Source organism: Tenebrio molitor, chromosome 7, assembly GCF_963966145.1.
Source record: "Tenebrio molitor chromosome 7, icTenMoli1.1, whole genome shotgun sequence".
Taxonomy (NCBI): Eukaryota; Metazoa; Arthropoda; class Insecta; order Coleoptera; family Tenebrionidae; genus Tenebrio; species Tenebrio molitor.
This window is the reverse complement of record NC_091052.1, coordinates 8,796,430-8,940,608: the sequence shown is the minus strand read 5'-3', so window position 1 is coordinate 8,940,608 and position 144,179 is coordinate 8,796,430. Positions and strand designations below refer to the sequence as shown.

Genomic DNA, 144,179 nt, shown 5'->3' with positions numbered 1-144,179 from the left:
AAATGCCTTTTGTCCTCGCTTGTTTTCAAGCCTCGGCTGCGCCTCGGCCAGAAAACTCAGACTCGGACGAAAAAGATGCACTTTTTGGCCTCGACAACTTGTTCTGCTCATCTTTTTCGCTACAGCGGGTCCAAAAATCTTCATTTCAATTTTTTTCGGTAAAACTTTGCTTGGATAGATCAAAGTAACTTGCTCGAAGTCTGCTAACTTCAGCACCTGTGGAAACTACGATTTCAACTAACAATTCTCTAACTGAATTACGTGTATGCTATTAATATGAATGTTTGTTAACAACATTAAATTAATGCAGAGGTACCTCCAAGCTGACATAAAACTCCAGTTGAGTTGTTTAATCAGCCCTCTCTCGGGCAAATTCGCGCTGAAATAGATAGGGGTGTTGTAGATTAACTTTTTTTTGTTTTAATCAAAGAATTAATGGGGAGCGAAGCGGAGTGAAATATCCAGGAGTTTCATCCCAAACAGCTCACGTGAAATTCAATTACCCAGAAAATATTAATAAAGGTGGTGGTTGTTCGTCATCTTGGAACGAATTCGGCGAGATCCATTGACGCAGAACCAGAATTTCATGCAATAATCGAGAAAGAACGTTGCTCCCATCTAGCCAAGTTATTTAGTTCTTAATTGGCATAGTTAGTATAATGATGATTGGCTGTTATGTTATGCTCTCTCCAGTTACACCATACGTAATCAGGATCTCGTTCGTTAAAGTTAATTAAATCGATTAAATCTCCTTTTGCAGGTACGTTCGTGTGACGGTGGCTTTTTTGTTTCGGTAATAATTCATAGATTCGCGGGTGTGAGGAGGGGCCCCCCTGTCGCGCTCCTGAAGCACTAAACATGTCTGCCGCGCGCGTTTCAAAAACGCTAAAATAATCCGGTCGTATAGACTGAACGAGCCATTGACTTCCGTAACTTGTATTAAGAGTCATAAAAATGTACAAGTAAATGATCCTTGCAGAAGATCCGGGATATTTTTGGGCGGCACGGTTTGCAAATCTTTCATTGCGGGAGGGCGGGACTCTTAAATCATTCAACGCGGAGTGTGGGGTGTTGGTTTTCCAGGAGTGTGCCTTATTATTTCGTTCTGAATCGCATGAACGCTCCGATAATTTTCCTGTCTGTGACTAAATATATTAGATCGCTGAGGGTTCTCATTAAAGTGGAGGATGTATGAGACAAAGGATTTCCTTCAAACAAACCGACAATAGATTTATCCTGACGTTTAATTAGAGTGTCTTTTATTATTGGAGCAAAAACGACCATAACTCCGGGCCTCGGGAAAAAAATGAAAATGACAGCGAGCGTTAACGGCGCGTCGCCCGAATCCCAATCAAAAATGCCGTAACGTTTCGGATTTCTTAATGTACTTACTCAATTTCCTGTTTTCCCCCGGACGGAAACTTCCGGTATGATTCGTAGGTCAGTTGAATCAAGCGCCGATTCAGTTGCTCCTCGGGAGGCTGTCGAATTTATTTTTATTTTCTCGACGAACTCCAACAAATTTTGCTTCCTCGACGAAGGATCCCGTTACTACAAGGGAAACTTCTCAAGTAAATTAAAGGATAAAGCAAATCAACCGTATTATAAATCCAACAGCGCAATCCTTCCCCAACAGCTGACTTTTTTCGTCGCTTTGTGGAGAAAAACTCTTATTTATCTTATGACGAGCTTTCAGAGAAAAATTCTCGATGTGGTCATGTCGCGGATTTAATCCACGTCCGGATTCCTCTGCAACAGAATTTAATAAATACATATTTTTGAAAAACCGACGCGGGATCCGACTCGAGCTCTTGTCAAGAATGCTCATTTTGCATAGCGTTTTTATTTTGTATTTGGCGCATACAAATTCCATACCCTGGCCCCTGGGGCACCGAACTTCGGAGTAAACTTGGAAATTGTATATTAATTTCTGAGTTAAAGTACCCCGAGGGTCTGCGAACTTTACTCCTTTCGCTTTGCAATAAAATGCGAATCATTAAGATTTTCCTTAGATTCGTTATAATAATTCCGCCCATCAAATTAATTTCTTCGTTATTCGCTTATGTCGTTACGCAAACATTTCGAAATTCCACCCCGCAGCGTTAACAGCTACCTAATTAAACATAAATAATGTGTAATATGGATTTTATTTGTAAGGCAATGTTTTCGTAAGGGGGAACGTTTTAATTAATTGCTTAATAAACGTTAGCTCCCCGGAAAAATCGCCTCGCTAATTAACTAACACAATTTCGTTATGACTCCGGTCTTTCATCACGAAATCAGGTACCGCCCGGATGATTAAAACGGCGCAAGAAAACAATTCGAAAAGGAGAGACAACGATTGATGAAAGTCTCTCAGGAGTTAGGGCCGGTGGTGTGTTCTTTTTAATTGCAACGTCTTTGTTTCAGTTATTTCTTTTGCGCAAACTTGCCGGATGGATCCGGCGAGTTTCGTTCCGGGGGCAAAGTGATAAATGCGTTTTTAATTGTCCCTTTCAGCTAAGTACCGGACTGGACGTTTTGTTCTGACCTCCTCTACAATTTACACCCGGTCGGTCGGAACCGGAATTTTCGCCCGGAATCTTCCGTGCGAACAATAAAAATTAATATTTATTCCGGCGGGGACCGACTCATAAATAAAAGCAATTGGTCGGACGGGGCGCGAACTTTTTTTCATATGTACAAACGACCGGTAAATACGTACACGGAGAAGCCGGAGATCTCGCCCGGAGGCCCCGGAATTACGCATTACCCTAACAGCGGTTCGTCATTAGGCAACTTGTCCATTAGCGAGATGCTGATGATCCGCCGTGATTCTACATCCCCGCGGAGCTATCGCCGGAACTGACCGAGATTTTACTCTTCCGGTCATTACCGATTATTGCTGCGGCGCAGTTATCGAAAATACCTCCGGTGCGTTCCAAATCCGACCTACGCCCTGTCAAAATATAACGTGTTGTTCTATCAGCTCGTCAGATGCAAATTTAATGTAATTTTGGAGAACGTCGCCTCGCTATTTTATTAATGTTCAGGGAATCTGATGTGTATTCTCTTTTAATATTAAGCAGTTCCGTGCTAGCAAAAGGGTGAATGTAGTAATAAAAAACCCCTGCTGACATCTTATGCAATATTTAATTCAATTTCATTATTTCCTCTGCAGTATGTTTATGGACCAGATTAACTCTCCTGCAACACTTCATCATCTCCTCTGATTATTATGCTCCTGTAAACGACCCTCTCGTCTCCCACACGTTTCTTCTATAACAAAACTTTGTCACAAAATGTAAAAACTTTTAGATTAATCGGTTTATCAACAACTGCCACGAGGGACAACGTAATAAGAGTACGAAAAAAAATTCGTTTATTCGAGTTACATTGTTCGTCACAACATATTGTCCATTCACAGTGGACAAGATCTGACCTGAAAAGTCCGCGTTTATTATGTTTTTTTTGACTTGAGTGTAAGCAAAACTTCCCCACCTCAGTATAAACTCGGGTCGCTTTGGAGGGTATGCCCAGACAGCCCAGTTTGGGGGTGGTGGTTCCTAGTATTTGCCTACTAAAGCTATAAAACAGCCAAGGTTAAGGCAAAGCCCAGAAAAAACCCCAACCAAGTTGCAAGCTGGAGCGGGATTCGAACCCACTATCTCCCGCGCGGCAACCTAGTGCGCTAGACCCTAGGCCACACGCCAGGCACAATAAGCTGCGCTTATTCTCATGTTCTGTTTGATTTGCCCCTTTTACACATTTTATGCAATCGTTATGTTGTTTCAGTTCGTGTTGTAGTCACGGTGTTAGTTGTTATTTTCCATGACTTTAGGGTCGTTTCAGATTTTGTGAAGTTTGTGTAGTCACCGTCATTTATCTCGTGCAATAATAATTAATGCCTTAACATGGAGCTATCCAATTAGCACTTTGTAACGCGACGAGTCCCACCTGGCAGATAACATGTTATAGAAAACGAGTGGAGCGTGTTAAAATAGTCTCGGAACTATCTCTGTGTAAGGACATCAAAGCGGTGGCAATTCTCATACGACGCTCTTCTTGAGTCCAAAAATTTCCTTTTGTCAGTGTTTCTGCAGTAATTTAAACAGGTGACAGTTCACCGGTTTGCTCACCTTATCTGTAGCGTAACTGTCGAAAAAGCTCCCCCGTCGCAATATACGACGATTATTGTTCTCGCAACGTACCCACAAAGTAACGACATAAGCAATGACTTATTGTTCAGTAGACAACGGTTTCCGTATCCGTTTCGTTGCCAGCTTCCGGAAGTGTGCTTAATGTTAGCAGCGCCACACGCCGTCACATCATTAAACTACAATAAACACTTATCGCACAAAGGCAGTTATTGCTATAAAATAGTGGTCGGGGGCGCTTTCGCTTTATTTTCTTTTTCCGTGGAGATTTACGAGCCAGACTATTAGCTGTTGCACCACCACGATTTTGCTTGAGTGGTGGCTGAATTCAAATGACGGTGACGTGTCGAAATCATGCGACATCCAATCGCGCCCGGTAATAGACCTGTCACAGAACTGCCGGCATTCCGTCAATTTTCGAGTTTAGTGTTAACTACTTCGAGTTCTACCGGAAGGAAACTCTTCCAGATCGATACGCTGTGCCGGCAATCGGGAAAAATCGAGGGGCCGACGAAAATGTTTGCCTAATAAAGCGTCCTTAGGGGATCGTTTTGACTAAAATAATTATATCCCGGGCTCGATGATTCAGCAATTCGGAAACATTTATTTTTTAACGATTCTCTCTTGGGCTCAACCAAAGTCCTACAACAATATTGCTAATTTATCGATTGCGGCTTTCACTGTCACATCATTCTATCAGATCATAAACGTACTGTTGAATTTATTGGATGAGGTTTGGAAGAACGCGACCACCACAGTTTGACCCTGCCCCCTGCGGGATTGCGGCCGCAATTTGTCTCCTCGTATAACTTATAGTTAAGCATAAGTAACAAAGTGTGGAACAGATTAACTGACATTTATTAACACTTTAACGACGGCTCGTATTAAACTATCGCGTCGCAGAAATTAATTTTATATAAATATATTTAAAAATTATGTAAACTCTTCACCCCAAGACTGCAAACTTCTAAATGTTAAAATTTATGTATCAATTACACAAAGTATATAATAATTAAATTATCCCGATTGAAAAAACCCGCTAAAAAAGCGAAATAACGAAATTATTACCCGCTGTGGTCGAACACGAGTCGCCCCGTGTGGGCGTGTCCATTGATGTAAAACTATCTTAAAACCGCTTTTTGATATTGGCTGCCATAAACGCAGCGTGTATTACAATGTCATCTAGGAGAAAAGGACAAAGTCAAAGGATAAATATTCTTTCAAAAATATAGCATTTGATGACAATTTAGAAATACGAGTTGATCTGTCCGAGGATTTTTCCCACAAATTTTTGTTTAAATTATTTCTTGCTTTACTTATTATTTATTTTGGAAAATTATATAATATATTACATAGTTGATATATTTTGGATCGGGGAACTTGTGAGGACTGCCGTCCAAAGAGGTGTTTATGCAAATAATAAAATTAGTGTCGTATTTGGCAATTAGGGGAAGCAATGGCGTGAAACGGCTGTATTTGTAAATCGGTTCCCTAATTGAATGAAAATTTGAACACTGATAATGTTTCAGCAGATGTAGCAACGTGGAGCAATCAGACTGAAACGTTATAATTTCTTAGAAAGCATTTCTGAAGCTTCCCGTTTCTTTGTAGTTTGATGAGCTATTTGTTACATTAAAAGATAGCATTGTCTCTCCTCTGAAGTCTTACATTCTTTCAGGAACGTAACGTCTCGGCCATTATTGCGTGTTGTGTTCAATTATTCTCTTTATGTCAGAACAGGCGATTGACTCTTCTCCCGCCGTCAAAGTGACATCCGTCCTAACGACGTTGCGTATAAATTCGTTAATGTGGAAAAAGCACCGAAATAATGAGATACGCACACGACGCGGGATGGGCAGATTTAATTGCCGTCCTGAAAAGAGAACTCGCTGAAATGTTTTCAGCGCGATCAATTGAAATGGATTTCATCCATTTCAGCTCATTAAAATATAAAGCTTTTTAGTAAAAAGACGATTCAGAGAAAGGACTAAAATTCCAGTCTCTATCTTTAATTTAATTATCTCCAACTGAAAAGTCTAATTTTCGGGAGGCAAATAAAAGTGACCCAATTTTTCTTTCTTCTCGGTTATTATTCAATCCCTTCAGCTTCTTCATCGTTAACGCAAACAATCACGTGGACTCTATCGAAGACAACACCTCCGAGTTTTTAGAAGCGATCTAATCGGAAACATCTGTTTCGGCGACTGTAATTATAGACTTACCAGCAGCCGATTCCGTTCTATTTAATAATTGCTTTTTAGCCAGTTACCCAGTTATCTCACGGGTAATCGGACTACTTTACCCTTTTCACGCGAGCGTGAAGTGGCCGAATCCGTTTTATCAGCCAAATCGGAAATCTATCAACAATAAAAAATGGCCGGTAAAAGGGTGCAACAAAAACAAAGCTAAATTGCCACTCTGCGCAGAATAAACACAGGTTGCTATTAAAACTCATCCTTGCAAAAACACTAGAAACACTGCTATTACAGCAATTAACCGGCGCTGTTTAGTCACTCCACCGGCCTTGGAAGGAACAGCTGCCGATGAACACCTCGTTAGCCACTTATTAGTAGGTACCTCGAAGGGTGCCAAGATTCTCGTGTTATTTTTTTTAAACACCCACTCAATTACGACTTGACAAATGGCGATTTTTGCACATCGTTGGCTGCATTATCGATTGTCATTTAACAAGGCAGAAGCGCAATTTGTTTCTCAGTGCCGGCGCACTGCATAAATGCATTGTTGTTGGATGTTACAATAAAGGGCTGCACTGGACTATCATTTATTTAATGGATAATTCATCGAGTTCATTTACATTTTAGTTGTTGTGTATGGACGCTTCCTCATTTCACTGTGCTTGTGTTTTGTTTCAAATATATTATGGCCATTATTATATCACAACTACAAATGCGTGGGCTCTTTTGCTACTCTCCTAAACGTTAGTGTTTCATTTGCGAAAGTTTTATCCCCTGGGTCACATTGTCTGTGAGGCCGAGTATATTAAATATTATGGGTTGCAGGGTTGAACATGTTCAAGTACAAATTGAATCGCGTTGGTCAAAATCAAACAGTTGCTTTATTAATTGCGAACAACAAGCCGCAAGATGCCTGATGTTTGCGCAAGGAAATAAACCGGAAACGGGAAGTACTTTTGGAATTTAAAAAAGAGTGGGGGGAAGAGTTTAAAAGGTGGAAGGGTTGAATAATTCCGGTTGAGGAACGTAATGGTGATGAGCAAACAGTTCCCAAATCAGCAGTTTAGAGTCTAAACAGAAATCCCCCGATGACAAATTTCAGCTTGTGTGTTGCATAAATGTAATCCAGGATTACAAAACTCAGAATTGCAGAGAAATTAGTTTAACCGCCCGGTGTAATGCATTAACCATGCCATTTCAAAACTAATCAGAAGCACCAGCATCTGTACGCGTCTTCCTCGGATAATTATGAAAGTTAATAATAAGTTGGTTTTGTGTGCAATGCCGCATTGGATGCATTGCTTTGTTATGTGGCCTGCCGCACCATCAAATTCCTCCAGTGCAGACAGTCTCACTTTTGATAGTTTCTCTTGATGATGAATGCGGAGCTTCGCGGCATAAATCCGATTAGTGTCTGCAGAGACGAGTCTACCTGCTTATGAGATTGTGCTCTGTGTGTATTTTTCAGGAAGGTCTGGACGGGGTGCGAGACTTACTTATTTTTGAGCTGAGCTCAGTCAGCAAGCAATTTGTTTCGCGACTAGATTTTCCGACCGATTAAACTTTATGCCCGCTCCAGAATGGGAGTTTAGCGCCGTCAAATTAGAAACATTTTCGCCACACACAACGACCATTTTTGTTTCAAACTTTAAATTCACAAACAGAACTCGCGCGTTAAGATAATGAACTAATACGAATTTATCTCAGTCAACTTTAATAAATATTAATCCCCCGAAGCCCCGAAACGTGGAAATAAACTTCTAATTTAATTCGGTGCGCTCCCTCCCAATTTTTTTTTAAACTTGATTAACACCAAAGATTTTGCGTCGGCGCTACCAGGTCCTTGAGCCGAATTTGGCTAAATCGAAATTTCTGTCGCTGTTAATGGTCGGGACAATTGCAATTTTTCCCAAGGGAGCAATAAAAACGTAACGAAGAGTCGAAGGCGGAGAGCCCGTCTGGAGAAAGAGTGTATTTGATCTTTCCCGGTGCGATTGTGTTTATATAAAAGTGACAAATTTCTCTTTGTGCCGTCAGAATCAAATATTTCTTAACGAACTCCTTTTTATTGGAGAAGCGAACCAGTGAATTTTAAGTAAGGCGTCTAAGACGCCCAAATAAAAATAACGCAAAGCTCAATAATAAAAACAAAAAGCCCCCTTTGTCGTTGTAATGAGCAAAAGCTCTCATCTCATATTGGAAGCACTGGAGTTTGGAAGCTGGAAGCGCGCCTGAAAGGGCTCCGCATTATTTTATTTCAATGTCTTTCTATTATCAGTGTCTTATTCAACTCCGATATCGTGCATGAAAGTTTGCATCCTCTCATCTTCATTAAGCTCATTGCTGGGAGCGTTACGTCATAACCCGATTACAACGGAACAGGACGATTTCGTCACGTGACGCTACCATTCTGGGGTGGCTGACGGGTGGATGGGGGAGAATCAAAGGCCAATTACTCATGGTAGATAAAAGTTTCAGTTCATCGACTACTTCAATATCTTCAGCGACATTTGTTCTCAGGGGGAGTCTTGTTTACTGACATGTCTGCGATGAAGGCGACGCACACCCCATCGAGTCTGCAGCCGAAGAAAATTATTTTGTGTTTTTCGCGCAGCTTTAAGCTCCAAAGATGATAATTTTAGGTCCCCTTTAATGAAGCGAATGTGATAAAAATGCACGAAGCTCGATGCATCTAGAGTTACACTCTGGTTAAAAGCGTTTGGAAATTCTTTTAAATAGAGTAGCTCAAAGTCCTGTGAATAGGAGGAAGCTCATGAAAGACCATATTAAATAGACAACACTCTCGCGGATCCGTGAGTGGTGCTTTATGTGGAGGACATTCTCGAACAGCTTTTGCCAAGCTCGATTGTAATTTTGCACCCCCAAAACGCAATAACTAGAAGTGTCAAGTTATTATTGATTTGGCGTGACAAAAACGCGTTTGTCGCCCAGTGTGATCGCGTCTTCGCAATGTGACAATTTCATCCCCTGCACCAGTCATCAATCAATTAATCTTGGCTTAACATACATGGGGGAGTAGATGTCTGAAAAGGCATTTTCGGTGGAAAACAGAGCCGCCGTTTAAAGTAACGTTTATTGGATTCTTCCCAGAAAAAATTAATTACATTCGGCTTAACGACGTTGGAACGGCGTTGTCGGCGTGGGGTGGGTGTTCGCCAGTCAAAACCAAAAGCTCTCGTGAAGCTGTGATCGACGGCCGACGTCGGAGGGATGGTCGACCGGAAGCCGACCGTTAATGTGAGGAATTAAATTTCACCAGATCAGAATCGTTCATAGCCGAGCGAGAATCGTCCTGATGTGGGTCTGATATGCTTATGAGCCAGGACAATGGTGGTGCCCCGGTTTAATCAAACCACCCAATAAGCTTTCGCCAGCGTTTTTCCCGGAAAATACCACCATAATATATGAATATTGTTATAACATGTGGGCGACGCCGCTGGTCAGAATCGGCGGCATTAAGCAGATAACACTCCAGATCCTCCGGATTTTATTAAAATAAGGCGGACTTATTGCAAGGCAAACACCGCTGGTGCACCAGACGCTTATTTCCCGTTTAATTCAATTTATCAAAGACGAGACATGGTGCAAGAGAACGGTGCTGCATCACTCCGGAACAAATGAAATATTGGGCTGTTCTCGAAGTATTAGGGGAATAATATTAAAGGGATTTGTAGCAAAGATAACGCGGCTTTTTAAATTCGGAGACAAATCTCTCTTGCAGCTGAGGGAAGCGCGGTAATTTAAGTTTGCTGAGCCAAAATAATCATCAGGATACACTTTGTTCATGAATTTCATTTAAATAATTTCATCGGAAATGAATTTACAGTCTTAGCGCCTTCACGATTCGGCGTAAAAATATTTTTCGACGGAAAAATTTTGACGCCTCGGGCCGGTCCTTAATGGCATCGACGAAAATTCGACAAATTAATACCGAATTCGGGGAATTGTTGGTCGAGGCGGCGACCGTGCACAGAGGCGGACCTTCAAATTTGGGGCCCCGCCATTGAAAAGAACGAAACAAAAATTTCTTGAAAATATTCAACATTACAAAGTAGTGATAGTAACAAAACAATAGTTATTTACAGTAAGAGTGAGGAAAGCAAAGCGTTCAGCTCTGCTTCGTGGACGATGCAATTCAAGTGAACGAAAGCGGCCTTACTCTCGACTACTCTATTTGGTTTTATTCGATACCTCCTTAGAAAGCGAGTCTGTAACTTTAAATTCAAAATTCCTGATGATGTCCGGTCCTGGAAGAGCCAAGTGCCGCGAGGCACCAAATGTTGGTTAAAAAATCAAAATTCGGTTATCAGAAAAAATCGGAAAAATTTACGAGACAATGAAAACCAGTGAGTGAAAGACAGTGAGCGAAAAACGATGAGCGAAAGTGAAGTGAACGAAAGAGAAACCTTCACCTACTGGTAACTAAAAAAATAAAATTTTCCATTTTGCTGCAGTGATATGGCTCTGTCACGACCAGCTTATTTTGGACCTTCTAAATAGATTTTTGTAAAAAACTGAAGACCAAAACTAGAACAAAGGAAGAAGATCTACAGCTCTGCGAAAGTTCTACAAAAATGTAGTCCAGATTTTGTTGTAATTTTTTTAATTCTTGGTCGCGGGGCCCCAAAACTCTGCGCGCCCGTAACTACGCCCCTGAACTCTGATTTATTCAACGGCGAGTTTCACATTCCGAACGGTCTCTTTTAATTGCGCTTTTCCGGAAAGAAATAAAATTACAATTTGAAAAAAGAAAATTATCATGTTTTTGACGAGAATTCCGTCAATCATCGTCGATATCGTCGCATTGTTGGGAGCGTTATTGGGGCAGTTATTATAAAATTGTGCTGAGAGTGGAGGGCCACAATTAGAATAATCGAATGAAATAAATTTGATTTTATAATGTAATATTCTGAAAGTGTATGAGCGGCAGATTTCCCCTTTGTATTCTTTCTGTTTCTTTATTCCGTCGATCAATTTCATGGCTTTTTGTTCGGTTTATCCCGGCAGCGCTGTGACATTTTAAATTTATTCTCGTGTTGTTCTCCAGTCTTGTCCGTGTCAAGGTCAGCGGTGCCATCAGCATTAACAAAATTATTTCTTATAGACACCACCAAATGGAATTAGACGCCTTTTTGTGCGTACAATAAGTTTTTCCTCGCCCCGACTTGCGACTCTGCGAGCTAAATAGCAATAAAAGTAAATTGCGCCGTCCAGGCCTCGGCGGTATTAATTTTTTTGCCCAATAAAATTTACCATTCCGTATCATATCTTCGTCTCCATATTTCACCAGCGGGTCAATTTTCTTTCCACACCTACACCACAAAGTACTTATTCTCTCGCTGCCATATTTTATTTATTTTCGAGTGATTTTTGGGGGCGGGTGCGCCTGTCAGTTACATAATGATGGATCTGTTCCGTCCGCCGCTGACCCTAAAAGTAACTAAAGCACAATAATTCTGGTCGGCGGCAATTATTTGAGGCGGCAGATGTTTGAGGATTATTGCAATCGTGAGTTGGACGGAGGCGGAGGTTGGAGGAGTATTCGACGCACATGGCGCCGCCGTCCTGTCATTTCCCACCATGGCAAAAATTAAACATTTCGTTTATTGCGAAAATATCTTGATGCAGTTATTTTTTCGGCGCGATTAATATTTATGCTGTTGGATTTCAACTCAGGGCTCCAATTTAATTTTCAGTGGGGAGCAGCGAAAGCGGCCTAATTCCATCAAAGGCATAAAAATTCAATTCACTTTATAAATTCAATGCACAATGTTGATTTACATAGATTAGTAGCGCCCTGGATACCCTTTTTGCATCGACGTGATGTCCACCCGGATTATTGTTCTAAGCGGCAAAGAAAGAATTTCCCTTGGCAATCAACGCGAATTTTATTAAATTTGGGAAAAAGCGTGGGGTCGGGTGCGCCTCGGGTTGCATTACAAAAGGCGGGGGCGCCCTTAAATGCAGGGCGAACAAGTAAAATGTTTGCTCGAACCATTCATGCTCGCATCGGGTTCTGTATACAAACAAATATATTTTTATTTTGTTTATCCATCGCCTATTGCAAGTCGTATACTGTATACTTCCCTTTACCCGAAATGAGAAAATATTTACTTTGTATTTTATTGAAGACCTGAACCAACAATCGCGGACCCCCTACACGGCTGCACAAACCCTGGCTCAGTTTTTCTCCGAGTGGAGTAAATAATTCGGGAGGAATGCATAACCGGCGAAGAAGTCGGAACCGTCAATATCATCGCAGTTTATGTTGTCGGACGGGGTAGGTGCAAAATGTGTAAATTTCTCGGGTTTTACGATGTTTTTCCAGCCCCTCGCAGTCAACGATCGACATAAAATTACTTAATGCAGATTAGTCGAAAGATTATTATGAAAGACAAAGTACAAAGTTGATTCCGGCGCCGTCGCGGAAGGAAAATATTTTTATAGATGATCAACCCGCTACTAAAACTCTTAATGAAGACGAACACTAATTATTGTTTGTTTTCATTTTCCCCACGGCTCTTTGCCAAGACCTTCTCGTAAAAATGTACAGTTTTAGCTAATTATCGCCGCAGTATTTTCTCCTTTATCGTTCCCGTCGATCACTCGAGATCAAAGTGAGCTCAACACGGTTCCAAAGATGTGACAATATTATCTGTGAGGCGCAACAAATCAACCAAGTGAACCGGCAAACTGGGGGCGGCGACATATGAATTTTTTCATTCGTTTGTAAATACCCCCGAGCATGATTTCGTTTGAATTTTTTCAAATGCAATCTAGACCTACTCCTTTTTGCAACAAACACTCCTCACAGACATTCCTGATCAATATTTTCCAAACAAGCGAGCCGGAAATAATCATGTTGTCCACTGGCCTGCGAGATCTCTCGATAATTCTTTCTGTCTCTGACATGAACTGCTAATAGATTTTGATTTTGAAAGCGTGCGAATAATTTTTTTGGCCTTCTCAACTCTAAACGACATGTTTACACATTTTGAACAACTACGGTATCTTGATTTTTACACACTAACCAAACTATCTGTCATTTTACCGCACGGAGTGTGTAAACTAACACGAAAGGGACCTCCAAATAAACTGTTAGCTTATCATAAATAATAATAATACTAAGACAAGATACCGCTACCATTGATAAAAAATGGAGATAGTTTAATTGTTTTTGTCTAATGACGCCATCTTGTGGTGTAAATCGTAAGCATGTCAGTTATCGGTATAATAGATCACTTTCATTAATCAAATATCAGTCTTTGACAGGTTTTGCAAAATTTCAAATTTGAGAAAACGGCCAAAACGATTAATACATTACTAATGCGGTAGGCATTTTACATAGCGCTGTAAATTGTAGCCTACCGCATTTGTAACGTAAATATGTAACTATTCTCGAGTCGAAAATGTTATTGGGTGCGGAGAGCGATCTAAAAGAGATAATATGAAAAAGGTTGCGTAGATAAAACTCTTCGTTGATTAATTCGGTGTGCCGGGGTGGAATTTCGCGACAAATTGCAAATTCGCCGATAGAGGGGTAGGTATAGTTTATGTGGGGTCCATTCTTTATGGTGGGTCCCATATTGAAAAGTAAAAAATTGTTTGGGGCCCGGAAATCGCGAGTAAAGTGGTCCATAAAGGCCATCGTCGCGCAACAAAGTGCGATAAAAGTGTTATTATGATCGACCGAAATGTTAACATATCAAACAAATATCATTTCATGCATGTGCGATATTGATGAGAGGAATTGATCGTCGACAAGAGTCCGGTAAACATTGGTGGTATCTCTCATTTCCGGGTGAAATTCAACAGGGCGTGTTATTCTATCACGAGGATTTGTTCGTCTGGCTTTTTCTGGTCCGTGTGTCCCCGCGAGTCCTGTCCTGCTCCGACATAATGTACTCTTCGCGAAGCAGCTGCTGCCTAGATGTAATAAAGATGGACATAAAAACACAAAAACAAATTGCGTGTGCTCTACATTGCGGCCAGTCTCATCAAAATTGCACAAAGAGTCTTTTACTGCTTTCAGGGGCGTATTGCTCGAGGATCCCTCGGCGGCCCCCATTTCAATTCGCAGAATACATAATTAATTTTTTATTGGGCTTTTTATGGACCGGGATAAAATTTTACTCGGTTTTTGTCTCAATTTGGAATTTTATACTGCCGTAAATGTATGCTTACTATAACGGAATTAACGAGGCGCCCTTTCGAATCGGGACCGTTCCAGGCCCCCGCTGTGTCAACACCGCCCTTCGGGTGGAAGGAAGTAACAACTTTTCGTCAAATTATACAACAACGTGGACATTAACAAAAAAATTTCGCAACAAATGAATTTTTTAAATTTTACGAATTGTAAACAGTTTCTGTAATTTTATCGTTGAAGCATTTTAAATACATATCTTCATTTTATGTTCCTGTTTCTACCGTCCAAAAAGGCTTTATATTTTTTTTTATAGGTATAGCAAAATGTGAAAATGTAAATATTACTGCCCGGCAAGGCGTAATTTTCTAAATAGAAAGCTCATATACAGTACGTTCATAAAGTTTGGAATAATTCAATGAAACTATAAGTACTAATTTTTGAGAATAATGCTCGGAGAGGTCAACTTTGTTTTTAAAAAGTGCATATTCTTCAGTACTTTACTTATGTTGACAGCTTTTGATCTCCTAATAATGACGTCATCAATATTTGTTTTTAATGACAACTCCCACTTTTTTCTTCCCTTTCTGACAGATCTTGGTATTAGCTAAACGATGAGTGAAAAAAATTGGTACCTTACGTAACTTTTTGTTTTGAGAAAATGCCAAATTGGACTTTAAAGATTTAATTTTTGCCATAGTGGCACCAGTTAAATTTTGGGTAATAATTTTAATATTTTCTTTTTTAAAGTCTTTTCTATAATAGGGATAACTCCTTGGACTTGAAGTGTTTCAATCCCTGTTACAAAAAAAGCCACTTCAACCATTGCTATAGAAATACACAAAGGTGCGATTTTCGACCGCTTGAAAATATTTTTTTTTATAATGTTTGACGTAAGTAATTTGTTTTTATGATCATGTAGTAATAATTAATTAGTTTAGGGCTAATTTTTCTACTTGTAGTTTAGTTTGAGTGATTTTCTATTTTTGTGTGGCAGTTGCTTTTAATAATCGGTGGATCGAGCCGGCAAGTTTTAGACAAGCAAGCCGTAGTCAATTTCGTGGAGAGCCCTTGAAAAATCTTTTGATAAATTTCGTCCTGTTAGTTTATTAGGTCCTGAAGGTTTAATAAAACTCGCTCCAATATTTTTGAGAGCATTGTCGGAATGGCAATAGATTAAGCTTCCGAGTGGCCTCCGAAAAGTTCCGAACCCCCTTGCGTAAAATCCGGCGGCGACCATTTTTGCGGGGCCAACAGGGCTCTAAACGAAGCCCGATATCAATCATACGTGTCCGGGCCCGGATTAGCCTGATTGAATCATAACTAATGATATCGACGATCGCAAGTCTGCGGCGGATTGACAAGCGGCTGCACAATGACTAGCGGTTCATACATCATGGCGGTGTCAATTTTTTCTATTTAAATACCTTGCCAGTTTACTTACTCCACTTTGAAAGATCAGGATGATTGACGACGTCCTACAAACTATTACAAAACAAAATTAGCTTCCGCGTCGATTTTGTCGTCGACAGGACCGGATCGGTGCTCGATCACCAAAATGCAAATCGGGTGTCGTTCCAAAGTGGACAAGCCTAGTCCTTATTTCGCGGAATGAAACTGGTGCGACATTCGCACGCCTACAATCCAGGAAGTCCAATAGACTATTACTCCAGAATCGGCAATTTCCCTTCGTAACCTTTGTTACGTCGGTCCAGGAAAGTATTGAGCTGCTTTCGCAGGTCGGGTCAACTGTATTCGTTTAGTGTCCGAGACAACATTCCGCTAATTAAATTTGAATTTTGTGCACTGATGTGGATAGAGCTCGAACATGAGCCAAAATAAAGGAAAGTGAGCCGGTTCCATCTGCTCACATACGGTCCTAATTTCGTCTGTGGATTATTCGGAAATTAATTATTATTAGGGCGGATTCATGCTTGCGTTAAATTGCGAAAACGGACCCCGATGTAATTAAGGACGAGATATTTTTGATTCGATTCGATTTATGCGGGTCGTAAGGATTTTTTACCAATTATCGAAATATCTTCGCGGCTTCCGCTGGAATAACTACACTGGTTATTTGCACGACGGACTTTAATAAGTCGCAAGTTTGTTGAAATGTGCTTGTCTGTAATGAACACCATTCCACTCTAACTAGATTATATTGTTGTGAGTTACTGTGCAATGTGTTTCATGATTTCCAATTTGGCACATTACAAACTCATAAATTACAACTACATCTACATCAGGTATCGAACATAATGCAAAGATAGAGATATACGTGTATTTCTACAAAACATAAATGCACAGAAGCATTTTTTACGCGTTGCAACCAGTTCTTTTTTACAAACGTTTTTCAATTCAGTATTTTATTCCAATTATGGGTTTGTAGTTTTTTACTAGATTCTTGGAGTAGATTTTTGAAAAAAGTCCATTCGAAATGTAGATTTCAGAAAAGGCTCTTGTCAAAGTAAAAAAACAATTCTCGAAGAATAAAAAGTATTACAAATTCTTTGGAAATCCTTTTGGTAGTTAGGAAAAATATTTTCTTCTTTGTATAAAATTAGATAAAGGTAAAAAAGGCACAATGCTACTCATAGAATACTTTATTTTGCCCTACAAGCTTTGCGATTCCTGATTACATTTTCTTTAAACATAAAACAGCAATTCCAAACACTAAAAATAAACAGTTTTATTCCTATACCTCACCCCTTTCCTTCTCTGTTCTTTGCCTCCCCTTTGCTTCTTCAAAGCTATTTCGAGATGCTCCGACTCTGCTCTCTCTCTCCTATCTTGAATTCTTCTACTCTTTCCCATGCTTCTTCGTTCACTGTTTCGTAATGTATCACTATTTCCCTTCTGCTACCTATATAGGTCCATTCCCCTTCTTCATCTCCTTGTTTGTTCCCGTTCATCCATTTTCTTCGATCCATTCCATCAGTCTTTCCCCTCTGCATTTTCCACATTGTCTTTGACTTTTCTTTTCCCATCCCCCCTCTCCTCTTCCCACTTTCTTGCTCCTCTTTCTCCTATTCTCTCGTTGAACTCCCCTCCCAAGAGTATACGATCTTCCCTGTTTTCTTTCATTGCGTCTTCGACACGTCTTCTTTGTTGTCTTCATCTCTTTACTGTATATTGTCATTATTTTCCACCATTTATTGCCTATATGAACTTTTCTTCTTCTCCCTTTTCTTCTCGCTTTTCTTTAATTCCCAATTTCACCGCTGTTATTATTCTCCCGGTAGCTCTTCCATTTTGACCTTCCCATTTGTACTCTTTCGGTAGCGACTTTCCCCTTTGTGCTTCTTTTCCGGGTTCCGTTTTGTTTGTCCGTCTACCTTTTTATTCACCTTCTCTTTATACCTTTTCTCGCCGGTTCGTCTTTTCTTCTTCTCTCCTTTTTCTAAAATTTTTTCTTCATTCTCTTCAATTCCTCATCCCATATAAACCATTCCCCGTTTATCTGTATCTTCCTCTATCTCTCTCTTCTCTAGCCACCTCTCTTAACTTCTTTTGTGTTTCCCTTTCTTCGTTTGTCAGTTCTTCTGCTCCAAACTTTCTATTTTTGCTAGGATCATCTTATCTTTATTTGTTTTAAATGCTTCCTTTACGTTCACTTTCACACCTATATCCCTTTCTAACCATTCTTCCACACCTCTCTATATGTATGTTTCCTCTTATTCCCCCTATTCCAATTGTTAGAACATGTTCCTCTCCTTTTTTTCTCTTTGTTCCATATTTTCCTCTATCATTTTCATCCTTTTCATCCAACCTGCCTCCTCCGCCTGCCATTTTTCTTCTCTTCCTCTCATCTCCTCATTCACTGCCGCTAATTCTTTGTTTCCTTCTCCCTTCTCCTCTCTGTTCCTCTTATAAGGGAACGTTCATATTTTGCAGAGTATTTTTGTATTTTGAAGAGTCGATTGTGAACGCACCACGGATTACAGATTACGGATCAGCTGTTTTAAATCTAACCTAAGTTTTTGCGTTGTTTGTGTTTTTCCTCTGCAGACTGACGAGTGGTGCGTTCACAATCGACTCTTCAACGCCAATTTTGAGGACAAATTTAATGAACACCGATTACATCTTACTTACTAAAGCTATACCTACACTTCTTTGTGAATAATTTTGAATTAAAGAAAGGATTTATAAACACATTCTTTATTACAAATTTTTATCTCTTTTTTTATCATCCATTCTACTTTTTTCTTCTTTAATGATTACTTCAGCTTTACAAAAATGAACGTCGTTATTATATCCTTTATATTTTTTTGTCTTTCAACACCTTCAAAGTCGCAGCATATCGACATCATTTTATTTTCATTTTTCTTTGCATATATTAGTTCAATTATTTTTTTCTCTGTTGTGTTATTCCGTTTATTCGTGAGCTCCTTCAAGCCTCTGTTTACATCTTCACCATGCAATTACTTAATATTTGAAATTTGTTATACTCTTTTAAAAATCACTTCTCAATTTTTTTCTTCGCTAGTGCAAAAGCTCCTCTTCGTGGTAGCGTGTGGGGGTCAGTAATTGAATGCAAATGTGTCTCTTTAGAAGGGGATGCACTCCGTACGTGTTTGATATTTTTTCTAATTTGCTCAACATCAACGTGGAACGTTTGATCAAAGTTGTTCTTTGCGAACCTGATGCGTTTGAAGTTTGCCTTTTGGCCCCAATTAACGAGACGTATTTGTTTTTAAATCCTGAAAGATTTGGAAAGTCCAACCGTAGAATGAACAATCCTCCGGGATGCGGGCGCTCCCAAGACAATATTCTGGGAAACATGCGCATCCCAACAAGTCTCCAGGGAGGAATCGTGATAGGAGTGATGAACAAAGCTGTACCACCACATACGATTACTAGTGAGGGACGTTTCCCCCGAACAAATCAACACTTTTTTGCCCCCGACGATGCGTGTAGCTAAAAAGTCGATGTGTGGGGCGGCGAAATGATGTATCGTGGGGATCCGTTCGGTATGTTACCTTTTAGTGGTAGTTGGCTTTGACGTGAGAAGGAATGTAATAAAAGTAAAGGCGAGGGTGCACTCGGAGGGTGGCTACAGTTGATTGTTCTAGGTGTGTTAGCTCGAGGGCGATTTCTTCTCGTACTAAATAATGAAAATAAAGTTGGGGAGTAGCGAGGCTATTTGTCAGGAATTTCTAATGACATGCGGGAATTCGCGGCGGCGTTGTTGAAAAGCAAACTTTTTGCGAATTGAAATGGATGGTGTCGAAAACGGGTGGGTTTTTTTAATGATCGTCTTGGCCCACTCGGAGGAACTGTCCAAGGGGTCGACTTTATGAGACAAGGAGAAATTCGCGCTAGAATAAATATTTATAAATGTTGTTTAATCTCTAGAGTACAAAGCCGTGTAAAAAGTCAATCTAAACAATTTAAATTTAAACATACTGGCAAAAGGGTTCTCCCGAATTCAGGATAATCTCCTTTAATCTGACCGAAAGTCTGGTCTTCTAAAAAGGCAACTTTGTTTAAGAGGATTATTCCTGATATATAACTTCCCATATCCAAGTCTACCGTAATCACCATGTAGACGTTTAATTTGAAAGAGCTTTTGCCTACAATGTAAAATTAAACCCCCAAGAGTATTACTTTTTATCTTCAACTTTGCATTCGCGAAATGAATTTCTAAAATTAATAACCGTACGGCTTCTCGCAGGATTAGACCAGACTAGACTGTCAACCGACCTCAATTATTCCCCTGCAAACATACGAGTTGCATTCTCTCTTTCCCGATTCCCGAATCATCCCTTCAAATCGCATTAATCGAGCGCAAGCGCCTTTCGATTCTTCTCCGGCTCGCCTCTCAATGTGGCATTAATTAAAGATTTAATTAAAACGTAGTCGATTTGGAAATGATATTTCGTTTATAGCCGCGCAAATCTTAAAAGACCTCGAAAACTTTCCCTCCGACTTAAACGACTCTAAAGGGAACACGGTAAATAAACTGCCGCCAAGCGCACAAGTAACTCCGGATTGCAGGGACTTATTGGCAACTAATTTGATTGGCACATTTATTCCCCAAGGAGGTGATGCCGGCAGCTCTAAATTTCCGTTTGAAATTTACCAAAGTAAGCGTGAAATTATTTATTCCACTTGTAGCTGGATCTGGCTCTAGGAAAATTAATTTTGCACTAATTATTGATTGAAAGATGTTTACCTACAAAACTGATACTGACTGAAAACATCCAACACCACCTGTTACTTCCTCTCCGCCTCCTATCCCTAAACAAATTCTCTTCCTCTCTGCCCTCAAAATTTTTTCCCAAAATACTACTGTCCATTCCTGCCGCTATAAATGTTGCAAACTCTGGCGATGATTTATCGGTTCCTGCTGGAGGTAAATTCCTGCTTGTCATAAATTTTTGAGAGGAGTGTGAAATTACGGCGTGAATCCTCCATTTTTTAGTCATGATTCGCAGTCAACACCTACGTTCGCCTTTTGAACTTTAATTAAGTCATTCGGCTTTTTTCGTGTTTGCACTCGAATGTAACTTTTCATAATTAATAATGAAAAAGGGAAGTTTGCAAACGACGCAGACAGACAAAAAGCGCAACTCATAATTCCTGCGAGTGCTCAATAAACCAATACGCGATAAATCAAAACCGATATGACAGTATAAACTAGCACATAATTAATTTTTATCCCTTCGTTATAAACTTTTTCAAGTTTCCAGACAACTTTTTGTCCCGTTAAATGGAAGTTGCGATCACGGTTTAATTCCTTTTAATTTGCGCCGAACCCTGACTGTGAGTTTAAATAATTAATAAAATCAATGAAATTTATTCGTTGCACGAAATAGGGTAATGGACGAGATTAAAAATCGTCGAGAAAATTCGTCGCAAATTAAAATTTGCTCGGTTGGACGAGCGTCACGAGTGAAAGAAATGAATCTGATAGTTTCGCTATCTGCAGATCAGATAGCGTTTATCTGCAGCGTGCATATTGCGATTATTGACAGGCCTCCATTGGTAATTTGTAATCGGTCATGCATGCCAATGTATCCGGCCTGTGAATGAAGGACCATATTTCACAGCAATCTGCGAAGTTTCAGCTTCAGATGCTCGATTTACGATCGACCGCTGTCCATCCGACTCCAGTATCAAACATAAATCAAGAACCTGGACGCGCCTTATTAGACCATTTGTGTCATTACCTTTTGCGAAAGGGAACGTCTCGGATGCTTCTTGCAATTCAACAGACAGACGGTTCAGTGGACCTCGGCCAGCGCACAGCGGGAGAGAGTTAATTTGAAAAAATGTACCAACATTCAGAATTCCCTTAATACCATTAGGAACAAACAAATAAATACATTTGTTATTTCTTTACATTTTTATTTACTATTGCTAATAATATAAATGGAAATAAAAACACTTCTAATCATTCTCAGTCTCATTCTCACTTTCTAAGGTTTTAGTACTTGATCTCAGAAGATTCGTTCTCAGTTCTTTCTGGATTAGAAGAAGAACTCTAATTTCTCAAAATGTCTCTTGCTCAGATTTTTAGTAACATGTCACTTTAGGTCATTCGCATTATTATGCCTGGATGATGATTTTCTGGCATGGTGTCTAAGAAATTTTCTTAAATTCTTGTTTTAGGCTTTACACGAAAAAATTGACCAATCCAAATTTCTAAATTTTCTTCTCTTACTTTTAAAGAAAATACATGATCAATATCATATTCATCATCATTTTGGGAACAGATCTGCATTATTTTGTAATATGTTGGTGGTGATATTTCTTTTCCGGAATTTGTGACTTCTTCACATGTACTCGATTGTCTCTCTCTCTCCTCATAACACATTCTGCACCTTCTTTCCTTTCCTTCCATCCAATACCTGTTTTCTCTCCTCGTTTCCACATCTAAATCTCGCCATCATTTTTCCCTCTCTCTTGTATTCTCTCTCCCCAGGTACTCCGGAATGTCCTCTCTGATACACCTCTCATACTCCCTGTTGTGCCTTGATTCTTTGACTCTCTCCCTTGTTTTGCTTGTCCGTGTCTTTGTCCTTTCACTCAGCTCTACATTTATCCATTTTCCTTTTTGCTCTCAATCTTTCCACTTCTTCACTGGCGTACGCGTTCCTGTGGTAGTATTTCTCTCTCTCCTTCTTCTCCATGTTCTTTTTCTTTTCTTTCCAGCATTCTGCCAGCATCTTCCCTTCCATCCATTTTGTCTTCAAACTTTTCCGTTCTCTTTCCCACTTTTACTCTCAACATATTTCTCTTGCACTCTCTCTACCTCCTCTTGTTCCTTGTACCCTGGTCTCAAAATATGATACCATGATTATAGTGATACCACGAATGACATACGTATCTCATTATCTTTGATCTCCATTGATCTTCGATTCACTTTTGCTTTTCCTATTAATTTCTAGTTGTCTTTCTACCTCTTGTTTTTAATTTCTTAATTTAGAATCCACAGTTGTTTCGTTAAACGCATTCCTATCCACTCATGAAGATCTTCTGAGTTACAAATAGAGCCATATTTTTCTCATCTTGCTCTTCTAGGTGTGATCAAGAATTCTTCCTTGGCTGCTCTCGTCTTTGTGAAGACAGGTTCATGGTACCTTTTCTCTGTTCCTTCATTCCCTTCCTTCAAAAGATTATTTGATGACCTGGTTCAGAAGATAATCGTTTTGATGTTGTTGTGCTAAAACTTGGTACTCCTAACAAGAGTTTTACTTTTTGTCCAACCAGAGACAATTCTGGTCTAGAATCAACGGTACTATTGGCTCACAAGCATCAAGTTTAGCAAAAATGTATGGAAAATTAAATTCTGATTGTCTTCAATGTACTCGTAATCAAACTTTGATGTAATTTCCAAATCTAAACTGCACGACTTTCAAGCTTTTGTCTCGTGAAATGTCAAAAAACTTTAAAATGGTAGGTGCTAGAGATAAAGATCTGGTTTTTCTGGTCCACATTTTCGTAGTCTGAAAATTATTAATAAATAACACCAACAATTAACCTCGTGTTATTTTTTCCACATTATGTCACATAAAAGCTCCTCAGATGTCTTGCACAGAACCCCTAAGCCATTGTAAGATCAATCACTAGCTTGCCTGTAACGGACATAAATTCAAATGCTTTAAATACAAGAAAACGTGACACCCGGTAGGAATGAGATCTAAATTATTTGCAGAATCTTGTTCCGGGAGTTGTTGGGGTAACTATCTACACCATTGTTTGTGTGTTGATCACGTTTGTGGGTTGCTTCATCTGACTGTTAAAGCAATGTGGTTGTAGCCTGAATATATATATTTTTAAATGAGATGTTAATAATGGAGTAATTGGAATTTTTCAGTTCGGAGTTTGTCGAGTGTGCAATTATTCAAAGCAGAGGTAATGCATTGTTCGATTGCATTTGTGGTTGTTCAGTTTTCGATTGGAACGTACGAGCATCCGCAATACCGCAACAACTCGTATGTAAGAGCGTGGCCTCTCGACTCGTTCGTTGAAGTTATTGGCTCCAGTTCCTGTTTGTTAGCGATTCGGTACTGCCGTAAGTACTTCCGGATTTATGTATTTCCAAATAATTTAGCCACAGTTTAGAATTTATCTCGACTACGGAATAAAGTCGGCATCTCCGGTCCACTTCACCTGCCATAAACAACACTCGACTCTTGGTTGCCAGCATCGCAAAGATCCATTCCGGGAGTGTTCTTCCGCCACGTCCCCGCTTGTCGGAATGAAGCTTTAAAACAAGCGTGATATAAAAGTAAACAAGTTAGAGCGCTTCTGAGGCACCATTCTTCTTTGTCATTCTGAGAGCGAGATTTCCTTAATTCTATTATCCGTATTCAGTCCGCGCCTCTTCTGGAAACATATTCAGCATAAATATAGTTCAGTTGATTCCCGCAGGGCTCCGGGGCGCGCTACGGTCGAGACCTGCCGAAATTTTCAATTCGCAATTATCGACTCCAGAAATCCCCTGATTATAGGGACAGATTCTCTTTGAGGGAAAGCGTCGTCGTTTCAAAAACGCGCCTACCCTTTTAATGGCGATTTTATTGTGTTACGGCGACGGTGATGGAGCGTTATAAGGTCGCTCATAAATTATTACTAATGAATTTCACGGACGAGTGGTACGTCCCCAAGATATGGAAATTGTAAAACGTAATGTGACATAAAAACGACGGAATTTTCGGTAATTCGCAAACATCAGGTGAAATATTCATGGAAATCCATTTACAGTCCTGCTACAAACGAGATACGACTTACGACAATTTACAAAATTATTTCAATTATTAATGTGCGAAGTATTCTGCTATAAACACCGAGTTATGGACGCAATGCGTACACGATCCTGGAAAACTTCAACAGAGACAGCGACAACTTCATTGCTTCCACAGTGACGACTCATTAATTTCTTTTAAAAACTAGAACAATTTAACATAACAGTTGAGGAACTCAAATATTTTTCCAATGGGTCCAAGTTAATTTAAAAGAATTTTACTTTCACCAGAATTTTTTTAAATGCAATAAATACATCCAAAGACCCCTGCTGCGAGTGACATTTTTAAGTCAACACGTCACGATTAATGTCATTCCAAATTTCTACCATATGTTATGCCAGTTCATCTAGGTCATCTGGCGAGGGTACAAATGGACAATATTTGGAAGCTTGGGGGTCCGGGTCCGAACTTTTTGTTTGACAGTCTATTACCTGAATCCCCAGCTTTTTGTAGCGTTATGTCTCGATTACGGAAGAAATTATTGCCGGTATAAAGGGTAAACTGCACAACATGTGTTATGATCAAGAGACCACATCATTCGGTGCAAGTTTGTAGACGCCATGTTCCCACAAAACCGTTTCAAGATTTTACTTACTGTGTTAATTAAATAAATATGTGAAACTGTCATTTTTGAGACTGCTGTTATGTAAAACTTTGGTTCACCAACTTAGGAGCGCTTCGTTTATCTTTCTTTTTTCTGTTAGATACATTACTAAAAATGAAGAACTTCGTATACAAAGTAATCAACAAGAAAACAAATCAAGAGCGCTACCTCATCTTTTGTCGTTTTATTGGTTGCCTACCTCTCGAAAAATCTATTATTAATTAATTTATTGTTAATAATTATTGCTTTTCTTCAATGAAAAGGAAAACGTAAGCTCTCACGAACCATTTTAAGACTTGACTGTATTAAAAAAAAAGAGTGTGTGCTTAAGACCGCATGACAGAAGTGAAAACTTCTATGATACTCGTTACTGATTTTAAGTAATATGTACCTATTCTATAAACAATATATCATTATGGATGACTTGGAGGAATAAGGAGCAAGGCATAATAAACATCAAAAAATCTGTATTTTTCAATAGAAACTGCAAATACGTCCGCTTTTAGAGGTACACTCTGGCCAAATTTGTGAGGTTAGGTTTGGATGTTCAAGTTTTATTTTCTTGACGATGATATTGAACACAACACAAGTTTTCATAGCAATACCAATACCCTGTATTATGATAATTTGTCCATTTTCCTCTTCACATTTTGCTACACAAATTTTTCCAGTAGATGAATTGTTGAAGCCATATAATTGAGAATTAGGTACGTATTAAATCCTACATTCATCTGTAAACTTACAATATTTGTCATGTCTTTATCTTTTATATTATATAAAACTATACAAGGTATTTCACGAGTGATAATTCGCCTGACGGAATAATAAATTCAACCCACAATACATTTTCAAAAAAAGCCGGACATTTTAATATCAGTAGCCAACTTTTTTCGGAAATATAGTGTGGGTTGCATTTTAAATTACGTCAGGCTCATTATCACTCCTGAAATATCCTGTATACTTATATACAGTGAGTTTTTTTTAAGACTGGCCATAGGGTTTTACATGCTAATTTTTCAACCCCCTGTTAACTTGTGTCCTCATGAAAATATTCAACCCAGTCTTGTAGTAAAGTTGTGGGATATGATAATGTATTGAAGCAACTTCAATTTAATAATAATCAGAAGGAATAAGCTAGCAAAAAGACGTTTTTTTAAATTCCATTTGGTTCAATTTTAAATTTTCAGTAGGCTAAAATTTCAATCTGACATTTGTAATTTTGATATGTAATTGATTATGTAATTGCTTAACTGCCTATGGAGGCGATTTTAAAGTAAAGAACCTTGTTATTACATAAATAATGAATCTATCCTTATAAAAGTAATATTCAGACTATTTTGTGGACTTTTGCCAATAACATTTTTTAGTAAATTGTCTATTACAACCATTTAAGTATCACGAAATGAAGTAAATGACTAGGTAATATTATTGTTTAATCTAAAAACAGCGCTAGGCTTTGTAATTTTCACAAAAATAAAAGTTAACTGGGGGTTGAAAAATTAGCACGTAAAACCCTACGGCCAGTTTTAAAAAAAACTCACTGTATACAGTTACTCCTGCAGCTCTGCACTGAGGTCAGTCAGGTCACAACACAACGTACAATGAAAATTTAAAATTGACAAGTGACGTACAGTTGATTGTTTTTCGCTCGCTCCGCTAAAAACTCGACTCCCTTGATTTTAGCTTGCCGTGTCGTGCTGCGAACGATTTTCGCTTGTGCTGCGAACGATTTTACCGTGTCACTGCCCGGGAATAAAATGTATGTGGTGCGCCTAAAGAAGTTTTCACTTCAAAATTTTTTTTGAAAAGTGTACTTCTGACATCTGACTGCTGTTCTGTACGGATGTGAGTCACCACCTGGGCACTACCTCCTTTATCTTTCTGTTTGTATTCCCCTAGATAAATCAGTGAAAATGAAGAACTCGGCGTGCAGGGTGAATAATTTCGCCCTTTATGAAGTCAATTAAGAGATAATGGTGGTATTGTCTTGAGAGCACCTGGAGTCACAATAGGACAACGCAACTATAGATGAGATAGATCCATGTCGCATTTCGGGACATGATAAGACTTAACGAGACTAACAAGTATGTATTTACTTTTAACGATACCTTTGCGGTGTCATTTTGGAAGTGCTGTCCTTTGTTCGGTGTTATTTTCGTATTGTCTCCGACAACCACGAAATATTATACGACTAGAGGATAAAATGTTACTTCTGGATCAGCTCACTTCGGCCACTCACAAACATGTGCAAAACCTTCAAAAAATCATTCGCAAAAAAATATTCGAGCTGGTCCAGAAGTGACATTTTACACTCTACTTCTGTGTACTTGGATGACCTGGAAATGGCTTGTCGTAAACACATAGAAATTACGGTCGAATTAAAATCCAGGGGCTTGTATCCGAAAGCTTTACAGTCGGATTTAGTACCGTAAAATTTTAAAATGCCAGCGGATATAGTATTTTATTCGTAAAGGAAATACTCGGTGTAATGCTCTTAATGGGAATTGTTAAGAATGTCGCGTTCTGGGAGCTCTGACGAGTGGTAAATTTGCGGCATAAGTGGATTGGATTTTGTTGACGTGATGTGGTGGAGGAATCGATCATGTCTGATAATAAATGTTCGGTGGTAGCTTGGCAGCTCATTACCACCATGACGGACATCATATGTCTCCCACCCCACTCGGACATGCCTCTAATGAGCATTCTAATTTCTGACCGACTGATTAATCTCCCGTGGACATCTCGCACCTCCTACTTCCGCCAGCAGTTAGCACATTCCGCCTAATCTGATAATATTTTAAACAACAGACCACTAACTACACTAAATGGAGTTAAGCACTCCCCGGCAAAATCCTATTTATTGAGACTAGACCTGTTTAGGCACCCAATTGTGTTACGTCTAGATTAAATTAGGTGCGGTTGTAATTCGGTTTTAATTATTGGAACCGTTGTGAAATTCCTATCGGCTTATAATTTGTAGTTAGTTTGGACCAGTAAGTTGCCAGGATTTGCATCTTGTCACAATTGAAAACGCTTTATTTTAAAATGAATGCAGCAACTACCAAAATCGCATTTCTAGTTGAATTTCACCGAACGCAAACTTAATTCCGCCAGATGAAAACAGAACGAAGACAAAGTTGCTTCGCGGGATTAATATTTCGGGTGAGTCGAGTTGAGGGAAATTAAGTTATGTATACGTTTACGGTGTTTACTATTCATGTAATACATTACTGACAAAAAAGATTAATTAAGCTGAGAAATGCGCTCGCAGGAGCTTCATAAAAATTGTAAATACGAGGAGGAGTGCGTGAAGAAGTGCATCCAGCTAATCGGGTTAAGCGGCAATAAATAGTGTCCGATTATTTTGGTTGCAATCAGAAATTCAAATGTGGCCTAATCTGAACGTGTAGGGAGCGTTTTTCAAGCGGAGTAATTTTTCGTTGGATTTGTGTCCTCCTCGGTATAAATTACCCAAATAAATACTAAAAGGAAAAGTGTGTCGCAGGATTTGCATATATGATTTCCGAAGCAGGACCGTGCGGCGTCCTTAAATCGCACTTAAAAAATTGCCATAAAAGGATTTGGTCGTGCACGATGTTTGCGCGGTTCGAGCTTAAAAATTGGCTGTCGTTGGGAAATAATGATGACGCTTTATAAGGTGACAACTTAAGCTTAATTTTTATGGCGATCACGGAGAAAAATTCGCAACTCGAAAAAAAGAAATTCGGTGGGCAGGTGTTCCCGTAATGTTTCCTCTTGTTTTGGAAGTATTTAAATCCGGTTAAGGATGACGGCTATTTATAAGCGATTGTCACAAAGTGTCCCAACAAAAACCTTTTTCATGATTATTTTACGCATTAGCATAATCGCTCTTTCATGAATAATAACGCGGTGAAACTTGAATTTCCACATTTTTTTTCTTCCTTCGAATCCGGTGATGAGGAAAGTTCGTCCTCGCGCTTTGAATTCCTCCGGTTATTTGTAACCTAAGTTGATTAGTCACACGGCTGCCTCTTTAAGAAATTGACCCGACAATTTCGTACCGCCTTCAACAAAGTAGAGGTGTTGGATTCTCTCATGGGCTGTGACCTTGGAAATATCTGCGCGCAGGCGGAGCGATAAACGTCGACTACTTTCAAATTCAAAGACGATGTTTTCCGCTCGGTTTGTAGCGCCTACTTGAGTAGTTTGCGCAGATATGACTCATAGCCCATGAGAAAATCCAAGACCTTTACAAAATAAATTTAATTATGAATAGATCCAAATCAATCGTTGATAATTATTTCGGTGTTTTGAATTTATTTTGGGAAGCTTGGGGGTACAAGTTCCAGCCTATTGACAGCAGTCAAAATCGTCACATCTTGTAAAATAATTTAACTTTTAAATTAGGTCGTGGCAAAATATCTTATCAGTTTGTGGGATCGCCACCCCCCAGCTGACTCGGTTAGCATTGTGTGCACGTTTGTTAAAAAACTGGCAATTATTTGTAAGGGCGAAGAAGCAGATGGCGTTATGAGGGCGAATTCCGTTGTTATCCAGCGCCCTTAAAAGTCTTTCGTTGTCGAATCAATTTGTAGCTCACTTGGGGTAATTAATTCGCCGTCTTTGTCGCTTCGAACATACAGCTTGCATGCTTGAAAATAAAAAGTGAAAAAGTCCCGAACACGTTATCGGAGCAGTTGACAGCGTTTCCTGCTTGCGGTTTCAGAGGCGGCAACCGAACGTCAACAAGTTCTTAAAGCTGTCATCTACACTGAGCAATTTACTGTGTCAAAAAAATAAGGGGAATTATTTTATGAAATTTTCGTCGACGACGGTACGGAATTGCCAATTAGGGTAATTGCGCCTGCTTACGTTGCCTTTGAATATTTAAAACGAACATTAAGGGAATCCGGACGATTTCCTGTTTGCTTTCCGGGGTCCAGTTTGCTAAATCACTTATTTTCCTCTTCGTTTTGATGCTTCGACGGATCGCTGGCACTCCACAATTCCACCGCATAAATTCGAGTGAGCTTGAATAAATTCAAAACCGTTCGCCAACATTCATCGTTATTCGGGCCAGTTTGCTTTGACTCCATTAGGAGGCTTATGTTGTGGTTCCCTCGATCGAACATTATTCCAGTTTAGAACGAATAAGATTTAGCCGACCGTGTTTTTCAACCAGAAATGCTCCCTAATTGCCAGATTTACTGCGCAACTCTTGCCCAAAAATTTATCGCCCAAGAAGATCCTCCACTTGTCGCACCATCGGAATTTTTCTACGCTAAAATATTCCGGCCGGAGTGGCCACACGTTCCATAACTCGAAAAGGGCAGGTCGCTTCCGGTCGTTATCTTCCGCCCTAACGAGCACCAAATAACTACGACTTGATTAGCTGGAATCGGTGGTTCATTTACTCAAATGCACTTTTAATCACAGCGTGATAAGAGAACGAGCTTCGTCGACTTAAATCCTGATTAAATTTAATTCGAACACAACAAAAAAATCGAAATTATCCGATTTTTATTAATTGCTCCAGAGCAATTTATTAAGCAAACGAACGTTTTAAATAGCGCCCTTAATTACAATTAGGCCAAGATATGCGCCGTACCTGCACCTAATGAATTCCGTAAGTCATAGCCATTAACATAATTTAAAAGAGCTTTCAAGATGGGTCCCTTTCGGTCGAAAATAAATAATTTATTGTACCAGAGCTTTCCGTTCAAAACGTTAATTTCCGAATAGTGTAAAATTGACGTAAACTTAATTACAACAGTTTGAAACGAAGACTCTAATTGGCGTATTTATATCACAATTAACGCCGACAAATTGATTACGTTAATGTACTGACTTCATTTACATGTCGATGGAAAAATTGGATAATAACCACTCTGATAAATGAACTGTTGCAGTTCGATGTTCTGCTCCATTAGCGTGCGCAAAACGCTGACGTGGACTTTATCAATTTTAGTTTAAAACATATTTTAATGCGACGGTTTCGATTCAGCGCTGAAATTTTCTCACCACCAAATAGAACGAACTGTCTGCAATTAGATCGCTTCAGGAAGTAATTCCGCACCATAGTCCAGCTCTCCAGATAGAGCAAGATTGATGGATATAGAGCAGACGGCAGTTTGCTCTATATGGTCACTTGGTGAGACGAGCAGAGATGCAGTTTCATTATCAGCGTTTGTTGATTTCATTATTCCGACTTGTGTAGCAACGATCGCGTTGTTTGAAGAAGTCTCTCGAATGTGCTTTGATGTTATTATTATCATCCAAGGAGTTGATTCTCTTTATTTATTTTGTCCGTGGGACTGTACTCTTTCAGAAGTAAATAACACAATTCTAACTTCTGGAGCGAAATGTTGCGATTGTTCCATTAAGGCCTTTGGTTCGAGTTACATTATTTAATATCATTAGGGGGATTTACAAAAGCAATCTTTATGTTTACGTAATGAGAGAATATTTCGCATATCCTTCGGCATCTCGACAAAACTCGATGCGTTTTCAAAAAGTCCAGCTGCACAACCGCGATGGAAGTTTATTGTAATTTATAGGACAAAAGGAAATAAAATGTATACGACTGTGTTTTCTCACGCTTCCTTTTTATTTAGGTTACCGGCTCGGGATTAGATTCTCATCTATCTTGTTAAACTTGTTTGACATCAGGAAAAACTGTGTGACTCTCCAGGAATCTTCAATTATATCTCGCTGTCCATTTATTATTGGCTCGGCTAAATGATGGAAGTCGTGCAGTTTTATTAATTTATCGTTGTTGCGGTGGCGACACAAACTTTCGCTCGTAAATTACCGCGTGATTAATTAAAGAAGACATGTTGTGGTGAAAAACGTTGCGGAAGTATCTCGCCTTACCTGGAATCTAAGAAGTAGATTTAAAATCTCGTTGAAACCGTAAACGTGTCCATAAAAGTGTAACGTCTTAGGTGCGATAAAAACGTCCTCCGGTGTGTCAGTCGCCGTGTCTCGAAATGCGGTTCGAATTTTAAAAATCACAAAGCACCAACGAAAATCTACACAGAACAAGTGGAATTTCCTTCCGACGGTGAAGTGTCGGGAATGAGTCAACGGAAGCTGCTTTCTCTATTTCCGTTTTGGATATAAAATGAAAGCTCTAAACAAAAGCTTCGAAAAGCTAATTCGGTCTCGTCCGCGACAATCCTAGGTTTATGCGAAACGATTGACCTGTTTTTCGTTCCACGCTGGGTAACGAAACGATGGCATTGCTGCCACCACAAGCGCGCAACATTTCGTTTTATCAAATACACTGATTACCTCGGCCATAAAGGCGGGTTCTGTTTCATAAAGCGCGTTTGCGATGATGATTCCTGCTTGGTTAGTTCGACAAATTTACACCGTTATGGACAAATATTACTCTCATTTTAATGTCAGTTTGGGCAACATGTGATTTTGTCTGTTTTAATTTGAAAGGATAATGCAAAGGGCCTCAGGCAAGGAACAATATTAACGTTCGATGAAGTCGTTCGGAAAATTATAAACATTTTGGATGTTTATCAAATAATAATTTGTTTAATACACGCGAATTCGTGGAGGGAATATCTCCCACGCCCGTTTAATATTTTACTTTTCGATAAAGAAAATTTGGAAACTGGTGAAGTTTTGTTTTCTCAATCGACTCCAACTCGATTTTATAATGTGGAGATTATTTTATGAAAATTTGATATGGATGAAAACATTTTATTTGAGAAGAAGCCATTTCATGAACAAGGGTTAATGTGATGTAAAAATAAATATTTCATTATAAGTAAACATAAAAACAAAGCCTGGCGAAAAGCTTCAAATGAAATAATAAGGTTAAAGTAGAAAATAAGAAAAGCTCTTGTTGGTTAGTTTTAAAAAGAAATCCTTTTTGCAAACGAAATAATTTATATCACTGACGAAGCTACACTGTGCGGAAACAAAAGCAAGCAGCAGGCTAGTTGACCACTTTTTTTAACACTATGCATTGTCTTCTTTTTGATTTTTAAAAGCAATTTTTCAATGTTATCATTTATTAGAACATTAATTAGAACAGTGTAAAGTTTGAATTTCCCGCCGTTTGACACGAATGACATTTGTTTATGTTTAATCGGGACATAATTAAGCATGTTTGTTTTCAGCAAAAGGTGCCCTTAGATATTTGCTTGCAGAATAGGAATCGTTACGTTATTCTGTTTTTAATGTAAAACATTGCAAAGAAAGAAGCAAAGTAAGATATTTTTGGCTCTAAATTTTAGGTTAGCTGTCAACATGCTCCAATTAATCTACGCTTTAAAAAAGTTATTACATACTACATATTGAATAATTTCAGTTTTGATTTTTTTTAAATGTAATATTTTGGTTTTGCCCATTGGAAGAAACTGATTATTTGTAAACGTATTAAGTGGGCTATTTAAAATCGCATGGTTTGATGAACCTCGCGTGAACCAGAAACTGCACAGCTCATCCGGTTGCCCTAATTCGAGGCGTCCTCTAATTTTTGGCCCTCTTCCCCAAGGGTAGAATTATCAGGTGATTAGTGCAAAAACCCCTCTAATTTGTTAGAGAAGCTTTTTAATTTGATCTAACGAGCGGGTCAGTTTTGCTACGATAGCTTTGAGCTATTCCAATAAATACAGCATGTGTTCGGTGGGTCTGCAAGGTCTCTGGTTAAGCAGCCTCAAACAACATAATGAGTCTGGTAATAAGCAGACGTGATGCCGGTCGCTTTCGGCACCTGCTTAGTGCACCTAATAACACCTTATACTATCTTCTGCATCTACCACATCACCTCCCGACAGGACCGGCGCTCAAAAATCATCCCCCAATCGCGAAATCTCGCACACGAAGCCGCCGTTTAATTGGAAAAATGTCCAAAACGATCCCAATCAAGATGTGAAACGGCAAATTTTAATTAAACGGTACGACTCGACGCGAGCTTTGACAACGCGGATGCCGTAAAGCTCAACTTTAATTAATAAGAACCGTAGTTTGACGTTTAATTGCAAACACATTAATTAAACGAGATGTTTTTTTTCGAGTGGCTGGAAAAATACGAGTCCGGGCCTGCAGCCTTTTAACACCAGCCTTGTTGTTTACGGCTGTGGTTCGTAATCACGCTACCCAAAGTCGCCGTCTGATCGTCTGATGACCGTTGTTAACACGATAATGACAATGAATTATAATCAAATATAAAAATGAGAGTGACTTCATGTAATATTGGTGAGTCGGCGTGAACTTGTTCTGGTTTTTGACTACGGAGACCTTGACATTCGAGCAAACCCCATTAACTCCCAACAGTGATAAAGCGAGATGAATCAGAGGCGATATTCCTCGTTGGTTCGACTCCGTACCACTTCCTGATTTGCATAAGTAATTGAGGATCGCGTGATCCTGAAATTGTGTGTACAACATCCAGGCCCGTCATATATCAGGGTAACGAGTCGACGCCATCAAGATCTCGTCTCTTTCGTGTTAAATTTGGAGCAGCATAGGTCCCGCAGTAGGTACATGCGGAACGCGAGCAATTTTGGGTTTGACGAAATTGTGTCGCCGTGAGTCATGTCAGGATGATTACGAAATTGGCAAGTAATAAATGGCATTATGTCTTTTGTGGAGGACGTGAATGGTGCCCATCAAGTGTGAATTCATTATGTCCAAATAAAGTCCGGAGAGAAGGGACTCCGATACTGCCTCATTATGAATTTGTCATGGGTTAAAGACCCAATTGAAATCTGTGAGGTCAGAGCAGGAACGGGATCAATAGAAGGAAATTCGGCGAAACGCTTGGTTCAGGTAACTGTTGAGATTGAGACGCTTTCGGCCAAAGCTCGTTGTCATGCAATTGCGATTCTGTATCGGTCATCTGTTGGCAGTGACAGTAGAACAACATTATTACCATGGTTGGTGGTCACGAGTGAAAGTCACGAATTTGGGCGAACGTGATTCATGCACCGGTGTGCAATTGCAATCGGCTGCTAAGTGCAGTAGATCACAACAATCGGGACCGGAGTTCTTCATAGATAGGCATGCAATAATGTCATATTTACGGCAGGGATTATTTACATAGTTGGTCGTGTAGCAACCTTGTAGGGATTGTTGAACCAGAGAGACGATCCTCTCGCCTCGCGGTTCACATCAAAAATCAACAGGTATAAATAATCTCGGTTAATTTTATTGCTAATTTATCCCGTTGACAGACGGGAGGAGCGCACTCCTTTTGTGTGCGGTTATTGGTTCATCAGGTGAGGGAGCGACGACGAGTGTGTGGATAAAAGTTATTACCACTCTGGTAATTATGTCATTAATTCTTGGTGAGTTCCTTTGATGTTTATGGCGCTATGTGAACTTTGACGGTATCATTAGGTCATAAATTTCATCAATCGTGGCCCTCTAGTAAAAAAACGCGTAAAACAACGTGTAACAACGATAAATTACCAACGGGAAATATAGGTACAAATTTTGTTTAGTGCCCACATAAAACATTTAATAGCGCGACAATAAAAATCGTTTTTAATGCTGCACTCCCATTTTAAAGTCGGATGCATATTCAATTTGTACAACTGCATATTGGCCCGGTACTGTTTTATATTAAAACAGAAATGGAAATTAATCAAACTGTATTTCACGCATCTGTTCTTTTATTGTTGGTAGGTACTAGTTACACAGAAAATAACTATTTTGTAATATGAAAATCAATGTTGACTCTGCATAATTATAAAATCACCAGCGGACCTTTTCCATTATGCATTAATCTGCAAAAGTTTAATTTAATCTGGACCATGTAAAGTATTACAATCAAATTATCCACGGTAAAGCAAATTCTGGAATTAAACAAGGCACATGTATGGACTAAGTCCTGTTGCAAGTTACAATTCATAAAATAATGTTTTAGCACCTGAAACCCGTATTTTCATTAAAATATTTGTTAAAAAATCAGTTTGTTCGATGCCTAAACAATCGTCCACTTCACTTTCGCTCATCGTTTTTTACTCACTCATTGGATTTCTTTTCCATGGCAACAGATCCGGCCAAAAATGTGATTTATTTTTATTTAAAATTAAAGTTACAGACTCACTTTCTAAGAAGGTATCGAACAAAACCAAATACAACACTCGAGAGTCAGGCTGCTTTCGTTCACTTGAATTGCACACAATTCCGTGAACGAAAGCTTTGCCTCCTCATTCTTACTGTAAATAGCTATTCTAAAACCCAGATTTTTTCTGTTTTTTCACTTTTCTATTCTCTTTCTTCAAGTGGTCACCACGAATATTTACCACATTCTCACCCCTTTTCACTTTCTCTGCTTTGAAACTTTTTTATTTCTCTCATACTTTATTTTTGCTCCTCTCTTTATTTCCTTCGTCCTCCACCCAAATCTCGCCTACCCTCACCCCAAACACCTCTCACATTCTTTACTTCATCTTTATTGCTCGTTCTGGCGCACTTTTAATGAGAGAATAACAACAAATAATGTACATGTGACCGTTGTAAATTTTCAAATTGTTCGAATGGACCGTGAGAGTAATAATCCGTGTAAAACCCCGTTCATTGCCTTTTAATGATGTTAAATTCGGCGCGACCCACTAAACCGTCGCCTCCTCTTAATTTTTTCGTCGGTCGCAATTAAATGCCTAATTAAAACGTTCTATTTACCTAGAAAACAAATTCCAGCAGCGCACTAAATTTTCCTAGTCTCTGTTACAATTAATTTGAATTACAAAAGTTTAACTTCTGCTTAAACAAAGCTACTCTTTAATTAGAAACTTCTGGTCCGAAACACTTGTTTACTTTGTACTTTCTTAAGGTCGAGCTTTTCACCCGTTTTATTACCTCCGCCATTTTATAACTGAAAAATGATTCGGTGAAGTTTCCTCTCGAGTCGGGCTCGTCGGTCGTTTTATTGTTGTTAATTATTATAGGAGATTTGGAGTTATTTAAAGAATCCACGTCGGCCGGAGTGAAAGATGGGGGAGTAAATTAAAGGCGAGCGTCATCAATGACAAATTGGCGTCATGCATCATGCAACAAAGACGCGAACAAACACAAGATGTTCCATTAATTACACAGCCGGGCTAATTACGACAAATAATTAAACAGTTTTATTTTCGTGGCGCCCCCGGAATAACCGATTTATTAAAAACCGACGCGGCTCGATGTGATTTGTGTTTGACAATTAATCATTTAAAATTTATTCGAGTGTCTGAAGTGGCGTTCAATGTTCGGCCCTGTATCTGGAACAGGTCGGATTGACGTTTGATTTTGTATTAGTCGAGGTCTATCAGTTTTACACGAGTTTTGCAAAATGTTCCACGGAAACGCGAATTTGCATAACACCGACGACTTTACCGGTGATTTCCTCGCTGATGATGGATATTGTGCAAAGCAGCCCCGACTCGTTTATTAAAAAACGTATAATAAGGGAATAATTTGTTCCTGCACCGGGAACGAGACAGCCCCACAGCGCAATAGCTAAGAAAGTTCAACATAATTTCGTTTCGCCGTGCACTGTATTGTTGCAGTTTTACCAAAGTTTTCCACTCAGGTTTGCGCCGTATTAAAGTTAGCTTTTTCGTTTTAACGTTTAAATTGTTTCCTCAATATTTGTTTATTTTCAATCAAAAGTTTACCGCAGAGCACCACTGCCGCCGATAAGCCGCGGCGCCGCAACTTTCCCTGACGTTTTTTCCGGCAGTAATAGACTGAGCCGGATTATTAAAAAATTGGTCCCGTCGAGCACATGACGCGGCCCCAGATTCGAATCGGGGGGCATTAATTCGCGCCATTGTTAATTCGTCACGGCCCCAAACAGGAAAGTTTGAAAGAGGCCGCCGAGGATCTGCCATAATAATTCTAGAATAAAGTTGGGAGTTTGTCGGACCGCTGACAGGGCGCTACACATTATTTGTAGCCGGGTGGAAGTTTTTGCCGGTCTCCGGAAAAATCACCAACAACGATTTTTTATTATTCCAATCTCGGGAGACTCCGACCGCGCTTGGCTTTGACTGGCAAATTAAAGGGGCCTCCTGTTGCGCTCATTCACTGTTTATTATTGGCGTTATATTGGGCTTTGAAGAGGCCCCATAAACGAAATATTCGAGGAATATGATGGAACGGCACTAGTCGGGGCGCGACGAAGCTTTTATGATTGACGACGGAAAAATTCCATAAGTTATCGGACTCGGCCAAATACTTTCAGCCAAATTAAATCGGGGGATTCTGGCGGAAAGATGCAATTTGCTTTGCTCTCATTTACATTCGTTTCATTTATCGAAATAAAAAAATCAGACCCGGCCGGGAGGGTCCGATCGATGGAAATAAAATGTTGCAACTTATACCCGCTTTCTAACAGGAATTTTGAGTAGCTGACGAAAACTTTAAATTCGACCGATAAAAGGGGATGATTTATGCGGGCCACCCTTCGCAGCCCCACTAACGATGTTGTCTACTTGCAAAAATCTTAACAATTATTACCTCACCTCTTTGAACTGGTCTGACTGTGTCATACGGGTAATTTACGAGGTTTCACCCCATCCATGCGGGGTGCATGTGGCTCAATTCCATCTAAACAAAACACATTCCGATTCCACGAAACTCCATATGCTTTGTTTTATAAACTGTGAAATCTGGTGTCGGTGAGTCGGCGGCGCTCTAATGGGAAGCAGTACGACGACAAATGGCGGCGAAGACAACAGTATTTCTCTTTACTCGGGTGGCATTTTTAAATGAGATAAGGTGAGAAAAGTACGACGTTCAACATGTAGAAATGTGGCTAATTAATCACTCCTTTCATATTATCGCGCCATAATCTACACAGTTTTTTGTCGCCGTTAGCTCGTCTTTAGCTTTTTTCTTTTGGCTTCGAGCAAACATATTTTTGGTTGGCACTTCGTAAAGTGTTTCTGATGTTCATTATAAATTTTATAGCAATTATATATTTTTTAAATGACATTTATTTTTTTGCTTCATTTTTTGTAGAGTTTGACAAATGGGAGATAATTCAAGATGTTGAATCTGTTTTCATTGTGTTGATAAAAATTCTCTTTGTCTCTAGATCTATAAATCAAAGGCATTTTGACAAAAGTCAACGACATCTTTTAACCAGGAACTGCTTTTGAGCTTTCGCTCTTGACCTTGACCAATAACAGAATCAATTTTTATTCACCCAATACAATGGAAGTGGAAAGAATATTATGTTCCTTGTACTGTTTATTCGTCCAATTTTATTTTTCAAAGCAAAAATGAACCTTTGAATGACCATTTAAATTTTCCTTGCCATTTCTTTGCCGTAGACAAAATTTTGAAAAATATGTCTCAACCGATCTGATGCTAAAAACTTAGACAATGCTAAAAGTTTCCAATCAAAAAGGCCCAAAGTAACATTATTTTTGAACAAATTTGGTTTCTGTTGTGGATCGAAAAAATACATACTTCAGAAATTCGGGTCAAGACAGACTTTGGTAAAATACTTTAACTCAGCAGCGTACTAGCAATTTTGACCAAATTTTCAATCATTTGTATCTGGAAAACGGAAAAACTTTTATAAGAAATTTTTTTTGTCAATGACTTCTCATCATCACCAATTACCGGTTTTTGTTTCCAAACTTATTTCAGAATCACCCTGTATATACATATCTCCATTGAGATATACAGGGTGTATTTAAAATGCATGTCTTAATTTTAACACAGCAGAGCTCGTTAAATGAAACGTTTTCTCTATTTAATTTTTTTAGGAAAAAGCGTCACAAATTGATTTAAAATTTTCAAAATGTATACTCGCTATGAATAAGGGCGAAAAATTTCTGTTGTTATAGAAACGGAGCTTTGTCAAAAAGTTACATTGTGATAGAAAAATTTTCATGGTTACAAAAAAAAATAGAGACTAGTTAATCACACAAAACGACTCATTTGGGAAAAATTGGAGAGCAAAAAATCTTGGAAAACTTTTGCGAATTTTGCAAAATGTTATAGAGAAAAGTTTCATACATTGGCGAGTTCTTCCACTGGTTAAAATTGACACATGTATTGCAGATACACTTTGTATATTTTTGAAGGCATGAATTATTTACAAAAAAAATTCCAAGCTCTGGAATGCTCTTGTTGCACGAGTCGCATATGAGTGCTTTATTTCCCAACAATGTCAAAACATTGTTAGTGGAAATCGAGGAAAATTTACGGAAAATTTACTGGAGAAAAATGTTCAGAAATGTTTGTTTTTGCCCTGACAAGCTTTCGATTACGATTATTTACAAAAAAAATTCCAAGCTCTGGAATGCTCTTGTTGCACGAGTCGCATATGAGTGCTTTATTTCCCAACAATGTCAAAACATTGTTAGTGGAAATCGAGGAAAATTTACGGAAAATTTACTGGAGAAAAATGTTCAGAAATGTTTGTTTTTGCCCTGACAAGCTTTCGATTACGATTTCTTATTTTTGTAATTGTAGAGAAAATTGTCAATGGCATGTGAAGATGCAAAATAACAGCAGCGTGCAAGATAGCGTCAGCCAGTTTCACCCTGTAATATGTATCTGAGTTCGCTTTGATGTAATTCAGATTTGATGCAGCAATCAGGTTCTTTGTGAAACACGACGTCGTAATTTTAGCCAATAAAGAATCATCGATATTGAATTCGAACATGAGTAAGTTTCGATTTTCACACACCTGTGGCCGTGACCTTACCTTGTTAAAATCGGCCGGTTAAATGTTCGCTTTCTGCTAATTGAAATTAAAAGATACGTCCGATAGGCAGTGATTAGCACTTTCCATTGTCGATCGGTTTGATGTTATAATTAAAATGTAATTCAACTGGGACGAGAACCCCGTTAATTCTATTATGTAGGAGCTGTTATAAAAAAAATCACAATAATAAGAACTAAACAAACACAAAAGAAATATCTTGGCCGATGTAAATTAATCTTACATGTTGATTAGTTCGTTTATTAATCATCGGTAAAAGCGTCGAATCATGAACTGTAATGGCGAGATAATACCTTTATTATTACAAACGTCAACAAACACTATCAGCTCGTGCTCGGTCCGATCTCGGTGTCAAAACACCGCTGCCACTAAAATGTTTCTCCAAAACGTTAAACACAATAAACTCGAGCTCTTAAAATTTTATTCCCTAGTTTGTTACCGTTTTACAAAGTTGCCATAATGAGCGCCTTGTCCGATAAAGAAGTTTTATGTGTTGAACGAAATAAACGCCTTATTTTCTATCACTTTTATTATTTTATAAAATGACAATGTCGCACGTTCCACTCGAATTTTTCTACCAGCACAAGGACGATTTTTTCAACAAATCAACGACGAAAAAATCTTAATACAATGGCAGCTTTTTACCGTGCAAATAAAATAAGACCTGACCGGAGTAAAACTTTACCGGACCGACCGGATAACAACTGGAGAGAGTCCGAAAACTTACAGGATTGTATTTACTTTAATCACATTTCAATTTCCTGCTACGCTCTGCAAGTCAGCAGGTTTACAAGCATTTCAATTTCCTAACCGTACTAAGGCCTATTCGCCCACGATTTGTGGGATCTTTGTTTTAGCTGAAAGGCTGAAACCGATTCGATTGGAAATTTTTAAAATCAATCGATTATTGTTAGTGGAAATTGGCGCCCGAGTCGATGCCATGCAAATCGAGTCGGTTATTAAAAATCTATCACACTCCAATTAGTGGTATAGGAAATATTCAGGAGCGTATTTTTCTGTGCTCCAACTAATCAGGCACTCGGCTTCGCCTCGAGCCTGAAACCTAGTTGTCGCGCTGGAAAATACACCTACCGTATTCTAATGCAAATAACTAATATTTTGGACCTTAATTCAAATATTTGATTCGATTCTTTTAACAGAACTAAGCTCGAAAAGGTTCAATACGAAAGAATTTACAAGACAAAAGTCTGAACTGATGAATGGACATTGTTTTGTCCGGTTTGAGTTGCCTTTGTCAGACCAAATTCTGTTCGATAAGAAACAGTCTTGTATCCTGGAGGACGTTCTCACGTAACTCGCCGTGAACACTGTGCAGTGTCAGGATTCGGTTATAAAGCTCGAAAGTTGAGTGGCCAAGTAGAGTCGGAGCTTTCCCCCCAGAAGCCCAATTCAAAAATAGTTATCAATTTTCCGGCAGTTACCATAATTGCTCGCCAATTCCTCTGGGGTGGATTCAATTAGCTCGAATTTATTTTAGCCTCATCGAGATGCAATTTCAGGTGAAGTTGCACTTTTCGTCGGCGTCTGAAAGGCGTAAACGAAACTGAGCGAGTCGAAATGCGTACTTCCGAAGCCATTCGAACAATGCAAGCACAACACAGTCGTAAAGTCGGTCGTTTTTCTGTTTGCACAGAGCGAAAGTTGAAAAGTCGCATTATGAAATATTAAAATCGCGCCGACTTGTACATTTGACGCGACAAATTAAACATTTCCAGTTTCATTCCGGAATTTATCGCTTCCCTCCTTGCGCGCATTTTTTATTAATAATTCGCCGCGTGTCAAGGTGTATTGTGGAAAATGCCAGGGTATGTGTGAACCATGTTTTAAAAATAGTGTGTCGGTGTCGCCATCGCGTTTTTAACCCAAGTGGAAAATATGTTTTACACGGGGAGGCGAGTAGATTTTCCGACCCCAACTTAATTTTCCGCCATGTAACATCTCGTATGGTGCCGTGGTAAATGAGTTGCATTTCATTGTCGTTTTTTTCTCAGGCGTGTCGTTCTCCGGAGGGTTCTATTTACTTTTTTATTTACTTCGTCATGGTGCCACTGTTTAAAATATATTTCTACAAACGTCACGCCAGGTCTCACAACGCCCACTCCAATTTCCCAGACCGACATTTTCGACTTAATTTAGGCGCTAATTTCTGGCACAATTGGAATACGCAACTGCGTCAGAGATGGCCCGGACTCTAAATGGCGGAAAAATGCCGCCCCCGGAACATTAGGACTTTCCTTAAAAACGACACCATTTCAAGCGACATCCTCTGAGACTCGAGACGAACGCGGAAAATTTTCTAGTTTGCAAACGGCTGCAGGTTTTGCCGAATCGAGATCTAAATGGATGACCAACCGCAAATCTAAATTTAATGCGGTTCCGTCATTAAATTGTCAAGCTGCGAAACTGTACAGACTACGTTATTCACGTGTCATGTATGCTTGCTATTCAGATGAGAAACGGAGAAAACGGACACGTGTCAGAAATGTAGTGCGAGCTGTACTAGTTCTTGCTATGAAAATTTCATCCAGACTGAAATTTGTACTGCTTCAACATTCATGCTCTTCCATTTGCCACGTTTATGTCAATACCAGTTCGATTATCTGGGTTTTGTTTGCGTTCGCTCATTAATAAATGTCTTCTCTCCATTGCAGACCACATTAAAAACTAACTAAAGTTTTAATCGATTTTGTTCAAAAATTAAAATAATGGGGCCAATTAATTGCAAAGGAGAATCAGAGAAAAAATTCTTGATGAGATTGATGGTTTAAGAAAAGAAAACATAATTCATGAAAATGAAAAATATGCAAGAGATTGAATAATTCATAAAATTACATGTACAGGATTTTTGCTTCTTGGATAAAGCTCTGGGGTGCTTGAGGGTAGTGTACTTTCAAGCGTACTAACTTCAAAAAACAACTGATTTTTCTAATTTTCCGATAAAATCAACTGTATTGAACGAAACATTTGAAAAGAAATGGATTTTTGACAATTACTTACCTACTTTTTCTAACAGTGTTTTAAAATTTTTGTTTTTATTTACTACTTCTGTTAAGACAGAAGAAATCAGATGAAAAAGCTGAATAATTCTTGCTTGTTACTTCCCAAATTCAGAAATATCGCGCGTTCAAATGAAATCCAGGGCTGGGGAGGCGTTGTGCTTTTTTGAAGCGTAGATTAATTGGAGCATGTTGACAGTTAACCTAAAATTTAGAACCAAAAAATCTTTCTCTTTTCTTTCTTTGCAATGTTTTACATTAAAAATAGAATAACTTAACGAAGCAAATATCTAAGGGCACTCTTTGCTGACAATAAACATGTTCAATTATGTCCCGATTAAACATAAACAAATGTCATTCGTGTCAAACGGAGGGAAATTCAAACTTTACACTGCTCTAAACGATTTAATTTCTCTAAAGCCTACTCAGCCCAGGATTTCATTTGAACGTGAATATAACTCAGGGTAGATTTTTACATTTTTTTAAAGCACTAAAAAAAAGAAATAAAGAGAAATGGTAATAAATTTTAAAATGAGTAGTGCGTAAAAGCAGAGCAACATTTTTAAAATTTGAAAATAAATAAGACGTCAAAGTAATGAACCATCCCCCATACTTCCCTGATCTCGCACCAAGTGACGACGCTGTTTTTGGCATTTTAAAAGGAACAATTCAGACTACATATTTGCTAAGGCTTTTTCAGTCGTAGGATCTTGAGACCTGTTGGACTAAAATATGATTTAGATTTTAGAATATATTTTGGCAAATTAAATTAATCTGTAGTAGTTCCGGGCTGTTGGTGTTTCAGTTCCTCATGGTCCCTCTTCTGTTCCACCTTATGCTGTTCTTCTGATGGGATCACTCTGGTGTGGGTATTCCTGGTCCTGATGGTGCATCCTGGATGACTTGGTACCTGTTACAGATTAGGAGAAGAACGAAAGGAGAGAAAAATCAGAGCTGAGAATGAGAAGGTTTGTGGCTGTGCTAAAAAGACAAAAGCATAAAAGTAGGTAGAGCATATTTTGAATTTAAAAATATGTAAAAGATTTGAACCAGCCACCTTACCACCCTGATCTCACACCAAGTGACGAAAAGACTACACGCTTTTAGTACATTTTAAAGGAAAGAACTCAAGCTATTCTTCTCTTTTCAATCGTGGAACATTAATTTTAATTATATGTTGAGTTGAAATATGATCTACAATACATTTTGACCAACGTTGATATGCAATGGTTCTGGGTCATTGGATTCTAGACAAGTCATGAGTCTTGGTGGATACGGAAAGATAACTGAGACGAGAGGAAGGACGAGCAAATTAGGATTAAGGATGAGAAAGTTTGCGGTTGGATTTCGGGATAGGATATATTAGGATGCATTGGGAGTATCAAGAGATTCTCCAGCGGTCAATTTTGCAAAATTGTCCTTTGAAGATCTTGTGATCCTAAGATGGGTGCTATCCAGACATTCCCCAAGGTAGGAGGAAGATATTCACTATCTTTATCTGTGTCTGGAAAATTGGAAAAAACTGGAAAATCACGTGGTAAAGATATTACGATAGAGGGGAGTCCTGGGGGGCTAGATCTGATCTGGGGAGATTAGACTTGCTGAATTGTTTTTGAGAGGGCCCAAACATTTTCTATCTAATTTCACGGAAAAATTTCAAACTGGTGAATTTTTTCTTAATCATTTTCCTGAGAATTCTGAAAAGATGGATTGTGTGGTGTGATGGAAGAACAAAAGGGTGTTTGCTTGGTATGAAGATTATAACCGTTGTTGCCTTTTTCTAGGCAATTGGGAAATAACAAGCTTAACGGTGGGAGTAAATGATTGTCAGGGTCTGGAAGGCGTTTGGAGGGAGCTGTTTTAGAAAGACGAAGACTAAAGACTTTTCTATATTTCAACAATTTAATCTGTGGTGCGATTTCACCTCTTAGAACTCAGTGGGAAAGTGGTCGTCTAAATGTTAGGGAGCTTCGAGACATCTTTGAAGAAATTCGCTACATTTTTAAGGAAAAAACAGTTGTCGAAGTGAGGGTCGCGTGGGATTGATTTATTGCAGAAGTGGCATCAGGTGATTGTAGATTTTCAAGCCAAGCTCCAACAGTTCCAAACGAAATTTGAACATGTTCTTAATAAGTTGCAGTGTTGTGATAAATACATGATACATATTTTGAAATTAATTTCAACCCGGTCCATATTAATATCAGTTTTCTACAAAATTGAATACAAAAAATTCATGCCGGTCACTACTGGCACGGTTAATTAAAGTATAGTAGTCTTTTCATGCGCGCTGTTTTAATTAAAATGTGCTATATTCGTACATTTAATTAACAAGAGAGTAGAGAGAATTTTTCTTTATTTGAAAAAGTTTGCATGTTTGCTAAATTTAATAAAACTCTAAAAGTTGCAATAGCATGATGTTGCGATTTTCAGTATTCGGAGTTGAATAAATAACTCTTGGAGAGCAACTGCATGTACGCGACGAGTTATCAGATATCCCAGACGCTGCATCAAGCGAGTAATAAATCGCACGTACAAATTTTCTGATGCGGCTTCTCCTTCATCCTCTTAAAATAGGAAGACGATTAATTGTTGCTCCTCCAGGACAGAAATTAATTTGCTCTTAACCAGTCTAGAATGAATTGAGCGATCGCAAGTCTTTCAAATTTTCAACGCTCAGACAAATTGATACGATGCGATGATTGGGTTTATTCCGATTTCCCAGCTGTGCACTTTTGTGCGACTCGTAGCATTTCTACGGTGGACAATTTAGCTAGTTTCTGCACAAAGCGAATGCAGTTGGTCGCCAGTTTGTGGTCAGCCCTGGATTTCTATAACCGAGTCTTGCACGAATTTTCGTCGGCATTTTCCAGATCGGCGTTGAAAGGAGCGCCGGCGGTGCATCTGTCTGCGCTTTTCTCACACATAATCCAATTACCGTGGGTGCAGAGCGGATCGCAAAGGAGCATCCAGCTTTGTACTTTCGGATTATGATTACACGGTCGAGTCGATCGCGTTGTATAAAACCAATCTGTTGCGTGATTCGCCGGGATCAGACATTCAATATCGGCGAGTTGTCGGGGCTATAAATGCACCGTCGCCGTCACCGACGGATATCCGTGCATGCGCGCCGCCGCCGAATTTACGGCCGATGAAGTAGCGACATTAGTCGGCAGGTGTTTACCCGGTCAAATCAGTGCCCGGAGTCGGAAAGTAATACAGTGGTGACCGCGGGAGCCACCACCTGCCACTCCGGACGCCGCTCCGGGCCCTCCTCCGCTAATCGTGACAAACGACCGGGGTTATTTCGCCGGCCATCCTCGCCCGACTTCACTCGATTACGTTACTTACCCCCTGTTCGTCCGCCCAACGTTCGCAATACTTCTATCCGACTCGTGTTTTACAAACCTTTACCAACCGCTTTCCTGTACAATGGTGTTTTTGCAAACTTGACTTTGTCACTGTCAGCGTGGGCCTTCCACCCTGCAAGATAAAAGCAAGGACACGCTCCTACAACAAAAATACCAAACGCCTTCTCCCCTTCTCACCACGTCTTGCACATTTCTAAACGACCAACGTAACAATTATTGCACAAGTGGATCCGAGACCTGCACTGCTCTTTACATTCTCTCCCACAAAAACCTAACATTTTGCGGATCTGCACATCTTTGTACATAATTGTATTTTTTTTTTAATTCAATAAAAAATAAGACTACTATATGGGTCAGTTTTTTCATATTGAAAGGAACCAAGTTAAATACACTGTTAAAGAAATTTAAATAGAAATAATTATATTCAATTAACTACTCTACGAGAACGAATGAGTAATTGGTAAATAACCTGAAGATTTACTATAAAATAATACATACTCCAAATAACTAATCAAATAAGCTTAAAGAGAATCATGAGCCACTTTTAACAAATGTTTTAATTGTTTTTTTATTTCACTTTTTATCATTTCCGGAAGCTCTTCTCTAATCATTCGACGAATATCTTCTTCAAGTAACCGAAAATTTTCTTTTATAGAGGTTTTTACTTCATCAATTTGTGTAACGAAGTCGCCCGAATAAGACCCGTTCCTCTCTTCTATGGACATCCGTTGTTCTTTGAAGGTAGCAGCCTGTAATAATAACCATGTAACACAACCGCATAATTTAATTTAACATCGAATTACCGCGGTGAACATTTTCTACATAAATAGATAGTATAGTTTGTCCAGCAAGAGATTGGTTGACATAAAAATCACTAAATTCTACAATTTAAAATCTCCCAATCACTCGCTGGACGAAGTATACTTTTTTGACAAGAGACATGCAACCTGACGGATACATGTATTGTGTGTTTTTTAAAATTTTACCTCCAAGTCTTCAAGTCGATTGTGAACGCACTACTTGTCAGTCTGCAGAGTAAAAACACAAACAACGCAAAAAGTGAGGTTAGCTTTAAACAGCTGATCCGTGATCTGTAATCCGTGGTGAGTTCACAATCGACTCTTCAATGCCTACTTTTGATAAAACCAAGCCATAAAGACACAAACAGATAAGGATGAATGAACACTGGATAGTAATTTATATGTAATTACATTATTGGTCTGGTGTGCTTGCCGTGACTCGCTTATGCTTCTTTTTTTCCGTTGGGTCCTAACACTCCTAACCTCTTCAGGTTGAAGCAGTTGAGACTTGCGCATTGTAACACGCCGACTATTCATTTTCACAAAGCTGAAACATAAAAAAATATTAGGTAACACACATTTATGCACTAAACGTAAACAGGATTTAATCTAAAAGTAATAGGTATGTATTCCAATATAAGACAACCTAGATGTATGTAGTTGTAGGTTAAAAAAATATTTTTTTCTAACCGACGACGAACACAGTGAGGAGTGCTCCAACACAAGGAGTCACAATCAATGATCTTATAATAAGATACTATTTTATGCATAATATGTTACAAAAACAGCAAATGTTTCATACTTAAAAAACATAAAACCGAATATTGTCTATGCAGAAGTAGCCTCATTTCTACTACTGAAATTCAGTAATAGTGGTATCGTGCGTTCATTTAAATTTATCCTCAAAGTTGGCCTTGAAGAGTCGATCGTGAACGCACTATACGGATTAGGGATCAGCTTATCTTATCTTACGTTTTTACACGAGTCCGTTCACAATCGACTCTTCAACGCCAACTTTGAGGATAATGATTTAAATGAACGCATTTGCTATACTAATTCACTTACCTTGTAATATCGAGTTAACTTCTCTGGTTGAAGAAGACCGACTGGGCCGAGATGCACACCCAAGATGTGCAACAGTGCAACCGCAACGACAACGAGGAAACTAGGGGAAAGATGGCTAACAATAGTGACAGACAACATACCTCACTAGTGCCAACTTAGTCACGGCGGTAAATTCAAACAGCATTTAAATATTAATAAATACTATTTTGACGCACACCTCCATTTAAATATTTTCAGCGGCATATAATAATAGTAATAATAATAATCGGTGAATTTAAAACTATGTAAATATATACTTACCGTGTAAACGTGAATAAAAATAAAATAATAATTAAAAAAATATGTATATTTTTTTTAAATTTTTATAATCTACAAAACGTTTTAACATAGAAAATCAACGCATTATTAGGGTCCAATAGAAAAAATGAATACATTCCTCTTTTTATAAAAATTAAAGAATATAATCCAGATTCATTAATAAAAATTGATTTTTTTTTTAATTTCTTCTCTCTTGAATACGGAGTTCTTCGTCAACATTATTTCTAATTCTATATGTCTTTATTATGAGACATACATTTAACGTCAAATAAAAACATAAAGTGATAAAAAGGCGCAAAATATAACACAACTGATACAGCTGCCATCTGTCGACTTTCAACGACAAGACTAGGTTAAAGCGAATTTAATAATTAAATTATTGCATAAAAAGTTTTTAATCAGCGTCAAAACTAAGATGAAACCTGGTGAAGTCAGTCCAGAGGTGACGTCGAAGCCAGTTTGTTTAATAAAGTTCCAATTGTTCCAAAATATCTAGACTGGGAGAATTAATTTTATTAGCATATTTGAAAATGCATCATATTCGTATGAAACTACATACTTTGTTACTATTCTTTCCAAAAAGTACAATATGCCATTTCTTATCGAAAGACACCGTTTACATCAGATGGAACGCCAAGAAATAGTTTATTAATATGTATTTCCGTGTTGTTTTGGTTTCATAGTACATATCGCGCGTTCAAATGAAACCCTGGGCTGGGAAGGCGTTGGAAACCGTCAATTGTTGTGCTTTTTTAAAGCGTAGATTAATTGGAGCATGTTGACAGCTAACCTAAAATTTAGAGCCAAAAATTTTTTCTCTTTTTTCTTTCTTTGCAATGTTTTACATCAAAAATAGAATAAGTAACGATTCTTATTTTCAAAGCAAATATCCAAGGGCACCCTTTGCTGAAAACAAACATGTTCAATTATGTCCCGATTAAACATAAACAAATGTCATTCGTGTCTAACGGCGGGAAATTCAAACGTTACACTGTTCTAAACTCAGCCCAGGATTTCATTTGAACGCCCGATACATTCATTCAATTCAATATAATAATATGTAATTTATCATAAAATATAAAAAAGTACATCTTGTGCACAAATTAAAAATTATTTGAATTCTTTTATTATATACTTGGTACTCCTAACTCACGAATGTTTCCAGTCTGCTTATTTGAAAACTAGGAAAGTCAATGAAATAATATTCATTTTCATCTATAATTACAACTTCTCCAAAAGATTTTTGATAGATTTGAGAGATTTGTTTTACAAACGGGCAAATATTCAGATATTAATTTTGGATTTCTATTTATATTCATTATGAAAACCCATTTTTTGTAAAATACAGGTTGGTCCACGAGTAATAAAGAGCCTGACGAAATTGAAAATGCAACCCACAATACATTGACGAAAAAAGCTTTCTTTTAATTCGGCTGGGCTCATTATCACTCGGACCACTCTGTATGTATATAAATATAAAGATTTCGAAAATTTGTAAAAAAAAAAGAATTGAATTGAATGATGTTATTTCGTATATCGCTGAAAGTAAATTGTTGTGGCACATGTGTTATTCGTTTCGAGTATTACATATTAAAATTCGACAGAATTCATTCAAGGTTTCTTATTTTTTCCTAAACGTGGGTGTAGAAATCGCTTCCCAGATAACATTTTGTTTTTCGTATAAATAGTGCTGGTTTAATTTAAAGAAAAAAAGTTTTTACATTTTTGAACAATAACATGTTTTTTAAATAATTTACATTTTGTATTTAAGAATTTCTCTATTAAAAAACAATTTAGTTGTACTTACTGCACTAGTATTAGTTTTAACCGATTGAGAAGATAGAAACTATTTGTAATAAATTTTCAGAGAAAACATTTTCGAATATTTCATATTTTATTATTTCATAAAAGCTTTGGCTGACACAATATTTATATTTGTTGAAAATGAACAAACTCGTTCTGAGCTTCGAAACTTCATATTTTTTAATTAGAACAAAAGGTTGTTCACTAACAAACTGTCTAAAACATTTGCGGTTGAAATAATAAAATTGCAGGTAAAAAGTATTTTCAAAATGTAAGAAGCTTCCAATTTCATCACATGATGAAACTGAAAATTGTAAACGACGCCCTCTAAATTATGTATATATTTTTTCTGTTGTAATGAAAAATTTCGACGTGATGACACATGTTTGGTGTGCGTTAATTTAAATTTTTTCGTCACATAATTTGTGTGTAATTGGCAGAAAATCTATCTAACAAACAACTATACCGAGAAGGTAAGCTAAGGCGTTGGAATTTTCTTTTCATCTCGTATTTCCTGTCGTCTTTGTGCGAAACGGTATTTATAAATTCTCTTGTAGGAGACATCGTGATACATTTATTAAACATCGAGATACGCCATAGTAATATCTCGTGAAATTTGTCTGTAAATTTTGGCAAAACGATCTCGATTGATCTCGCAGTTATGGCAGGGCTCGTTATTTGAGCGTCAAATTACCAGAGTGATTAGTGTCCAGAGGAGTAATCGCCCACATCGCGAAAGGAACGGTTCGCGCCGCCCCCGCTCCTTGTAACGTAAGCCTGTAAACGGTGTTGTACATTATTGATGGCAATTGTCCGCTAGATTTAACATATTCAATATCTTGAATAACTTGCCGAGGAATTCTTTTCCGAGAGGATAAATTCAACGGGGTCTATAGGGCGCACAATTTCTTTTACGAGCGGCGCTTTGAAAGGCGGGGCGCAGACGCCAGGCTCGTTTGATCCCGCAGAGCTTCGCATGCCCTCGGATCCCCACAAGCTCATGGAGTCGAATGCTCTTCTCACACACGTTCCAGCATCCGGAGTTTAGTCCATCACCATCTTCGGAGCGAGGTGGTAGTGGTTGTTGTTCACATCGCGGGCGTAACACACTGCAAGAGTCGACGCGACATGACATTGTCCAAGTCGGTCGCGAAGAGATCCGGTGCTTTAGCGAGTCGACAGTAATTCCCGATTGCTGGAAGGGGTGGACTATGCGGTTGTGTCGCAGGCGCGAGTTGGTGGACGAGTAGTTCCGCTGCGGCCGGCGCGTGGGGATGTCGTTAGCGATTTATGAACTTGCACCCTTACGAGCCGCGTCATGAGCTAAGACTGACCGAGGGACAGACTACGATGGCGGTTTTTCGCGGACTTTTCGTGCTGTGTGTGGTGAGTTGTGCGCTCGGGACGGACACCTCGCCGACGGACTCGTCCTCGCAACCCCTCCGATACGAGGCCCCCGACGACTGCCAGTGGTGGGTGCGGGAGTCGGCCGTCACCGGCGGCCCAGACGAAGTGGCCTTAACGTGCAATCTGAGGACCATCAACAGCGAATTCGACACCACCAACTTCAGCGTCATCCCCTCGGAACACACCACCTCCCTGCGGATCGAGTGCAACGCGGAGATCATGTCTCGCAGCAGCCTGGACGACCGCAGCTTCGTCCACTTGACCAAGCTCCGAGAGCTGGAATTGGAGCACTGCAAACTAGGGAGGTGGCCGGCCGGCACCCTCGTCGGCCTCAGAGACCTGCGGAATCTCACAGTTCGGACCCACAACACCGACTGGCCGGCGATGAACCTCGACTTCGCCAAAGACAGCTTCTCGCCGGTGAGACAACTCGAGAGGTTGGACCTCAGCTGCAACAACATTTGGTCGTTTCCGGAGAACATTTTTTGTCCCTTGATCAACTTGGTCGCACTGAATGTCAGCGAGAACCGGCTCCAGGACGTCAGCGATCTGGGCTTTCGGGAGAAAGCTCCCGGACTGCCGCAGCCTCTGATCAGCGTGTCCGAAGACGACCAGCCCCACCGTGCCGAGACTGCACGCACGTTCACGCACCCGTGCAGTTTAGACATTCAGGTACTTGACACTTCTTTTAATCATTTCGTCCTGATTCCGGCGAACGGGTTCAGCGCGCTCCGCCGGCTCCGGGAGCTTTACATCCACAACAACGAGATCTCGATGGTGGCGGATCGCGCCATCGCGGGGCTCAAAGCGCTGCAGATATTCGATCTGTCCAACAACAAAGTCGTGGCGTTGCCTTCCGAGCTTTTTAAAGACTGTTCCGGTTCGATCAAAGAGATTTATTTGCAAAATAACTCGATTAGCGTGCTCGCCCCTGGACTCTTCTCGAATCTGGAGCAGCTTCTGGCGCTGGATCTCTCGAAAAATCTCCTGTCGAGCTCGTGGATCAACTCGGAGACGTTCGCCGGCCTCATCCGCCTAGTACTCCTGAACTTGTCGTATAATCGTATAACAAAATTAGAACCGGCTTTCTTTAGGGACCTGTACACGCTTCAGATCCTCAATTTGGAACATAATTCCTTAGAAACTGTTCCAGCTGACACGTTTGCTCCCATGAATAACTTGCACACGTTAATTATTTCCTATAATAAAATCACGTATCTCGACGCATACTCGCTGAACGGGCTCTACGTTCTGTCTCTACTGGCACTTGATAATAATCTCCTCGAGGGAATCCATCCTGAAGCTTTCAGAAACTGTTCCAGTTTGCAGGACTTGAATTTGAACGGTAACTCACTGAAAGCCGTGCCGCTAGCGCTCAAAGATATGCGCTTACTTCGTACAGTGGATTTAGGCGAAAACTTGATCTCCTCTCTGGAAGAGCCCGGTTTTCGGGGCATGACTAACTTATACGGCTTGAGATTAATCGGAAATCAGCTCCAGAACATCAGCAAGCGCGCCTTCAACGATTTGCCCGCATTGCAAATTTTAAATCTGGCCCGGAACAAAGTCCAGAGGGTGGAGCACGGGTCCTTCGAGTCCAGCGCCAACTTGCAGGCGATCCGCCTGGACGACAACCTCCTGACCGACGTCTCCGGCTTGTTCACCAACATACCAAGCTTACTGTGGCTGAACATTTCCGACAACCAGATCGAATGGTTTGATTATTCGCTGATTCCGAAAGGGCTGCAGTGGCTCGACATGCACAAGAACAACGTCCGCGAGCTCTCCAATCGCAACAACTTGGAGCTGCAGTTGCGCCTGCAGACCTTGGACGCCAGCTTCAACAAGCTGACGAGGATAAGCGCGGCGGCGGTGCCGGCCAGCATCGAATTGTTGTTCTTGAACGACAACCTCATCTCGACCGTCGAGGCCCACACCTTCCTCAAGAAGACCAACCTGACGCGCGTCGATCTCTACGCCAATCAAATTGTCAGCATGGATCTGAACGCCCTGCGACTAACTCCGGTAGATCCGGAACGGCCGTTACCCGAGTTTTACATCGGGGGTAATCCGTTCCAGTGCGATTGCACCATGGAGTGGTTGCAGCGCATCAATAAACTGGACCATTTACGCCAACACCCTCGCGTTATGGATTTGGAGAGTATTTACTGCAAGCTCCTCTACAATCGCGACACCAACTATCTCCCCCTGATCGAGGCCGAGTCATCGCAGTTCTTGTGCACCTACAAGACCCACTGCTTCGCGCTTTGCCACTGTTGCGATTTTGACGCGTGCGATTGCGAGATGACCTGTCCTACGAACTGCACCTGTTACCACGATCAGTCCTGGTCGGCCAACGTCGTCGAGTGCTCAGGAGTGGGCTACACGGAGATGCCCAGCAGGATACCGATGGACGCCACGGAAGTTTACCTCGACGGCAACAACTTCGGAGAGTTGTCGAGTCACTCTTTCATCGGGCGAAAAAACCTCAAGGTTTTGTACGCCAACAATTCCAACATCGCTGCGATTTATAATCACACGTTCAGCGGGTTGCGTCGGTTGATAATCTTGCATCTGGAGAACAATAAGATCAAAGAACTGTTGGGGTTCGAGTTGGCGACCTTGGAGAATCTGAGGGAGCTGTATTTGCAAGGGAACACGATTCATTACGTCGACAATAGAACGTTCCTCGAGTTGAAGCAGCTGGAGGTGCTGCGCCTGGACGGCAACCGTTTGAGTTCTTTCGAGGTCTGGCAGTTCGCTCTGAATCCGTATCTGGTCGAAATCGGATTGGCGGAGAATCAATGGTCTTGCGACTGTCACTACGTGCAGAAGTTCAAGTCTTGGTTTAAGGTGAACTACGGGAAAGTCTTCGACGCCGGTAAGATCGTCTGCATGTTCAACAATATCACCAAAGCTGTGGGTCCCCACATGGCTGATTTTAACGCGACGGCTTGCGCCGCCTACACCGGCGGCACTCGTGCCATCGTGGAGACGCAAGTAATGAACGATTATCTGCCTTTGTTGTTGGTAACGATGTGCGTCTTCTTGGCGAGCGTGGTGATCGTGTGTGGCGCCTTCTACTACCGGCGGGAGTTGCGCGTGTGGGTCTACTCCCGGTGCGGCCTCCGGATGTGCTACAAGACCACCGCGTTCGAGGAGCAGCAGGACAAAGACCGGCTCTTCGACGCTTACGTGAGTTACAGCGTGAAGGACGAGGCGTTCGTGAGCCAGGTGCTGGCTCCGGGTCTGGAGTCCGGCGATCCGGGCTACAGACTGTGCTTGCACTACAGAGACTTCAACGTGTCCGCTTACGTCGCCGATACGATAATCGAAGCGGTGGAGTCCTCCCGCCGGACGATAATCGTCCTGTCGAAGAACTTCCTGCACAACGAGTGGTGCCGGTTCGAGTTCAAATCCGCCCTGCACGAAGTGCTCAAAGACAGGAGGCGCCGCCTCATTTTCGTGGTGAGCGGCGAGCTGCCGCAGCGCGATCTCGACCCCGACCTGAGGTTATACCTGAAGACCAACACCGTGATCGAGTGGGGGGACCGCCAGTTCTGGCAGAAGCTGCAGTTCGCGATGCCGGATGTGAGGCGGGCGTGCGTCCACCAGAGGTCCTCGGGGAACATCTACGCCACGGCGACGCCGTCGCATCTGGAACGCTCCAGGAGCCCGGTGCTGCCGCCGCCGCCGCCGCCCGGGAAGATGCCGCCGTTCCTCCACCATCCCTCCAGTTTGCCCAGAGACGTCCGCACGATGCCGCATCCTCTGTGGGCGTAGCGGATGTTCAGCCGCAGGTGAGAATGTTTCCATATATTTGCTCAACCCTTGTTGTTTACTCGGACGCGATTCGTTTAGCTTTTGCAGATGTTTCACGGCCGCTCAGCTCGGGTAATTATTATTTAGGGGTTGGTATTGTTTTGCGCGAAACGTTTTCCAATTCGAGGAATTACGATAATTGTTCCACTCTTTTTTACCGACGTGGCGGCGTGAAAACGAGGGGAGTTACTCATTTTCGCACCCTATACAAACACAAATTGGATGTCTGTTGCCCCAGAGAATTAATCCCCGTCAAGTGAACTTTAATAATTTTAATAGGTGCTTACGTCTCAAAGGCGAATTATGCCCCTGCAAAAAGTATTGTACCTAAGAGCTTTACAACCCACTTACTGGTACTTAAAGACATCGCGAACCACACACAATTTCTTCGTTTCAAAAATCTATAAACCGTTTCGGCTCACCCGAAACGAAATATAATCTGATTTATGGTCGTAACTTCCATTATTGTGCTTTTTGTATTGGCTGTAAATTTTAATATGCTAGTCGGTATTATATTTATATGTTGTTAGAGCCGGAGCATAAATTTTAATCACCTAATTCCTGGCTCTTTTTCTCGAAAACAAATCTATGGCTTTCAAACGCTCCAATCGTATCCTTCACAACGACTGGTCCGGAGCCAATTTTAAACTTCTGTCATTCATAACTTTACACTCGGTCGACTTCAGTTTCCATAAAGTATCTTGAAAAACGCCCTAATCATAGACTCACTTTAAAATCTGAGAATTCTGCGTCAGTTTTATTGATTTCTGGACGTGGCCCCGAATAAAAATGCACTTGTCACTGGCAGAGACTTAAAAATCGTAGAGGCACTGTTGTTGGGTCAAATTCCGGCTCAATCGGAGTTGACATTTTGTCGGCGGCGGTGGAAGTTGCCGCTCCCGGTAGAGGATAATGTCGCTTTGTGTTTGCGTTTTCCCATCGCCGAATCCGCGTTTTGAGCGTTTCGTCGACAAGCGAGGATAATTCGTAGACAATAAATAATGGCATCCAACATGAAATCCTTCAAGATTGAAAATTAAATTTTATGAAGTAAGGTTAAAGAAGTTGTCCTCTTCTGTCTTATTGTGCTCTTGGTTCGGTGGCAATGAATGGAAGCTCAAACTATAGGCCGAGCCGACTATTGTACGTTAAAAGGATAGGAGGAGCGCGCCATCACCGTCTCGGTCTTCCTTCGGGTTAAAGCGAGACACCCTGTAAAGTCACACAAAGGACGCAGGTTTCAGTTTAACTAAGTCCTTTGGGTCGAGGTCGCTGTGAGAAAAATATCGGTTGACATTTTTCGAGTGCACATATTATGTATGGGGTACAGCGCCGTGTAAAGTACACAGTAAACAGACCCCAAAGAATTCTACAGTTGGAGTGGCCATGCCTGGTTAACTGTACAAATATTTGGCTTCCACTAGAAGGGACATTATGCAATACGAATACCGGCGATGGATTCGACCCGACCGGCATTAATTGTCGCAGGAGTGTCGACCGTATTTCTCCGTGACGCTGTTGTTGTCGCGTTTTTTTGCTTTATGGGGTTGTTTCTTACGACGTTATTGCCCCAAACCCGTTGCCGCGACCCTCTACGACCAGAGAATTATGGGTGAGGGGCGAGGCTCCAGCATGATTTCCCCATTACATCAAGACGCCGAATCGAATTCGTTACGACACCCACCCCGTCATTTCTTCCCCATCGAAGGCCTCACGTCCACGCTAAGAATGTTAATTGCCGCATCGATATCCCGAATCGAATATTATACTTCGGCTTAGAAAATTGCTAATCCTTTGTCTCGCCCTTCCCGCCCAAACGTGACGGACCTGTCGCCGGGGCGATGCGGCCTAAGGGCGGCCGCTCACTAGACCGCGGCGTACGCAAACATGCCAAAATAATTCAAGGGGAAACCATGTTTTGCTTGGAAAATTATTTATCCCAAGCACTTCAGACAAGTAACGGCTTACTTTACCGCAAACCGTGCGAAAATAAAGAAAATAAAAGACTATTAAATTGACATAAATAGTAGGTAATAGTAGTTTATTTAACGAGTTTGTGTGTAAATTGGGCCTTTTTTGGCATGAGTGGGCCAGTTTAAAACGCGAGTGAAACGAGCGTTTTAACGGGCCACAAATGCCAAAAAAGGCCCAATTTACAAACGAACGAGTTGAATACAACGTTTTTTTGTTCGACGAGCCTCTTAAAGGCCCCAAATCGCTTATAACCTTAAAAATTAACTTGACGTTTTGTTTTTACAAGTTGTGACATTTATTAAAATCCGTTCACACAGGAGAAAATTCTCAAATTCTGACAGTGTCGAACAAAAAAATATTTTATCTACGATCATCGGATAAAAGCAACTTTATTGATGTGAAAGCTCTGGTGTAACTTGTCATTTTATCCACCGACAAATTAAAAGAGAGCTCTTATTGGTTCCCAGCCATGGATAAAATTGAAAAGATCTTTTATCAATATGGACCAATATGGACTTGGACCAATCAAATTTAGAGATTGCAGTAACTGCAGCAACCTAACCAAATATAAGAACGTAACCATGGTAACAAAAGGAGCATTAAAATTTAAAAATCTCAAAGTATTGAACTAAGATTTTGTTTTATTATTTTTTTGTATATTTGATCGTAGATAAAGTATTGTATTATACTCCCAAGTTGCGGCTTGTGCTGCAACCTTCATTTTCGTGGATAAAAACCTTCTTTACTTGCTCATGTAATAATGTACTATTTTATCACACTTTGGGCCCACGGCCTTGTACAGGATGATTTAAGTTTTACCGCCCGCACTATAAACCCTATTAAAAACTTAGTAAAAATTATGAAACTTTAGAGTTACATTCCCTTGATATAAGCCTTCCAATGTGTGCAATTAATTTTCCCTTATCATTTCATTCAGAGGCATAAATTAAAAAAAATCGATTTTGACCAAAAAAAAATATTTTTTTTCCCGTAGACGCTCAAAATTCACAATTAATTCAAATAACACATTTATGAAATTCGCATCAAAAGAAAATCATTAGTTTTTGAATTATTCCAATTTTTAACATTAAAAGCGAAAAATGACCAAGATTTACAACTACAGTGTCATAAATAAATACCTCATTGTTGGCAAACATCTGTTGACAACTTTTCTAGTAATTCTTCAGTCCCTAAAGTGTACCATAAACAACCCACGCCAACCTCTTTTGTGGAAGTGACCACCCAATTTAATAATAAATCATAGCTAAATTTTGCACTTTAATATCAAATTCCATGTATTTCAAAAACCAATGATGTTTTCATGATTTCGATGATACCAAATGTTTCGTAAATGTTTGAAAGGACTCTCAGTGAAAAATTATGTAAAATAATGTAGCCGTTATTGAATTAAAACGAAATATTACCTGTTTCATAAAAAAATTTGAAATTTTTACAGAATGTTCTACACCCACACACAATCATTCCTGAATTTTTTGAGAATTTAAAATCGATTAGAAGTGGGTGTTTTTGCTCGGGCAGTAAAACTTGAATCACCCTGTACAAACTTCACATGCGTGCGATAATAATGTCAATATCACACTCGTTGCGTAAGTAACTATTACTGAGAGAAAACCCCCCGGATCGTTTGTAATTATTGATTTGAAAGATCTTTCTCATTTTCTTTTCATAGTGAGTTGGTTTTAATTTAATTTTTGTGCGTGGGGAAAGGTCTTAGGGGCGAGTTTGTTCCCTTGTCGTTTTGATCGGCACCAACCTCCGGCATTCATCTGGTAAGTCGTCCGGATCCCTTTCTGCCGCCATCGGGTCATTATATAATAATGGGACCGCTCCCGAAATATAGTAATCGCATCTGTCGTCTTTCGAGTGCAGGTATAAGTCGATGTCTCCAAGCGCATCCGGCTCTTTGACCGCCACTCGTCCTAACAATGACACAATTTGCGATTTTCTGGCCAGGTGAGCTTGGGTCCCCCTATAAAAGACAAACGTCCAAAGCATCACGAAAATACCTTTGTGTAGATTAGTATTGATAAAAGAAGATGCGGTTGGCATTGTCGCCCGCTGCTCTTTGAACGGCCTGTCCGCCATCGATTATTCGATTTATTCGAGACGTCTCACTAGCGGAGCGGTTTCACCACCCCTAACTAGGGGTTTTTACCGGAGCACGGCGACGCTCCGTCTATTTCCGGTTAAGCACGGAAATGACCTGCCGATAGTCAAATGATGATCAGTTCGCTAACGATCCGCATTGTACGAGATCGGAACGGTAATCCGGCAATCCTACGTAGCTTCGTTTATTCGAGAATCCGCCCCCGACCGCCGCCCCCGACCCCGTTTTATGATCGGACCCACGTCGAACGAAAATAAACCGTCTTCTCGATAAAATTTCATCAATTCATCAAGTTAATGTAAGAAAGACGCGAAAAAGTGAGCGCCGTTATTGATGAGCAAAACAAGGATCCCAGTCAGAAGTTGAAAGGACAATGCGGGGCGAAGGTATTCCGGTGCCAGCTCGGAGACGTAGGTGTTTTATTTTCTGTGGCACAAGAGTGTTGCCAAAAATTCCAGGAATTTGCACTTATTCATAAATTTGGGGTCCTTTCAAAGGGACTACTCTTCGCTTTGCATATATTGGAAACGCTCGAGAAGCACCCTTTTTGTTTGCAAATGAAATACCGGAAAGCTAAAATCAATAGGATATGATTAATTAATTTAAAAATGAGGATATACATAGATTCGTATGAAAAGGGTAAACCTCGGGGGAGATATCGATGTTTTGTGTTATGGCCCAGCGCAGAGGGGCTGTTTTGTTTGCGTACGTTGATGATACGATACAGTTTTTCTCTATTGTTCGGTTTTTCAGAAATCTTACACAAATTCATGAAAACTGATCGATGCGATATGATTAATGCCCACGAAATATTCCAACAGCCGCGCCGAACAAAATTACAAATTTATTTATTGGCGAGCGCAATAAAACTCGTTTCTCGCCTCTTTATTATTTATGTGGCGAACGAACTGTGCTGATAGAGTTATTTTAGTCAAAAATTTCACCTCGAGGCGATGTGAATCTTACGGTACCCACATAATCGTGTGTAGAAAATCTGTACAAAATTTGAACATGATTGCGGTGTCTGTTCAAATTTACCTGGGCCACTAAATACGCTTGCACGAGGACTTTCGCTGTTTTTCCAGGACAAAATTAAATTTTTAATAGGGAAATTAATTTTTCTTGGTTTTTGCGCGAAACAATGAGAGAAGAGCTGGCACGTAATGTCAACAAAATTTTATTCGCGAATTATTTGAATGAAATAATAATTATTTCGCAACGGCACAGCCGAGTAATTATTTTAGAAAATAAAATAAACAATCAAAACTGGAATTCGGGGTGAAAACGTAGCCGTCCCGGTTTCAAAGAGAATTTTAATTATTATTTATCTTTTCTCTGCTCCTTCTCTTTATTTACCGGTGGCAACGTGGATTATTGAAGAAAAACACCTGCAGACGAAAATTGTCCTTTGTGAGATGAGACATCCATCGGGCAGGATAATTTCCCTAACAGGGGCATCTGTCAAACGTTGCCCATTTGCATGTGAAAAGCTCAAGTATTGTGCAAGGTCTTTGTTCGGTACACGTTTGTGGTGGAGCTAACTAGAGATTAGCGAGTCGTTTATACATTAATCCTTTATGAAATTCAGTCGAATGGAGATAATACGCGGCTTCAGTTTAACAGAAGCTCAACAATATAGGCGGTCTGTGAAGATGTGACAAAGGAGCGGTGCCTACATGTTCGATTGGAAAATTTGAACGAAACCAGGAAATTAAAACGGCAATTTCGATTAATTAAAGGAGCGCTGGCAGCATTACGCAAGTCGACTATTGATTAGTCGAATAATCTTTAATTAATTAAAAAGTAAACGTATCGGAGGAGTCGTTTTTGATGCGATTAAAAAAGTATTAATTAAAAAGTTGAATGCAATCCATTCTGGAATTCAATTACCTTTAAGAGAATTTAATATCGTCAAATGAAACTGAAATTTGCTACGAATTATCTTATGATTGTTGGGGGCGAAGGAGGTAATTTAAAAAAGGAACTTTCGCTCGTCCATCAAATGCACCGCCTCCGGCACGATTTCTAGATAATCGGGCCTACGAATTCGAGTCGAACAGGCGCAAAGGGCAGGTAATAATTCCGCTGTATAAATTTTAATACATATTTATGAGACCGCGACAGATACGAGAGCTTCCAGCCACTTTGTAAAAGGCTCCAACTGGAGCTTTGGCAGGACGAGCCCCAAGCACGAATTTGCAATCAACTTAAGTATACGTTCACATTAAAGCGCATCAGGCGCGATTTTTCACTCTTACACAAATACCTTTACCGCAGGTAATTGGCGCATTTGTTGCCGATCCTGACAATAAACTTCGCGGATAAACTCCCTGCGCTTTAAGAATTGGGAGAAGTTGTGTAAACCATCACGCTAGTAAATTACAATTTCAAATGCATTTCATTTGTCATTTCAGAACACTATTTACCCAACGAGAAACTTCAAAAAATACCAATCAAATTTGTACAGTGGAAATGTAAAATTAATTATACTTTTTACAGTGTATTTTAAATCTTCAGTATTACGCTTGTTTACATATTATACTATTTATTATGCCTAATTCACATCAAAAATAGGTATTTGACTTAGGGAAATTGTCCTAAATGCGTCGTCTTATTTATACATACATTGAATACAGAATTTCCTTCAAGTAAATTTTACATAAGTTAAAATTTAAATTACATTTTCTATTTACACGTCCTGTAGTAAAGTTTCCTAAAAGATACTTAATGTTTTTACTAACTCGAAAATATTCTTGAGCTGAGTACAATTAGAAAAAGTAAAATTATTTCTTCTTTAGAGGAACAATGTAAAAAGTGGAAGGGTAAAATGACACCTGTTTATACTGATTTTACTTTTGTTTCCTTTTTTCTTTGCAACTATCACAACAAATGAAAAAGTTTTATAAAAAAATGTGAGCGGTAAAACGAAATTTGTAGATCTATTTATAGCAGAAGTAAAATTACACTCAGTTTATAGTGTGTGTCTATACAGTTTAAAATATGTAAAATGACATCAAATTAGAATTAGATGCCCATTCTAGAAATTAATCTTCTCTAATGGAAAGATAAAATTACACATTTTTCAGTACCTACATTTTGAATCTTGAGTGTTGGTCGTTATTATTTAAAGAAATATACCAAAAAGTAAAAGTTTAATTTTTTTTCTACTGTCACATCAAGTAAATATTAAGCAAACTGTAAAATCCAACAATGTTATTATAAATTTACATGACGTATGGTAAAATTGTAACAAAAATATTTGATTGAAATAAATTACCTAAAATACGTGGCATGTATTGGTTATAGGCGTGATACAGTTGTCAGAATTAAAAGTAAAATTTACATAATATAAAAGTAAATTTACAATTATTTTACAATCTACATCTTCAGCATTTATAGCGAACTAACTAAATACGCCTGATTAGAGTAATTGGAAAAAGTAGAATTATCTGAACTTTGGGTGTAAAAATTTTACAAAGTTGTAAAATTACACTATATTTTTATAGTGCGTTATAATTTCCATCGATCTGTGGTTAAATTACATAAAAGTGTTTGATTTAGTTAAAATAACTTAACTCTTCAACCAAATCGCTTTATTATTGCAAAATTATTGCAAAAGGAAATGTTGCAAAAAACGAAAGTAAAACTACATACTCTCATTTTACAATGTACTTACATCTAAATCAATGTGACTAATTAGAAGTAAAATTAACTGAACTTCTTTCTTTACAAAGTATTTTAAATCTCTTATATTAGCCGTATTAACTTGCGCAGAGATTTATCCTCGGTGTCCTCATTCTTTTTTTCTTCTTTGCAACTGTCACACCAAGTGGAAAATCTTTACAAAAACTTGACACACATTCTTACTGTATCAAGTTTTTCCAATAAATCTCGTTTATCTGAACTCTTTTCCAATTTGTTTTTTTGTTATTTATACAAGAATTTCAGCTTCACTAGTTCATGCACTTAAGTTTTATGAGTTTACCCCATTTTTAAAATGAACGCTGTACACTTCCAGGCGCACGTCTGATGCAGCGCACTATTTTCGGAAGCATGATTAACTTCTAAAATTTTAATTGGATTTGTTGTGCACTTTCGGACTTAAAAATGCATGTCGGGAGTGCAATCGTGGTCGTTAGAGGTTTATTAATAACCGGTGTGTGTATTTGTAAATATTCAAATTTACGGTCTAACCCGGAGTAATTACACGTTGCCTGGAGGCAATAAAATAATTTCTTTGAAGGCAACGACGGCGTGCTCATATGTACCAAGATTTACTCGGCTAATGAAACCGTTAAGTCGAAAAAAGCGGAGCTTTAATGGAGTCTGAGTCTGATTAAGTCATTAAAGGTAGTTTAGTTAATGCCAGCTTTTGAGTAATAGCTACATAACGCGATCTTAATTCAAACGCCATTAATGTAATTTCGAATTCGTGCCAATCGTGCAGCCATTTGGCGGACGTCGCTGAAACGAAAAAAATGTGCAGGCGGAAAGTGCACGAAGGGGTTGGATCTGATACGGGATTTTCATTAAAAGGGAGCGCATGTGTACTGTAAAATTCTTGGTCGGAGGCAGCCAACTGTGAAGAACGAGCACCGACTTCGTTATATCTTTCTGTGGCGCCACAACAGATAAATAACTTTTCCTCCAGTTTTTATCGATCGCAATTTCGAATTTAGACTTTGGGAGAGAAAAAGCGCCCTTTCGCCCGTAATAAATAGTTGGACATAAATAAGCTGACGGGCCGAATTAATGTAACCAAATTTATGGATTAGTTTATAAAATATGGCCGTCAGTGGCGAATGTTGTTGAAGGTTTAGGTACACTGTAAATAGGCAATTTCACTTTGAAATTGTATTCAAATTATATTTAATTTCTTTCATGAAATATGCATGTCGGTTTAATTTGTTTCGAATTGTTTTGATTCGAAAACGGCGATTCGGTCTTTCCCCTTTGCGTTTTTCACCCGGCACGAGTCAAAGAGAATCGACAGATTGAAAAAATCTGGCTCTGCCGAAGCGTTATCGGGGCGAAAGCCAAAGAAATATAAATCCGCCAAAGACTACTTAATCACTTATCAAAATGATATTTATCTGGGAACGTATATTTTTATGGAATACCAATAAAACTATTTTGTTGGCCTGTTTTGTACCAAGGCCAAAATGACTTGGGGGCGAACAGAGAGATTACAGATAATTGCCACCCTTAGGAATCAACTTCCCAACTGCTCCAATAACTCTCGAGATTGATACCGTTTTTGAAAATCATCCGAGATAAACACATTAATTTGTCCTTTATCGCCTTTCCACAACTCTTCAAAGTAATTAGGATTTATCACCGATTAGAAAAGTTTGCCAAAAGACATATGGAAGGTGACGACAGGAAATCGTCCGAATTTTATATGAAACTAGTTTCGTGACCACCTGTGGTCCAAGCTTGATGGGGCTCCGAGAGAGCAACTAAACCGTGGAGAAGGCGGTTTATAAGAGAACTATGATGATAAGTGATGTCGAGCACTTAATTAAAGTAACGTAATACAAGCTCGTCGAGATAATTTTCTTCCACGTTCGATAACAGCTTTAATAGAATGTTGAAAGCGACCAACTACAAATTGTCCTCCAAATTAGTCCGATATATTGGATTTAAATAATTTTACATAAAGACCCCATAACCGTACAAATTGGAAGAGAAAAAGACCGCGTTCAAGAGTTTTTTTGTTTGAAATAAGACAACCAAGAAAGTTCAAAGTCTTTGGTGAGGATTTGGAAAGCAGACTCTTTCTTTATTACCGAGACCCCATTTCTTCAACTTTAATTTTAATTAGCGCCATAAACATCTTTTATTAATTGTGTGATGACGGTGATGATAAAAGGAGCGTGGGTAGTTCGCCGGGATTAAATGCGTCCTCAAATATCCATTCCGATTCAGGTGTTGTATTAAATTCCAAATTTTTAAATTGGAAATATAATACTTCATTTTAAGTGCTTATTAAAAATAATAGTGGAACAAGTTATGCGTGAGCGTGAAATTAATAGGAAGAAACAACACTTCGACTCGTCGATTTACAGATATTTTTGTTTTTTGCCTGTTTTTAACTGTCGATTGGAGATTGTTTTTGTGGCTTGGCCAAACCTAAATGTATTTCAATTCGGGCTAATCCTGTGGCGTGTCAGATTGTCTTAGCTTTCCAGCGTTAGACCCGGAGCCGGTTTATGCAGAACAATTAAAATTTTTAAACGAGTGATTGGTAGATGGACCGGTTTAAAGCTCTTACAGCGTTAGAATTAAACCAGAACTCACGCTAATATCCAGATTTTTATAAATAACAGTTCTGATGTCACAGCATGACATGATATTTCAATAAAAAATACACAAGACAGACAGACAGAAGAAATATGTAACTGAATTTCTTCGAACGATAAGAATGGGCTGGTGGGTGCAAATGCATGAAGAAATCATAGAACATTAAGAAAATACAAACATTCATAACTTCCTTACTTTTAAAATTTGCATCAAAGTGATGATTTTATGTTTTTTCTTGCATACATATTTTTTTTCTATATACAGGGTGATTTATAATAGGTGTAAAAAACTTTGCAATCGTGTTCGGGAAGTCATTTTAAGAAAAAAATGTTATATAAGTATAGCTTCTATTTCGTTTATTTACAGAACTACAGATTTAAATTTAATTCACAAAATTATCTCGTCGAATTGCAGTTTGGAATTTTTTTTCTCCGTATAATTTTTTGTTTTAACAGCTGAATCCCTTGTACAAATTTGTCTCTAAAAATTATCAACGAACAAAATTGGAATTTTCTGTCTAAAATGTTTCCGATCTTACGATTGGTTTTGTTGTGGAAATAAGCATGAGTTGCAGATGATTAATTTTTCCTTTCATATTTTTATAAATACATAGTTTAAGAGACCGGTTCATTGTTCGTGACATGAAAGCAAAGTATGTAATTGGAAAATTGTAACAATTTTCTTTCTTTACGTTTGATGCCAAAGTAATTTGTTTTTCTTGGAAAAAAATTCTCTTGTTTGTGCTTCGAGCCATTACCTCTGTCATCACTGCTTCATTGTCCGGAAAATAACTCCCGTGGTTCTTTCTTCATTTTAGAAATAACCAGTAATCACTTGGACCTAGATCTGGCGAATATTAGAGTTCCTATTTTGTTGTTGCCTTCATAGATAACTTGCCTACTATGACTATTTAGAATAATATCTGTCATAATTTTACCAATTTGACTCAAATGGTGAGATCTTATTTGCTATCTGCTGCTCCTGAACGCACTTTCTTGGCTGGTTGGGTGCACCATAATAATTACATAGAATTGTAAACAATATAAATTGGGTCGTCAAGTCCAGCTCTGTATTACCAACAATCTATTTGATTACTGGGTATTATAGTATTAAAATGGGCTGATGATACTGGTAGGTTGAGGCTTAAATAATTTATGACTCTTATTATTTGGGTCCTGGCACACAGTATGAATCGGGAAACTTTCGTGATTCGTTCCGGGACAGTGGCCCATCTGTAAAATTGTAATTTGGGTTGTTTGTCGATTGTTTACCCACGGCAAGTCAAACAATGGTAGTTTTTTCGTCGAGGTGAGGGTAATGGCGCCAAAGCTCTCCGATTGCCGTGTGTTTCGAGTCAGTCAAAGCGTGAATAAACCGATTGCACATGGTAAAAAATGAGCGACGCAGGACGTGAGAAATGGTTATGAAGCCCCCCGTTAAAAGTGATTATTAAAGTTTTTCGAGGTGGAAATTATCGGCCTAATGCAGAACATCCGCTTCTTGTTAGACCTGTTTAGTTATTTGAAAGGATGAACGCGGCCGTCGGAAAAAAACTCATTACGACCAGAGACTGTTTGTTTTTTGTGTCACCGAGAGACGTCGAACAAGAAATTTTCAACGGCTGTCACCCTAATTGAAAAATATCAGTTCACCTCAAAAATATCCCGTCGGCCGGAGGGATTTTAATTAAAAACTCCCGAAACAATTCACGCGACCATTTCAGCAAACACCTGCTCTGCGAGCGTGACGACGCAATTCCGACCTTATTATTAATTTAATCTGCGGAGGAAAAGCGATGGACGTCCGATTTCCTCGTTAACATTCTTGATGGCCGTTAAAGTGGCGAAACACAAAAACGGCCCACTTAAAATTCATCTCCGGATCCACTATTTCATTCTGAACAACCTGTTAAATGGGCCTCTAATACTAATTCAAATTGTCAGGCGGTACCGCCCCTTCCAGGCTCAAGACCCAGGAACTATCATCGGTAGATCTGAGACGTCGGTAGCAATTAACATTAAGGCAGAGCGGTTGCCACGTTCTAAATTATTTAAAATGCCTTATAAATCCTCACTTATCGCACATCTACTGCTTGGCCCCGTTCCGGGAACAATGGCGGCGAATCTACAATAGTGGTCCATATATCGCGCACACCTATCGAAAACAGACCACTGTTAATTGCCGTATCGCAAGCCCTTCGAGTGTTTCTTTTCGAATCTTTTTTGAACACACTCCGGGGCTTAAGTGGTTTTATGTACGGTCGGGGATGGTTTTTATTCTTTCAAGTGTAATTAATTAAAAAGGGTGCGGTTAGTGTTATTTATTCCCGCTCTTTTCAGGCTCTTTATCTCGTTATGTTCGGGATCCGATGCCCAGACAATCTTCCCTTATTAATATAATACGTGCCGGGACGCTATCAAGTTTCAGCCTCCGTATGTAGGACAATGACCAAGAATTGTAATGACCGAAGCTCTCGAACTTTGTTCATTATGGACGTCTGCCGTCTGGGTCGGGTCTGGAAGGGTGGTTTGTTATTTTTGTTTTGCATACAGAGCACCCCTCACGCTTCCAGATTATGATCTCACATTGTCGGCTAAATTAAAGTTCAATTAACATGGAATCTACCAAAAATATTGTTCTGTCTACACTTTATTTATTCTGAGTTATCTCTTCTCATCTTGCAGAGAAAGAGTCCCAGGAAGACTCTTTCTTCATTTTACAAATAAACAGTACCTGTAGCGTGTGCATGTGGCTCTGAAGAATCGAGTTACACAAGACTATAATATACGAGTACACTAAATCTGCAAAGCGGTATTTTGCGTTTTTGTACGTCACTGTTTTACAGCTTAACTTTTGCGCACCGCTCCTTGTGGATAACGAACCAAGTAGCCGACCCTCTGGAAACCGGGGATTTACGTTTCCTACCTACCCGTTCCATAAGAAGGTATTTTAAAGCAAAATGACCCTTGTGCTAAGATACTTTTCAGATAAATTTACAACGCAATACCAACTACGTTAAAGACAACCGTTGCCCTCTTTGTCGATGATTAGATTTTTATAGTTTTACTACTCGAACCGTTAGAGTCAAAGTCAAGAGCCAAAATTACTGGGATCTATAGTTGGCGCGGCGAACCAGTGGAGTAGTCACGAGGCGTTCACGTGATAGTTCGCAGCGACGTCATGAAAACCCTGATTTACACTGCCTCGTCAAATTTGAGTTTTGTGCGGGAAATTTAAATCTTACTATTTTAAGAATGGATGGAAATTTCTTCTTAACGCGCGCTCTTTAACCAACAGGAAACCATCACGTGAAGATTACGCCAGTTTATTACTCCTAAATGTTCAAACTGGGATAACAAATAGAACTAATAAAATGCAACTCTTTATTTATTGTTTTTATTTTTATCTGAGTTAAAAATTAATCAAACAAGATAGTGAAATAATTAAGTTCGGATTCTCTGGATTGCACCCTTTCGGCAAAAATGTCCATGTTTCAATTTCTGCATCGTGTGGAATTAAATAGCAAGAGCTTTAATCAGGTTGTAAACCTAAGCACACACAATTTCACCATTCACAATCCCAACCACCCTTGCAGTAAACGAACGCGAGGAACGATCGCTCCAAAGTTGTTCATGTCTGTCGCAATAAAACAACTCAATAAAAGCTCGATAATTTTTTAATGTTACTGATTATTGTTTTTTATGAGTTGTAAATTTTACTTAACGACCAATTAAAAGCCACTGTCGGTAAATCACAATAATGCTACTTCGCGCAATAATACAATCTGTAATAAAGCCGTATTTCAACCACACCCAAAAATTTAATGGGATGAGTTGGAGTTTTGGTGAGGTGGTACTACGGCAAACAATCACAATTAAATAGATTGTATCAGAGATTTTTCCGCGAACAGCTGACTGCTTCTTCCTGGCTTCTGTTTTTTTAATCCGAATCATTCACATCTCCAGCTGGTACTAATTGTACCGTGCTGGTGTTATTGATTAACGAGGAAAAGTTCGTGAGAGAGATTCCCAGATATGCCAGTTTGGAACAGATTGGTCGTTTGGAAGTAATTAAGTGTCATTCAGACGGGGGTAATAAATTGATAGTGATGCATTTTCTTTTGTCGTGTTGTGAATGGTGGTGTCTCGGCGGGACAATTAAAATCTGTGAAATTTGCCTGAGTGTCTCCCTTTGAAATCGTGGGTCCTGTGCACACCTTGAGCCTTCCAACAATAGCGATTTTGACAAACGTTCGGTTTCGTGTGGTGTCACAAACAACAGACAAAGAAAACGTCGAGTCGAAAAGAAGTTTTAATAGGAACAATGGCTTTTCGTCCAACCATCGAAATTATGACGGCGCTAAAAGAGAGCAAATTGGTTCTCGAGTCGGGTGGCTGGGAGCTTAATGGTCCACTTCACTTTTAATTTCGAACCGTATTCTGGATTATTTCGCTTTGAAGACGTCGCGGGCCACTTTCACCCCACCGAACAATTTATACGAATTTTTATCTAAATTGTAAATTATCACAACATAAATATTTACCCCCACGGTACGAGGAAATTACCCACATATTTCCCTTTGTACATAAAAGAGCTTATCTCTTTCATATTCAAATGACGTTCCTGTTTATTCTAATTCTATGTAGGGCCGCATTTACGGCCCGACTTGCTCACTATGCACGAAAATAAATAGTTACTAATTTAAAGGCTTTAGATAATGTAATGAACGGGACATCGGACCGGTTAAAAAACGCTTACGCAACCCCGATACGTGGGGCAAAAAGATAATCTCGTTAAAATAGCGCAAAACACAAGGGGGTGGCTCCGGGATTGCCAAATCTCTTCGCCTGTCACGAGCGACCGCTTTGTCCTTCGTCCCATATCACCATCATTGCCTCTCATCAGAGACGATTGTTTAAATTTGTTGCAGTGCCGCCATTGTCGCCCCGAACTGTTAATTACCGGACGTATGGACCTAATAACGAATTAATAATAGCCGACGGCCTTTCACATCATTGTGCTGCACTATATTGTCGCAGGGGGATTTTCAAAATTAAGACTGAAACCTTCTACTGGTCCTAGATTTTTTTTGACTCATTGTGTAAGACTCTAGACAGAAGAAAAATTAAGAAGAATGATGAAAGAGCTGCGAATAGCTCAGAAAGTAATAAAGTAAAGTAATGGAGTAATAAACTGGCGTGATCTTCACGTGATTTTCGGGGAATGGTTTCTTATTACATACTTAGTTATAAACGGCGGACGTTAAGAAGTATGGTGCACGCAGCCAAAATTCCTATCCATTCTTAGTAGCAAGATTTAAATTTGGCGGGGCAGTGTCAATCAGGCGCGTCACGTGAACACCTCGTGACTACTCCACTGGTTCGCCGCGCCAACTATAGTTCTATCGCGTGATTCGCTTTTTGGTCTTCATCAGTTCATTTCAAGTTTTTTATTTCTTGTAAGAATTTACAATAAGTATTAAATTTAGTGGATCCGGCTCTGGTGGAATTTTTGATTTTGGGCCTGGCCGCACCCAGTTCACGCTGGGCAGGGCAACAATCGACCCTCGTTTGACTGATGTTAAATTCATATTATTATAATGACCACACCTTTGGGAGTTTTTTGTCGGGGTGCAAATCGATTATGAAGTTTTTGTCGGGATCGCGTCGTTGGCCAGGACAAATCGAGCGAAAGTGTAGGGATGATGCATTCCAAGGGTGTATATTGGTCAATGGCTCATGAGTGTTTATGGTGCGTGTGACCGTGGAGATTTCACCCCAATCTAGAAAAATTGATCAGTGCCGTTTCCAATTAAGCCTATTGAGATATCCTCGAAGTCGACGAGTTTAATTAGTGGGGAGGCTCTTTATAATGAGACCTCGGCATAGTTTACGATTTTCCAATAATTAATAGCCACCCTCGTTATGGTTATCGGTCTCTTTCTGGGACTGTTTAAATAACTCAAGATAGGGCAAGAGACATAAATAACTTTAACGACCTTTGGCCGATTTTAAAATTCCCCACCGCTGGCGTTTTGTTAAAAACTAATTTATTTTCGTTTAATAAACGTCCCGGCTCGGTTTTGTTATCTTCTTGTGGGCGATTTTCTCAGACAGATGTCGACTTCACCCCTGAAATATGATACGAACTGTGGAGTAATGTATGCATCCCCTTGTACAGATATGTAGAAAATTCTCAAGGAATCGCACCCCCTACTCTCCCACAGTCGCTATTAATTTTGAACTGAAACAAGAGCCGTCTAGATCCCTTGATACATAATAATGGGCTGGGGGTGAGTTTAGTCATAATGCCGTTTGAATTTTCCAAACAATACGTTTGACCGCAGCTATAAAGGGTGAGTCCGGCAAATGCAGGGCTCAACGATACGTATCATTGACTCACACAATGCAAACCCGCGATTTCGTAGCGATAACACATCCTGCGTTTCCTCCTTCAACACATACGACATATGGGGTATTATACAATCCGGGTGAACCCAACTATTACTGCCATGCACGAGTTATCTCCAATTTTATACGTAATTTGATTGTTGTATTCGTAATGACGATTATTCATGATTTGTGACAACAGCACGCGGATTGAGCGAACACCCTCGTAAAGTTGTCGAATTATGCGACGCGTCAAAATAAAATTCCGCAATTCTATAAATCGGAATAAATGTTGTTGCGTTTGTTTAGTAAAATTATCGCCGGGCATAATTAAATTATCGATTGGGGGGATAGGGTTGGCACCCGTGTTTAATCCGAGTCGGAATCGATAAACCGGAAGCCGTGTCCTGTCATTTTCTAAACGTATACAAAAAATGTGTGGTGGGCGTTAGGGTGAGAAGCACTACGAAGGGAAGTTCGATCAAATGAAATCGTGAGTGCGGTTTGTGGCAGCTGATGACGCGCCGGACAACGCCGAAGATTGTATTTCTGCGATAATGTAACGGCAGTGGCGGAGACGGTGCAATAAAATCTAAATTTTTAAATAATGCGGTTGTTACGGGAGAGAACTTGTTCTGTTCTCTAAAATGTGTGCAAAGTCGGGCATATTTCCAAAACAGTTGATCCAATTGGCACCAAAATCAACAAACCGTGCGTCCTTCCTGTGATGAAGATTTTGCAAATAGAAAAACTCAAATCGGTGCATTTTTGTAAAACTAATCGTGAACGAAGGAAAATGGCGATATTTCCAAAACGATTAGCACCAAAATCAACAGGCTTGGAAGCCTTACTAAAACAAATATTTTGCAAAGAAAAAATTCAAATCGAATGTTCCAGACAGACAGATATTAGAATCTGACCTTATCTCAAGCACACTTTTTACGGCTCACACTTTTACTTGCATTAGAAAAGCATATTTTGTGTATTGGAACAAGAGAATCCAAACAGAAAAATATAAGTACAATACGTTCGTAAAGTTCGGAATAAATTCGATAAAACTAAGTATTAATTTCTGAGAAAAATCCTGGAAGAGGTCAACTTTGTTTTTAAAAAACGCATATTCTTCAGTACATACTTTACTTATGTTAACAATTTTTCATCTCTTAAGTATGATGTCATCAATAATATATTTTTAAAATCAAGGCCCCCACTTTTTTCTTATTTTTCTGATAGTACTACCTAAATGATGAGCAAAAAAAATTGGTACCTTACATGACAATTTTTTTGAAAAAATGACAATTGATAATTCAAAAATTTAATTTAATTTTTAAGGTAAACATTTTTTTTATGGGTTTAGTTAAAATCGAAGGTTTATTTTAATGGAACAAACAAGTTAGAACATTTGCGGCAGAGAATTCGAGCTGAAATGGAACAAATAAGCCCTGACATTATTGAGCGCAGTGTACAAAGTGTCGGTAAGTGCTAAATGGTTGGCGGGAGGCAGTTTCAACATTGCGTTGAATGTTATTGGTAACCTTAGATGTTTGTTTGTTTTTTAAGGCCAATTAAAATTTTTACAATAACAATGAAATTAAATTTTTGGAGTAAAATTTGTCATTTTCTCAAAACAATTGTTATGTAAGGTATGAATTTTTTTCATTCATCGTTTAGGTAGTGGGAAGGCCTATCACAAAAAGAAGAAAAAAGAGGGGGTTGTCATTAAAAAAAATATATTGATGACGTCATAACTAGGAGATGAAAAGCTGTCAACACAAGTAAAGTATTGAAGAATATGTACGAGTACTTTCTAAAAACAAAGTTGACCTCTTCGAGGATTTCTCTGAGAAATTAATACTTACAGTTTTATCGAATTTATTCCGAACTTTACGAACGCACTGTATAGCATTTTTGGCAATACATAGTACCTTTTGGTATTGGAGCTTTGAGCGTTGGTGCATGTTCACCTTTAGACGTCTTAGATTCTGCTTTTTTATCATTTGTTATTTCTTACCTAACTCTTTTTGAACCATGAGTTGTCCTCAAATGTTTTTCAATCTTTTTCTCGGGACCTAATAGTGATGAATTTTCTTCTCTATACTTTGCACACAAAAAAATCTTTTTTTATTTTTGCTACAGTATTACTGCTAATCCGGTAATTTACCAAGTCTATCAATATGTAGGAAAATCTTTTCCTGATCCTTGAGTTGAAACTGTAAATCTTTCAACAACTTTGTACGTTGTTGTTCAAAATCTTAGATGGAGGGTACAATAGTCAACATGCAAGACATAGATTAACGTTGAAAAAAAAACTAGATCCTCTAAAAACACCCTTCTTTGCATGGCTACATATTCTGAGGGATCACACTGAATGTGGCATAAATTTAAATAGAGTTGAAATATGGTATAAGTAAATAGCAAAATGTAGAATATGTTGAATCATCTCCCCTTCTAAGTCATCAAGAAGATCTCTTTAAGTCTCCCCGAGCACTAATCTCCCTGTTCCCCATTTTTATTAAATGCATAGATCATTTTAAAGTTGAAACATTCACCCTCTTACAAGCCAGTGATTTTTTATTAGAGTCTTAGGAACAGGGGATGGATGATGTTATTAAATTAAATCAAGCGAAAATTAGAAGTAAAAATGGAGAAATTTCAATTTAGCCAAATTTGTCTCTATTAGAACAGTTTTAAGGGGTTTTTCAAAATTGAAACATATTTAAGGAGTTTGTGCCTTGGGGGTGTACCTCCAGACTCTCTCTTGCGCCCTCTTCTGTTTATGAAGAAATACAAATAACTGAACATTTTTGAAAGATTTGTAATTGGAAGAGCGTGGCGGCCATTTCTGCTTTCCGGGACTGCAGACCGTTTGAACTGTTGCCAGAGTCATCTCGCCCAGATTTATCCGATATGAAGCTGAATTTCAGTATATTTATGATTTGCTTTATTTATTTAAATATATTCTCAGTACGATATTCTTCCTTCGTAAAATTTATTATTCAATAAGAGCGGTGCTGGGACTTGTAAACAGTTCGAATAATAACTGCCATATTACTTGAGTAAAATCGCAGGAACACAGAATAACAAAACAACTGTGCCAGCCCACATAAAAATCCCCCGACGATGATTCCCATGTAAGTTTGAGACTTTAATTATATCCGAATGTAATTAAATTTCTAATAAATTCGGACCCCGGCGCTCCGCATATTAAAGAGGCCCAAGAAGGATCATTGTTAGCTTAACGATGGGATTGTTGAACGTTAATACAAGTCAGGGGGAGTATGTTCATTCGTTCCAGAATCACGAATCGCCATAAAATAAAGGCACCAATTAACGCAGCTGCGTGCAAAGTGCGTGCGTGTGGCGAATGACGATTGCCGCCAACTTCCACGCCATTATTTACCGGTTCTCGTTTGCATCCGGGAAGTATGACCGGCTGCGACGTCCCACCTTGTGGCACTCCGGCTCGTCTTTGCTCGCCGCAAATCAATCGCACGCGAAATCAACTATTAATGATACCAAACGAGACTTGACGGGGTTGAACAAACGCATAAAAAGCCAATTAATTTCATTTCTCGAAATGGTAACAGGTGTCGATTGTCGGTAATAATTCAACCATTGTACGGTCGTGATAAATTGTTGCTCTTGCGTGCTACTCTAATCATTCGCTAGACAATACAGGTAAATTATGCCAATGCTGTTTTTATTAATGACACCGCAATCATAATCATTCCGGATAATTTATAAAACAGCGTTGCGCCGACTGATTTAATTGTTTTAATTGCCTTGTATTTTTAACAGGGGCGGATCTTAATTGCCCACCTTCTCGACTACAATTACAATAATTTTTACGCCATTATTCCGCACAATGCTAATTACCTGCAGAATTAACTGCGATTTTTGATTAATGAAACAAACCAATCCTTACACCCGGAATTTGCTCTTTTTAGATAGGCGCGTGTGTGTTCATTTGAGCAGCAGATTACTGCAACTGACAGCTTGCGCCATTTAAAAAAATACAAGCATCCAGACCAAACACAAAACAATAGTCTTTAGATTTTGTATTCTTTATGACAACATCATAGCAAATGATTTTTATGAAGTGCGATTTATTTCGCTGAGAATATAAATCTAGAATCCAGGATAGCTCGTGTTTTCTGGTCCGTTGTCACACAAAGTGAAGCTTCAAGGTCACGCGGCGGCCATTAGCCAAAAAGACAAAGCTCTAGCATACGACCTGGCTTTGTGGGGGTGAATTGCGCTGAACAGTAAAGATAAAAAAAGGTGTATTTTCATAAATAGATGTGCAGGGCAGTTAGAAGTTTACCTGGAAAGGGGCAGCTAGAATAAGAATATTCTTACCTAATTGGAAAGATTGAAAATGCTTATTGGCTTTCTTCCGTGAAGTTTGTTTAAGATAAAATACGTCTAGGTAAAACTATCCCCCAAAAAATATGACACTGTGTAAATATTAAATCAGATTAAAGATTAAAGCATGTAGGTACATGTAATTGCAGTAACTCATATAGAAATTCGTTGTGCTTGGCACTGTCACAAATTTAGACCAACAAGCTATTTTAGGACGCCTCGTAAACACGTCATTGCCAAGCAACCTCTCAGAACATTTGATACAGAAATTTTCGGATTTGCTTCATCTCTTTCGTTTGCTACTCAGTTCCCTTGCACGGGGGTGCAATGATTTTTACCAAAATTGCAGTTAAAGAAGCACTCTAACTACCAGCGAAAGCCCCATCAAAATATATTCATCAGTTTTTCAATTAAAAGTGCCCAAGGGATACATAAATAATATAAATTTTGAAATTTTACTATTATTAAACCACTAACAATGTTGGGAGGCGAGTTTGATTTTATTTCCGATGGTATTTGCACTTTTACTATAGATGAGTTTGATGAACTAAGCTCAGACAACGTTTTCGCGAATCAGGCCCTAGTTAAAAACCTCTAAACACCCTTCCTTACCGCTATGATGACAAAAAAGTCACTTCGTGTAGTTTGTGAGTGTTTGTTTAATTTTTTTGTGTGTTGTCACTGATTTTGTTTTTTTTTCTTGCAGCGATCGACAGCTCCAGCGTACGTTCTTGACGAATTGAGACAGAGATGGACGGTCCTTCCTTGCTACTGAGGTGACTGTGATTGTGATATTTTTGTGAACTTTATTCTAAATAGATAAAGTCCGTTCCTTGAACGGGTGCGTTTCTAGTTAATTATTGTTGTTATAATTTATAATGAAAAAATGGACTGAAACGATTTGAAACGAATTTAAAAAAAAGTTTATAAAGTCAGTCTTGATATATCAATGTTCTTTACATACTGCTTCATGAGCTTATTATTAATAGGTGTAATAAAAATTCTGATGTATTATAAAGATTCCAGATAGTTTGAATCGTGCAGTGACACTTGATTTGTCGATATTTTTTTAATGTTCATTCACTTTAAACGGGTTTTTCGTTGTTTATAGGCCGATGATTTGCCGCGTATTACAGAAAGGTTGTGATTTATGTATTTCCTACACCAGAACTTGTTATTAGTATTTTAAACAGTATCCACAACGATATTGATAGACTTAAGTATCTTAATTGGACAAGCCGGCATTTCATCGTTTCGTTTTGGTCAAACACCAAATCAAACCCAATCAGTTGGTAATTTTTTTTTGATGTCGCTGGAAACGAAACGACGTAATGAAGGGCGTCCATGATTTACGATTCCTAACTTAATATATTGTAATATTATTGACTGTATATACTGTGTATAAATAATTTAAAAGTATATTTTCATCAGAAATCCCAAAGCACACTATGTACATAGCATTATTATTTGCTTATTCGAGACGTAACTTAAAACAAATAAAAATATTTAATTTTAAAGTTGATGGGGTTTTCATTTCGCCGCCGCCACTCCATTATTTTTTGCGAACTATGTTTTAATTATTTGTAATGGACGACGTGGATGCGTTGTCCGACATGTTTGTTTTACAACGATTTTTTATTTTGCGTTAAAAGGGGGGATGGATGGATTTACGGGCACGAACTAGGGGCCAATTCGACATTAAACGTCGAATTTAATTTTCCTCGCGGAAAACACAAATTTTCCGAATGCGAGGCCTCAATATGAGATCATGTCCCGTGAAGAAATTCCTAATAAAAATGGCAAAAAGTAATATCGCACTTGTGCAAATAAGTGGATGAAGACGGTCGTGATATGAGAACGTGAATGGTAATAATGAAATTTTTCAGAAAAAATGGTACCAGTGGGGGGTGGGAGATGTGCGGTGGGGCGAATTTAAAATGTAAATTTAATTTGTTGCTTTATGACAGCTGTGCTGCGTGCAACATTGTTAAAAATTAGCCATATGACATTGCATGTGTTATGTTTTTAATTATCCTGAAACTGTTGTGGCAGATTATAAATCTCACGGTTGACGAGTCCTCGTGTCGTCGCTGTAGTCGAGTTTGTTTGTGGTTTGAGGAAGGGCCATTTGTTGGCAAATCCCCGTTCCAGGATTGTTAAAGCCGTCCGTTGTTGAAATTTCGTTATTAATTTATGGTCGGTAATGAAATTAAAGCCACATGTCCGGTTTATAAAGCGATATGGATCGTGGCACCGTGACGACAGCACCAGCAGCATCAAAAGAAAAACAGGTTGGTCATATTAGCGTGTAGCACCAGCATGGTCGCTATTAATGAAACGATTTAATTAAACTGTTATCATTTCTATCGGACGCTGGCTGACTGGCGACTGGTCATAAATAAGGGCTTAAAAAAATAAACGAAGACAGTCGTGGTCAGTAAGATGAATCGTTACATCCAACGCTGAAGACTAGTTCTTTGTTTGTGCCACCATCATACATCATAGTGTCCATCTCACGAGTAGACGTCACGTGGCCTTGGAACTTTAAACACAAAACGGAACTTTGTATTCAGATGGTTTAACAAAACGTGCGATCCCTAATATCCCGTAAATGATAAATGGCCGAACTTACAACCTCAAATTTATACAGGTGGAATTTATCGCGTTAACAGCGCGCGATTTTGATTGAATTATTAATTGGGTCAGATGTGTTGCCTAATTTGGGACACGCAGACGAAACACTTCGTTATAAATGGTTCATTTTATGCCATTAACGTTTCACGAAATTCGATTTTTGCAACTAGTTCACCACTGCTGATGGCAGGAAAACCATTCTGAATTTGCCCATCTAAAACGTCTCACCTCGTAGATTATACATTGTTGTTCATGTTTTCGTAACTAACAGTCGAATTTTTTCAATTCTTTTTCACCTCTTTCTGCCGGGGTGGAACTCTTAAAATCGAAAACAAGTGCTCTCTCTATCCCCATCAACAAATTTTAGAGGGCTTTTAACGTTTATATTTTATCATCCAAATACATACTTCAAATTCTTGCCTCCAAAAGTACACATCTCGTATATCTTCAGGGTTTTTTAGACTAGTAGAGGTGTTCGATTTTCTCATGGGGTGTGACCTTTGAAATATCTGCGCAAAGCGGAGCGATAAACCAGTGAAAAATCTGTAAATGAAAACTGAAAACGTCATCTACTTTCAAATTCATAGAATTAGAGGAGAGAGAGACGAAACTAACGTAACGAATGACAATGTTTTCCTATCGGTTCGTAGCGCCTACTTGATGAGACCGATATTCGTTGTTCGTGCAGAGATGACTCATAGTCCATGAGAAAATCCAAGACCTCTAACAATCGTTTAAGGCTAGAGCAAGAAAGTAACAGCACACTGTAGAACAATTGTCCACTTGGTTTTCTTTAATGGAATAGTAACTCAAGTGATGATGGTCATGTTTCTTGAAGTTAGTCAGAAGAATTATTTATTTTCACAGTATCAAACCTTGTTTTATTTTCATAAGACATAGTGAACTCAAATCATGTCATTTCATCTGTTCTGAATTTTCATTTTCCCCGATTTAGTTTATGGACATTCCAAGCTTCCAAATCAGTCTGAATGTTTTTGAAACTGTTTCTAAGCACTTTTATGCTTTTGGGTATTTAGCCTCTTTTTGCCTTTGACGTTGGACACCGTTTTTCACCATATGGTGATGTTTTTCTTTTTCAAAATTAAAAAGTAGTCGCTTTTTCTTGACTTTCGCAAAGGAGTACATGAAGGAACTTTTCACATCCAGCTTACACTGACCTTGAAAGAATGCAGCTTTATTCTTTCTCCTGGTCTTTGGTCTTTGACTGGATACTTCTTTCGTTACTTTTTCATCACTTTTCCTATTTTCCCATGCGTTCTTTAATCTCCTCTGGACATTTTCTTTTTTTTTGTTAATAATTTAACATTTCATTTTAGTTCATAAACACACAAAATAAAACAAACGTACGAAACAAAGCTAAAGAGTTTTTTACTCATTACGTTCTGAGTTCTGGAATGTTTGTAACATTTCTTATAACATTTTCTAATCAAAACTGGTATTATTGCCAAGAAAATATTTAGTAAAGGTATTGGATTCTCTAATGGGTTGTAACCTTGGAAATATCTGCGCAAAGGCGGAGCGATAAACCAGTGAAAAATCTGTAAATGAAAACTGAAAACGTCAACTATTTTACATCCAAATAAACGAGAGAGAGACGACACTAAAGTAACGAATGACGATGTTTTCCGGTCGGTTTGTAGCGCCTACTTGAGACCGATATTCGTCGCTTGCGCAGATGACTCATAGCCCATGAGAAAATCCAACACCTACAGCAGTTTTAAGTGCTGTCCGTGCTTCTTTTTCAGAAACGTTCTGATTTTTACATTGACTTGTGAATGTTGACCCAACATTTTTTTCAGCTCAGAAAAATTTATGAAATGTACACATACCCTGTTCGTCCAAAGCTTTTATAAATTGTTTCATTACAGCAAGTTTAATGTGAAGTAAAGTAGCAATATTTTTGTATGTACTAAATTTTGATGTATAATATTTTTTGGTTGTGGGAATAGGTCAGTTCTTTTCTCATAGACCCATTCACAAAAGAACTATTATTTAGGCAACTGCTTAACTTTGCTTCAGAAAGAATACATAAAGTGGCAATTAAAAAATAATTATGATATGCTGGACAGCATTATCTTTGTACATATTTACATTTTATGAAAGTACCATTACCTATTTTAGATTAGTTACGAGTATCTAGCCCAACCTTTGTCATTCCAGTTCTTGTTTGACCGAGAATTTTTTTTATATTTTTGTCATAGTTGGACAATCTGTGCCGCTACCCAAAAAGTAAAAATATCTTTGGATTTATTTATTTCAATGTGATGACACAACATTTCTGAGCTTTTATCAAGATGAAAAGTCGATTTTTATGTATCGAATCTTATTTTTATTTTTCCTCCAGTTGATCGATGAAAGGCGATTAAAAGCGTAATTTCTCGCGAAAGAATATAACGGCGCACGATCCCGAGCCGAACAATCGCATTGTGCCTGGCAAAAAGTGCACTGTTTGGAAGACGTCCCGAAGAGAAAACATAAAAATTAGTTATTGTTTACGGTATTTTTAGTTTTAATACCGGCAATTTTATACTTAAATGCGCAGCTGATGCTCCAAGCCTATGAAATAAAATCCAATTTAGTTGCCTTTGTGAACGTCTCGGAATCCACTTTTTGCTTCGGATAATGGTTTTCTCTTAGAAATTGAATTCTTTCCGCATTTTTCATATTCTGTAAACAATTAAAATGGCTGTTTTTTCTTCCGCTATCAAGACGTCATAAAAGTGGCGCGCCGCAAAAATCGATCCGTTAAAATCCCGACGTTTAATAATCCCATAAAAAAAATCCATACGTAATAAAAAAGCGAGTTGGGTTTTCTCTCCTTTCCTTTGTTTCATTTTTACGTCGAGCCATCGACAAGCGAGGAGCGAATTGACCGTGTTTTTATCCTGGCCGATTCCCTATTCAAAGGCCGTACAGGACACGTATAGAATACAGGACTAAACCGAATATGACCAAATATAGACCGCTGCTCACAGGATTCTGTCTTTTCAACACGTCCTCTATTCATGTGTCAGATAATCCAGGACCGGACTCGCTTAAAAGCGCCGTTTCGGTTGATTCACCGCGATTCGGGTCCGTTTGGGAATTTAATGGATTCGAGCAAAAGGACTCGGAAAGCGATCCGCTTACGTGTGCAACCCACCACCAAATGAAATCATTTGTACGGGCAAAAATTGAATAATGCGCCCGCTTTCTCCGCGAAATAATTTAGAATTAACCGTCGGCGTGTTTGCCTCCGTGCTTTCTTTGTGCGAGCTCTCTTGTCGCGGCCATGATTTACTGAATTCATTAAAGCAATAATTACTTTTCATGAGCCAGAACCACACAAAACTTCCACACAGAATGCATTATACCCACACTCGCCGGGCGCAACTTTAAAACGCTCCCACCCAAAAAATACACCCAGAACCGCATCTCCCACCTCATTTTATGCAATTTGTAAAGTTCTAAGCAAAGGTCGTGTGCGCATTTTTCCGCTGTCGTCGTTTTCCCGAATTACAAAATTTTATCAGTTGCAGAACTGACGTCCGACGTAATAAACGTCCGTCTTCCAGATAAAACGAGGATGTTTCGCCAACTCCTGCAATCGAATTAATCTTTAACGAGAGCCGGCGTCGGCAAGATGTTTATTATAATTTCAGGTGAGGATGTCGGATGAATAATCGACGATATCGGCAGGATACGCGAGGAAATCGCGTCCCGATCCCCAGGAACCAGGAAACGGAAGTGGGCCGCAGAGGAAAATCGCTTAATGTAATGTAAATTATATGCATTACGGCTTAACCTGCAGAAATGGTCCATTCCGAGTCAGCTCGAGTATTAGCTCGCTGCAGGAGGTCCTTTTTTTCTGGCTCTTCGGTGCAACACTGTCTGGTATCAGCTTATTAAACATTAATGGCCTTTTGAAAGTATCTCGCTTTAAACAGTCCTAATTCGGCTGTAAACGTCGATAACACACCAACAAATTGGATCAGAGCCACTTTCGAAGGTAAATGAATTGAAATGGGAACCGCCGGGATTCGTTATGATTTATTGGTGTGTAATGGGGATTTCGAATGAAAAGGTCAATTTTAAATTAGGCTCTGTTATCTGCGTTATGTATTTATGCTAATGCACTTCACTGCCTTCAGTGTTTTATGTAGTGGTGAGCATTGTTTATATTTATTGCTATAGCATAGCTGCCGCAGATACATTCTGCATACTGAACAGCGACGCTTTCTATGGTAATCCCAAAAATTCACGTCAATAACAGACGCCGAGTACAGTTGTTTCTATTTACTTTGTTAACTATTTTTAAATTAATAATAATTAGTTCCAACAATATTTGCCACTATGTATTTGCAAGTCTTAAAAATTTCCAATTAACTTTATCTCCAGCAACAGTTTTTGTGAGATGATCTATTTATTTACTTTTTGCGCATTTTTTTTTGCTCTAGAGTTACATATTTGTTTATTAAATTAGAGGCGCCAGCGTTGAGATTTTCCTAAGATTAATACAAAATTATAACCAGGATTACCAAAAATATTAATAAGAAAAAACATTGTGTAAATTATCGAGGTAAAGTTCAAATTTTATTTATGAGATTTTAAGGGATGTAATTCTTGCTTAGTTTAGGAAAATTTAATTATTCACGCTAATTAACTTGTAGTTACTGACATGATTTGAAATGTTAAATTCCTTTAAGTCATGTTTTATTATTTCCTTTTAGATGAATAGTATGTACAGTTGGTTGCAAAAAAACCGGCAACTATCAGAATAAAATTGAAACATTTTTACAATGTTTCCATTGTGTGAAACCTTACCAGAGATAGGTTAGAATTAACGTCAAAATTCAAGGACATTTTTTAAAAATATTTGTTAGATATTGTCAAGTAGACAATTAATTGACAAATGGACAAAACCAAATTTACATTAGGAACATTTTCGTTTCCCGTTTTTTTTGCAGCCAACTGTACCTACATGAATTCGCTGTCCATAAATTAGAAGTTTTTTTGTTTGGGTTTCTTTTACAGCCAACTTAATAATTTTCATCACGTAAAACTTTTTTCTGCTAAAAATAACCCAAGTTTACAATATTTTTACTTGTTACTTATGAGTGCCAAAGGAATGATTATTAATTGTTAATAATAATCGGTAACGTAGATTTCGCGCACTAGTGCTTCATAATCATCCAAAAATCATTCGCCTTTTTGAGCATTCTGAAAGTAATTTGATAAATTTAATAAACTCTGGTTTACAAAACGTCATTTCTGCAATTTGAATGTTGAAAATTTCAAAAGAGTGAAAATAAATCGCTCTCATGCGAGAAAAATGTCTTTTCGCACTCGGTTCGTAAATAACTATTACCAAACAAGATGTAATTAACATTCTTAAGGGTAATACAGTTTTTTCTGATTGAATAAAAAACTGGGCTACAACAATGACAGATAAATAGCTTACAGCTTTCCACACTTTCTAGTTTAGACGAACAATAACGACCAGTTCTAAAGAGGCATTCACTAGACGTCATGGTAAGCCCATCGCGAAATCAGCATACAGTAGCATTTATACTGTCCAAGTGTTGATGATAATAAAACAAGTTTTTTTAGATTATTTAATAGTCATGAATTGTCGGTAATTGTTAATAACAATAAAATACAACATGTTTTTGTATGGATTGAAGCTAAACAAAGAAGAAGTAATTTATTAGATGTTAAAGTGTCCTATAGTAATTTTATTTATTATTAATTCAAAGCATTAAAGGAATTTACGACATGACTAGATTGCGAATAAATAAAAGTATTCTTTCAGTGCGTGCAAAGCCGACTAGTGGACGCCTACCTTAAAACCCACATGTTCGCCTCATGTTAAAGGAAGATTGAAGTGTCGTGATGTGTTTTGTACTTTTTTATTTTTGAAAAGTCCTAAACAGTCTGAAAACAATGGTGCGCCAAGACAGAGATCAGCGGTTAGCAGTCTCATTACACATGAGCTGCAGTAAATTGCGAGTAGCGACAGTAAAATGACAGCGAAGTGACGTAAATTGTGCGATCTGATCAGCGACTCGCTTTTTGCGTTTCACGCCCCACCCATTCTCGCTTTTTACACACTCCACGTGTCACATTTTCTGACAAGTCGACGTCCTTTCCGTAATCCTGTCCAAGTGCAATGCAATTAGATGCAGCGTCGATCCAGGCCGATTTGAATTGGTAAAAAGGCGGTGGTGGGAAATCTGCAGGACCAACAAAACTGGCACGTATGTCCCAGTCTGTATTTTTCGCATAGCAGGCCGCGTTGACAGGGTAATTATTCATCGAGCAACTCGTCCAGCCACGCCGTACCTATAATTACGTCATTTTATAAATCGTGTTTTAATAACAGCGGCCGTCGCTACTTAAAACATCTCGCATTATAACGTGTTAGCGTGTAGATATTAGATCATCGGAGAGCCACGAATTACCAGCACTAACAATAAATCGCCCCATCAACACGTGGTGATTAAGTGGTCGTCGCGTATGCAAACGATTCGCCTCCATTTCTACCAAAAAAAAACTTCGCCAATCGCACATCCCGATCTAGATTATGAGTTACGGTCTAGGCTGTTAATTAGATCCGTGTGGTTTAATCGTCGCCCGGCATCGACTCGTCCAAGCCGAGACGAACTAAGTCGCGCAAACGTTCGCGCTGTCTCCGGATGAAATGCTGTGTTGTGTCGAGGCAACTCCGGAATCCTGGAAATGATAACGTTTTATGATGTTCGCCTCGGTTGCACTAAATTAGTCTTAGGACTGCAAGTGGCTTGGCCACTGGATTACGTCATTTGGAATTACGCTGCAGCTCAAGCGAGACGTCTAGATGACCGCCACTTGCTCCACTCGGACTCTTGTTTGTGAGCTTTTGGAATTTATTAAACGACGAGGACGTCGCCCGATCCATTCTTTCGCTTGATTTAATCGAATATCGTGGACGTTACCCACGAGGGCCGTTAGTGTTCAACATTGTATTCTAAGTAGGTGTGCCGCTTTAATTAATGATGAGTTATGTGGACGTATTCACCTCTTCGATATTATATTACGTTATTAAACATGGAATTAGGCGGTTTTTGAACCATGAGTGGTCTCGACCAGCGTCGCTGGGCTCGTCTCGTTTCTCTGATGCAGATGACGTCGTAGACTCGCGGTATGGTACAAAAAATCTCCTGTTTCAAGAGCTCTACGTTTTGGTCCCAAACGCAGCACATCAACTCAACTGAACTCAAAGTGATCATAAGGGCTACTTCTGAAAACTCGTATCAAGATAGTTTTGAAGGAATTTTAACTGAAGGCAATGATTCAAAGTCTCTAATGATTTTTTTTGAGATTCTTTGATTGACCTTCTAAATTCAAGAAAGAAAATTATCAATCATTAAGTAATACACACCAAACTGTTTTCTACTTAGTAAAATCCGTTTTCTAAGTTTAAGGTAGAACTGCATAAATGTTTTAAAAAAAGTTTTTCAGAATTAGGTATATCTATTTGTCTTGTATGTTGTAAGACTCCAGATTAAAAGAAGAAGCTTCAGGGAGCCACCATAGCAAGTCATAGACAAGATAATGTACTTTAACTAGTTAGAATGAAAAAATAAATTAAACAAATTTAAAAAGCGTGTTCCATTATGTTATGTCCACAGAAAAAGCGGTAAGTAGAAGAGAAATTGTGAGATAAACGGGGTAAATAAGACAGAAATTTAAAAAAGGAAGTATATACATATTTTTATAGAAACAATAACAAATAGAATTTCACGAAATAAAATATTTTTTCTAATTTTGACATATAAAGTGACACTTTTCAAAATTAATTGACGTTTGGAAACGTCACACTTTTCGTAACTGGTTACGAAAAGTAAAATCTTTCCTAACTGGTTAGGAAATAACTATTTATGTAACCAGTTAGGAAATGCGTTATTTTGTGTAACGAGTGGAATATTTGCGGGACGAGCGCAGCGAGATCCCGCAAAATCACACGAGTTACACAAAATTGCATTTCCTAATGTGTTACATACAAGATTTTTTCTAATTTTGACAAAAAAGTTTCTTCAAACGTTAAACGAAGTAATAAATTTCATTAATAATAAATTATTATCGTGTTAAAATATCAAGTAGGTAAGTAGGCACGGTTATTTTGCTTAAAAACAAAAAATATAACAGTGTCAAATTGATGATGTCAAAATTAGAAAAAATTTATTGTATCACCAGTTGACACTGCCATATTTTTTGTTTTTAAGCAAAATAACCGTGCCTACTTACCTACTTGATATTTTAACACAATAATAATTTATTATTAATGAAATTCATTACTTCGTTTAACGTTTGAAGAAACTTTTTTTTTGTCAAAATTAGAAAAAATCTTGTATGTAACACGTTAGGAAATGCAATTTTGTGTAACTCGTGTGATTTTGCGAGATCTCGCTGCGCTCGTCCCGCAAATATTCCACTCGTTACACAAAATAACGCATTTCCTCACTGGTTACATAAATAGCTAGTAAAACTAGAAATGAACAAATATTAATTTGATATTAAAATGAATTAATCCAAGACAAGATAAATTGAGAAAAAGAAAATAATTATCCTCAAAAGTCAGGTGTGAAAGGCAAAAATAAATTTTCTTGCGTTGAAAAAAAGAAGAAAAGAAAACAAGAACCACTAACTACAGCTTTAATAGTTATTGTAAAAGAATTAACACCACTTTTGGATCTAGATTTTTCTGATAATTTCTCAACTCGTCTTCTGAAGACAAAAAATGTTACCAAAAACACACAACAATTGATTTCACTAGTCTAAAAAACTGTCAGACCAGGGGACGTGATGGCAGCGTCGCAAATTTGTTTTTTATTTTTATTTTATGATAACACCATAAAAGGGGAGGAATTTATAGTCAGGAAACAATAAAACTATCCCCATTTCGACACAAACACTAGGGGATGAACAACATGCAGAATGCAGTTGGCTTCGAATTTTCTGCTGGTAAGGTATGCTTAAGAGAGTAATACTTTTTCAATAATTCAAGCGGATTCAAAAACGGCCTCTGCATCTAATCTACACAGATGGTCGTTTTCAGTTTCTCGGTAAAATGCATTTAAGTAATTTCTGATAAGATAAATGCATTAAGTAATCTTGAAACATTTTCGTTTAAATTGTTGAGACACAACAAACATTTGAACGTTCTTAGGCTAATTACATCATGTTTACGTTTAAAACTAGTATAAGATAATTCTCGTTATTATCAATCTGATATCTCTCAAGCAAAGAAAATTTTTCAAGAATTTTCCGTGCATTGCGAAAAACTTTCTATCTGGGTCTGAATTACCTACTTTAATCCAGAATCAGAAACACAACAGACAAGTTTTCTTCTGTTGATGTTTTGAATGAACAATCGGGATGCACTGAATATCCTTTTAGTTATGAGGGGACAGTAAAAGAATAACATTATCATTGAATAGAGGACACCAAAGCCTTGACTCTCCCTCTGCCATCTCGTGAAATTAAGTATAATGCTCTTTAACAAAACCAAAAAATAAATACATAAATTCGGTTTTCACTAAATCGAATTTGAAGGAAGACATATTTACTGATTCTCCTACAAGAAGATATAATAAATTCCACAAAGAAATAAATGTGGAACGTGACTAGAAATGCCGAAGTTTCTAATAAGAAGCATCCACATTATCAAAAAAGAAAGAAGGGAAGAATTGACATGTGGTTTGCTGTTCCATCTTCCATCAGGACAATGCTGCAGCTCATGAAGGGTGCATTTGCACGGCCATTAAATATTATTCTGGTTTGAATATATTACAAAAACCGCTGTATTCGCCAGATCTAGACCCCAGTGTTTGCCGACATTTCAAACAAAAGATTTTTTTTTGGGTAATGTCAAAATTGTCACCACGTCAAGGGTAAAGTTTTGAAAAGGTTTATGTGATATGCAAATGCATTATTGAAATTAATGGGGAGTATGAACATGATGATGAATTGCTAATAACATAGTATTTGTATAATACATATTTGCATAAATATTGAATTTGTAAAATTATACACATAGGTACAGACATATAATTTAATGGAGAGAATTACTAAGAGTAAATATTAAATATCCTTTCTATTTACAAACCATTAATTGCTGAAAGAGCTGTTCATCGCGCTGGAACATTCTGAATCGTCGACAGACCTTAAGAGTAACATTTATTACGAGAGATGTTATCACTGATCCAGACATTCCGGCTCGTCTGAAAAACGTCCCTCCATCTTATGAATAACACTAATTCTCCACTTAGACTTGCATACATGCATCCAGCGCGCTTCTTCCCTCCCAGCGCTTAATTTCTGCCAAAGTTTCCACCTCCCGATGTAAATCCCTGCATGTTTGATTACACGACCAGAAATTACAGACGACTTTGGTTTCTCGTTACCGAAGTTTGTGAAATTGTAATGCGGTGATTATTGTTATATTCGAGCTCGTCAAGCTCGTGTCTCTGATTAGCAAGACTGCCTGACAAAAGCCCTCGGCTAAGTCCAGGCGTAAATGTGTCACTAACAGTGATCATGTGACGGGGCGCAGACCGAATATTATTAGCATACGAGGGTGGGGGCGTCATTGTGTGTAACTGAGAGGGTTGCCAAGAGGGTGCGCGAAATCCCCTTCTCGAGTCAATCAGGGCGTGAAAACTGACACATTTACATACCACCCTATTGAATCACTACAAGACTTTGAGTGGCGGCCGGCCGCTCTTCATTCGAGGGTGGTTGAGCCCCTAAGCCGGCTTGTTTTTCACAGAAATTTTCACTGCAAACGGAGATGATCCACTAATGTACCAGAGGCGTAACTTCACGAATTAAAAAAGAAGAGGACACAAAGAAATTCAAAATAGATTCGTATGCGTGTGCGAGTCTGTGAAGAAGATGTAGATGCAAGACGAATTTGAAAAAATTAAAAGGGAAGTGAAATGGAGAGTTTTGGTCTGGGTGAGAGAAAGAGATGGTGTGTGATTTTATTCGCGGTTAAGATAAATAGCTCACGCTGTAATAGGCTGTGAAATTTAAAATGAGACACTATGATTGGCTTAATGGTGAACCTATGAATGGAATAATCCTGGGAAAGTTACGTGATCTCGTTTAATTAAAGCATACAAGTTTGAGATTTTTTTTAATTGCGGCGAAACACCGCCGGTCTTGTTTCCTTTCAGCCAGATCCCGCGGAGTAGCTTCATAAATAAGAAGTAGTCTGCGTGTTGTCTATAAGTTAAATTTGAAATGTGAAGAAAAAGGAAATGATATCTGAGATCGGAATAAAATAGCACTCAAGCGCTCTAACTGCTATAAATAAATTTAAATACAATAGTCATCAATCTCTTTTAAAACGGCACGTCGATTTTATCATGTTATCGGGTACAAAGAGAATATCTTCAATATTCGAGAGATTGTGTGGCAGGTGAGAATCCATAATAGCTCATCCATCAAGATGAAGACATCACATATTATCATTTTCCAGGTTCGCGGAACCCGATTTGAATAAAAAACAAATCGGTCCAGACTGTAAAGTTTAATTATGCCGAGTTCCTGTTCGCCGCCGGTTTCCCATTAGGAATATTATTGCAATCATTTTTTTAATAAGCGCTTGTAAAAGAGAATTTTTTTCGGAACAAAATTTTTCACCGGACCTAATGATATTACAGAAAACACATGCAAAGCGAAATTAAAAGTTAACCAGATAGGCATGTTGGGATTACAAAAACTGCATTGCGGATGGTGGACAGGTAGCGGTGTGACCCGACATGTCAGATTAGTTGCACTTTTATGGCATAATTTACGCTATATCCATAAATCAGGAACGCATTTACCCGACGTCCATTTACCGGTAATGTAAACATATTGACGGGCTTTGATTTATAAGAGCCCAACGTAATGTAACTTGCGGCCGTTACATTTGCACAGGACCGAACTGCTAATGTTATTGCCTTCATAAACATATTTCAGCGACGAGTCATTTCGGATGTGCACAAGGCGACCGTAAAGGCGCTAATTTATAGGCGAGCCCATTCGCCGCCACTGATTGACAATTTTTAATTGGGGGAATTACGGAAATGGAGGAGGTACTCCAGGGTTCAGTGTAGGGTCGTAATTATAATTTTTATTACGCCCCTGCGTTTAGTTCCACCCTCTTGACTCCTAGCGTTAATGAATAAAGGAGGCGAGCTTGTGAAAGCTTCGTTCACCGCGCTAATAATATTGCGTGAGATTTATTAAAAATTAGTTTCGCAAAATTGTTAACTATTTTTCCTACGAACAAAACATGGCAGGCAGTCTTTGTGATGCGACATCGTGAATTGAATTTCGTAAGGCTTGCAGCTTTTTTCCTTAAGCCACAAGTCGCTCGCTCAGAATTGTTTATTAAAAGATATCCATTTTTCATGTCAAGGAGTACAGATAATTTATTAGCGCCGGAAGGAATTTACTGTTGGTGTCATATAGAGTAAATACAATTATTGAGATATTGGAAAAAACAATATTTTAACCACTAGAAAGGCTACTTTAAGCAACAGATGTTGTGCAACAACTACAGCATAAATATACACAACAACTATAATTCATCTGTTTGGAGAATTTACAAGTGGTCAGTTGAAGCACCAGAAGAAAAATTTATTGTCAATACTTTTGTGTCTTTGTTGTATTGTTACTTATGCCGAATATTTTTCGACTAAATTTATTTATTGACTCAATACACAAGTGCAAGATTTATTGATAGTAATAAAAATGTTCCTAAATAAAAAACTTGTAAGACTCATTTAAAATATCAGTTGTAATATTTATTATAATGCCATCAAAAGATGAAAACAAATACAGCATAAATGAGACGTGCTTTCTTATCGACATATAACACAAAGACTGAAGCTAGACTCCTTTACACCCTCGACGGGGTGCGTTAACATAAACAAAACTACACACAAAAAGGCGAGGTACGGGGTGAAGCGGGTGGGTCAGGCATCTGGCTCGTATTGGGTCTCGACTTTGAACTCCAAGAAGCACGGCGCCAACCAATTCCAAAAAATGCCTTACATACGACCATCCTGATGGCGGGATGTCCTCAGACCGCACCGACGAATGAAGTTACTTCATTTACCTGGAACCAAGCAAACATTAGTTTGGGCCACACCGAGGAGAGGTCACTCCGAATTGAAGAACTCTCGTAGATAGCCAATCACGTTATCGGTGATTAGTCATCTTTTTTGTGTAACAACCAAACTCGTACTACATTTGGGACACTTAGGTCCACCTCATACTTTGATATTTCGTACACCTCAGGTCTAACTCATTATACCTTGACATTTCGGACGGCTTAGATCCAACTCACACTTCAACATTTAGGACAGCTTGGGTCCAACTCATACTTCGACATTTAGGACAGTTTAGGTCCAACTTATACTTTAACATTTCTGACAGCTTAGGTCTAACACCTCATATCTTAACATTTCGGACAGCTTAGGTCTAACTCATCATACTTCAACACTTCGGACAGCTTGGGTCCAACTCATACTTCGACATTTAGGACGGTTTAGGTCCAATTTATACTTTAACATTTCTGACAGCTTAGGTCTAACACCTCACACCTTAACATTTCGGACGGCTTAGGTCCAACTCATTTTACTTTTACTCAACACATAGCTTCATACAACAGTTTTAATAATAAACACTTTCTACGGGCAGTGTCGGCCCCGGGCAACTCGGCCCCCCACTTTCTACGGGCAGTGTTGGCCCCGGGCAACTCGGCCCCCCACTTTCTACGGGCAGTGTCGGCCCCGGGCAACTCGGCCCCCCACTTTCTACGGGCAGTGTCGGCCCCGGGCAACTCGGCCCTACTCTACGTCATACGTCCCCACTGAGGATAACACCAAGACCGCGTCGGCCCATTCTTCATTCAGTCTTCTCATTCTGTTGGACGGCCGACTTGGTCTCGGGTGCTACCCTCATTGTTTTGACGTCTTATGATCAACCTTAATTCGTCATACGCATCAACTCAACTAACTTAGTATCAGCGTCTGATGACCTACACTAACGATATCGACGAGCGATCTACTAAGTGTATCGACTTACATTTGCAGAGTTGTCCCAACCTTTTGTTTTATCGGCGGCGACAACCGTGTTTTGATTGAGCCCTTTCTCTCGCAGATCTTTAACTTCGTACTCGACCCTGTGGCTACCTTGCTCGTAACCAACATCAACACAAGACGGTCCACTTGGTAATTGTGAGCCTCTCGTCTCTTTCTGCCGTACTCGTACCTTCTTAGCTCCTTCCGCGTTCGGCCCTTCCTGATATCCAGAATGCTAGAACAGGAGTAATTAGTACCTTTATCGAATGCTGTCTTCAGCCTCAGCGCACACTGTAACTCTTCCACGAGAGCCCTAAAGCTTGCTCTCAGCTGACAGTCGTCGTGGCTAACATCGTAACAACAATCTTATTATGGCGTTCACACTGCCCGATCATTACACAATCTAACTATTTGACGTCGGGTCGCCCCATACTGGTCTTTCTACCGGCAATCTCTGACAACTTTATTGCCTCTCGACACGCATTTTCAAAAAACTGCTTTGTTGCTCAACTGCTAACATCAGACTCTAAAATTTTACAAACCGTAGTTAACTTCTATTTTGCTATCGAGTCGACATCCTTGTTGATCTCAACAGTGACAGGGTAACGACTGAGCGCGTCTACCTGGCCATGCGTGACCCTGGTCTATACCTACTTAATTTTGAAATGAACTCCTGTGCTTGAAGCCACCCTCTATCAACTCGCGGTAATAAATCCTCTTTAGAAAATGTTGTTCTCAGGGCGCCGCAGCAAGTTACCACGGCAAATTGCAAACCCAACAAATATATTCGAAAATGCTGCAGAGCACTAACGACAGTCGCAGTTTCTATTTCATACGAATGATACCTACTGCCGTTTGACAACTGTGATTTATTTACTAATGTAAGCCACAACTCTGAGTAAACACAAACATGTCGACATTACTTGTGTTTTCCTTTTTTTTTTCGAACACGGATTCTCATTCAACCTCCCGATGTCATTGAAAATCTTTAAACTCTCGTTAGCAGTTTCAATACTATACCTACTTCTATAATTTCGTACAAATTTTCAAAAATAACCGGACAGTTCCACAAATTGTCACACCTGTTTAACAACAGTTCTCGGTTCGAAAGACCGTTCCGATTTTCGTTTACTTTCATTTACTTAATTTTGACGGAAAATTATGCTGACGTAATACCCCTAAAACTGATCGTAACCGTTGCAAACCCTACTTGAGTACTTGACAGTCGTCAACGGAATGATCATATCATCCACATACGGGAATACTACTGTACCCCTCAATGGTCCGAGTACATTGTTCATCAAATGTTCGAAAACGTAAAAATTCATAATGAGAACCAGATGTAACAAATACGGTTCTCGTCTATCGGCACCTGATAAAAACTCGAAACATCTCAAGGGCTGTAACATACTTATACTCACGACCCGCCCTATTACCACCTAGAGTACCTAGACGATCGAGTTGTTCATCCATCAAAGGAAGCGGACGCCTGTCCTTGACGGTTACAACATAGAACCATCGACGGTCCGTCGTGTGTCGTCCACACATGTTCGCTGGTCGCCACTCGCCAGTCTTTCTTTTCGCACGAAGAATGGGACTCGGTAAAGTTTCCTTTCTCAGTATCGATGCGGGCTCACGGGCTGCAAGCGATGAGTTCTCGACTATTCAACCCCATCTCTATTCCTGTAGCGTCCGTCTTCTCTATGGTGGCCATAGCGTGCGAAACTCAACCTTCGAACCCCGTCAACAGGGCCTCACCCTCGACTCCATCGTCGTAACCAACATTTATCACCGAATGCCAAGTTCTTCGTAATTTTTTTTTAAATCACGACCGATAATCCAGTCGTACGTCGTTTTATCATCAACGACAACTACCACCTTGATAACGGCACTCGATTGTCCGACACGTACATTATGTCGACCACATTTTCGACACAACACTTTTAACATTTTCACTTTACACAAACATTACGTGAATTTTGTCAGGGGTAATCCCACTTCTGATTTGTAAGACTCATTTAAAATATCAGTTGTAATATTTATTATAATGCCATCAAAAGATGAAAACAAATACAGCATAAATGAGACGTGCTTTCTTATCGACATATAACACAAAGACTGAAGCTAGACTCCTTTACACCCTCGACGGGGTGCGTTAACATAAACAAAACTACACACAAAAAGGCGAGGTACGGGGTGAAGCGGGTGGGTCAGGCATCTGGCTCGTATTGGGTCTCGACTTTGAACTCCAAGAAGCACGGCGCCAACCAATTCCAAAAAATGCCTTACAAACTGTGCCGACTAAAAAATATTTAAACAAAGTCGAACAATAATTCAGTGGAATATAGACAGGGAATTGTAAATAAAAAAAATTAGAAAATATTTCAACGTAAAATAATCAAATTCAACACTGTTGAATATACGAATCCGGAATAGTCAACAATTTGAAAAATTATGTTGCAAATAAAAATGGAGGAAATTAATAGAGCAATTTTTTTTCTTCATAAGGATAAACTGCGACAAAATATCTCGCCTGTAGAATATCTTCCCAAATCGCCCCCTACCTTACCGGACCTCCCCGTCTACTTCTCCCTAGATCTCCTCCGATCTCCCCGGATGTCACTGTAGAGATTTTGGATTTTCTCATGGGCTATGAGTGATATCTGAGCAAACGACGAATAGTGGTCTCAAACATTGTCATTCATTATCTCTCTCTCATTCACTGGTTTCTCGCTCCGCCTTCCCGCAGATATTTCCAAGGTCACAGCCCATGAGAGAATCCAACACGTCTATCTTCCGCGAACTTCCTCGAAATCTTAGGGATCTCCCTGATTCTTCCTTTATCTTTCATGTCAGATTGCTCTGTATCTCCCCCTATTTTCCTCAGTCTCCCACTGTATCTCCCCTGGATCTTGCATTCCTGCAAAAGAAGCCCTCCAACATGACCCTACTCGTGTAATACAAACTAACCATGCAAACAGACCATACAAATAAAAACTACTTGTAATAAACACTTCAGCATCTTGTTCTAACTATTATCAAGAATTGTTTAAATCGTAAATTACCTTATAGTTTAACAGGATAACGTGCGCCCCCACACACGTTGCCACCAGATGATTTACTATGATGACCCGGTCATCCGATTTGTCTTCAACTGATAACTGGAAAACGAGTAATTTATCCAACTCTGTCGGCAACACAAATGATGCTAGACTGCAAGCTCGAGAAGTTTAAGATGCAAGATTGATCATCTAGATTCTAGACTCTAGAGAAAGCAAATCTTAGAGAATAAGCGACTGTATATTATAATTTTAGATTTTAATTTTTTAACGAGTGTATCGACGCAAGAAAAGAGGCTACTACCATGCCTTCAAATAAATTCAGATTTAGAGTAGGCTATGATTTATATATTTTATCTAGTAATGGTTGGCAATAGACGTTTAACACGTGTATTGCGCTCTCCAAGGTCACCGCTGTGCCTTTAAAATTGCATGTTACCAACTTCGTAATAAAATCACAGCCAACTCTAATTCCGAATTTATTTGAAGGCGCGGTACAATAATTTTATATCTTGTCCATGTGAGTTCTACGAAACGAATAGTTCAGCGTAATACCAGTTGATTGATTTTTTAACGGATTTCGTGGCTGCGAATTGGCCATTAGTGCGATTTAAACTAATGAGCGATATTTCCAACATAACAAGATTACCGGTTGCTTTGTTAGCGTTTATTACATTGTGACTAACACATTCAAAAAATAAAATGTTTCCACGGGATTACATGAAACCGTGCAGCAGAATTATGGCATTTGAGCTAATTGGAATTAAATATTTCTCTGTGAATAAAATATGTACTTCACAAGAGTTAACACATATAAATGCACCACCAAGAGTTGTGTCAAATATAATGTGTACGAAAATGTACAGTCGCGAGCAATAAATTTTGGTCGTGAATGTCACGTTTTGACGCAATGGAAAATGCTTCATTGTAAAAAGGTCATAAACATCATAACCTATCATTATGTTGACTGGCATTAATTGCCATTTTTTTGACACTTTGTTGACATGGGCATAATCAGGGAAAAATTTTTAATTCGTGACAATCTAAACAAATTTTGAAATGACATTGACGACCAAAATTTATTGCTCGCGACAGTATGTGGTAACCTTGTAGGTTGGATAGCGTTGACATTTCTTTGACAGTTCATAGACGCGCAATTTTGAAAATTGTCAAGTCAATTTGCAATGGTATAAAAAAATCAAATGCGCGTATATGAAATGTCAACTCAAGCCCACCTACACAGTTGCCACATTCATTTTCTTACATAGTTGCCATTTTTATCCACAACCATTTTGAATCACCCAATATATTGACTTGATGCAGAATGACCCGACCTGCCTCACTTGTGATACAAAAAATACAACCGGGACCTGCATCACCTGACGAGTCGCCGCTGATTTTGACAATCGTGTAAGACGAGTTGATCGATGGGTATGATAAGAGCGTTAAAGATCGTTGAATTGCGAATTGGCGTTTCTCTCGAGGATGCAAAACGCTGTAAATTACGAGCGCGTATCCTCCTATCACATAAATTTTCTTTCGATTTGTTGACGTCGAAATAAACTTCAACAAATTCATAACATTTCAGAAGTTGTATATTTACATGTCTGAGTTGCAAGTAGTCGCAGATGAATAAATCAAAGCGCCTCACCTACGCACCCGAACCGGAAAGTTTGTTCCGCTGTTGGAGACGCAGTGTAGGCAATTGGCAGCAGTTTTTCGGTCGAGAAGAGTGATTGATTTCTCGAGGGAGTAGCACCCTACGATCCATCAAGTCTGATTAAACGACCCGAGCTGCCGATGTTGCGAGATTATCGACTAATATCTAGGCTAATGCATTTTTTATGTATGCCGACAGTCGTCATCGGTCCTCTTCCGGGGTCCACTCCGGGACCACCCCGCCGGTGTCAATAATTAACCGGCCTGTCCTATTAAGCCGCGTTCGCAACGCGTTTTGTATTTGCAACACGTATTTAGAAAAGGGGAAATAACGACGGCGATGCTTGGATACGTCTAGACTCGGTGCAAGAGTGGAAATGTAACCGGAAGGAAAACTACTGGATCCGGAGGTAGCAGATGAATTATGTACGATATCTGACGAAACTTTTCCCTTTTTGGGCGAGTTCTTGTTTCATTCGGCTCTCCACGATGGAAATACGTAATCTGATTTTTCCGTGTTCTACACAAGCGGACAAAAGGTCCGCCTTTGATAACTAGAAATCAATAGAATTGTTATCTCCCGTATGAGTCATCAATATTTTATGAGTCTTCTTCTCGGGGCCAAGCCAATAACAACTCCACAAAGCAAACACCACCGCGTTACGCACAAAAACTCCACCGCAACGTTTCTTCTTAAACACTCTCACTTCTGTTTATTTTGCCCAAACTTCCCCACCGACAGATCCGACACATCACACCGATAGTAATCCGGTAAAAGATTTATTATTTAATCCCCGGGATAAGGGATGTGGATGTTGTTACACTTTCGCAAAATTTGATCACTCAAAGTCAAAAATATCACTTCTAAACAAGAAATACACCAGAACTTTTCCGTTCCTTGTTCCAATAAGTTTCAGTGCGCAACAGAAGTCTTTGCTTTCTTTTTTTTTCTGTTTCTGCCCTTTGGTAATTTTGTTACTGTTGTGGAGCAATCTGGCGTGCAGGGGTAAATCGAAATAAATCCAGAACAAGGCAGGCCCAGTAATTTCCCGTTGACGTGAAAACAGTCAAGAAAGAGATGTATTACACATTTATACGGTCGGTCCGAGACATTTTTTCAGAAGTAAAATACGTCTATTGAGTTTTTTCGCGGTGTTCATAATTCACCGTTTCTATGATAAATGTTCCACCACTTCACCTGTCCTAAATCATCCGAAGTGGTGTTAGGGGGACATCCAAAGCAACTTGGAGGTTTTAATTCACTGTCGACTGTCATGTCTCGGCTAATTCAGACCAGCTCTCCGTTATGATGCTGATGTAAATAAATTTACTTCAAGTTTCGTAAGATCTCGACGTTCCAACGAGATAATAATTCTCGGGGATTGTAGGTTCTTGTTAACGGAATTGTTTGTCGGAAGAATGTTCACGTTGTATGAAGTCTTAATTGTACGGTAAATATTAACATACCGACGAGGGTCAAATCTGCAGATTCTTAATTGTTCACGAGCGGTAATTACCACGGGGCTATAAATTCGTACGAAATTTGGGGCAGGGATCGAGAAGGTTCTTCTAACGGCGCAATTTACTCTTTTAAGAAATAAAGAAAAATTGCCGGGATATCCTCGTAAAGAAGGAATGATGTAAGAATGTGGATTAGAGTCGCCATTCCTGACGTTTACGATGAATGGCCACCAAACACCAAATAGCGCATTTTTTTATTGGGCCTGCACAAAACAAAACCCCAAAAACACAATCTCGAACCTCAAAAACGATCAAACGGAAAGGTATAAAAAATTATTTTACATTTAAATGACAGTAAAAATATTTATTTGGGTTTTATAAAGTTCCAAACCACGAGAACAGATAAGAGTGTAGTTCTAGGTGGAAAATGTGAGCTTTAAATTTTTTTATTTTGACAGAGATAGTAATGGGGCAAAAACTCGAACGATAACGCGGATCGTTTTTCTTCTACCACCTCGTTCATATTTTGTCGCTTTTTATTCACTTATCTTGCGTAAGTTAGTCGGCCGTAGTGTTAAGACAGCGGTGGTGCATTTATTTGTTTGCACTTTCCTGCTTAACGATCTCGTTCCTAGAAAAACTGTAACGACCTTTTAAGACTACTCTGGATCGGGTGTTTACAATTTTATGACCTAGTTGTGCCGAGTTTTAAGCTTTTGTAATTTTTTTAGAAATACGTCAGAACTAAAAGCGTGGACCGAACATCCAAAATCCCAGACAATTATTTTTCCTTTTTTCTTCTCTCTATTCTCTTTGCTGCATCTAAATAATTACTGTAAATTTCTTTTATCTGTTCTTTTTAATTTTGATCTGACTATTTCTTTGTTGGAACCTTTAAAAGCAAGATGAAATCATGTAACGGTAACGTAACGTAACTACAAAAAGCATGTAAATGCAATTGCAGTAAATCTCAACACGTACAAAAATTTGTTGCATGTCACTGTCACAAATCTAGATCAAGGAACGCTGCTTTGTGATGTCTTGTTAAAGCACCGTTGTTATGCAACCGTTCTGAACGCTGCACAAAATTCTCCGACTTGCTTCACCTTTGCATCCCCTTCGCAAAGTGGTGCAAATATTTGTTTATTACAACTCAAACTAAAACTAAAGAAACAGCCAAACTATCAGTGAAGACGCCATCAAAATAGGTTAATCAGTTTCTTAGTTATAAGCGCGCAAGTGATGCATACATAGAGACAAATTTTGTATTTTGTAATAGACTCGCAAGAAATATGAACAAAAATTGGATTTTCTTCTCACGAATCACTACAAAATTCAAATTGCAATCTTGACGATCTCCTTTTCTTCGTTTAAATTTTTATAGCAAAATTAAGCAGCAGTTTCCATTATGAGTGTTATCTTTAGGAATCATCGGTTACAGGAGCAGCATTAGTTAGAACTAATTAAGAATTTACAGAATTGCTTGAATATTCAGTCTGTTAACATCCATAAAAGCAAGCTAATTATCGATAAATTGCCAAATGATTTTACGACGCTTCCATCAAAAAGTCGCGATAGTAATCAAATTTATTCCGGCGTGTTAAAAGAATCCTGTCACTAAGAATTACAAATTATTAATCCGACCTTGACTCCAGTGATGGCCTTTGGGCCTAATCTGGATGACAAATATGTAAATCGACGTGAGTCGATCCGACTGTGCCTTCATAAAATTTGTTTAATTAGTTTAATTATGTTGTCAATAATGCGTTTTTTTTTTGGAAATATGTGAAAAATTCGTGGTCGTTTGTATCGTCTTCCAGTGTTATAAATCGGTTGGCGAAGCGAGGTATTTTTGTCTAGAATTTCTGTGGCGGGGCACGGTGTCTTAAAAGTTGATAATAAAATTTAAGCTTATATCTTGTCTAAAATTTAATGTATGGCATGGCCTATGCGTATACGCAATATCTTTAAAACGTCTAGTGCGAGACACATAAACACAGGAGTTTATTGCCGACATGAGCCTGCTCTGTGATAAATAAACACATTATAAACGTAATTTACTTAATGAACATACAAACATTTTCAAGCACTTCTCCATATAGTATCCAAACATTTACATTAGAGGGGCAGCGATATGCATTGGAATAAAGTAATCAGCTTGAGTGAAGAGCATTGATTAATTGAAATATCGCATGAGAGGTGAAACTAAAGAGCTGGGAGCGCGAGATCAAGCTGAGTGTGCTTTATAAATTAAGAAAAAGGTCTAGGCTTTCTCATTTTCTTCCATCCATGATAAATATTGAAATGTAGGTGGCTTCGTCGACGATCGATTACGGAATGCCGAACCCGTCGAGTCTGTTTTTGGCGTTTTTTGAGAAGTGTACGTCACGTGGTGTCACTCCTGTGCGAGTGCAATGCAAATCGCGACTCCGCCCGTTCCCTTCTCGCTTTTTGCGCGCTGCCCTTGATTAATTATTGAATCGGAAACATGAGTGGAAAGTTGAGCGTCGTCAGTTGATGTTCTCATATTTCGGCCGCTATCTCTCGAAACTCCCTGCCAAATCAGAAGTTCTGACCCGGTTTGACTCTATTGTAGCATAAATATTACATATGAAATCCGGGATCCGGTCCGGCGTATTTGTCTAGTTGACGCGCCAGACGATATTCGCCGTTTATCTGAAATATTTGCGCAAAGATAGGGCGCACACAAGAACAAATAAAAAGTTGCTGGCATCAACAACATTTAATATACTGTTGATAAATGTAACGTGGATGGCCGGGGGATGGCGTTATCGTCCCTGGCCCGGAGCACTCGTGTAGTTAATCTGGTAATAGACCTTAGACACTTCAATCGAGGCATCGATCAATCTGGGCCGCCCCTGCTGCCCCCGAGCCGCCCTCCGCCACAATACCTGGTCCTCCAGGATGACGGATCGCGGCGCGACGACTAAATTAATTTGAATACTTAATACGTTCAGCCGCTAGGTCCCCCGTTTAACAACTGCCTCTCGGAGCTTAATATTGTGCTTTAATGCGGAACTTTTTTCATTCGACGCTTATGAATTTACAAGTCCGCTGGCGATGCACTACGAGGCAAAACGAGGATTTTTTAAATATGGGCTCACAGTGCACAGATTTTGTCTAGATCCCGTCCAAAACTCACCACTTCTACAATTTATGAAAAAAGCATATGTTTATCAACGTAACAAGGGGCTCAAACTAATCAGGCACTCGGCTTCGCCTCGAGTCTGAAACCTAGTTTTCGTGCTGTAAAATGCCTCTGCCGTACTCTAATGTAAATAACTATTTTGATTCTATAATGCAAAAAGGGGTTCTATTCAAATTCTAATTAACATTTTTTCCGCAAATTTCCAAAATAAAAATTGAGAGTGGGATGTTGTGCATTAGTAAGCTGAGAATTTGGTTTAAAATCATATTTTCTTTATTTAATAACAAAGAATTACAGGTAGCTCGGTGGCCGCATGGCTGTCGGAGACAGTGCTCCGAGGTCGCGGTCCCGGCGATAGTGGGTTCGAATCTCACCGAAGGGGGAAGATTTTTTCCAAGGAAGGAACCTCCGCCGGGCCACATAAGGAAAAAAAGAGGAAAAAACAAGCCGACCGCAAGGTACCTGATAGGCCAGGAGTGGTGAAAGGGGAAAGGATACAAAAAAAAACAAAGAATTACAAAAAAATAATGATTAAGTTTGTTTAATTAGAAGTGGCGATTGTGCGGGTTGAAGTAAAACTTGCCGCACACAACGAAATGTGAAATTATTATCAAACTTCACGAGAACCGGCGATATTTTATTTTAAGATTATTAAATAAATTATTAATAAATAAAATAAAATCCTAGACAAATATTTTAATACGACTAACCATCCGGACAATAACTAGTGCTGTGTTTTATTCAAATATCTGGATAGAATGTGATAAAAAGTAGTGCAAATTCGTTGTATTGTAAGACAGCTGCTCCTGAACAGTTATTTCTCAAATTCTCGCAAGATTTTGCAAATTCTTGCTCTCTGAAGGATCCAAGCCTGTCACTGTAGACAGTTATTTTCGGCAATAATTTTTTTCAGTAGTGGAAAAGTCCTGAAATGTGAAATGTGTTTGTGATTTAGTCTAGCATCTGTGGGTGTGATTCTTGTCTCACTTGCCATCAATATTCCCGACAAATCGTAGAAGCCATGTCGGATTTCGGGTCTCGGGATTTCTTTGACTACCCTCGCTAATACAAAGCATAAAAATAATACAACAATCGTTTTTGTCCCAACAGTGACGCTCAGTCTTGTTATTTTACTTTAGCTTTTTTAACTTTTAACTTACAGAAATGTGCTGGGTATGTTTAATATACAATTAATTAAGAGAGAATGTTAATTTATGTGTTTTTATTAAAATGTAACAACGACATTTCTTAAATAAATTTCCAAAATAAAAATCAGGCATGAGATTTTAGGCATTCCTTTCTTAATTTGGAATCTATCCTATTGATTGTCTTTGTGATACGGAATCTCGGCTATCTACGAATTTAATCAATTTTGTTTAAACATTTTCAAAATTATTAGATCATGCTGAGCTCCAACAAAATTTTTATTTGAAAGGTTAACGAGTAAGTTAAGGACAAAATAATTATGTCACTTAATGTTTAAAGCCGATTGATACGAAAAAATGAATTTTATTGCTCTTTTGAAGAAATGTCAATTTAAAGAAAACAAAAGCGCAAATTGATTTGTAAATCAAGCAATCGATGGGACTGATTGTTGATGAGCTGGGCCAATTATGTGAATTTACAATAAGTAAACAATCGCGCATCAATCATTACATAGAGAATTAATAAAATTTTCTTAAGGAAGTCTAATAATAATAGGAGAAAAATAAATACATATTTGTTTCTATGTATATGAAATCGAGTACCTAAATGATTTTTAGAAAAAAAAATTTTTTGATAATGATGTGCGATTGCCAGAAACATTTGGGCAGTGGCAACCCTAATACATACCTAAACGTTTTGCATTGGGAAAAAAGTATGACAATTAGCACGAGCTAAAATCAATTTTACGGTCCACTGATCAAATCTTTCTCAAAGAAAAGCGAAATAAATTATTAAAAAAAACAAGTTGGGAGGCCACATAAAGGACGACTCCAATTAAATGAAATCCGTTGTATTTTGAAGAAATTCGATAATCCAGTAATTAGTAGATAACAATCAGTTGGTAAAACTCTGGATTAACTCAATGTTCGAGAGATTACCGCAGACAATTTTTTCGACTTACTTTTTAGTACTTATGGGAATGTTATTTTTTTGGAAACTACTTGTGCTATGTAAAAGAAAATTTAAAAGATTTCTTAATGATAAAATGGGAAAATTAATAAATTAATGATTTTTCTGTCAGGATTAAAGATAAAAAATTAGGTGATTTTATAAATAAACGAAAACAAAAGTGATCAATGATGACTGATGGTGATGATACACAGACATTAACGTTATTTTTCTTATTAAACTATTCCACCTCTGCATTCGTATTTTTTCCTCATGAAACCATCCTAAATTATAATATGTAATCTAAATATTCTAAACTAACCAGGCAATAAAATATAAATATTTAATTATTTACAATATTTTTTTCTAATTTTCCATTTACTGCTTGAATTTTCTTTTCCTGCAACTACAACAGGCCAATGTTCCTTAATTATTAACTAGAATATCCGTATTTATGATAAAATATAATCTTAAGTTTCATCGCCTTCAGCACTTATTCGCTTAAGTAACAGAAGAAAATTTGCACATTCGAAAAATGAAGAAATCTCTTTAAATCTATTATTACCAACAAATAATAATCTCTTTTATCTTCAAGCGGTCGAAAATCGCGCCTTTGTGTATCTCTATAGAAACGGTTAAAGTGGCATTTTTTGTAACTTTTTTCGTCCAATTGTCGACCTGGACTTCGTCCCGGCCTTCAATCTCTGGGCTTAATACAAAAAGACTCACTTCTACTCTTAATGATAAAATCTACTATTTGTAGTTTAAATTAGAATTTTTTATGTTCAAAGGTTAAAGCGTAGGTTTTAGACGGAATTTAAATTATATTTTCTTATTCATAAAATTCTGTTCTTTCTTTAACTTAATTTTATAAAATTAGCTCTACATACTTTGAGACTATTATTTCTTGAGAAAAGAATGTAAGAAAATTTAAACTGCTAACCATAATGGAAATTATTTAATTATTCACAGAATTTTCAGTTAAAATCTCCCTAGTGCATGAATTACTTCTGAACATTTTTCCGAATGCCTCTGTTGCAGAAATAAGCACGAGTCGCAATTTTTGTTCTTGGCATGATAATCGTACCAAATATAGAATAATGAATGCGATTTTCTTTCTAATTTTCCTTTTACGGTGTAAATATTCTTTTTCAACAACTAGAAGACGACAAATTTTCTTTAAATTATTGCACGGAATGTCGCTATTCATGATAAAATACAACTGCAAGTTTCATCGTCTTCAGCCCTCGTAAGACATAAATACCACTTATTCGCAGAACAGAAGAAAACTTGCAGATGTAACAAAATATACAAATAATTTACAATAAACCATTTTGACAAATCTGATAATTATTTGTCCAGCAATATATGCAGTAGATTCCAGTGATTCGTGATTTATATTTGCATTCAAGGAGTTATTAGTCGAAGGAATCTCAATTATGTTTTCTTATTTATAAATAGTACTGATTTCTTTATAATTAATTAACTTTAAAAATTGAAGATCAAAGATTATTATTTATTAAAAATAAAAGCCGAACCGGAACTGCTAACTATATAATGTAAATTATTTAATTAATCTTGGGGATTTTCTCCATAATTTTCCAATTACGCCATAAATATTCTTCTGCAGCAACTGGACGCCGACTGATTTTTTTTTTTTAATATTAAATGGAATGTCGTTATTTATAATAACCACAGGTTTGGTTATCCCGCTCGTCTTCAGCACAGGCGATTGATTTTTTCGACTCATAAATGCCACTTACTCACGAAAGCTTTACAGTTTTAAAAACCGGATTAATTTTGTAAAAAAAAGTCACAGGCGCGTTTAATTTTACACCTATTTGAAAGACTGTCTAAAGTGGTGTTGCTTTTGAAAGGTAACGTTCCAATCGCTGGATCTGACATTCCTAGTGCATTTATGTATTTTTTGTGGCGCAGCTACAAAACTGTGACTAATGAAAATGAAAAGATCGTGAATTGATAAACAAAACTGGCGGTGTGGAGCCACGAATGAGTCGGTCAGTTGAAATTTTTCCACAAATTAATTGGTGGAAGAACCTTTTCGGTCTGAATTGTGTTACCGGTCACGCAGCAAAGATGATTATTAAGTTCTCACTTCGTTATGAGGGGTTGAAGAATAACCTCAAGGCATTTAGGCTAAACATTTTGACACGGGGTGAAATTTGTAACGGCCGCAGTTCTGCTTAGTTATTTTTATTAACAAGGGATGGGTCCGGCCCGGCCATTTATTAAGTTGATATAAATGTCGGGCTGTCGTGTCGGTAAGGTGAACTTTTCGGGGTCCGGGCGTGTTGTGTTGTTCCGGGATGACCGGTTCGAACACCCCCGGCGATGTTCTGTCATTGTCACCGTAATATCGGCGGTCGTGAGGGATGCCAGTGACAGGGAGCGGCTGCCGTTGAAAAGTGCACGCGGGGCCTAGAAAATGCCCGTTTTCCAGTCGTTTTAATTACCATATGAAAAGCTCCGGCAACAGTTGAACAAATACACGAAACAAAACACATTCTGTGTTTGCCCGGTTTAAAACATGACAACCGCCAGCATTTTATCCTGTTTGAGGGATGGCGGTGCGTTCTGTTTGTGCCGTTTCATTTGCGCCAGGATAGAACATTAATTATTCCGGGACCGGTGCATCCTTACCGGCAAAAAGTCCCAACAAGCTCGTCATCGATCCGACGCCATCCCGGTTTTATTCCAGATCGGCTGCAAAGCGCGCAATAATGGAGAACAACACTCCAGAAATTATCTGAGACGATTGAACCACCCCGCACAACATGACGGATGAAATTAATCCGGCAAACGCCGCCCCGACAACACCAAATAAAATTTCATTAATGGACCGAGTTCGTAAACAAAAATTATTTTTTTTCTTGCCGAAAACTTTCCAACTTAAAGACAAGGAAACTTTTCCATAGGAAATAAATCCGCTCCCTCTCGCTTTTATGTACCGTCGGATGGTGTGATTTTGACCATCAATTAAGTCCACCGCGGAAATTTATCGGTTTTATATGTTTACTTATACGGCGGATTTTCTCGGTGAGTCGGTCCGGTGTTTTCCCAGTTTTCTCTTCCGGTTCTAGCGGCGCGGTCCCAGTTTTCCTACAATAAACAACTACTGACGGACGGATTTAAAACCTAATTCTGGACGCGTTTTTTGTGTTTTCTGTCCGGATTTCGGGTCGCATTTTCCCTTTATTTATTAAAGAACCAAAAAATGTCGGTCGGTATTTCCAGATACCTGCCCTATTAGGGCATTTTTTATTCAGTTAAAGCAATTAGCCCAAACCAAACCAGTTCAAATTTTAACGTTGTTTGGGTACGGTGACAGCTAACGATCTCGTCAATAGATGGGTAATTTATTTAACGATTCTCATTCACAGTTTCCAACTCGACCTCCACTCCGTAACGAACTTACCCCAAAATTAAAATAAAATCATTTTAACATAGTAAGATCCTTCGTTTTCTTTTTACAAAATTTTTACAAGTGTGTTCAACGAAGTGAAAATATATATTTGCAAATAGGAATGCGAATGATACACGTGCTGTAAAATAATAAATGATACGAAAAGTAAATAAAAATATATGTTACTAATGGAAACAAACGCTTAGTAAAAATGATAATAGCTACTGGGCATTTATTGTTTTTATAATTGTAAAAAAGTAAAAAAAAACATGTATCTACAGAGAAATAAATGTTTAGTAAAAATGATAAACGCATTTTTTTTTTACTGCGTAAACTGGAATACAATACTGTGCTTTTGTTTTTCTTCCTGTTCCGGAAATGCTTTATTGCTACCCTATCGACAAATGCCTAACATCAAATACCGAACAAGTAAAGTTAGTTTTACCGAATAGCCTGCATTTATTATTTTAACGGTGCATTTATCATTTTTGCTGGACATTTATTTTATTTACGGTGCGGTACATAGTGCATGTTATACTGCTTATTTTCAATTTTTTACTGGGCATTTATTATTTTTATTGTGCATATACAGGTGTCCCAGAGTTGAGAAAAAGCTCCATAACTTGTTTGTTATATCAACTTTTCCTTTTTTCTAGATGATAGCTACGCTTCTACTACATATTCAGAAAATATTACGGTATATATACAGGGTGTCGCGATATTATAAAAACACTAAAGTTATGTTATTTTAAACGGAACCTACCCAGTTTGATTTGATTTGATCTGCCATCGTTTTTGATCAGTGGCGCTTTTTTTACCAGAATTCCGAATTGCAGGGGTCCGTTCGAAAATTCGTACCTTGCAAATAGTTGCACATAAATTAAAATAATTGACGCTGTTTAATTGCTGAATGTTTGCCGCATCTGTTAAGTGTTTACTCAATAACGTGCTTAGTCGCATATGCCTACTGCGATTTTTTAAATACAACAAACTAAAAATGTCAAAAACTATTTTTTTCAATTAGCACCCCATACCCTGTACATGGATTTCTAGTACACAGTACTACTAGTCATTTCTGATCATTTCTATTTTTGTAGTGTACAAAAATTAATTAAATACTCACCATTCAGTATTTTTTACTGAAGAAAATAGAATTGCATAGTGAACTTTTTACTGCTCCCAAAAAGGTTTATTAGCTTTTCCTATTTTTTTTTAAGTCTTCAAAGGTGAGGTGTGGAGCTGATGGTGCACCAGGAAACGTCTGAGCAGGATCTTGTTATCATCGACTTCGCAGCGATTAAATCCTTAATCTTGGCAATTATTTGTACTAATTAGAAGGCATTAAATTAATGATTGCGCGGATTCGAGGCGGTAACGTGTACTTCCAAATAGTCGAAAACAGGAAATTCATTATCTTATTAAAAATGTAAAGCCACAAAGACGCGGACAAATAACATCTTTTTCTAACGAGAATCGACTCCGAGCGCTCCTACGAACAATCACCGATGATGAAGGCACTTAAAAATAATGAAGAAACATGTCTCTTGTTTTTTTATTTCAATTTAATCGATTTTAATCTTGTTTTAATGAAGAACAGTCGTCACAGATTTCCCCGAGTCGACTCCTGAAGGACCGTAAAAGCTCTGGTCGGTCCAAAAAGACACATTCGAATTTATCGGATCGCAAAACAGTCTGAATCACGCCGAAACCCATTACCTAGCGCAAATAAGTTGATATTTACGTTCCCCCGAGAGTATGTAAAAAAATGATTAGTCCCGTTTTGAGCCCCAGATCACGACCTTTGCCTCAATTAATATCGGAATGAACGAGATGAGTTTAATCCAGGGCGAACAATTCGCGTAGGTGCGAAGAATAACGAACGTTTGGGGGATGAAAAAAGCCAGACGAACGAAATTAGAAAAACGCGCCGCGGCTAATGCAAATAGGGGGAGGACGAGCCGCATTTAGCCCCGGTTCACGGTGTCTTTGTCCGAAAAACAAGAAGTGACAGTTGCATGTTGTTGAAGGGCAGGACGGAGGGTCTCACCCCACGTCACGTCCGATTTTAATTCGGTCTGCAATTACATTGCAGTGACCCTGTCTAGACCTGCAGGGTACTAATTTGGATCGTGGCCGTTTTTGATGGCGGGGTCGGTACTCACAAGCTTGAGACACGAATAAGAAGAGGTGGGGCTATTAAGCGAATTAACTGGAGCAATTCATAAAATTAAAGAGGTGCAATTAAACTGTCTCCTTATCTGGGGACCATATTAAAGCATAGATAAAACTTACCTACCTGGAGCACAAAAAACAGCTAGAGAAATTCCGGACGAAGCACACAAGCCGGACTAATGAAGGCGGCGGTTTAGTCCGGACACATCGGGTTCTCATTAAGGACGGCTGATAAAGAAAAGAAACCTTGTTTGGACTTTTGGTTGTTAAAGGGACATCGATTTTAAAATTAATTAAAAGTTTCTCAAAGAGGATTATGGTCTTATGTAGGGACTTGTTTCTCCTTTGTCTCAGTCAAAGGTGGTTCGAAAGCGGGGCTGACCTCCTAAATTAAATAGTGCGCAGCTCCCTCACCACCCTCGCCCCAATTACAGCCACTTATTTAGGGATTACGTGAAATTTTTTCTTTATTAAAAGTGAAGACCCCGGAAACGCTCCTGCCGGTGACAAGCTGACTTGATGAAATGAAAATTGTGATAAATCTCGCCAACAAAAATCCAATTACGCCGAGAAGCTACCAAATTCGACATGTAACGGAGACTTAAACCTTTCAAAAAACTATTAGGGAAAAAATCAATTAAAACTTTAACTGCGTTAGAGCCGGAGCAACGATCAAAAGATCTCTTTAAGTTGATTAAACAAGCCGAGCCGTCGAATTCCTGCGAAAGAAATTTTCGTTTTCATTCGCCGAATTAAATCCACAGGTTGGGCGGCGCGCCGCCACCCCACGTAAAAAATAGGCATTCACAGCCGCCCCTCCACTCGACCGAACCAAAACCGATGATAATGCCAAGAAAAATGACTGCGCCAAAAGAGCCTAAAACCCAAACAAAAACATCCGAAACAACTGTTTGTGCTTATTTAGCCTATGTATATGTTTTTTGTCTGCCATCAATATTTCAATCCGCGCCCTAATTCTGTCGGAAAATATTCAGCCCCCGCTCGATAAAAATATCAAGTGGAAGTGCGCCCATTCCAGCCGTTTATTCATGAAACTGGCTCCGGAGCGAGACGGAAGTGTAGAGCAGGATTCAGGAGGTCCCTAGGAAGCCGCCAGCTTGAAGACAGATTGTCCGAAACCGCTGCTCCGGAGACCCCCACCGCCACTTCTCTACAGTTATGTAAATTTATTGAACGCGATCTGCCGTCTTGACACCCGACAGCCTGCCACTAAGACGGGTTTTGCCGTTCAGATCGAATTAATAAATTAACACCCGAGAAGAAACCTCCACGTCCAGGTTGTGACAAATGGCGCAGATTTAAACTCCTAAAGCTCCACGTCCGACGCAAACAGCAACAGTGTGTCCGCCTAATCCGACTTTTTCACCAAATTCCTCTCCCAAAGTTCTCAAGATACAGACCTCAAGGAAAGCTCTCGATCCTCTTTTTGTTATAAACTTTTCTTTACTTCACTCAAAATTGTTATTGCTCTTTTTACATCGCCGCAACAATTTGACAAATCTTCGAAATGTGCTTTTAACATTTACTAACAGAGATTTGAAGTAGACACCAAAAAAAAACGAAACATGTAGAGAAGAATGTAGAAGTAAAAATAGAAACGAAATACAAAAATACAATAAATAAAAGAGACAAAAAATTTCAAAAGCACAAGATAACACAAATTTAAAAATCTTTCCTAGGCACTTTATAATTTCCGGGTCGCGGGGCCTCCAAACTCCGGAGGACATGGCGGACGCCCCTGCTTTCTAAAGGTAGGCGCTCACTAGTCCATATCGTTGGCATCATCTGTTTTATTCTTTATTTGAATTTTTGTTTTCATCAACATCTGTTTACGTGACCTCCTGGACGCCTTTCTTAAGAATAGACAAATCAGATTTCGCTGGGGTGGGAGCCCACCTTGCGGGAAAACTTCCTCGTCGGGGTTTAATGTTTCGCATCGTTCTGACAAATCGCGTGTGCGTTTGATGATGTAATGTACATTTAACATACCGAAACTTCTGAACCAACCACGAGATTTATAGTGAACTACGAATGAAGCGTTCTACATCATGTGAGCCAAGCTATAAATGCTACGAGAGATAAAACAGAAATACCGTTTTGTTGTAATTTTACGAGTTCCTAAGGACCATATTCACAAATGATTTACTGCCGCCGATTCTCTTTTAAATAATGACGAACGAATTTATCATGTCTTTTCAGGTTTGAGGTCTAATTGCTTCCTGAATAATGACAGCACACTTGGCGTACTTCAGTGGAGATCCATTTTCGTAAAAAATATTGGTAAATTAAATTTGGGGGAGATAAATAAAAATTGATGTTATTCACGACTGATTCCCGAGATTTTAACTCTGTTCGTCGATATTACGTTGTTAATCAAATGAAGCTTCACATAATCATAAATCAATTAATTTAATAATGTCACCTATTACTAGCACTACTAGTAATGATTTGGCTTAGTTGACATTCTCTACAAACAGCCATTAACTTTTTTATGTCTCATTAGGAAAACATGAATTTTCAAAGCTTCAAAAGCTTGTAACCTTGTTACTGCTGGAATGCCAAAACAATGGAAACAGCTTCACTAAAAAATTATTTTTACTCTTCTGAAAAATATTTGTATTAATCAAACATTTTTATAAAACTTTCCAAACCAGTTTTTTCCTACTTTTAAAATTAATATTGTTATTTGACTAGAAAAAATTGATCCAATTAACAAAATAAAAAGTCCCTATTGCTCAGTTTTGTTGGATTTCTTCAAAAAAAAAAAAAAATTGAAGTACGTTAGATGGTCACTTCTTACATAGGTTTGCTTGAGGCTAACTACCCATACTGGTCACTTCTAAACCAGGCACTGTAACCATGTATTGCCATATGAGGAGGTAATTTATCCTGTTGAAACACATTTTAAACTGTTTAAAGAAGTTCTAAGATACAGTGAGCGGCAAAAGTATGGAATAAATTCATTAAAAATTAAACAAAATTAAAAAAAAAAAACTTTGGCCCGGTCAATTTTAGTTTATAAAAATACATATTTTAATATAAAATAAAATTCCAAGCAGTCATTTGTTTTCGAGTTATGACGTCATCGATAGTTCGTTATAAAATTAATTTTTTCCAACTTATTTTTTTTTTTCTCAAAAATTTCCTTATGTAAGATAACAACATTTTTATACTGTCATTTAGACAATTAAAGGGGCTATCAGAATCAAGAAAAAAATAGGGGGTTTCCATTAAAAAAAAGTATCGATGACGTCATTACCCGAAAACAAATGACTGCTTGGAATTTTCTTTGGTACTAAAACATATATTTTAATAAACTAAAATTGGCCTGTCCAAAGATTTTTTTGAAAAAAATTTTAAATTCTTAAGGAATTTATTCCATACTTTTGCCGCTCACTGTATTTTCAAGAGAAATAGATCACAAAAACTAGGTGATATTTTTACTGCTATAACACCAACATGGGTAAGGCTTTTATTATATTTAATTAATATTTACAGTCCCATTTATATTTTTGAAGGTTTACAACAATGACATTTTTATATTGCTGATTTCCACGAAAATAGCCATAGTTTATTTCTGATTTTAGGTTTTATGTAAACTATGATCGACGAAGTATGAAATCTAGGATCTTTGGGCAAAGTATTAAATTAACAGTTTATTTTATACTTTGACTGGGCATTATGTGAAATCCTAGTTATTTATAAAATGGGTAGGACTTTTAGGCAATGTATGAAATTAACATAGCCTAGGTATTCTGAAGCACTTTAAGTACCAGGGCATGGTCAGTTGAAAATAATTTTTAAACAATCGCAAAAATTGAAAAGCAAGATAATAGTAATCCCATTCATATCAAAAACTAAGTTGTATTAAATCCTCTAGTTACTATAAATTTGAAAAATATACAGGGTGTCTTAAAATTATCGTATTCCAAGTTCGGGGCTTAGTAGGGGACATCCTGTTGACCAAGTAAAAATGTTTACAAAAAAAATTGCTGTCACTTAAAAAAAAATATCAAAGTATTCTAGCTATGTTGTACTTCCCTTTTGAACAAAAATTGGAAAAATTATACTTTAATTTTTACGAGATAAAGCTGTTTTTTCAAGAAATGTCTTTTCATTTATATTTTAATATTTTACATAATTATCCTCACCATATTTCAAAATGAATGTCAATCATTTATATTTTTTATTTGAAGAAAACATGAAGAAAAGTTTGAACCTTCAGACCCATTTATCTTAGTAAAGACCCCCCCTATATTTTTTGTTTTATTTTTTCGAGATTCCTGAGATTTTTCCCTACAAGATCCCCGACTTGGAATACGTTAATTTTGCGACACCCTGTATAGATAATATAGTACAATAAGTGCGTTAACTGGTAATAGAACTCATCAAAAGGAACAACTTTTCTCTCTGCCATTTTGGCGAAAAACGTTGCGTAATGGCTTAAAAAACTAGGAAAGGTTTTCCTAAAACCGTTCATAAGCTACCTAAAAACGTGAAACAACCAGATTCTTACGAAGTGGATTTTTTGCTATACGGGTAGATTTATTTGAATTTCGATTTCGGCGTTAAAACACGTTTTCTGGATGAAAATGGATGTTTTTTTCATATTAGCGCTGATCTCAATTAGCCATTGCAATATTTAGTAGCGTAGGGCTATTCTAGTGAAAAATCTCTCCAATTTTTTTTTTGGAATTAAACATCGTTTTTCGGCAAAATGGTAGATAGAAAAGTTGTTCCCATTGACGAGTTCTATTACCAGTTAAAATTAACACACGTATTTCAGAAACACCCTGTATTATGATATTAGAAGCAAAAATGATGTTTTATGTGCTGAGGCTTGTAGTTAATAATAGCTATTTATGTAATAAATACATAATATAGGTCTTTGTGGACGAGCCCTATAGTTTATGGCAGAGCGAGCTTGCGAGCGAGGCTAATAAATAGGGCAAGTTCACAAAGCCTAATTATGTACGAATTACATACAAAGCTTTATGTTCGATTGTGAAGTTAAGTTTCTTTTAGATACAAAATTAATAGATTCTAAAAATTACGATAATTTCGAAGTGTTCTGTTTTTGTTTCTGTGGTTACGAAATTATTTATTACTATTTATTTGAAAACGAACAGTGTTTGTGTTTGAAATACGAACTGAAATCGTCTTTATTTCTAGTTGTAATAATGAGCAAAGTAAGTGAAATTGCGGCAAAAGCTAAAGAATCTTGACTGCAAAGTTTTCTATTAATTCTATTCATTCCTGATTTAAATAAAATTAGGAAAATTTTGACGTTTATTTTGAAGTAATACCCAAAATTGACAAGCGGCCGTTTTACTATCTTTATGGACTAGTCCATAAACAGATAGTTTGTGGACACTAAACGATATCATAAATCATGAATTATAATACAATCGAACATAAACGATTTTTTGGATTTTTGACAAATATTTTGAACTCAATTTAGTTGGGGTATTGAAATAAAAATTGTAATTTAATTTTGTGTCAGACGTGAGTTCAGCTCATTGCCATATAAATTCGTGTTTCTTTTGTAGTCGGTAATGTTGTCAACACGTCTTATCTTCATTGGTGATGGCGTACGTGTGGTTCTCGGTAAGTGTCGGCCATGCCTTAATAAGACTAATTATTTCGTTCTCCGGAGATATTAGCCTTACAGTTCCAGACAATGAACTCATATTTCGTTTTAATTTATTTGAATAAAAAATGTCTAAAAACAAATTACACGGGCAATAAAATAAATCTACAGAGTAATTATTCTAAAAACTAACGTATTGTTCTATTTAACGAGCGAGTGTTCTAGGTGGTAATTAAAATTGTTTTAAGGTGATGAGATTGGCTCTGGTTGCAACACGTTTCCAAAAATGGCGCAGCCGACTCTTAATAACTGGTTAGTCGAAAAATTATGGGTTATCGTTTGACTTGATACATTGTGGTGCCGTTTAGTTATTGACAAAAAAATAAAAGCGTCGAACTGGAGGCGCTTATTACAGTCAACTTTAAAAGCGTTAATTACTACTTAAATCGCTACATGATAATTAGACGTTGCACACCGGTTCCATTTGTAATAACACGACGGCCATGCGTCTCGTTTAATATTCAAATTATGTACAGAGAAAACAATCAAGGGCGGTACTTTAACTTCCCGACCGACTACCATTGTTCTCTTCCCCATTCAATTCCTCCTGCTAATACGATAAACAATACGTTACCACCTCAATTAAATGAAATTCCGCCGGCGCGCACGAGACGAACCAGAAATTGTTGCGAAACGACAGCATTTGCGGGGGTTGCGGTGAAAAAGCGCCACTGTCGTTTCGGTAATGAGCCCGGAGTAATCCGGCCATCCTTGACCCGGAGTAATTATTCAGTCGAGCAGAAGCAATTAATAACGGCGAGTCGGGTGCAGGGGAGGACGATGCGGTTGCAATTGCAACCGACGGGGCAGGTAGGCTATAATAGGGCACACATCGGACTAACGACGTACAACCCCCATAAACGTCAGGATTTATCATGGAGGAGGAAAAATCATTGCGTCCTTGAACAGTTCCTCCAATCAAATCTCGTTAATTGCGTGCCTGCCTGATTATTTGGATTGAAAAGTGCCCTCGAGTTCTTGGAGGGGTGCAGATTGTTGATTCCGACATCAAAGACGGATCTGTTTGTGTGTTATTACGATCGCACTATTAGTAATTAAGCAAAGTTTTGGGATGGAATTATGCGTTATTAAAATAGTCTTGTTACTGCGGGCTCGGCCCTTTGCCATTACCGTCAGCTTTGATTTTATGTCGTTCGTAAAACCTCTCGAAAAGCGGCGTTGCCAGGAATGAAATTATAATTAATAAGCGTTGCTTTGGCTGTAATTAAATGGAAAACAGGAATTCCGTGTAGTTTATCTGAAGCGGATGAAAAATAGAGAGGTCGTGGGTTTACGATCAGGACCACTGTCGGCAAATTGGTCCCGAGTCTGGTGTAAACGAGTGCTGGCACGCGATCTTCCCAACAACTGATCATCTCTTTTAGTTTATCGATGTTTGTTCTGGGACCGCAACCCTCCGCAGTTAATTAATTAAATGGGGATAATGACGATATAGTTAGAGTTAGGCCGAGTTGAGTGGTTCGTTAGTTATGCTAATCTGTTGATTCCGTGATTAGCGCAATTTGGTTTAAACACAAATAATTCATTAAATTTGACCGGGCGCAATACGCCTCGCTTAATAAAAATTTATCGCCGTGTTCTCTTTTTTTCCTATCTGCTTGTTCCAGGACGGCGAACGTCGCAGCCTTTATCTAATCAGATCCTGCGACTCGTTTCACGGCTTTTTGCCATTCATAAATCTAACAAAATGCCATTCAAAACATCTCAACTAGCAACTGCATTTTACAACTTTAAATTAGAATATCAAACGGCAAATCTCCGCACGGCTCGGATCTAACTTCGTCTACTTCTTTCTTACCTTATTTTCCGGGATCAAGATGTAATAACTGTAACAATATATGTGCCTATCGAGGCGCTTTTTATGGGGATTCGCGCGAACATGGAATTTTTCCACGACAGTTTATCGCTTCCAAATGCAGAGCGAACTTTCCTGCAACGGAAAAGTGCAACGGTCTGCGGTTATTTACGGCCGTCTATAACCCCACTCTATCCTCTAACATGTCCTTATACACTTCTGCCAACTTTAATTAATTTATTTCAGTAGCGGAGAAGCGTTTGTTGCCTGCGTTGTTTACAAAAGCTCGCAACTACAGCGCCTGCAAAAAATTTATCTCTTGTTTCGGTAGTGGAAATCGATCTGATGATTTACGATAAAAAGAAAACAGATTTCTGACGGAAAAGTGATAATTTTTAGAAAAATTTCTTCTACTAGAGTTTGGAAAACTAATTTGAGAGAGGAAAAGTGGAATATTTCCTAACAAGGGTGGAAATAATATTTCAATACTAAAAGTTCAATTTTGATCGTTTCCTGAGGATACGTAACTTGAAATCTATCAAAGATAACCTCAAAATTTACAACTAATTAATGTCTTTTTTAAGAGACTTCGCTTAAACTAACATGAAAAACGTTGTTCAATATTCGTGCAATGTATATCAATGGGTGAAGGTTTGTCTTTCGTTCACTTCACTTTCGCTCATCGTTTTTCGCTCATCGTTTTTCGCTCACTGTCTTTCACTCACTGGTTTTTTCATTCTCTCGTAAATTTTGATTTTTTAGCCAACATTTGGTAACTTGCCTCTCCCAAGACATCATCAGGAACATAATGCATTATGCTTTTATTAAAATTTTTTTTTTTCACTTTTCTGCAGAAATATTGTCACCTCTGAGGTACAAAATATTTGTCTGTTTCAATAAAATTCGTTGCACTTTTGACTTTTGACCTCTTCAAGAGATTTATATGCAGTTTGTATCAAACTTTCGTAATTTTTAACTAACTGAAATTATTTTACGATAAATTTAGCTTGTTTGGCCTGGAGGCAACGTTTATTACAAAATTACACAGCTCGATGCACCCAGGTCGATTTTTAATTGAACTGACGTATTCGATGAAAATTTCCTTTGAGAGGAGAAGTTGTGCAACAACTGGTAGATGCGGTTTCGGTTGCACAGAATGAATGTATACCTTGGTTCATCTCATCAATAAACATTGCTTTCGGTTGAGGTGTTAGCTGTGTCGGATAAGGAATTTGTATTAATAAATAAACAACGTTGCGGTGTTAGAATCACTTTTGATGCATAATAATTAATAATCTTCTAATTGGATGTAGGCTAGTGCTAGTGCTGTTTATGGTTAATGAGGCATAAATAATTGCTTACAATGATTCCCACTTTTAGGATACACGCGAGGTTGTTTATTTTGTGTAACTGACGGATGACGTTCCGCTCTATTGGACATGCTAATGAATTATATCACAGTTTATTATAATATCACTAATATCAGTATTTAGTTTAGTGACATTACCAGTCCCCTTGTGTGCCTTTGGAAGGTACCTCTCTGTTCCATAATTCAAAACGAAACGTGTTTAATTATTATTAATGTAATTACTTGTTTGTAGTTCAATGCGAGCGTAATGTTTCATTCGTAATTATTGTTATTCCAGGAGCTGATGTCTGTTTTAAAATGCATAATTGAATTGGCTTTGATATGTTTCCGAATAAAACTAGTGCAACTTCCGTGTGATTTATCTATTTGCAACGGGTTTGTGTGCACTCGATCATGGCAATTTCCATTCCAAAGTTTTCCACTAGATGGAATATTCGATAAAAGAAATAACCAAAATTGTAACCGCGAGGACATTTTCCGATAGAAAGAATAATAATCTACGTTTACACAAGACACGAGTGGCAGGGCCGGTCTCAGCTGACGTCTGAAAAAATAAAAATCGAAAATAGAGAGGCATGTGCGTAATCAATCACGTAAGTGCAACAAAATCGTTATGTCCATTATTTAGTTTACGCACGATGTGCGGTAAAACATTTATTACCGCACGGCGTGCGGTAAAGTAGGTCATTACGTGTCTGAAACGGGTCAAATGTCTCGGTTTAGTTTTTGGCCGGGGCTTGCCCTGCCTCGTACAGTATCAGAGTGATCGCCAAAAGTCCAACTCTGAGAACTTTTATGTTCAGTCTCTTGCGTCTACATCATTATGTTAATTTAATTCCACATTAAGAGAGCTGGAATGTCACCAACTCGCCCTATCCCACCCCAGAAACTTTTAATGTCGGTTATTAATTTAAATTATCCAGTCAAATGTCCAATGGAAATTTTGATCGTCACCGGGTCCACTTCCTTTACGACGTCCACTCTTTTAATGACTTATTTAAAGCAGAGCCACAATAGTCAAACATAAAATCATATAATCCCGGAGTAAACACGTGAAAGGAGTCACGTCAAGTTGTCGGTGATATATAGCACCTAAGCCTAGTGTCATTTCATTCCACGGTAATTTATAGAAAGAATTAAGATGTTTTCAAGACGGTTCACGTACGTTTCACATTTTGAATACGTAATTTGTTTGGGCTGTTGGTATTTTAATACGGACAAAGGCGCCGATACGCCAGACGCAACACTAACACCTTGAGAAAATGGAAAATTTATAAATGGAACCTGGTTGTTATTATGGCGTGGTTTCGGGGATGCGTTCCACTAGCTTTGAAAGAGGGACGACAATCACTGTTTCTAAGAAATTCATGATTAGCTGGAGGGTAAAGTGGCCATGTTCATGATATATGTAATTGGGTGATGAATTTTTGAAGGGTTGTCGTTCAGGTTTCGACCCACTGAGTGGTTTGCTAATTTATGAAAGCCTATTGTTACTTTTTGAAACATTTAAGCCATTGTAATATGCATCGATTCGTCTCTGTACTCTGACCGGAGATTTGACACAATCGTTTTTTCCGTATATCAAATGTTAAACCGCTTTTAAGCTTAATGTAAAAACTTCAATTCGGTTTTGTAACAAGATAGTGAACTGGCAAATTTTTTTTATTATTCTTGTCAATCAGTCTCACTAGTTTTCGATTGGATTTAAATAACGAGTCAAGGAGACTTAATCACCGTTCACATTGTTTTGGCATAATGGGAGTCCATGATTTAATATTTTTAACGTTGGACATACTGTTTGATTTTCGTCTTAAAGTGCCTGACATGCGGACCTATCAAAATCAACATAACATGTTGTTGAATTTCCCGCAATGTCTAAGTATTCTTCTATTGTAAACTAGTAAAACTGACAACAATGCACTAGACATTGAGGCTATTTATTTATAACCTCAAACTCAGAAAAACATAACCTAATTCACCAGACAGCTTTACTATCAAAACAACGTGGATGCATTTTTGTACTTGAACTAAATTTTATTGATTTCAAATGAATGCTGTAAGTCATCAGTTGAATTGGCAAAATAGACAGGCTGTTCAAGTTATCGTGCTTAATTGCTGGTCATTAATATTACATTGCAAACAGACTCACTCCTTATTCGACAAAATAATTGGACAGAAGTTTTCAATTCTGTATTGAAGAGGTAGTTTTGCGTAATTATAAAAATTAATTGACTAATTAGTCCAGACGTTCTGTCTTGTATGATGGATAGTTAATATTGAATTAGTTCTGCAAACTAATATATCACACATGCAGAACTAAATAGATTATGAAAATGCTTTGAAATTGGTGATGCATGTTAAAAATGCATTTAATGAAAGGATGATTTATTATGGTTTTTACATTGAAACAATGCATCCAAAAGCTCCGTTCTGCTGCGGAAAATGAAAAAAACACGTTTCGAAAGAACTCTTCATAATTGAAGTCCTTGCTGCAAAAAGGACATAACTCCATTTTTACGCGAAAATGATTTTTATGCCTGCCCTATGATATATCGGGTGTTCATTTAATTTTCCCCTTACAGTTGGGATTGAAGAGTCGATTGTGAACGCACTACTCGTCAGTCTGCAGATTAAAAACACAAACAACGCAAAAAGTGAGGTTAGATTTAAACAGCTTATCCGTGATCTGTAATCCGTGGTATGTTCACAATCGACTCTTCAATGCCATCTTTGACGGGAAATTTAAATGAACACCCATACATGTAATAAATCCTTCTGTGGTATATTGTAGATAGATAATAGCAGATCTCTCTTACGTCCTTTCCTCCTCTTATGAGTAGAATTTTACAATATACACGGTGATTCATATATGTAGTTGCATACATGTTTTAACAAGTGACAGATTCCGGTCTCAAAAGACTCTTGACAATAAAATTAGCATCAAAAATTAGCAAAAATTACCATATCGGTTTTTGTCACAAAAGAAGCAAACAATTGTTGTTATAGAGAAAATATTGGTGTTATAAAGGTCGCTTTAGTTTCATTTTGACAACAATGCCTGACAGTTTGTTTCAACGTAAAATATTTTAATTTATCTGCAGTTCTCAAAAGCTGGTAGTACACTCTTCAACATGCTTTATCTTTAACCATTTTAACCTTAAAACCTAGACATTTTTGTAAGAGTGTCTAGAGGTTGGAATCTATCACCAGTTAAAGTTTGTATGATACTATATGAATCACCCTGTATAATGAACACAAAGATATTAATTTTATTTTATTCGTATTATGTATTTATTTCTACTAACAACTCCTATTATTTTAATTATAACCGAGATACCTGTTTTACTCTAGGCTGTTTTATTATCCATTTTCCTCTACTTTCATAATTAGGAATTTCTCTGTACTCAGCATAATTTGATTAAGCAATTTACTATATAATTATGAGCGAACTATCAAAGGAGCGTTACAATCCCGAGGAATTTGCTCTAGAAGTTACCTAAGGCAAAGCATTTTATGCTAATCGCATTTTTGACTCTTAACACACTCCTGATTGATAATTAGTGCAACAATTAGGTTTATTGGCTCACCCTTTCGCCGGCACTGTCTAGAGCAGGAAGGTGGAGGATGTTCCGGCTAAAATAATTTCCAGCTTGGAACTAGTTAAGTCTTGATTAACACCGTTATAAGATAACTGATAACTTTAAGCCTGCGAGCTCCTCTTGTTGTTGTGTTTACGTTGTAGTAATGTGTATTTTTGCGCAAAATGAGCTGTTGCTCTAATTTGCATGTAGTTCCGGATCAGTTGTTGGTCTAAAGTTAGCGACGCCTCCGCAGGTAATTCTTGCGCGGTGTGGTCCGATCGAATCCGGTCGATTCGAAGAAATTAATTGGAAATCATTGTACGATTAATTAATTTTCGTTCGATTCGTCCACGTATCCATCCTTTCGAAATGCCTCGACGAGATTTAACCTTAGGGAAGCTGTTTAACCGCATTAGACCGAACCGGTTTGGCTCATTAACGAATTCCGTCATGAAGCCTACTTCGATTACCTTTTTGTGCCGTTTGGTGTAACGACGGGGCGTGTTTTTGTCGGTATGTTTAGGTGTCGTTAACGCCGTGGTTGTCAAACCGACGAAACAAAGAAGGTTAATGCGAAAAGCGACGCAACGTCGACTATAAACAGCTGGTTCTACACGATTTTACTCCACTCAGGACTTCTTTACACGCCTGTAATGGCCACTAATTGCATCACGGAGAATTCGACGCAAAAAATTTTTAGTGGAACAGATCGCTCCGGAACGCACCACCAATCAGGACCCATTCACTAAACTTTCGCAGCGAATATGATTCTCGATGTTGAAGGTCCATTTTTTCCCTTTCACGAAGGAAGGAAGGGTCGAAATTAAGAAGGATAAGCAGGAGGAACACATATACCGGGTGTTTCAAACAGAGACATCCCAGGTGTGACGTGCAATTTTTAAAACCAGTTAATATTTTTTGAATAAAAAGGATTAGTAAAAAATAACAAAGATCAGCTCCCGGGACTCGTTTCGACAAATTACACAAACATGTCTGATAGTGGGGCGGTATTTTTCACTTCGCGGATGAAAAATGATGTTGCAGTTGCAGCGATCGACCACCGAATAATGAGGGGTTGGTTGGCGATACCGAAGACCAGAATGGATTTATTTCATAATGGGAAAGTCTGTGCGTACGACCCGGGATAATTATAGTATAAAGCCGTTGTTTACGAAACTATTCGATTAATTACTGTGAAGCGAACATGATAATCACAATGATTCCATCTTGCTTATTAAAAGCAAATTACGCCTTTGGAACCGGAGTTATCGACGAAACGGATGGATGTAAAAAATTATGGAAAGGAAAGCACCAATTGAGCCGGTCAGGATCGACGTTAATAATTATTGTAAAAGGAGCGAATGGAGTAAAAGAAACTACCTACACAACGAGGAATGTGTGGAAATATCTCCAAGTTTTGTCTAGTGTCAGAGAGTGAGATGTTAATTTTCCAGTGAAACTGGTCGAATGGTTTTATTTGAGTCCTACCTTAAGGCAAATCAAGAGATTTTTTGAGCAAAATCGAAAATTGGAAAAAATTTAGGTCCTTTGCTACCATTGTATTTATCTTCTTAGGTGCTCTTTTGGAGCTCTTTTGGATCTAGTTTTCGAAAATATAGTCAAAAATATTTTTATTTCTTTTACAAGTTAAAATAGTTCTGGGTTAATTTAACTTTTTTTTTTAAATCCTTTCCGTACTGAATAATTTTAAGGCTATCGTTTAAACGGTCAGCATAATATTGAGGTTTTGGTCAGCTCTGAAATGTTTTCTGCCGGCAAATATAGTTAGTTGAGCCGCCACTTGTGGTCAGCAACTACAAGATTGATCAGCAAATAGTGTCATATTAGGCAGCTCTAAAGTTATTTCTATAGCTAATTAAATATATACATTGCAGCAATATAAGCATGTAATAAAGAGTCAGGTTTAATAAAATTTTGGCAAGCCGTAATTTTTTTTTCAAACGTCGACAAAATATGACATTATACTGCTGGATTGATAATGCTAAAGTGTTACTTCATTGCCATGGAATCTGAGGAGCTGACGAGCGGCAGATAAAGTTATTATCTGTGTTGACGAGCGGAGATAAAGTAAACTAGCTAAATCATTTGAAATTTCTAATTCAAATTTTAACAAATCATTTATTAAATTAATTAAACCTATAAAGCTGAAGTGAATATAGAATAGTTCATTTTAATTTGTCTGCTGACTATGATTTTAATATGTAAACATAGATATTATAGGTTATGGATATTATTTTGTTGCTGATCAATTTTATAATCCTGCTGACCAGGCAATTACTTTGTTTCATGACTATTTATTTAGAATATCCACAAATATTAAGCTGACCAAAGATGATTGTGTTTACTTATTGATACAATTTAATTTGTTTGCTATCCACGTATTGAGCCCGATATACAACGTGTCTCAGAACTAAGTACATTAATTTTAACCAGTGACAGTTCTCGTCAAGAACAACAAAATTTTTATGTACCATTTTTTCGAAATATAATTTTCATTTAAGTATTTTCCCCCAATGACAGTGACCGTGAAATAATACTTTTTGTAAAATCAACGCAAAACATTGTGTTTTTAGAATACACTTTTTCCGCTCTGCGGCCGAGGTGTAGTTTTTAGTTAGTTTTGTCCGACTCCACAAGGCAGGTGCTTACGTGTTGATTCTGTGATTTAAGCTAAAATTTTGTAAAGATGAGAGTTTATTTGCGAATAGTGAATACATATGTACGGTCGGTGGACAAATAAAACTGGGACACTTAAAATTTAATCTATGTAAATCAAACCATTGAATTGTCAGTATATTTGTCACTTTCTACATAATATGTCATACCAAACTTAACCTATTTGTAATAAAGCCGTAATTAAACGATGCAAATTTGTAAATTTGGACTTACGTGATTGTCATTTTTGTCCCAGTTTTATTTGTCCAACGACTGTACATATTGTGTTAGTGAATGGTGAATTTCCGTGCTACTTCTTGTGGGGGTATATGAAGGACTTGAAGGAATGTTTGAAAGAGTGGAAGAATTATTTCGTCGGCGTCTTCATTATTGTAGCTATTGACAATAACGGCGGTCACTTTGAACACTTCTTGTAATGGTTAGTGATTACGATTACTCTAATTACTTCATGAGAATTTTTACGGATTAATACACTAATTTCAAGAGACATTTTGTCATCATTTGGGTATGGGCGATTCATTAGGGTCACTTTAAAATATTTATTATTAAAATTGTTTTCATTTAATATCTGCCATATGATTTTCTTTTTTCTCTTCCAATTAGTCGCAAGAAACAAGCGACAGTTTTCTTGTATTTGTTTTTTGGTCTTCACTTATCGTTATCGGCATCGGCGAAGCAAGTGCATTACATAATCCCCATAGGTGGGTAACGAAATTTGTGCCAAATCTTTCAATAATTTTAATTGGATAACTATAACGTTTAGGAGAAAAATATATTTAAATATATTGTTGCTATTAACGAGTTCTATTACCAGTTAAAATTTATGTACTTATTTCTGAGACACGTTGCATTTTCACAGCCGACAAAAAGTTAGTATGATGTCCAAATGGTCTAATAACTGCTTTTTCTTGCTAACCAAATATTTAAATGGTGAATCATTTAATTTCATCTCTGATTATTGATAGAATCGTTTTGGTCAAAACTGCACTATTTCGAATTTGAAAGACTTTTTTGGTTTTGGCTTAATTTTGCTTTCTTGACAAATGTGACAGTTACGAGAATAATCTGAAATTCAGTCCAATAGAGCCGAATGATCAAGGTTTACATTTGATAATGGTTTCACAATTTTCTGCGCGTTCTAGTGAAAATATCTAATCTTGTACCTGGAGCTGAAATTTCTAAATTCAGTTCGTTAAATTAACAAACTTGACTTTGATTTTGAAAAATATTCGATGTTTTTTGAAATTGAAATTTGCAGATTGTCGTGGCTGACTTTTAGAACAAATGGATAACACTGCTAGTACTGTTGGATTTACGTTCGCATATTTTCGGACCAATTACCTCTGACCTAGTGTTCACAATTAAAAAAAATATATAAACAATTTTGTTTATCAAAGTACATATTTTAGAACGGCTTCCACGCCATTAGTTGAAGTGTTTCCGTCAAATTACTTATCACTGAACAGTTTTGATTTGGTTCAGTCTATTTTTGATCAAATTGGACCATGTATAGTTTTCTCAATTTGCTTGTAGGTCGTAAAATTTTATTGCATACTATGAGGAATTATCGGGCACAATATTTCGGTTTGAAAAGGTTGGAAAGCGGCGCGTGCCATTTGCCATACAATGCAAATATTCAAAATGTACAATACAATCCTGCTTAAAATATTACCTGCGAGTGGTAACAAGGATTTATAAGCCCCGCAAGATTTTTAACCATAAAATTTTACGACCTACAACAAATTTGAGAATACTGTACATACATATTCCTATTTTGTAGCTCTAGAATTGGATTCCTCTTACCTATGTTTTTTTTTTATTGTAGAGCAAACTTCTGATATTTCATTTCTGGTTTAATCAAGTCTGATTTTCATCGAATTTGAGAGAGAATTTTGCTTAAAATCGAAAATTTCCTTTTTGGAAATTTTTCAGTTCATTCATATTTTCAAATGGTTACTTATTAAACACAACAGAAATTCCAGCAATCTTCGCAAATTACTTATTTTTGCCCCGAATGTGTCTTGTTTCCAACTTTCGAATAATTACCAAAACCTATTTTACTGATTTTCATCTAATCACCTTAAAAAGAGTCTAGATCAATTAATTTTCTTCATTCTGAAATCCCTTTGTAAAAATCTTTTTTGTTCGACACTGTCAGAATTTGAGAATTTTCTCCTATGTGAACGGATTTTGATAAATGTCGCCACTTGTCAAAACGAAACGTCAAGCTAATTTTAAAGATTTTGAGCGATTTGGAGCCTTTAAGGGGCTCGTCGAACAAAAAAACGTTGTATTCAACTTGTTCGTGTGTAAATTGGACCTTTTTGGCACTCGTGGGTCTTTGAAACGCTCGTTCCACTCGCGTTTTAAACTGGCCCACTCGTGCCAAAAAACCCCAATTTACACAAGAACTCGTCAAATAAACTACTATATTATCGACAAGCTAGGTCATTTGTGGGAAAGTTGGACCACTTCTAATTTTTGGGGAGTCCAAATCTCTTTTGATTGACAGGAGATTTCGTTACTCTTAGACGAATTATTTTAGTAACTGGATTCGTCCTGTATATCTGATAAATTTGATATCATGAATTTGGTCCAGGAGAACTGAATTATCGAGCATGAAACTTGATCAATCTTTCTATTTTTTCCTCAAATTTCTCACAATTGGGTGATAGAACAGAAATTTTATTTCCTTACTAAAGAACCTACGACGATGATTGTGGTACAACCCGATTCCTCTTCACAAAATGACCCTCTTCAACCCAACTTTTCCAGTTTTCGAAAAACTCCCAAAAAATCAATCCATTGTCTGCACTTCTTGCTCGCAGTTGCCAGCACATCCCCGATCCTCCAATTATATTCACCGACAGCTGATTGCATTTCCATTTGTAATGAAGACAAATTACGTTATTAAACTTGCTAGTTTTGCAAGATTTATTCCACAATTCCCGTCTGAAAACTTCCAGTTTCCTATCCAGGATTCATTGAAATTCTTCCCGACTGTCGGTCTGTTGCATTCGCTGCTTGGCGGTCCGTCGGAGGTGTCGAACAAGTATTTGTGCAAAATTTCCCAACAAGAACTGCATTCATCAGTGGATAATCTGTTCTCGAGAGATACGAGCACTTGCGTCTGATCTAAATAACTAAAGAGATCGACGTTGAGCGTTCGCAAACCTTCACCGTTCGTGTGCGGATGTTGCGGATTATTTATTAAAATCGCCATCAACAGAGATATCTTCGTAAGGCGACGCTTAAATAGTCATGAAGTGTAGAGGCGTTTCACTTTCGTCCAAAAATCTATCACTTGTGACCTGACGTTAGCTTTTCCAAAATGCTGCCGCGCGTTTATTTATGAAACAATTATAACAGCTACAAGCTAATATTCCTTGTAAATCCCACACTAATGATTGGGTACAACAAAGCTCCAACAACCGCTCCTAAAAAACACTTAAAAAAACGCCAACTTCTAATAACTAGTTCCTTTTGTATCTAGGTTGTGATAATCAGATTTTTATTCATTGTTATTTTGTCGAATTTTTTTCCGACCAAAAATCCTAACGACCACGGTAGTGTACTTATTATTTTTTGTGTGTGGATGATTTGTGTCCACAATAAATAACACAATCATTAAAATTCTCGGATTTAAATATTACATTTGATTCTTTGTCGGATCTTGTTTGTCGGGGCAGCACCCAACAAATACTTCACTATTGAATTCGGTTATTACGCCACAAAATGACATAGAATTTTGGATTTGCGGTCTCATTAGTGGTCCAAGTGCCGTGGTTGCACCCAGCGGGACGTCCATCCGTCAAATTGCTTTCACACCATATCGAAAAGCCAAACGAGATCTTCGAACCCCGAAAATACATTTTGAAAATTCCCCAATTAATTAACGTTTGCAAATGGACTCTGGGCCGAAGAAGTATCTCGGGGTATAATTAAAGATGTAATAAAGCACACACCTACATATAATTTATTTGCGTCTTTTACTGCCTATTTGCTGTCCGTAATTACTGCGGTCCATTTGAAATTTTGAGCGTAATGAAGAGGTTCTATTAAGCCGCAAGAATGGTTACTCCGTTGTAATAATATTTAACGAGGAGGAGAGTTTATTGTGAACGAGGGAATAATGATGGTGGATTTTTGCGGTGTCAAAAGAGGTATCATCGGGATCTACGTTTGAACTAGTCGTTGTAAAAAAGACATCTTTTTGGCTGGATAGGAATCGACAGTGAAATACTGTTCAAATTGTAGAACTCGGTACCGCGCGGCAAAAAATGCTTGTTAACCCTGGGGCTGTTCATGTAAATCAATAAATTTTCGCTAACGACAACCTAGTATCGAAAATGTAATTTACATAATAAAACGTAATGGATTTATTGAACTCAATATCAACATACTGCTGCATAGCTACAAACAAAGCAATTACCTGAACTCAGGCAGCTAAATTATTACGCTGTGTTGATTTATTAATGAAGAACACGTTAAGAAGAACCTGTTGGGAATAAATATTTCAAAATGAACCACATCGACTGGGAATATTTGCATTTCCAACAATTAACCCATCGTTGCCGCTGATATATGGCTAATCTGCGTGATAACGCGAACACATTTTTAAATGGTAGAAAAATCACCCAACGTGTTACACTAACCGGCCAATATTGTACCCACTTAAAATTCACATTTTAATTAAATTCTCGCCGGTAAATTATTATTAATAAATGCATCATTACCCGCACAAAAAGACCAAATCCATGATGCTACTTTGCGCACTCGGATGTAACTTTCCTGCGGATTATAAATAAATATACGGGAGTGGCGCAACCGGGGGTTAATTGCCCCAAGTCCACACGTTCAACTTTTATTATTGGCAACGAAGCACAACGTTTACACTAATACGGTCTTATGTCGTGTTCGTTTTGTACATTTTTTTCGATTGCGTGAAAGGCTCGTTAGGGAATCGCGTGAGGAGACCCTTCTTTAATTTTATCTTGTATTTTATTATTTAATTGGATTCTGTCTGAAACTCACTACTACTCTGACATTTAATTATCGCGGCGATAAATAATTTCACGATAACTCCAATAAAATTGACGGTGATGGTAATTTCATTGGCTTAATGAGAAAGGCTTCTTCAGTCCACCAAAACGCGATCGCTGAATTGCAAATCAGATTTCACGTTTTCTTTCACTTCCTGGTCGAGGCCAGCGTGACCTATTTCACCCAATCATCCCAATTTATCTGGAATTTTCAATTATTATCCTCAATACACAAAAATTTGAAAGCTGTGTCCTGACTAAGAGCACGCAATTATTAGTTACGTATCGGGTGTTCATTTAAAGTTGGCCTTGAAGAGTCGATTGTGAACGCGCCACTCATCAGTCTGCAGAGTAAAAACACAAACAACGCAAAAAGTGAGGTTATATTTATACAACTGGTCCGTGATCCTTGGTGCGTTCACAATCGACTCTTTATTTAAATTTAAACGAACATCCGATATATTCAAAATGTTATCAGTCACTCTAAAAAGATAGATGTAGGTTTGAATTAATTAAGTCAATGCTGCTAGATCTCCCACGGGTCTTATTGGGATCCCGGACCCGGAAATAAAAATTTTCGAGAAGGTTTTCATGTCCTTTTTTTGCTTTTATTTCATTTTTTTAATCTGGAATGTTGGATAACTTTTGAACGGAAGCTACAAAAATATTCTTCCTGCATGTTGGACTCATGTACACCTGACCGCAGACTAGCACGCTGCATTCGTTACACTAGAACAGTCTTTCGGTACAAGAACAAGAGATGATAATCTTGTTTTATGAACTTGTCACAGAAGTGTAACCATAGGCGGAGCACGAGAGATTCAAAGGGGTCAGCACCTGGCCCCCTCTCGAGCGCATAAAATTTGCATTATTGTTTATGTATTCACAAAACCTGGGAAGTGCAGAGGTCAAGTGTTGACAAAGAATCTTAACTGTAGATTTCCAAACGAAACAATTTTGTAAGCGAAGTAAGCGACAATGTAAGTCTAAATTTTTGCACTACAAAGTCTGGAAGTTAATTTGGGTTCTTTTTGTCGTGTGGGGTGTAGAGTTAACGGCGCCGCCTCCGCGTGTTAGGCAAGTGAGGACGTCGTGATTTTTCTTTTTGCGCGGTGGCGTCGAACGACGCTCATATTTTGCGAAATCCATCCGGCGAATTTATAGACGTACGAGAGCGTGACATATTAAAGAGAAGACAAATAAAAGTTGCGAGACATGAGAACAATCTTCCATAAAATATCATCTGACAAATGAAATTCGAGAACAAATTGATGAATATTCCGAGCCGTTTCGAGTCAAATTAAAGTCAAACAGGCTCACGGTGGCTGTCAGCGCCGCCGTCGCGCACACAAGAAATAAAGCCGGGTTCACAATTACACGATTCTTCGCTTAAGTGGCCTGAAATTAGCCGGTTGGGAACCTCGAAGGTTGTCTGTTCGGGTCGCTATCCACGATGCACCCAGACACAAAGGGCACGTCTGTCAGGAGGTGTTTTTTGTGTGGGGAAAAATGCGAATGGCGCTTTAACAAAAGTGGAAAACTATTTGTTCTAGGCTTTTTGTGCTGGGTGCATTCAAATGTTGAAATGTGCTGCAAATGAAGTGGAAAAATAACAGCACAATGAACGCATGTAGTCGCGGAGGCTAATTTCGAACTGGAAAAATTGAAATTGTTTTCGTGTGCAAATGGGACGTACGAGTATTAGCGCGACAAATGCACCGAGAACGGAGTCATTAATTTGTTGCACCCGTTCTCGGCTAGTTAATAATTCAACTGTACTAATTTTTACAATTTTATTACACGTGTAAACAGTATGTTGTGTAACAATTACGGAAAAGGGACAATTTCTCACGGGTGTGAAGAAGCCTCGTGCTGCAAAACCAGCAGTCTGTTTATATGAAGTTAAATGTCCCTCATTTATTATTTATGATGTTCTCTCATCAAACTCGTAATGTGATTAATAATCGATGATACGACTCGTGAAACCAGAGTAGCACATTCAACTCGTCAACCTGTAGATCGGTTACACTCGTAGATATCGTCGAAGATAATCGTACTACCACTATATTAGAGCTAAAAATGAGATTCGATTTTTCTGTTGTTTAAAGGAGCCCTACGATGTGTCAGGGTTGTTACATTTTAATTTTGAGGTTCCCACGTAAAATAAAATGCAAAAATAATATTATGTTACTATTAAGTATTGAATAAAACATGAGACTTTAATAAAGTTTATTGAGGTGTAAATATTTAAAGCTCGTGATCCAGGGTTCAGGAGCTAAATATAGTTTTAGATAAAATTTCAGGCATCCAGTCAAAATATGAAATTTTACATAAACGGTGAAGAACGAGGCAGTTGAGTGAAGTGAATCACTTTTTAACTAAAAAATTAAAAAAGAAGTTAAAATTGTTTTGTTTGAAATTTTTTTCCAAATTAAACAAATATCAGAGAGAGTTCAATATTGTAGATTAGCAACGAGGACAAAAATTATGAGTTTGCAAAATTTTTAATTAGGTAACCAGAATCATTATTATCAAATCAAGAGAGAGTATTTTTTCGCTTGTACATATTCATAATTCTTTAAAAAAATCATCCTTGTCAAAATATATGTTTTATCAAATTCGAAAAAAATTCTTATGAAAAAGTAAAATTTCTCAAAGTAAGATTGTGAAGAAAAAATTTAACAGGAACAAAATTGAATTTTAAAAAAGACGTGCGAACTTTGGTCACATCGGACTTTGACTAATTTTTCAATTTCATATTATCTCGCGTTCAAATGAAATCCTGGGCTGTGTAGGCCTTGGAAAAATTAAACCGTTTAGAATAGTGTAAAGTTTGAATGTCCCGCCGTTTGACGCGAATGACATTTGTTTATGTTTAAGCGGGACATAATTGAACATGTTTGTTTTTAGCAAAGGGTGCCCTTAGATATTTCTTTCGAGAATAGGAACCCTTAAGTTATTCTATTTTTAATGTAAAACATTGCAAAGAAAAAAAAAAGAAAGACTTTTTGGCTCTAAATTTTAGGTTAACTGTCAACATGCTCCAATTAATCTACGCTTTAAAAAAGCACAACAATTGACGGTTTCCAACGCTTTCCCAGTCAAGAATTTCATTTGAACGCGCGATATTATAACATGAGGGAGGGTAGTTTTTCATTTATTATCTTTAAACTGTGAAGATTTAAACAATTTTAGTTTTCAATATTTAGAAAAAAAATTAATTTGTTTGTGCCTTGACCATGAATTTATCTCCGGTTTCATTGCTTCATCCTCGGTAAAAAAGTTGACAGTAAATATTAATCAATGGGTATTAGAACTGGCGAATATAGAGCTTTTATTCACAACTTCTTATTACAATGACGTAAAAGCCTATCTAAAAGCGATCTCTAAAAGCTTTCCAAGTTGTTTTCTCTGTGAACTTTATTATATTCTTTGTAAACCAACAAATTTGCTCTAGTGGCAAATAGAACAGATTTGTATTTTTGATCTTTAAACAATAGTTATTTACGAACCACGTGCGAGAAGACATTTTTCGCGCATGAGCGCATTATTTGAGGCTCGATGAAGGAGCGAGTGCTTCATTTGCGCGAATGTGGCAAATACGTCTTCCCGCATCGAAGTTTGCAAATTGGAGAAATGGCGTTTTGTAAACCAGATTTTATTATTATCAAGTCAAATTATTTTCAGAATGCTCAAAAGCGCGAATGCTTTTTGGATGATTTTGAAGCACTACTACGTTCGCGGTTAACTCTTGGGGTCGCGAAATATCATTTTGAAGGTAGTGAGTTCAAAAATGTAGTTTCGTGTGATTATGTAAGGAGTTAAGGTCTTAAAATTGTTTGCAGCCTGATTCTCAATAATTCTTCAAACCTACCTTGTTGGTAGAAAATTCGGAGATAAAATAGATTCTGCACCTTGTTCAGTCCGTTGTGCGTAGAAATACTAGGGATAGTTTTATTGATTCCCGACCATAAATACGTTCCCCTCTGTGGTGTTATCATAAAATAAAAATAAAAAAACAAATTTGTGATGCTGCACACAAGCCCCCTTGCATACCTAAGCAGTGACCGTATTGGAGTAAAACAGATTGTTTGTGTACTCAGCAGTAATAAATTTTACTGTCAATAACTACCCATTCTTTGACAAATAATTTTTTATTCGTCGTTTTGTAGTGGAATTGAGCAAACAAAAATTGTTTTGATAAAATTTGAGTCACTTATTCTCGATTCAGTCCCACCAGAGTACGAGGAAATATTTTCAATAACTATCGTCGTTCTGGGCCCGAGAGCGTTAGTTCGAGATTGGTTGAAAAATAACATTGTACCAAAGTACAAAGTAGAGTTAACTAAAACAGTAGTCTAGAAAGAGCACTTTAAAGGACTGAAATAAAATTTTACGCTGCACCGAGGGACTCGAGCTGCATTTCTACTTGGACAAAGCTTGACACAAACAAAACGTAAACGTGTTAGTGTCGCGATCCGTGTCAAAGTTGATCGAGTTGTTTTTGTTTTGTGTTGCAATTAAGAAAGTTGATTCGTGTCGTTTTTGAGGGTAAAGTGCGAAAGGAGAGTTATTAAGATTTAATTTGCGCGAAACGTATGCGTCAACAATATAATTTGTGCGAGCGCCGGGGAGAAAATTATTTCCTTTCTAGATCGTGGCCAGGAAATGGCGTGTGGAAGGTTTTGTCGTCGGGCAGTTTGCCGTCAGATTTTCGCCGATAAGTTAGGGACCACCGTCTAAACTGCCCCTAAATTCATGCTGTGCGAGTTTCACACTTGGAAGTTGCATCGACGGTCGAGCTGTCCCGCTAACTGACGTTTTCCCGCTTCCAAATCAACTCTGCACACGAAATATGTAAATGGCGTCGATATTTCAAGACGTCAGGACCAGGCCGGGATTAGGAAAGTGTGTGGTTGTCGAAAAGTCGGCCATAAATTGACGGAAGGACGAAACGAGTCCTTCCTAATCCAAAAACGCACCCCCACAAGAAACTCGATATAAACACCGATCGAACTGGAGATATCCCCGACCTGACGGGATCTCGCCAGATCTAATTACCTACCCCTTCCCATTTAAATTATTATTGGTGGAGCGACAATAAATCCAGGACCAAGCAATCGGAACGCAATCACAAATCTCGCTTCTTCGGGGATCCCCCGTTATGGATTCGCACGAAAAGAAGTAATTGTGCATGCCGACGACTTCCGAGGGGTGCATCCGGAAGGGGAAAGTGATTTATCACCGCTCCGGACGGAATCGAATAAGGAATGCAATTAGAGGTGGAATGTCTTTGCCTCAATCTCATCCACCAGCGTCATAATTACCTGGTGCATTCAAGTTACAGCGACTTTGACACCCTTCGCTTCTATTCCTTTCCAGCACTTTTTCGCACAGCTCTGCTGAGGTCTCTGTTTCCTCCAAAATCACCAAGGACTTCCTGCAAAAAGCACAACCACATACGAGCTATTTTCGCTCTTTGTTTATGCAAAATTTGTTGCAAAGCTTGCGACTTGATCATCTTGTGTGATGTGTAAAGCTGAGCTTTCGTCTTCATACGAGATTCCGCCGTCTCTGGTTCGGTGAACCTTAGTCGCGACTTTGCACTGTAACCACGACACACAGCTCGCATTATCTTGTAATATCTTGCAAAGGTGTCGAGACGCTCTTGACTTATTCAGGGAATGCGCGATATGAAATTAGATTTATTTATTACGGCGCCCCTTGATGGGGCGCACATCGCACTCTCCCGGATTCTTGTAGCGGTGCGAGAATGCGATAAAGTTTCCGGGGTGATTGTTTGTGAAAGTTGGCAGCAGTGTTAATTCTGGCGGGGGAGCTTTTGCGGCCGGCAATGCAGCGCGCTGCATCGCGGCAATCGATCATCGGGGGATGAAGTGCAGCCACGTGCCCCACCGCATTACCATAAACAACAGACATGCAGAACACACGTTCAAACACGACGTTTCGGGGTAATATCTCGGGCTGGCACTGCAGTCCACATCTGCCGGTCGAAACCCTTTGCATAAATTATGAGCTCGACTTGGATCGTTCGCAACCTACGGCCGCAACTCGCAAGAAAGATGGCCAACGGGGAAAAACGAAAACGGCTCTCGCACCCACAATCGGGAATCAAATGAATTGAAATTTATGCAAGGGGTTGCGACTTGGGCGGAAGGTGTGTGTCGGTTTGTTACCGGGAATTAGAAGACTGAGACAATGTTGGAGAAGTTGGAGGAATGAGGGATTAATTCGCCTTAACGGGTTTTTTCCAGACGGGACCAGCGCCCCCACGGAAATATAATTTATTCCGAATAAAAGGAACTTCCGGCCAAAGGGGCGGCGCGACTTTTCCAAGTCTGATTTAATAGCGCACCGAACAACAGATATTTCTAATTGCGCGATTTTCATAAATTTCGCCGCCTGGAATTGCCTCGACTCCAAAGCAGTAAAGAGCGCATTGAGCATTAACAAAAGTACTTTTTCTCCCAATCTGCTTTTAAAAATTGTGTTGTATTTTTTTTGTTTTGTAAATATGTACAAAGTGATAAAAAAGAAAATACATCAGAGCAGGCGTTGCAAATTATGGGTCATGTCCTAGCGGAATCCCATGCAAATAAGCGTTCAATGCATGGACGCAGACAATTTGTGGCTCAAACTCATTGATTATTGTTAATAATTAATTAATTAATAATATATTTTTGGAGAGGTAGGCAACCAATAAAACGATTGTGTATAGCAAGTATAGATACATATACAGGGTGTTGAAAGTTGTACAGATATGTATATGAATAAAATGACATTTATTTTTTGAGCTACAATTTTTTTAGATGCTCTTAGTCTTCTACGTTGTCAAACAACGTCGTAGGTAAAATTTCGGCACATTTTAAAAATACACCCTGTATATCATATTTTACAAAACGTACACCAATGCGGTTTCTTTGTTTTAAAGCATATTTCCTATAGGTTACTTCGCATTGGCGTACATTTTATAAAACATGATATACAGGGTGTATTTTTAAAATGTGCGGAAATTTTACCTACAGGGTTGTAGGACAACGTAGAAAACTAAAAGCAATTTTAAAAAATTGTAGCTTAAAAAATAAATGTCATTTTATTTTTTGACATTTTTTAAACATTTTTTCCGAGTTCTACGTGAAGCCAGTAGCTCGTGGTTAAAATATCTGTACAACTTTCAATAACACCCTGTATGTACTATTAAGCTAAGACAGACGTTTCTGTATATTGTTTGTGAGAAGAATAATTGCACCCCTTTGGTGTTGGGGGATTCGAGCGGGCGAATATCTGTTGGGTGTTGGAAGTTTGTCGGCGTGAGCCGTGGGTGGAATTATCCCGGGGCTGGTGTGAGCAAGATTGAACTGTAGGTCATGCAAATCAGCAGGTTCCGGAAAGCAGGAATGATTTTTTTCGAAGGCGAAAAATAAGATTTATGTTTCGTTATAAGCCTAAGTGGGCTCGTTTATTCCTTTCGTCATTGGTTAAACGCTCCTGAAATACAACATATTTTTCAAAGCGGCCAATAAAGCCGACCAAAGAAGTGTATTGGATTCCTTTGGTAAAAAATGGTCTTACCAGGCCGTTAATGACGTTAAGGAGTGAAGTCAAAAGATAAATAACTACTTCCAGGTCGGAGTTCAATATTGTATAGAAAGTCAAGGATTTCGGTGATGAGACCTCATCAGTTCCGAAGATTGGCCCTCGGAACTGGCGCTGATTAAAATCAGTTTACATTGACAGATAATCCATTTATTAAGTCACAATTTGGGGGCACGAATTCCGAAGACCGTGCACGTTTTTCTTTGTGTAACACTGACAGCAATTAACACCGGGTTTGCTCCGCGGCTGCACAAATATGAAAGAGCCGGTCGATAAAGAAGGGGCCTGTCAATCATACGTGATTTCAATGGCGGGATTAGCATTTCAAAGGAACCGGCCCACAGCGACCCACCACTAAGTGCCTAATTCTCTGTCAACCAACATTTCAACTGTTACGTTTCAAACGGCAGGATATTGGATCGTTCATGTGTCATTTCCAATATTAGCAGGAGATTGTGATAATGGCCGCACAATTGTTGGCATTTGAATGGAGACAGTGCAGAATGCGGGAATGCATTTTGCATTGTCCTGTCTGATACGCAGGCTTTTCGTTCAACGTGGGGGAACGCGTCCTTTCACGTCCTCTCCTGTTCACAAAAATCAACGAAAATTAACACTGGTACCGTGTAATTTGCAAATCCAGCTCGCAGCCCTCACCCAATGGACTCGAAAATCCTACAGACACAGAAATGCATTTCGTGTATTGATGCATGATGCATAACATTTTCATTTGAAATTCTTAGCGACAGGATTTCGCGTGAAACGTGTAATGTTGCACTTTTATCCACCACGAGATAAAATAGATGCAAGACTCGTAAAAAATTTATAACTATTAAAGCTACTGCTGTTGGATAAGACGATTCGATATAAATGGACTGACAGTTCCGCCTCAACAGTTCATACCTCGTCTGCAAGATTAAATAAAGTGTAATGAAAAATAATATTGGCTCACGTTCCCTAACGGTGATCGTATCGGTTATCATTAATTTATTTGCTGTAACACTATGCGACGAGATCAAATCAATAATAATTATCATTATCGTTGATCTAGAGTTTTTTGCTTCCACCCTACAGGTACATCGGCAAGTTTCAAGATCTAGTCTCGTGATGCAGCTTCAATCAAAACGAAATGCTTTCGGTTTTGTTTTAGTTTGTTTTAACAGGTGAACAGTTCTCTCATTGGTCGTGACTTAAAACTAGTTACGAAAATTACGACTAAGCGTTAATTGCATTTCTCTTTATGGATTTGAGTGATAAGGCAGAAGTGACGAGGATTAAAAAACTAAATTAGCTATTCTGACTTGGAACGGTATCTCGTCAGGGAAAATCCCGAGAAATTCATTTGACTGCTTAAAATAATTGGGAATTTTTGAAATTCTTTAATTATTCACGTGTTTACTCATTTCACTCTGGACTAATGGACACAACAACAAATGCACTTTTTTGAGATTGTGACACCGGTGCTGTGACGGAAAGTTCTCTTCGAAGGCTAAGAAATGTCTAATTTTATTGCTACAAATTCTATCAACTATCAATACATCATTTCTAACTTTACATTAACCTGAATGTTGTACCGCACTAGTGGGATAAAGAGGTGTTGGATTCTCTCATGGGCTGTGACCTTGGAAGTATATGAGCTAAGGCGGGACGATAAACCAGTGAAAACTCTGTAAATGAAAACTGAACTGCAAATATACGAGAGAGAGACGACACTAACGTAACGAATGTTTTACGGCCTGCTTCAGACCGATTTTCGTTTGCGCAGATATGACTCATAGCCCCTGAGAAAATCCAAGACTTCTATCAATGGTCAGATATTTTCCTTGATCGCCAACGATGTTCTTAACATAAAATATAATTTTTAACGTCTTCGATTTGTTTGAAAAATAAGCCAGAACGACATTTCCCCTTTCTTTTCGTATTTTTAGGTCATTAATTTTTCGAATTGTCAATTATGGCATTCTATCCTCTTCTCCAGAAACACCCATGGAATAGATTGGTTAAATATTCGTAATAACGAGCGAGGATAAAATAAACTGTGTACAAAACGTATCCTTGGTAACGGCAAGTGTGCTTACTCTGCCGCTCTAATTTTGAGAAAGCTCTATTTAAATTTGTAACGTCATTTCCTTCCCGAGCGATTACTACACGAGAGGAAATGATTTTCTCTCTTGTCACACAAATAACTATTTTTCAAAGGACATCAAAGCACTTCAGCGTCTTTATATCAAATGTATGTTGAGAAATATACGAGTATGTCTGAATTTTAAATGATAAATAATAAATGACGAACCACCCTCGTATGTTCTGAGAAAAACACACAAGGGTATTTCTTCATAATATCGTCCATTAAAGTTCACTCTTCGCCATGATCTCTGTTTTATTCTTAAATGTCCATAAAATCCTTGCAGAGGTATTTTAAAGTCGTATTTAAGTGTATCAAGCAGGATATTGCTCTGTTGGTAATTGTTTTCAAAGAAAAGGACTAAGATTGTCTGTTTATTTTTTTATTGTACCACTTGTGTATTTATAGAACGAATAACAATTACCGTTCACTGTTTTTTCGCAATAGAGATAATTGCAATTCTCACGCGAATCTACTTAGCTCGCCACTGGACTGTAAAATAATAAATACCTTACAGAACAATGAACGATTTGATATGGTTTGAAAAATTATATTTGAGTTGTGGAAATATGTAAAATATTTTGCAAAAATCGTGTTTGTGGTTGGACAAAACATGATATTCCTGTGGTTTGTCTCAAACAGAAATCGTTTCAGCGTTTGTATCGGTTTCACTTATTGCAGAGCTTCCATTATGATTCTTTGTGTAATCCACTATCCGTGGAGCCTTCGTTGTTTTAAACTCTTTGAAGTAAGAATCTGCAGGTCGAGTTGAAAGTTAGGTCAGGAATTTAGTCGATAGTGCAGCAAGATCAAAGCTCGCTTGTTTTCGCTCGCGTAGCACCAAAGAAAAACATCAACTTGGCAAATTTCGTGGTGGTGTGTGTTCACTTTCTAATTTATTCGGTATGTGAGGAATTCGACGTAAATTCTGTCGGTGCAAGGTGTTCGCCACATTTAAATCTTGGTGGAGCGGTGTTTACAAATGACCGCTCGAGCCCCAATAAAACCCACCGAACGATTTAATTGTGCCATTGTGCGTCCATTGTAAGTTGAAGACCATCGAACAAGGAGCAATCAATAACAATGGTCGGCTCCAAGTCGACTAAACAATTCTCTACCTACTTAAAATTCGCAGTACAGTGAGTTAAATTGCGAAACGGATCGTGTATACCTCCATCGCGAACACAACAATGGTTATTTGGCCTGTTCAATCGTCCGCTTTAAAACGGCATTTCCTTCTTAAATCTGGGCTTGATAGACGATGGGCGTATTGTTGTCTAGACCATAAATAAACGACCATGGTCGCGTTGTCACGACGACGAGTTGGAAGAAAATGGGCCATTCGAGTTGCGAAATTGTGTTATAAGCCGCAAACAAACAACGTTCAGGTGTCCGATCCAGCCCCAATTACGGTTGTCACTTGGTGGCGGCGACGCCGCCGCCAAACGCCCATTTCAGTTCCGGAAATACAAATTTAATCACGGAAATTGGGCGACCGGAGCCAGTCAAAAATCCCGATTGTCGGCCACCAAATTTTTTTCACAAAAATAAATTTCAGGTCAGACCTGAGGTCTTAGAAAAGTAAGCATTTCACACTGGGTGAACCCGGCTTTGGCCCAGTTTTATTCTTCATTATTGCTATAATACCATCTTACTGGCAAGGCCGGAAAAAATATTTATGATTCTCTTTATTCCGCTCTATTAAGTGACTTTTTCTGCTCCTGTTAAATAATACATTCATTACATATGTGCCAACTGTATAGTAACGATATTCATTACCCACGACCGTGAACAATAACTCATTACTGGGCGCGTCTGACCCAGCGCAAAATTGTTTTTGTAAAATAATTGAGTGCTATGATACAATATTTTATTCATTTACATACTCGAATTATTTTTAAATGTCGTAATTGGGAAAGTGAATTTGTGCCTGGCAGAAAAAGTATAGTATTCTACTCGCGGGTAATGGTTACAACTCATTCGGATAGCTCGTGAGTGAGTCACCACTACACGCTGGTTGAATAATTACTATTAAATAATCATATTTCACATTTATTTATGCTAGAAATCACTGTAACTTTATAAATCCATTTTATGTTGGTGATCGTGACATCAAAGAACAACTCAGAGTTCATTCAAAGCGTTTTCGCAAAATAACAATTATTTCCTTCCGATTGGCAAGATAAGTACTATACTAGTACAAGAACAGAAGATCTTATTTAAATACTGTTGGACTTTTCACAAAAGAAGTCAGATTCTTTTAAATTGTAGCATTAAAACAGAATTGTTAAGTTTAATATTTTGTAATCGACGACTTTCTTTTGAAATATTCCCCGCAGTGTTGGATCAAGAATTTTAATAGCCACAGCCACACCATAGACAAGTTTTAGCAGTCAGAAATTCAAATAAGGAAGAGTTATTGTACGCAACAAATTAAACTGAAACTCTGATCTACGAGTGGAGTGAGATCGCGTGTTATCTTGTTGAACTAAACTATCACGGAGGGTGCATACAAAGTATAAACTGAAAAACTTCATCGTGATGTCCAACTTTCGTAAAACACTACCAAGATTTCATCATAAAGTACTCCCCACATCATGAATCAGGGACGTAGAGCGTGTCTGAAAATGTTGGGGATTGTTTCTCTGATTTCTAAGCCGATAAATTTGTCCCCTTCGACGT

General features: G+C 38.3%; 1 protein-coding gene and 3 long non-coding RNA genes across 4 annotated transcripts; 2 read left to right on the top strand and 2 right to left on the bottom strand.

Annotated features, from left to right (window-relative positions):
- The first annotated feature begins 35,223 nt into the window (after positions 1 to 35,223).
- LOC138135280 (uncharacterized) lies at positions 35,224 to 49,587 on the top strand. Its single transcript, XR_011160913.1, has 4 exons — positions 35,224 to 35,482; positions 35,531 to 35,644; positions 48,069 to 48,154; positions 49,312 to 49,587. It is a non-coding gene; the product is annotated as an uncharacterized lncRNA (long non-coding RNA).
- Positions 47,861 to 49,387, bottom strand: LOC138135279 (uncharacterized). Its single transcript, XR_011160912.1, has 3 exons — positions 49,279 to 49,387; positions 48,625 to 48,760; positions 47,861 to 48,162 (listed from the first exon to the last, which is right to left on the bottom strand). It is a non-coding gene; the product is annotated as an uncharacterized lncRNA (long non-coding RNA).
- A 2,194-nt stretch (positions 49,588 to 51,781) lies between the features above and the next one.
- Positions 51,782 to 79,307, top strand: Toll-6 (Toll-like receptor 6). The gene is made up of 2 exons (XM_069053534.1): positions 51,782 to 56,606; positions 78,494 to 79,307. Exon 1 carries the CDS (start codon positions 52,690 to 52,692, stop codon positions 56,587 to 56,589), a length of 3,900 nt encoding a protein of 1,299 aa, XP_068909635.1. The 5' UTR covers positions 51,782 to 52,689; the 3' UTR covers positions 56,590 to 56,606; positions 78,494 to 79,307.
- Positions 79,308 to 93,247: 13,940 nt separating this feature from the next.
- Positions 93,248 to 97,227, bottom strand: LOC138135178 (uncharacterized). The gene is made up of 2 exons (XR_011160891.1): positions 94,546 to 97,227; positions 93,248 to 93,574 (listed from the first exon to the last, which is right to left on the bottom strand). It is a non-coding gene; the product is annotated as an uncharacterized lncRNA (long non-coding RNA).
- Positions 97,228 to 144,179: the final 46,952 nt, after the last annotated feature.

What these genes read in the sequence shown, in the direction of transcription:
- Toll-6 (XM_069053534.1), top strand. Translation starts at nt 52,690, where the DNA reads ATGAACTTGCACCCTTACGAGCCGCGTCATGAGCTAAGACTGACCGAG.